The following is a 125,784-nucleotide window of genomic DNA, read 5'->3' as shown; positions in this document are numbered from 1 at the left end:
AATAAGTCATAAAATCTTACAGTATAGCATTTTAGCATAGGTTGAACCAAAGGTTAAAATATTCTACATGACGAAGTACGTCCAATTATTCTCATCAATATTTATTGATGCTTACACTTTACTTTCAGAGAAAAAGCACTCCGGCGGTTCCATTTTTTTCTTCTTGCCTCGACGTTTTTTCTTACTTTTAGGAACGTCCAAGGCAGCATAGTTTTTCTTTCCACTGTCAGTCTGTGGAGCAGATGAAAATAAAATTTGTGCAATTAGCTGTTGAATATGAACAAAAGGAATCCAAAGCAAAAAAAAAAATATTGTTCATCAAGACATTTTACTTACAGGATCAGGTATTCTCTGTCGCAGTCTGTGCGATGTCTCTTGTGAAGTGGTGCTCTCCATCCCTGACACAAAAAATCAGAAGGTTATACACTCCATCCATTTATTTTGGATGATTAAATATGTTATATTTAATGGTGACACAAGTGGACTAATAGTTGTGAGCAAATATGTAGAAATAAGAAGTGAACATACTTTAAGGTAAGTAAGAAGCGTCTAAAGCTTAAGCCCATTTTATTTGAAATATTTAAAGGCTGGACTGGGCTGTAAATGACATGAACAATTTGAAGCATTTTAAAAGACGGGTTTGGTAAGAAACAAATTTCTTAAGTTTAGAACTGTGAACAATAAGGTTACTTATGTTCAGTTACAAATTTGACTGCCAAGTTTCACATTTATTATAAACAAACAAAGGCAATGTAAAAACATATTTAACAAATTCATAATTTCAAAATTGGCATAAAAAAATATTGCAATTTTTTCAAAATCCTTCCTGCTAAGACATAAAACAAACTTTACACCAAATGGGCAAATCAGTAAATTTGCCCATTTGGAAAAAGAGTAATCTATTTAAAACCATGCATTTACATAGTCCCACATAAACAAACTAAAGTAACAAAAATCAAATTTTCTTTGTAATACTTGCCATGAGATCTTGTTTGCCTTGCCTTTGAAGTTCCGTAACAGATGAGAACAACATTTAATATCAAAGAAAAAGCCAGGCAGGATTTGATAGCCATCTTGGCAATCAACTCAAAATTTGTGTTGTCCACTAAAAACGACAAAATATGTTATTTGTAAATGATTTTTTTTTTAAATGTATTATTTAATTTAAAGAATCAGAGATAAAATCCTACCAATTTCCAGTCTGGTTCCATTTCCAAATAATATTTTTCCACACGAGGTCACAGCACAGTAAAATATCCCAGAATCAGAGGAGTTGACAACTTTTGAGAATTTAAACATACAACTCTTCTCAGAGTCAGATCTCTTCTCACATTCATAATGGTTGTTTCCATCTGCGTAGATCATATTTGGATAGATATTATTTGATTTAGCTTGGAACCAGAACATGCTGAAATCTTCAGAGCAATCCATCTTTTCAGGATCAAACCAAACTGAACACTGAAGTGTAGCCGTGTCTCCAGAGCGGACTGGAATGGATACTGCAAGTTGCTGAATGACAGTGTTGTCCAATATCTTTACAGTATTCTCTGCACAACAGAAGAAAAGTTTAAAAGTAAATTAAACTATGTCAAATACACTTGTAATGCCTCTCTTAAAGAATGGACAGATTCAGTGAGACGCTTAATACATGTCAATGTTTTGAATATCATACTTACAAAAATGTAGTAAGTAAATTTTAAAATTCAGTGGTTTGCTTATATGTTACTATTGAGTGTATATATTGTTCAGTTTCCTACAATACCTTTTTTTCCTATAGGGTGAAGCTTTAGAAGCAGAAATTTAAAAAAATATTTTTTTTACCTGTCACCATCAAATATGTCCAACTCCAATCAGATCTCCTTGTCCACGAAGTGAGTTCACAGTGGTAGATACCTTCGTCACTGTAGGTTGTATTCAACAATGTCAGATGGATAAATTTTTGATCATTATTCACCTTCCATCTTGAGTCATTAAACTCCGGCTCAAAATTATGGGTTGTCTGTTTCTGTTGTCTCAACGACACTTTCAAAATCAGCCTCTTAGCATCATCTGGTCTTTGCTGGTACCAGTTGATGTCTCTTTCCTTAAACTCACTAGGCAGAGCACATTTGAAGGTCACAGATTCTCCGACCTGAACCGGCATCAATGGTACAACAGTGTCTGAAAAAAAAAAAGAATAAATATAACATGTATTTATTTAGGCATGAATTGAATGGTATTAAAAAAGAACTTACAGCCCCGATGAAGAAGAAGCAATGTCACCAATAACACAATCATCTTGACTCTGTCTCTTTGTTGTAGAGTTGCTGGTCTTTTAATAATATTGGGTGGTGCTTCTAGCAGTACTAATGTCCTGGAGGTCACAAATTAACATATTGTTCTCATTGGTTGTCACAAAAAATAGATCATGTGATTGTGAATATAGATTGTAAGTAGTAAATGTTGTATGCACTTCCTGCCACACTGTTTTTCTCCACTTAGAAATGCATATCACTTCAATCTTCTATTTTCACACAATTCTTTAAAAAAGTTTTACACTTACACACTTAGACACGTTACCACTGAAGTGTCTACTATTTCCTTCATTTCTGTCATTTTGCCAAATGCAGAAACACCCTGACACTGAAACATATTTCGTATTTCTTATTGCAATGTGGATCTCTATATTTTGGTAGACTATATGAACACATGCTCACATGTAGGAACAATTTGGAGAGACCAATTGACCTAACAATCATGTTTCTGGACTGTGGGAGGGATCCAGAGTACCCAGAGAGAACCCTCACATGCACAGGAAGAAGAAGAAAGAACAGAAAGAGCCCAGACCAAGATTCAAACTCATGACTTTCTTGCTCTAAGGATGATGTCCTCAGATCTAGAAAAGACTTAGTAATGACAAGATAAAGGTGGCATTTGGTGCCAGTGCACTTCAGAAACAGAACATGGGCATTTGTTCTTGCTAAATGCAGTATGTTTTAAAATGGAGCAAACAGATCATCTACACATTCCACTAATTACTGAATATCTCATTCCTATCTGATCCAGAATTTCTGCTCTCTTTTTCAGTTTGTTGTAAGTTTACACAGACTCTGAGTTTATGTACCTCCTCACACCATTGTACACATGTTAAGACTGCAAACACTTTTGCAGAGCTTTCCTTGATAAATAGTTAACATTGCATCCCCTCATTTCAGCATCTTTGTCAAGAACAATTTTTGACAATTTTTCAAGAATTTGTTTTCCATTTTGTTTTCCAAGGCTGCTGTACTTCTGTATTAGGCAATAATGCAACAATTTATTAATATAATAAAAACTGCCTTCAAAATAAAACCGCTTTAAAAAAGAATTTTGTAATAATCAGAACAAAAAGTATTAAAGTCATCACATAATGCAGCAGTAACTACAAAATGTGTTTAAGGATTGTATTACATTTTGCATCAAAAAGTGGTTTTATTACATTTTGAAGAAAGATTTTATTTCATTTTTGCATATGGTGCTACTGCATAATATGGCGTTACAAGATTTGCGTGTATAACACATGCTATCATCTTTGCACCTTTTTTTAACAAAGGTAAACCTTTTAAAGGTCAAACCCCAAAGGCTTTTGTCAAATTTGAGGAACAGTAATTTCCATGGCTGGCTAGTCAATAATAAAAGGATTGCAGCAAAAGTAACTGTTTGTGTATTTATTACTGGAGATTCTCTCCATCAAAGATAGAGGAAAGGAAGGAGACAGTCAGAAACTAAACTGTGTAACTCAAGAGTAAACAGGCTTAAAACTGTGAACATCTGGCATCCCTGCGGCCTGTGACTTCCACAGAATGCTAGGATGTTTAAGAAGTAGGCCTAATTGATATTCATTTTCTGAAGGTAAAACTTTACAGTAATCATTTAAACCTTTATTTATGAAACCTTATTTCTATTTATGACAAAGAGTTTCTGCATAGCAAGTGAAAACAAGAAAAATCATGATTAAAATATTTTATCAGACTAATAATAAAATAAACAATACAGATAAGGACTAAAAGCTTAAGTCAATAAATAGTGGTGAGCATTTCCACTGTTATTCTACAAATGTTTTATTTACAATTTTTAAAAATAATTAATTTCTGATCTAAACTTAAAAGAAAATCAAAGTCAGTAATATGAGCTGTGACGATTAATGTGAAATAGGAGTAATTTCTTTAACATTTATTTATAATATTCAACGACTTCTGGACCATAATGCAACTAAGTGGGTCATGTACAGAGGACAAAATCCAAGGCAGCAAAAAGCAAAACAAGAAAAAGCATTTTAATCATCTTCTTACCTAATTCTCAAAATATTTCTCCAGCAGAAAGGTGATTACAGAGACACATTGTTAAATCCTCATACATTTGTGGGAAATAATTCTGTAAGGTATCCAGTTATACAAAGCAATTTTCATTTCAAATTATTTTGTTTTTACAGATGATTACAAAATCATTACAATGATTACAAACTTAACACTAAACAACAATTCAAAAAGACAAGCGCTATATGTTAAGAAGACATATAGCATAAGACATGAGTGTCTGAATTTTCACATTAATATTTATTAATGCTTAGACTTTAATGTCAGAGTAAAGACACTCCTGCGGTTCCATTTTTTTCTTCTTGCCTCCACTTTTTTCCTTACGCTTAGAAAAGTCCAAGGCAGCATAGTTTTTGTTTCCACCGTCAGCCTGTGGAGCAGAAGAAAATAAAATTAATACATTTTCCTGTTGAATATGAACAAAACGAAACCAAAGCAAAAAAATATTGTTCAGCAAGACATTTTACTTACAGGATCAGGTATTCTCTGTCGCAGTCTGTGCGATGTCTCCTGTGAAGTGGCGCTCTCCATCCCTGACACAAAAGAATGTGAAGGTTGTACACTCCATCCATTTACTTTGGATGTTTAAATATATTATATACAATGGTGACACAAGTCCACTAATAGTTGTGAGCAAATATGCAGAAAAAAAGAGGTGAACATACTTTAAGATAAGTAACGCAGTAAGAGTAGTTAGTGTAGTAAGTGTCAAAAGCTTTAGCCCATTTAATTTGGCATATTTAAAAGCTGGACTGGGCTGTAAATTACATGAACAATTTAAAGTATTTTAATAGACAGTCTTAGAAAGAAACAAATTAGTTAAGTTTAGTGATGGGAACAAAATAGTTACTTATGTTTAGTTACAAATTTGACTACTAAGTGTCACAGATAATTAATGCAAATAAAAATAATGCAAAAACATTTTTCACAAATTCATAACTTAAAAGTTGGCATCAAAAATTATTATTGCAATTATGCCAAGATGCTTCCATGAACAAATAAAACAAACTTTACAGCAAATTGGCAAATCTAGAGAATACAGATAAAAAGTTATATCTATTTAAAAGTATGAATTTTGTACATAGTCCCAGATATAAAAACAACATCAAACTAAATTATCAAAAATCTAATTTTCTTTGTAATACTTGCCATGAGATCTTTTTTGCCTTGCCTTTGAAGCTCCGTAACAGATGAGAACAACATTTAATATCAAAGAAAAGACCAGGCAGGATACTGTAGTCACCAGGGCAATAGATTCAAAACTTGTGTTGTCCACTAAAAACAAAAAAAAAATATTATTTGTAATTGATAATTTTTTTAAATGTATTATTTAATTTAAAGAATCAGAGATAAAATCCTACCGATTTCCAGTCTGGTTCCATTTCCAAATAATATTTTTCCACATGAGGCCACAGCACAGTAAAATATCCCAGAATCAGAGGACTTGACAATTTTTGAGAATTTAAACATACAACTCTTCTCAGAGTCAGATCTCTTCTCACATTCATGATGTTTGTTTCCATCTGTGTAGATCATATTTGGATAGGTACTATTTGATTTTGCTTGGAACCAGAACATGCTGAAATCTTCAGAGCAATCCATCTTTTCAGAGTCAAACCAAACTGAACACTGAAGGGTAGCCGTGTCTCCTGAGCGGACTGGATTGGATACTGCAAGTTGCTGAATGACAGTGTTGTCTGACATCCTCACAGTATTTCCTAAACAACAAAAGAAAAGCTTAAAAGTCAATTAGAGTATGTCAAATACACCTGTAATATTTATGTTAAATAAATAATAGACTGGTTCATTGAAACACTAAATACTTGTCAATGTTTTGAAATTTATACCTACTAAAATGCAGTTTGAATTCAATTCAATTTGGTTTAGCTATTCTGTTTGAATACACATATTGTTCTGCTTCCCGCAGCTCTATTATGTCCAAAATTTGAAGTTTTAGAAACAAATAATGAGGAAAAAATAAAACAAATCATGTTTACCTGTCACCTTCAAATATGTCCCGCTCCATTCGGATCTCCCTGTCCATGAAGCAAGTTGACAGTGATAGAATCCTTCGTCGCTGTAGCCTGAATTCAACAATGTCAGATGGCTAAATTTTTGATCATTATTCTCCTTCCATCTTGAGTCTGAAAACTCCGGCTGAAATGTATTGGTTGTAGGTTTTTGTTTTCTCAACAACACTTTACAAATCAGTCTCAGCGTATCTCCTGGTGTTTGCTTGTACCAGTAGAGATATATTTCATTGAACTCACTCGGCAGAGCACATGTGAAGGTCACAGATTCTCCAGTCCGAGCAATGTTCATTGGTACAAGAGTGTCTGAAAAGAACAAAAGCCTTTAATAAAAAATGGCTGATTTAAAGACATAACTAGTGTAATAAAAATAAAAACTCACATCCCTGCTGAAGAAAAACGAATGTCACCAACAATACGATCATCTTGACCCTGTCTCTTGCTAGGAATTGTGCTGGGCTTTTAATTACTGTGGGTGGTTCTTCATTAATAGTAATATTCTGTATGTGACAGTGTAAGATTATTCTTATTGGTTGTCACAAAAACCATATTTGGCGATTGCAAATTGCAAATGTCAGACATACTTCCTGTCACAGAGGTTTTTTCCATTTCTTAGAAAAGCATATCACTTCAATCTTCTATTTTTACACATGACTTTAAAAAAATCAAAAGGTTTTACACTTACAGATGTTAACACTGAAGTATCACCTGTGGTTTTGTTTTGGTAGCTACTAATACTTGTTCAGAGCCACAGCAACAGGGCTCCTACAGCAGCTCTGTAGGTCTAAATAATAATTGGATGTAAAGACATTAGGAAAAGTCTACACTGGTTTCAGATTTTGCAGTTTGTTGAAATAAGTGTAAAGATTTACTTTCAGGTGATATTCTCAGAATAATTTGATTAAAACACAAAATGAAAAATTTATGAGAAACTACAACAGATTTGTGCTCATCTTTAATCTGACACATACTGAAGTATCTTTTGATTTTATTGCGGCAGTCTGTTTTTTAAGGTGGACCTCTATCACTATGACACATGATAACTTGACAATATGTCTAGCAAGATTTTCATTTTCACCAGCTACCCTTGAAATCAGATTGGTCATCTTTCCTTGCCACATCCATCAAAGCTGACAATCATTTTGTTCATAGCGTAAATAGATTAGCATTTCAAATGGGAATCGTCTTACTTGTAAAATAATCCACACAGGATACAAAATAGATTCTCCCCACTAATACGCTGTTCATTGCAATATAAGACTGTAGGAAATTTTGACAAATTTACAATTTTAGCAGGCCACTTGCATACATTGTCTCTTGAGGACTGACTTTGCCCACCACTAGTGAAGACTATATGTGTGTTTGTGCTTGTTTGTGGTTCCATACTGTCTCTTGACTGCAGGCACAACTGAGCTCAATGGCGGCATAAAAGAGTAGCTGAGCAAAAGTAAGGTCTCCAGATTGCTTTTCACTTTAAAGAGAAAGCAGGCATCTTGATACTGGATTCTTCCAGCAACAAGATGGAGTATTTCATCAATTTCCTCCTTCATCAACTTACAGATAATTCAAACTTGTCTTTGGAAAACAGTTCAGCTCTCACAATTCATAAGCACACAACTGCCTACATGTCTTTAGCCTGTCACTGAGAAGCTGAAAGGGCAAGCACACCATCCACCACCCCATTTACCTGATGATAAGAGACTGTACTTATTCCCAATGAACTCTTTTTCACAAGGGCCAGATAAGATACAACACTCTGTTCATGCTGCATAATCTTTGATATTTCTTCTACGAAACCTTTCAAGCCTGTCATTCTCCCTTTCTGTTCTTTGTGGTGTTCTACCTGCAATCCAAAAGAGAAAAATAGTTTGAGTCTGGAGCTGTATCAGTGTCAGTTTCACTTCACCAACCCCACAGTGTTCATTGCCCTCTTCTGCTCATCCCACCAAATTCAGTTTGATTCAGGTCTGGTTTTGCTCCAGGGACCCAAAACGAAATCTTCAGAACACATAGAACAATTGCCTACCACCATCATTTCACTGTTCGCCAGAAAACCACAGATCTGCTGTATTTAATGGTGTTTGGACTGCTTTATAATTCCCTCCACTCAGTCCCAGCTCCAGAGGAGTTTAGCAGGAGGTTGGGGGGATTGACTTATTTTGAGGGGAAGGGGGACAAAGTAAACAAACTTTTAATTTATTATAAATATATGAACAAACCTTCATGTAACCTTTCAAATAACCATGTTTACTATTGCAAAATAAACAATAAGGATGTAAAGAGTGACATGTGTCAAATGTTGAATAATTATGCTCAAATTTGCATAAACCTTTGCGCACATATTACAGCAATCTAAAAATCTACTGTTTCCAATCTCTGACGTCTATTTCTTTAAATGCAAAATCAATCTATGTAATTTTTCTCAGCTAAAAGAAAAAAGGAAAGTACAGTAAAACTACTCAAAGTACATTTTCTCCACAGTTACTCAAGTAAATGTAACCAGTATTATTCACTTTTGAACATTGATAACAATATTAATATCTAATACTTGTTAACAAGCTTAAAGTGATATGTTGCTATTAGCTAGTAATCATTTAGCTAACATTATCTGCAGCCAACAGCAATACTCAACTCACTCGGTTAGCTTGATGGAATAACTGTGCAAATGTCTTAGCCTTTTGCTGGTTTGCTGTCTTAATTCTAACGCACACCCATCTCTACACAGCAGCAGCATGTCTGTCAGTGCAGCACAGGTGTTAAACCAGTTTGAGGGTCTGCCTTCACTTCACTAAATCTGCACTTTCAGCGAAAGAACAGCCCCAAAGTACGAAGCTGCCAAGCATCGCTATGCTTTACTCATCGCTACGGATGCAAACTCGACTAAAAACCCACCTGTTTAGGATTGTATTTGAAACGTAATCAATTACAAATTTATTGACGGAACTTGACTTAATGTTGTGTTTTGATTGTTGATTCTATGTTGCATTGTGTTTCTGTGTTTGATATGATGTAAAACACTTTGAAATGCCTTAATGCTGAAATGTGCTATACCAGGGGTTTTCAAAGTATGAAAGGGTGAGCCCCCCTCCAAGGAGCACAATGCCTGCTGCGCCCCCCCCAAGACTCTAAGAAGGATTTTAAAGTCCCCCGTCCCCCCAGATTCTGCGTTACGGCCCTGCGTTTGGTGTCAGCGCAGCGCATAGAGCTCCTCCTGCAGCTCCACAGCTCAGATGGCTGTGACACTTACCGTAATATTAATAATTATAACGGTGCTAACTTGCCATTATAACTATTGCCAACTACGGACACGTTCATTCGTGGCTGTTTTCACGTTTATTGCGCTGTTCAAATTGGTCTCGATGTTTGCAGTTTTCTGGAGCGCAACGTGAAGCTCGACGTCATTCAGAGGTAATATATTAACTTGACATTAACAAAGACACAGCGGGACGGATCATCCTGGAAATTATGGACAAGGAGAGACTGAGTAAAACTACCTTAATGACGGACAAATTCTGGGATTTATTATGAGTCTCTGATTATTCCCAAGCCCAAATGAGCAACTTCACGTTCAAAAACGAGCCCAAAAAGGCGCAACCAGCAACTCGTTAAATTTTCAAGCGACTTAAACAAAATGAAGCCCAAAGCCGTTTATAATAATCGGACTTGGCGACAGAAACTCAAAATAGTTCCAGTTTTTCCACCAACAAAATGCGCATCTTCCTCCATTGTTTACATTTCTGTTGCATAGAGACGTCGGTCACTCGACAAGACGAGTAGAGGAAATACGATTAAATAACATAAGAAGATAGTAACGCAGTAACGCAAAATGATTTTGATAAGTAACTGTAGTCTGACTACTGGATTTGAAATAGCAACGCGTTAGATTACTGGTTACTGAAAAAAGTGGTCCGACGTCAGTAACGTTACTGACATCACTGGCCAAAACATCCTCTAAGGAGGGAAACATTTCCACTGATCCCCGCTCCACACGGGCACCCCACAGTACCAACTTTTTCCTAAATACACAGAGTTGATCGTGTGCGTAAAAGACGTTTCTCTCACATCAGTAGACAGCAAGCAGATAGCTTTTCCGGTTTACTTTTTCCCTCGCACCGCGCCTCCCCTAAAGTGCTCTGGCGCCCCCCAGGGGAGGCGCGCCTCACACTTTGAAAACCGCCGTGCTATACAAATAAAATTTGATTAATTGATTGATTGATCTACTGTGGTGATGATCCTTTGATATCCATTATTTTTGTATTTATTTTAACACATAGTTTTGTAGGCTTAAAATCCAACAAAAAGACGTCTCTGAAGCCTCAGATTATTTTTTAAACTGTGTTGAATCACCACCTATATTGTCAGAGATGTACCATAATTTTGTTACTGCAGGCATCCAATTTTCAAAACGCTTACTGAACATCAGTTTTCTTGAGCTCATAAAATATTTTTTTTGCTTTTATTCAGAAGATTTTGGGTTAGACTTCAATCCATAAACAACCAGAATTAACTTTGATCCTGAACCACTACAGCTACTTAAATATGTGACAGATTAATAATAAATCTATTTTTTGAGCAGGGTGTATGAAAGAGACATTTTGACATACTCACCTAATAAACAGCATTCATAGAAGGATGATAAAAATGCCAGTAAAAGTGAGCTTGTTCTACAAAAGGAGCCCTGCATTGGTTTATAAAAGTCGTATTTAAACTGCATAAACAAACAAGGATGCGAGGATTATAATACACAGGTGCAAAGCCTGTACCTAGTTATTAACTTAATAACTAATGTGACAGACAATTGAAGTTCACAACCTTAAAATACATAAAAGAACAACAACATACTGAACAATAAAGGAAACAAATTATTGCGTAACAAATATGAATAGCATAATTTGATCCCAAATGATTAGCAATAAAAATAAATGTTATTAACATGGAAGTATAATGCTCGAGTACTTCTGGGTTCTTCTTTGATTACTTATGTTGAAGTACCTATAAAGCAAATAATTTAGGCAAAAACAGAAAACAACATGCTTTTCAAAGAGACAGTTTGTGCTACTACTGTATATGCAGCTTAAAAAAGTAACATGCCTTCAAAATAGATACTTTTAAGTAGATTAGAGTAAAATTCATTTTAAAACATTGTCCATAAAAAGCAGATACATTTATTTTTCACATCAGTATTTATTGATGCTTAGACTTTAATTTCAGAGTAAAAACACTCCAGGGGTTCCATGTTTTTATTGTTGCCTCCACATTTTCAGATTCTTCTTGAAAAGTACAAGGCAGCATAGTTTGTGTTTCCACCGTCAGTCTGTGGAGCAGATGAAAATAAAATTAGTGTTTAGCTGTTGAATATAAACAAAAGGAAATCAAAGCCAAAAATTATTGTACATTGATCTATTTTACTTACAGGATCAGGTATTCTCTGTCGCAGTCTGTGCGATGTCTCTTGTGAAGTGGTGCTCTCCATCCCTGACACAAAAAAATGTGAAGGTTGTACACTCCATCCATTTACTTTGGATGTTTAAATATATTATATACAATGGTGACACAAGTCAACTAATAGTTGTGAGCAAATATGCAACAATAAGAGGTGAACATATTTTAAGATAAGTAACAAGTGTCAAAAGCTTTAACCCATTTAATATGATATAATTAAAGGCTGGACTGGGCTGTAAATTACACGAACAATTTCAAGCATTTTAAAAGAGTCTTGGTAAAAAACAAGTTGCTTAAGTTTAGAGATGGGAACAAAATAATTACTTATGTTTAGTTACAAATTTGACTACCAAGTGTCACAGAGAATAAATGCAAACAAAGACAACGCAAAAACATTTTTAACAAATTCATTATTTCAAAGTTGGGATCAAAAATTATTGTTGCATTTATGCCAAGGTCCTTCCATGAACAAATAAGACAAACTTTACACCAAATCAGAAAATCTACAGAGGATGCAGATGAAAAAGAGCTCTATATATGTATCAGAGCAATGCCTTCTGTACATAGTCCCAGATAAATAAACCAAAATAACAAAAATCAATTTCATTTTTTGGAACACTTGCCTTGAGGTCTTTTTTGCCTTGCCTTTGAAGCTTGGTAACAGATGAGAACAACATTTAATATCAAAGAAAAGACCAGGCAGGATACTGTAGTCAGCAGGGCAACAGACTCAAAACTTGTGTTGTCCACTAAAAACAACAAAAGATATTATTTGTAATTTATATATATTTTAAAATGTACTATTTAATTTAAAGAATTGGAGAAAAAATCCTACCGATTTCCAGTCTGGTTCCATTTCCAAACAATATTTTTCCACATGAGGCCACAGCACAATAAAATATCCCAGAATCAGAGGAGTTGACAACTTTTGAGAATTTAAACATACAACTCTTCTCAGAGTCAGATCTCTTCTCACATTCATGATGGTTGTTTCCATCTGTGTAGATCATATTTGGATAGGTATTATTTGATTGTGCTTGGAACCAGAACATGCTGAAATCTTCAGAGCAATCCATCTTCTCAGAGTCAAACCAAACTGAACACTGAAGGGTAGCCGTGTCTCCTGAGCGGACCGGATTGGATACTGCAAGTTGCTGAATGACAGTGTTGTCTGACATCCTCACAGTATTCCCTACACAACAAAAGAAAAGTTTAAAAGTCAATTAGAGTATGTCAAATACACCTGTAATGTTTTTGTTAAATAAATAATAGACTCTTTCAGTGAGATATACTTAGAAAAATGTAACTTTGCTTAAAGTAAATTTTAAAATGCTGTCTAGTTTGTTATATGTGTTATGCTATGTTTCTATTAAGTCTGCATATTATTCTGTTTTCTACGGTTCTATTATGTCCTAAAAGGGAAGTTTTAGAAGCAAATATTTAGAAAAAAAAGTTATTTACCTATAGCCATCCAATATGTCCCTCTCCATTCGATATTGCCTTTCCAAGCAGCGAGTGCACAGTGATATAGTCCATCATCACTGTAGATTGCCTTCAACAATGTGAGACGGCTAAATTTTTGATTAATTTCTACCTCCCATCTTGTTTTAGGAAACTCTGGCTCAAATTCAGGGATTTTAGGTTGTTGTTTTCTTATAGTCACTTTCAAAATCAGTCTCAGGGTATCTCCTGGTCTTTGCTTAAACCAGTGGATGACTCTTTCATTAATCTCACTGGGCAGATCACATTGAAAGCTTGCAGATTCTCCAAGTTGAACCATCTTCATTGGTACAATCGTGTCTGAAGAAAAGAAAATCATTAAAACAACAAAACCAATTTTTAAGACATAGCTAGTATAATAAAAGTAAAAACTCACATCCTCGCTGAAGAAAAAGGAATGTCAACAACAATACGATCATCTTGATCCTGTCTCTTGCAAGAAATTTTGGTGGGTTTTTAAATACTGTAGGTGGTGCTTCATTAGTATTAATATCCTGTATGTCACAGCGTAAGATTATTGTCATTGGCTGTCACAAAAACCATATTTGGCGATTGCTAATTGCAAATGTCGTACATACTTCCTGCTACACAGTTTTTGTTGTCCATTTCTTAGAAACGCATATCACTTCAATCTTCTATTTTTACACACGACTTAAAAAAAAAAATCAAAAGGTTTTACACTTACAGATGTTAACATTGAAGCAACACCTGCGGTTTTGTTTTGGTAGCTACTAATACTTGTTCAGAGCCACAGCAACAGCGCTCCTGCAGCAGCTCTGTAGATGTTAACACTTTTGTCTGCATTAACTGGCTTAAATTCCAGGGCCAGCTTGTAACATAATCAGTGTAAATCTAACCTTAAAGAACTAAGCTGGGTACACATGTCTACCCAGATCAAAGGCTGGGTAAACAGAAGCTGAGGAAGTTGTGAGCGATTTCAGTGAAGATTTAAACAATTAATCTGAAGTTTCGGAGGAAGAAGCAATGGTGTGATGAACATATCTGGTTCTACTGATGGACTGCAACCTTGCTTTTTGAGCCATATTGTTCAGGAAGCAACTATGACTCAAACATTTTTGAGGAAGAAGAATCCAACAGTATAGTATGAGGGGGCCGTTTAGGACAAAAAATGTTTTGTCTCACGCACACACTACTAAAGACTCCTACACACACACAAAATACCAAAATGGCACATATACACTACTAAAATATCACACACATACAATCTTTCTCTCACACGCATACACTAAAGACTATGATTGTGTATATAAACTATTAAAATATCACACACGCATACAATTTTTATCCAATATCTAACTTGAAAGCAACTTCTGCGGCCTTTTAAAATGACGGCGAGTGACTGCGAGAGACGTAATCGTCATTCGCAGTGATGTTGGTTCCAAACCTCTGTATCCAACATGAAACTAACTTCACTGAGTATCAACACATCGTGATCTGATCTCCAAATTATGCCCCGCCTCTTCCATGACAACTCTCACACAGACAAATACGAATCTCTCACCCACCATCCCCATTCTTTCATTCATTCATTCATTCATTCATTCAGCCTATTGTTAGTTCACACACATGCATACATTTTCAACCTATTATTGAGAATAGTATGTCTGGATGCTTTGTGTGTAGGGGCATAAGAGTGCGTGTGTGTGAGATTGCATGTATATGTGCAATCTTAGTCTTTTGTGCGTGTGAGATAGAAAAAGCGTATGTGTGTGTCATATTTTAATAGTGTACATGCACAATTTTAGTCTTTGTGTGTGCATGTGAGAGAAAATTGTAAGCGTGTGACATTTTAATAGTGTCTATGTACAATTTTAGTATTTTGTTTGTGTGTATGAGTCTTTAGTAGTGTGTGTGAGACAAAACACAGTTTTTGTCCTAAATGGCCCCTAATATGTCTCCCATCAAATTCACATATGAAAATCACTTGTGAAAACATGAAAAATGAGCATACAGCTGCAGTCATCAAGGCAGATGGTCAACTGCCTCAGAATTTAAAAGTGCAAGATGAACAGGATGTGGTGTGGTGTAAAAAGACGCTGCACTAATAATAAAACATCTTATATCTGCATCAGACACCGCAAAGTCGCATGTAGTAGTTGCACTGGTTTTCTGATGATCTGTGGTACCTTGTCAGATTTTTCTACCGTAACACTTCTAGCACAGATCGTCAGAACACCAGGTGAACACAGGTGATCCATGCTGACTTCAAGTTGTAAATATTTTATTAGCCTAATAATAAATAGTTGATGTAGTAAGAATAATAGTCTGTATTTCTTCAGGCATTGGGAAGACGCAACATGACGTTGACTGACAATCTCTCTATTCTGAACATAACAGAAACACTCCACAGTTATCAGAAGTAAAAAAAAAAATTCAAATACAAGATTTGAAAATAGGACGAATAGGAAGGCTGGTTAATGGACAAACCCAAAACCTGAACCACTTACATTAAAGTAAGAGGATTATTTGAATTAAACCATGATTAAACATGAAGAATTATTATATGTATAGACCTGTTTATTCCCATTCAGATGATTTTGAGGTTACAAATGTCCAGCTTCTACCTTTCACTGTCAAACCCTTCCCTTTCAAAGAAACACAGAAGTCATCGTTGCTTCCTGAACAATATGGCTCAAAGAAAAAGGCTGCAGTCTTTCAGTCGAACCAGCTCCCTCGTCTTCGTCACTCCATAGCTTCGTCCTCCAAAACTGCAGACAAATTGCTCAAATCGTTGCTGAAATTGCTCACAAATTAATATTTATTATTAAATATTTATTAATATTTTTTAGTAAAAGCTTTTGTGTGCACAGAATGACAACACTATAGTTGAAATTTTCAAATCACATAAGTATTTTTTATGTGTCAGTAACACTTTAAGAATACAGATAATATCGTATAGTTAAGCGTGAAATGCATGCTAAAACATTTGGCATAAAAAGCAGTTTTGCATGGTTTTTCAGGTCAATGTTTATGGATGTTTAGAATGCAGTCTCTGAGTAAATGCACTCAGAGTAATAGCACTCCATGTTTTCCATTTTCTTCTTCGTGGTTCCACATTTTTCCTTATTTTTAGAAAAATCCATGGCAGCATAGTTTTTGTTTCCTCCATCAGACTGTGAAGCAAATGAAAATAAAATCAGTGCATTTAGCCATTGAATATGAACAAAAGAAAAAAAATGGTTTTCATGAATCCATATTACTTACAGGATCAAGTATTCTTTGTCTCAAGCTATGCAATGCTTCTTGTGAGGTGATGATTTCCGTCCCTGATGCAAAAAATTCAGAAGGTTATACACTCCATTTAATTTGGATATTTCAATCTGTTAGATGGTGACACAAGTCAAATAATAGTACTGAGCAAATATGCAAAAGTAAGAGGAACATATTTTAAAAGAAGTAACAAGTGTCAAAAGCTGTAGCCCCTGTTTAAGCTGACAAAAATAAAGGCTGGGCTATGCCATAAAACATATGTAGGTGTAATTTCAAGCATTTTATAAGACTTAGGGTTAGAGACAGAAGCAAATCAGTTACTTCTGTTATGAATTTGTCAGGTTTCAGAGATTATGTGGAGACAAAGGCAACCTAAAAACATATTTAGCTAATGTATAATTTCAAACTTATGAAAAATTATCATTGCAGTTGTGCTTCATTGTTGCCAAGTAAGAAATAAAAAGCACTATACATCGGCAAATGTATCGTGCTTTTAGATCCACAGGGACTACAGATGGAAAAAAATTACTTTAGCTATATCAGTGTTTTCTAAATATAGTTCCATATAAACTAACAAACAGAAAATAATAACAATAATCTAAAATCTTTGTAATACTTGCCATGAGACCTTTTGTGACCTGCCCTCAGAGCGCGGTAAAAAATAAGAACAATATGTAAAATCAAAGAAGAGACGAGGCAGGATACTGTAGTCAGCAGGGCAATAGATTCAAAACTTGTGTTGTCCACTAAAAATAACAAAAGATATTATTTGTAATTGATAATTTTTTAACATGTATTATTTAATTTAAAGAATCAGAGATAAAATCCTACCGATTTCCAGTCTGGTTCCATTTCCAAACAATATTTTTCCACATGAGGCCACAGCACAGTAAAATATCCCAGAATCAGAGGAGTTGACAACTTTTGAGAATTTAAACATACAACTCTTCTCAGAGTCAGATCTATTCTCACATTCATGATGGTTGTTTCCATCTGTGTAGATCATATTTGGATAGGTATTATTTGATTTTGCTTGGAACCAGAACATGCTGAAATCTTCAGAGCAATCCATCTTCTCAGAGTCAAACCAAACTGAACACTGAAGGGTAGCCGTGTCTCCTGAGCGGACTGGATTGGATACTGCAAGTTGCTGAATGACAGTGTTGTCTGATATCCTCACAGTATCCCCTAAACAACAAAAGAAAAGCTTAAAAGTCAATTAGAGTATGTCAAATACACCTTTAAAATTTCTGTTAAATAAATAATAGACTGGTTCATAGAAACACTTAATACATGTCAATGTTTTGAAAGTTATACCTATTAAAATGAAGTTTTAATCCAATTAAATTTTAAAATGTAAAGTAACTGGTTTAGCTATTCTGTATGAATACACATATTGTTCTGCTTCCCGCAGCTCTATTATGTCCATAATTTGAAGTTTTAGAAACAAATAATGAGGAAAAAATAAAATAAATCATGTTTACCTGTCACCTTCAAATATGTCCCGCTCCATTCGGATCTCCCTGTCCACGAAGCAAGTTGACAGTGATAGAATCCTTCGTCACTGTAGCTTGAATTCAACAATGTCAGATGGCTAAATTTTTGATCATTATTCACCTTCCATCTTGAGTCTGAAAACTCCGGCTGAAATGTATTGGTTGTAGGTTTTTGTTGTCTCAACAACACTTTACAAATCGGTCTCAGCGTATCTCCTGGTGTTTGCTTGTACCAGTAGAGATCTATTTCATTGAACTCACTAGGCAGAGCACATGTGAAGGTCACAGATTCTCCAGTTCGAACAATGTTCATTGGTACAAGAGTGTCTGAAAAGAACAAAAGCATTTAATGAAAAAAAAACGGCTTTAAAGACATAGCTAGTGTAATAAAAATAAAAACTCACAACACTGCTGAAGACAAAGGAATGCCACCAGTAACACAATCATCTTGACTCTGTCTCTTGGTAGCAGAGTTGCTGGTGTTTTAATAGTAGTGGGTGGTGCTACAAGCAGTATTAATGTCCTGATGGCCACAAAGTAACATATTGTTCTCATTGGTTGTCACAAAATATAGCTTTTGTGATTGTAAGTAGTAAAAGTCGCATGCACTTCCTGCCAAACTGTTTTTTTCCACTTTTTAGACATTCATATCACTTCAATCTTATATTTTGACACACTTGTTTGAAAATATTTTGCGCTTTCTCACTTAGATACGTTAACAGTGAATTTTCCCCTTTTTCCTTCGGTTGGGTCATTTTACTGAATTAAGAAACATGCAGACACTGAAACTGTTGCAGCTGATTTGAACCCGCATGTAGAAGATCTGTTACTCTCTGGCATCAGAAGCTGCCTTTGCAAAGCTGTGGCAGCTACAAATTGAGATCGCTCTTTCTCGATTCTTTGGTAGTGGTCAGTAAATGGCACCTTTCCAGCTGTCTCATAAATACGAGATAACGCTCATTATAAATCTTGTCATTGCAAGATATTTTTATGTAATTATGAGCTCTTTTCACATAATTATGAAAGCTTATCTCATTATTATTATTATTTCTTTGGTGAAAGCAGCAAGCTTCTGTGGTAAGGAAGAAACTTTTATTTCTTATGATTAAAAGAGTTTCTGCATAGCAAGTGAAAAAAAAATATGATTGAAATATTTTATCAGACAAATAAGAAAGAAAAAAACAATACAGATATGGACTAAACAACAGCTTAAGTCAATCAATAGTGGTGAGCATCAAATGAGATTTATTTATTGTGCATTCACAAAGACATACATCAATCTGTTTCCACTGTTATTCTGCAAATAGAAAATATTGTACTTGCATTTTTTTATATAATTAAATTCTGATCTAATCTTAAAGAAAATCAAAGTATGTAATATGAGCTGTGATGATTATTGTGAAATATATGTGATTTTTTTTTACATTCATTTGTAATATTTAACTACTTCTGGGCTATAATGCAAATAATTGGGTCATGTACAGAGGATAAAATCCAAGGCAGCAAAAAGCAAAACAAGAAAAAGCATTTTAATCATCTTCTTACCTAATTTTCAAAATATTTCTCCAGCAGAAAGGTAATCACAGTCACATTGTTAAATACTCTTATATTTGTGGGAAATAATTCTGTAAGTTATCCATTTATACAAAGCAATTTCTGTCATTTCAAATTCTTCTATTTTTACAGTTGATTACAAAATTGATATAATGATTACAAACTTAACACTAAACAGCAATTGAAAAAGACAAGCGCTATATGCTAAGAAGACATATAGTATATGTCTGAATATTCACATTAATATTTATTAATGCTTAGACTTTAATGTCAGAGTAAAGACACTCCTGTGGTTCCATTTTTTTCTTCTTGCCTCCACGTTTTTCCTTACGCTTAGAAAAATCCAAGGCAGCATAGTTTTTGTTTCCACCGTCAGCCTGTGGAGCAGAAGAAAATAAAATTAGCTCATTTGCCTGTTAAATATGAACAAAAGGAAACCAAAGCAAAAAAATATTGTTCATCAAGACATTTTACTTACAGGATCAGGTATTCTCTGTCGCAGTTTGTGCGATGTCTCCTGTGAAGTGGTGCTCTCCATCCCTGACACAAAAAAATGTGAAGGTTGTACACTCCATCCATTTACTTTGGATGTTTAAATATACTATATACAGCAAATACACAGAAAAAAAGAGGTGAACATACTTTAAGATAAGTAACGCAGTAAGAGTAGTTAGTGTAGTAAGTGTCAAAAGCTTTAGCCCATTTAATTTGGCATATTTAAAAGCTGGACTGGGCTGTAAATTACATGAACAATTTTAAGTATTTTAATAGACAGTCTTAGAAAGAAACAAATTAGTTAAGTTTAGTGATGGGAACAAAATAGTTACTTATGTTTAGTTACAAATTTGACTACTAAGTGTCACAGATAATTAATGCAAATAAAAATAATGCAAAAACATTTTTCACAAATTCATAACTTCAAAGTTGGCATCAAAAATTATTATTGCAATTATGCCAAGATGCTTCCATGAACAAATAAAACAAACTTTACAGCAAATTGGCAAATCTAGAGAATACAGATAAAAAGTTATATCTATTTAAAAGTATGAATTTTGTACATAGTCCCAGATATAAAAACAACATCAAACTAAATTATCAAAAATCTAATTTTCTTTGTAATACTTGCCATGAGATCTTTTTTGCCTTGCCTTTGAAGCTCCGTAACAGATGAGAACAACATTTAATATCAAAGAAAAGACCAGGCAGGATACTGTAGTCACCAGGGCAATAGATTCAAAACTTGTGTTGTCCACTAAAAACAAAACAAAAAAATATTATTTGTAATTGATAATGTTTTAAAAAGTATTATTTAATTTAAAGAATCAGAGATAAAATCCTACCAATTTCCAGTCTGGTTCCATTTCCAAATAATATTTTTCCACACGAGGTCACAGCACAGTAAAATATCCCAGAATCAGAGGAGTTGACAACTTTTGAGAATTTAAACATACAACTCTTCTCAGAGTCAGATCTCTTATCACATTCATGATGTTTGTTTCCATCTGTGTAGATCATATTTGGATAGATATTATTTGATTTAGCTTGGAACCAGAACATGCTGAAATCTTCAGAGCAATCCATCTTCTCAGAGTCAAACCAAACTGAACACTGAAGTGTAGCCGTGTCTCCAGAGCGGACTGGAATGGATACTGCAAGTTGCTGAATGACAGTGTTGTCCAATATCTTTACAGTATTCTCTGCACAACAGAAGAAAAGTTTAAAAGTAAATTAAACTATGTCAAATACACTTGTAATGCCTCTCTTAAAGAATGGACAGATTCAGTGAGACGCTTAATACATGTCAATGTTTTGAATATCATACTTACAAAAATGCAGTAAGTGAATTTTAAAATTCAATCTAAATGGTTTGCTTATATGTTTCTAGTGAGTCTACATATTCAGTTTCCTACAATACCTTTTTTTCCCACAGGGTGAAGCTTTAGAAGCAGAAATTTAAAAAAATAAATATTTTTTTACCTGTCACCATCAAATATGTCCAACTCCAATCAGATTTCCTTGTCCACGAAGTGAGTTCACAGTGGTAGATACCTTCGTCACTGTAGGTTGTATTCAACAATGTCAGATGGATAAATTTTTGATCATTATTCACCTTCCATCTTGAGTCATTAAACTCCGGCTCAAAATTATGGGTTGTCTGTTTCTGTTGTCTCAACGACACTTTCAAAATCAGCCTCTTAGCATCATCTGGTCTTTGCTGGTACCAGTTGATGTCTCTTTCCTTAAACTCACTAGGCAGAGCACATTTGAAGGTCACAGATTCTCCAACCTGAACCGGCATCAATGGTACAACAGTGTCTGAAAAAAAAAAGAATAAATATAACATGTATTTATTTAGGCATGAATTGAATGGTATTAAAAAAGAACTTACTTCCCCGATGAAGAAGAACCAATGTCACCAATAACACAATCATCTTGACTCTGTCTCTTTGTTGTAGAGTTGCTGGTCTTTTAATAATATTGGGTGGTGCTTCTAGCAGTACTAATGTCCTGGAGGTCACAAATTAACATATTGTTCTCATTGGTTGTCACAAAAAATAGATCCTGTGATTGTGAATATAGATTGTAAGTAGTAAATGTTGTATGCACTTCCTACCACACTGTTTTTCTCCACTTCTTAGAAATGCATATCACTTCAATCTTCTATTTTCACACAATTCTTTAAAAAAGTTTTACACTTACACACTTAGACACGTTACCACTGAAGTGTCTACTATTTCCTTCATTTCTGTCATTTTGCCAAATGCAGAAACACCCTGACACTTAAACATATTTCGTATTTATTATTGCAATGTGGATCTCTATTGTGGATCTCTATATTTTGGTAGACTACATGAACACATGCTCACATGTAGGAACAATTTGGAGAGACCAATTGACCTAACAATCATGTTTCTGGACTGTGGGAGGGATCCAGAGTACCCAGAGAGAACCCTCACATGCACAGGAAGAAGAAGAAAGAACAGAAAGAGCCCAGACCAAGATTCAAACTCATGACTTTCTTGCTCTAAGGATGATGTCCTCAGATCTAGAAAAGACTTAGTAATGACAAGATAAAGGTGGCATTTGGTGCCAGTGCACTTCAGAAACAGAACATGGGCATTTGTTCTTGCTAGATGCAGTATGTTTTAAAATGCAGCAACAGATCATCTACACATTCCACTAATTACTGAATATCTCATTCCTATCTGATCCAGAATTTCTGCTCTCTGTTTCAATTTGTTGTAAGTTTACACAGACTCTGAGTTTATGTACCTCCTCACACCATTGTGCACATGTTAAGACTGCCAACATTTTTGCAGAGCTTTCCTTGATAAATAGTTAACATTGCATCCCCTCATTTCAGCATCTTTGTCAAGAACAATTTTTGACAATTTTTCAAGAATTTGTTTTCTATTTTGTTTTCCAAGGCTGCTGTACTTCTGCATTAGGCAATAATGCAACAATTTATTAATATAATTAAAACGGCCTTCAAAATAAAACCGCTTTAAAAATGAATTTTCTAATAATCAGAACAAAAAGTATTAAAGTCATCACATAATGCAGCAGTAACTACAAAATGTGTTTAAGGATTGTATTACATTTTGCATCAAAAAGTGGTTTTATTACATTTTGAAGAAAGATTTTATTTCATTTTTGCATATCACGGTGCTGCTGCATAATATGGCGTTACAAGATTTGCATGTATAAGACATGCTATCATGTTTGCACTTTTTTTTAACAAAGGTAAACCTTTTAAAGGTCAAACCCCAAAGGCTTTTGTCAAATTTGAGGAACAGTAATTTCCATGGCTGGTTAGTCAATAATAAAAGGATTGCAGCAAAAGTAACTGTTTGTGTATTTATTACTGGAGATTCTCTCCATCAAAGATAGAGGAAAGGAAGGAGACAGTCAGAAACTTTAGGTTAAGTAATTAACCCCGGTTCTCTGAAACATGAGTGAGGTATTTCACTATGGGACACGACCCCAGCGCCTGTCCCCCAGAAGCTCTATTACATTACGCCAGTCTTGACTGGCGGTAGAAATGACGTCCAGCTCCAGGAGGAGGCGCCTCCCAGGATAAATACCTGACGACACGCAAGCAATCTTCAGTCTTTTAAGCACACCTCTTCCTCGCTCCAGGCAAGGAGGGTGATCTGGTGAGATACCTCACTCATGTTTCAGAGAACCGGGGTTAATTACTTAACCTAAAGTTCTCTTTCAACATTCGTTTCGGTATCTCACTATGGGATGTGGCGACTCCCGTATTGCCAGATAAGCTTACTCGAAGACCAAAAGATGCATCCTGCAGTTATCTAAGTGTGGATCCCACGGCCAAAACTGTGTGAGCCAGAGTTGGTGCCGTGACATCCAATCTATAGAACCTAGTGAAGGTGTGAGGAGTTGCCCAGCTGGCAGCATCACATATGTCCTCCAAAGGTATACCCTGAAACAGTGCCCAGGATGAGGCCATGCCATGAGTGGAATGAGCTCGTAGACCTGCAGGGGGTGTAAGGCCTTTACTCTGATAGGCCATAGCAATAGCTCCGACTACCCAATGGGAAAGGCGTTGCTTTGTTAGAGGTTTCCCTTTATGTGGTGAAGCCCATGACACAAACAGCTGCTCAGATTTGCGAAAACCAGCTGTTTTCTTCACATAGATCTGAAGCGCTCGCACGGGGCAGAGCGTATGCAGTCTTTCATTCTCCTGAGAGGAGAACGGTGGAGGGCAAAAAGCCATCAACTCCAAAGGGCGGCATGGCAAGGCCGGGTTAAAAACCTTTGGTATATAAGCCGGATTGGGTTTCAGTAAAACCTTATGATTCTGCTCAGTAAACCGCATGCAGGAGGGGTTTACTGAAAAAGATTGAATGTCGCTCACATGTTTGGCAGAAACCAATGCGACTAACAAGGCTGTCTTAAACGAGAGCACTTTAAGCTCAGCCTGCTCCAAAGGTTCAAAAGGTACATGTGACAAGGCATCAAGTACCATCGGTAAATCCCATGAAGGAGTGAGGCTTTTGGACACCGGCCGGAGCCGTCGTGCACCCTTCATGAACTGGCACACCAGAGGATGTTGCCCCACTGTCTTGTCTCCAAAGCCTACATGACAAGCTGAAATAGCTGCCAAGTATACTTTGACAGTTGAAAAAGCCAAACCTTTATCCAGCAGCTCTTGTAGAAATGTCAGAATAACTGACACAGGGCTCTGTATAGCGCTAAACATGGTTTTTGCGCACCAACCCTCAAATGCACGCCATTTTCCCTCATATGCGCTACGAGTCGAGACCGCTCTAGCGCTCTGAATCGTGTCAATGATGTTCTGGGGAAACCCACTGGCTGCCAGATTCACCCTTTCACAAGCCAGGCCCATAGAGCTAGGCGTTCCGGATGAGGATGAAATAGTTCTCCACGTGCCTGTGTTAGGAGATCCCTGCGAAGAGGGAGCCGCCACGGCTCGCCCTGCAGTGACTGGAAAATCTCTGCTAACCAGTGCTTCCCCGGCCAACGGGGAGCTACCAGGATGAGTGAATGTTTCCTCTCTCGCACCCTGGCGAGGGTAGGAATAATCAGTTCCAGTGGTGGAAAAGCGTACAGGAGAACCGGAGGCCACTCGTGTGCTAGAGCATCCAGGCCCAACGGAGCACCCTCCTCGGTCAGGGAGAAAAACCTCGGACATTGAGTGTTTTCCTCTGATGCAAAGAGGTCTACCTCCGCCTGACCGTACTGCTGCCATATTTGGGTTACAACCTCGCTGTGGAGTCTCCACTCCTTGTAGCGGGGATTGCCTCTCGACAGCAGATCTGCACCCCTGTTCATCACCCCTGGCACATGAGTGGCTCTCAGTGACAGAAGGCGTGAGCTGGTCCAGACTATCAGTCTGTGTGCTAGCATGTGTACACGATGTGAGCGCAGGCCTCCCTGCCTGTTGATGTATGCAACCACCGTTGTATTGTCTGTTCTGACCAAAACATGGTGCCCTCTGATAGAGGGCAGAAAATGTCTCAGAGCCAGTATAACAGCTAGGAGCTCCAGACAGTTTATGTGAGCTGTCCTTGTTTGTGAGCTCCAGACACCGTTTACCATCATGCCCTCGTGTGGCTCCCCAACCAATTAACGAGGCATCCGTGGTAACAACCTTCCGTGTTAGGATGGTTCCCATGGCAACGCCGGTGTTCAGGAAAGCGTGTGTTTCCACAGACTCAGAGCGCGTGCGCATGTCCCGAAATGATCACCTTCCGGTGGGCATGGCGACAACGCCAAATCGGCGATGCTACTCACCGCTGAAACGGTCGATGTGCAAACGGCGAACGTGATGACCGACAGTGCTGACGCCATCAGACCAAGCAGCCTGTGACACAGTCTGAATTTCACGAGTGCGCCTCTGAAAAACTGCCAGACAAGCCTGGAAGGCTTTCAATCGTGCTGAGAGGCTGCTGAGGCGTGCTCTGAACTCCTCTGAATTCAGGGACATCCCGATGAAAGTTATTGTTTGTACTGGGGTTAGGATACTCTTCTCCCAGTTTATTGTGAAACCCAGAGCCGCCAGATGTGATATCAGCATCGTATGCAGCCATAAGTTCTAAATGGTTTGCTTATATGTTTCTAGTGAGTCTACATATTCAGTTTCCTACAATACCTTTTTTTTCCCACAAAAATAAATATTTTTTTACCTGTCACCATCAAATATGTCCAACTCCAATCAGATTTCCTTGTCCACGAAGTGAGTTCACAGTGGTAGATACCTTCGTCACTGTAGGTTGTATTCAACAATGTCAGATGGATAAATTTTTGATCATTATTCACCTTCCATCTTGAGTCATTAAACTCCGGCTCAAAATTATGGGTTGTCTGTTTCTGTTGTCTCAACGACACTTTCAAAATCAGCCTCTTAGCATCATCTGGTCTTTGCTGGTACCAGTTGATGTCTCTTTCCTTAAACTCACTAGGCAGAGCACATTTGAAGGTCACAGATTCTCCGACCTGAACCGGTATCAATGGTACAACAGTGTCTGAAAAAAAAAAAGAATAAATATAACATGTATTTATTTAGGCATGAATTGAATGGTATTAAAAAAGAACTTACAGCCCCGATGAAGAAGAAGCAATGTCACCAATAACACAATCATCTTGACTCTGTCTCTTTGTTGTAGAGTTGCTGGTCTTTTAATAATATTGGGTGGTGCTTCTAGCAGTACTAATGTCCTGGAGGTCACAAATTAACATATTGTTCTCATTGGTTGTCACAAAAAATAGATCCTGTGATTGTGAATATAGATTGTAAGTAGTAAATGTTGTATGCACTTCCAGCCACACTGTTTTTCTCCACTTCTTAGAAATGCATCTCACTTCAATCTTCTATTTTCACACAATTCTTTAAAAAAAGTTTTACACTTACACACTTAGACACGTTACCACTGAAGTGTCTACTATTTCCTTCATTTCTGTCATTTTGCCAAATGCAGAAACACCCTGACACTTAAACATATTTCGTATTTCTTATTGCAATGTGGATCTCTATTGTGGATCTCTATATTTTGGTAGACTACATGAACACATGCTCACATGTAGGAACAATTTGGAGAGACCAATTGACCTAACAATCATGTTTCTGGACTGTGGGAGGAATCTAGAGTACCCAGAGAGAACCCTCACATGCACAGGAAGAAGAAGAAAGAACAGAAAAAGCCCAGACCAAGATTCAAACTCATGACTTTCTTGCTCTAAGGATGATGTCCTCAGATCTAGAAAAGACTTAGTAATGACGAGATAAAGGTGGCATTTGGTGCCAGTGCACTTCAGAAACAGAACATGGGCATTTGTTCTTGCTAAATGCAGTATGTTTTAAAATGCAGCAACAGATCATCTACACATTCCACTAATTACTGAATATCTCATTCCTATCTGATCCAGAATTTCTGCTCTCTGTTTCAATTTGTTGTAAGTTTACACAGACTCTTGAGTTTATGTACCTCCTCACACCATTGTGCACATGTTAAGACTGCAAACATTTTTGCAGAGCTTTCCTTGATAAATAGTTAACATTGCATCCCCTCATTTCAGCATCTTTGTCAAGAACAATTTTTGACAATTTTTCAAGAATTTGTTTTCTATTTTGTTTTCCAAGGCTGCTGTACTTCTGCATTAGGCAATAATGCAACAATTTATTAATATAATTAAAACGGCCTTCAAAATAAAACCGCTTTAAAAATGAATTTTCTAATAATCAGAACAAAAAGTATTAAAGTCATCACATAATGCAGCAGTAACTACAAAATGTGTTTAAGGATTGTATTACATTTTGCATCAAAAAGTGGTTTTATTACATTTTGAAGAAAGATTTTATTTCATTTTTGCATATCATGGTGCTGCTGCATAATATGGCGTTACAAGATTTGCATGTATAAGACATGCTATCATGTTTGCACTTTTTTTTAACAAAGGTAAACCTTTTAAAGGTCAAACCCCAAAGGCTTTTGTCAAATTTGAGGAACAGTAATTTCCATGGCTGGCTAGTCAATAATAAAAGGATTGCAGCAAAAGTAACTGTTTGTGTATTTATTACTGGAGATTCTCTCCATCAAAGATAGAGGAAAGGAAGGAGACAGTCAGAAACTTTAGGTTAAGTAATTAACCCCGGTTCTCTGAAACATGAGTGAGGTATCTCACTATGGGACACGACCCCAGCGCCTGTCCCCCAGAAGCTCTATTACATTACGCCAGTCTTGACTGGCCGGTAGAAGTGACGTCAGCTCCAGGAGGAGGCGCTTCCTCCCAGGATAAATACCTGACGACACGCAAGCAATCTTCAGTCTTTTAAGCACACCTCTTCCTCGCTCCAGGCAAGGAGGGTGATCTGGTGAGATACCTCACTCATGTTTCAGAGAACCGGGGTTAATTACTTAACCTAAAGTTCTCTTTCAACATTCGTTTCGGTATCTCACTATGGGATGTGGCGACTCCCGTATTGCCAGATAAGCTTACTCGAAGACCAAAAGATGCATCCTGCAGTTATCTAAGTGTGGATCCCACGGCCAAAACTGTGTGAGCCAGAGTTGGTGCCGTGACATCCAATCTATAGAACCTAGTGAAGGTGTGAGGAGTTGCCCAGCTGGCAGCATCACATATGTCCTCCAAAGGTATACCCTGAAACAGTGCCCAGGATGAGGCCATGCCACGAGTGGAATGAGCTCGTAGACCTGCAGGGGGTGTAAGGCCTTTACTCTGATAGGCCATAGCAATAGCTCCGACTACCCAATGGGAAAGGCGTTGCTTTGTTAGAGGTTTCCCTTTATGTGGTGAAGCCCATGACACAAACAGCTGCTCAGATTTGAAAACCAGCTGTTTTCTTCACATAGATCTGAAGCGCCGACGGGCAGAGCGTATGCAGTCTTTCATGCTCCTGAGAGGAGAACGGTGGAGGGCAAAAAGCCATCAACTCCAAAGGGCGGCATGGCAAGGCAAAAAAACCTTTGGTATATAAGCCGGATTGGGTTTCAGTAAAACCTTATGATTCTGCTCAGTAAACCGCATGCAGGAGGGGTTTACTGAAAAAGATTGAATGTCGCTCACATGTTTGGCAGAAACCAATGCGACTAACAAGGCTGTCTTAAACGAGAGCACTTTAAGCTCAGCCTGCTCCAAAGGTTCAAAAGGTACATGTGACAAGGCATCAAGTACCATCGGTAAATCCCATGAAGGAGTGAGGCTTTTGGACACCGGCCGGAGCCGTCGTGCACCCTTCATGAACTGGCACACCAGAGGATGTTGCCCCACTGTCTTGTCTCCAAAGCCTACATGACAAGCTGAAATAGCTGCCAAGTATACTTTGACAGTTGAAAAAGCCAAACCTTTATCCAGCAGCTCTTGTAGAAATGTCAGAATAACTGACACAGGGCTCTGTATAGCGCTAAACATGGTTTTTGCGCCAACCCTCAAATGCACGCCATTTTCCCTCATATGCGCTTACGAGTCGAGACCGCTCTAGCGCTCTGAATCGTGTCAATGACGTTCTGGGAAGCCCACTGGCTGCCAGATTCACCCTTTCACAAGCCAGGCCCATAGAGCTAGGCGTTCCGGATGAGGATGAAATAGTTCTCCACGTGCCTGTGTTAGGAGATCCCTGCGAAGAGGGAGCCGCCACGGCTCGCCCTGCAGTGACTGGAAAATCTCTGCTAACCAGTGCTTCCCCGGCCAACGGGGAGCTACCAGGATGAGTGAATGTTTCCTCTCTCGCACCCTGGCGAGGGTAGGAATAATCAGTTCCAGTGGTGGAAAAGCGTACAGGAGAACCGGAGGCCACTCGTGTGCTAGAGCATCCAGGCCCAACGGAGCACCCTCCTCGGTCAGGGAGAAAAACCTCGGACATTGAGTGTTTTCCTCTGATGCAAAGAGGTCTACCTCCGCCTGACCGTACTGCTGCCATATTTGGGTTACAACCTCGCTGTGGAGTCTCCACTCCTTGTAGCGGGGATTGCCTCTCGACAGCAGATCTGCACCCCTGTTCATCACCCCTGGCACATGAGTGGCTCTCAGTGACAGAAGGCGTGAGCTGGTCCAGACTATCAGTCTGTGTGCTAGCATGTGTAAACGATGTGAGCGCAGGCCTCCCTGCCTGTTGATGTATGCAACCACCGTTGTATTGTCTGTTCTGACCAAAACATGGTGCCCTCTGATAGAGGGCAGAAAATGTCTCAGAGCCAGTATAACAGCTAGGAGCTCCAGACAGTTTATGTGAGCTGTCCTTGTTTGTGAGCTCCAGACACCGTTTACCATCATGCCCTCGTGTGGCTCCCCAACCAATTAACGAGGCATCCGTGGTAACAACCTTCCGTGTTAGGATGGTTCCCATGGCAACGCCGGTGTTCAGGAAAGCGGTGTGTTTCCACGGACTCAGAGCGCGTGCGCATGTCCCGGAAATGATCACCTTCCGGTGGGCATGGCGTATTACGCTCAAATCGAGCGATGCTACCCACCGCTGAAACGGTCGCATGTGCAAACGGCCGAACGTGATGACCGACAGTGCTGACGCCATCAGACCAAGCAGCCTGTGACACAGTCTGAATTTCACGAGTGCGCCTCTGCGAAAAACTGCCAGACAAGCCTGGAAGGCTTTCAATCGTTCTGCTGAGAGGCGTGCTCTGAACTCCTCTGAATTCAGGGACATCCCGATGAAAGTTATTGTTTGTACTGGGGTTAGGATACTCTTCTCCCAGTTTATTGTGAAACCCAGAGCCGCCAGATGTGATATCAGCATCGTGGCGTGTGCCATAAGTTCCCCCGGAGACTGAGCTGCTATCAGCCAGTCGTCTATATACGTAGCCAGACGTATTCCCTTTTCCCTCAGAGGTGCGACTGCAGCCTCGGTGCATTTCACAAACACGCGTGGGCTCAGTGAGAGGCCAAAGGGAAGTACGAGATATTCGTACGTCTTCCCCTGAAAGGCAAATCTGAGGTACTTTCTGTGAGGGATGTGAAAATATGCGTCTTTCAAGTCTACGGAGATGAACCAGTCTCCTCGACGCACAAACCGTATCAGAGCTGCGTGTGTCAGCATCCTGAACATATACCGTCTCAGATATGCGTTCAGAGCTCGCAGATCTAATATCGGCCGCAGACCCCCGCCTTTTTTCGGTATGAGAAAATATCTGGAGTAAAAGCCGTCCCTGCTGTGCTCCTGCGGGACCAGCCGAATGGCGTTTTTGTTCAGCAGAGATATTATTTCCCCCTGCAAAATGCGTGCGTGTTCCCCCCGGGCATATGACTGTCCTATACCTTTGAAACGGGGAGGAGCTGTTCCAAACTGGAGCCTGTATCCTCTGGATAAAACCGCTGTCTTCCACGCCGGTCCAGTCCAGCGCCGACCCTCCCAGAACGGGGTTTTTGGCGGTGAGTGGATTACTCCAGGACCGGGTTGCTTCCTCGAGGCACTCCGGGAAAACCGGCAGCAGCTGTCTGGTGGAAGATTTGGCTTTTGGAAGCTGTTTCCCCTCATACCGAGATGTGGTGGTCTCGGCCGGGGTTTCCGGCCATTCAATGCCCAGCTTTGCAGCTGCTCTTCTGCAGACATCGTGGAGGTCCGATGCAGTCGGGTTTGGAGGGCCGCTGCAGCGGGTTTCACCAGTTCCCGTGGGCTTTGCAGCCAACGGGATAGAGAACGTCTCGCCGTCCTGCTCGTAGTCATCAGACCCGAGACTGACGGATTCCACCTCGGAGTCAGATTCTGCGCCCGCAAAATCACTGAAAACCGGGAGGTCGGTTCCATCTTCCTCCAGGTCAAGAAGCGGTGCGACAGCATCAAGCTGGTCACCCCAACTAGCTTGAGCTAGAGGGAGCTCTCCCTCATCGGTCGAGGCAAGAACCGGTGGAGGGGGATTGGATACCCCCAGCACAGGGTCTGCCTCTGACAAACTAGCTTGGCGTGCTAGCCTGCGTCGACGAGTTTTAATAGAGAGCCGTGCAAATGTTCACAGCTCGCTGGTGACGCTAACCCGTCCTGGGCATATTGCGGCCCCAGACACGAAGCGCAGACAGAATGGGTATCTGCCCCAGCAATGAGGTTGCCACACGTGCATGTTTTAGTCGGTAGTTTGGTCCTGTCCATTGTGAGTACGGGTCCAAGCTTCGCGACTATCAGCTTCGTTTAAAATCAAAGCCAAAGGGCGCAGCTAGTTTGGAGACTAGCTGCAGCTGCTGCTGTTTGGTGACAGACCAGCGGTAGAAGAACTCAGAACAACCAAGCACAGCTACTGAGAAGCGTTCGGCGACCGAGTTGTTAGCTCGCTCTGCGAACAGTTAAGCTAGCCCAATAGTTACCGCGTTAGTCGTCTGAGAGTTGCTTCTGGGAGCGAGAAGAGGTGTTAGACTGAAGATTGCTTGCGTGTCGTCAGGTATTTATCCTGGGAGGAAGCGCCTCCTCCTGGAGCTGACGTCACTTCTACCGGCCAGTCAAGACTGGCGTAATGTAATAGAGCTTCTGGGGGACAGGCGCTGGGGTCGTGTCCCATAGTGAGATACCAAAACGAATGTTGAAAGAGAACTAAACTGTGTAACTCAAGAGTAAACAGACTTACAATTGTGAACATCTGGCATCTCTGCGGCCTGTGACTTCCACAGAATGCTAGGATGTTTAAGAAGTAGGCCTAATTGATATTCATTTTCTGAGAGTAAAACTTTACAGTAATCATTTAAACCTTTATTTATGAAACCTTATTTCTATTTATGACAAAGAGTTTCTGCATAGCAAGTAAAAACAAGAAAAATCATGATTAAAATATTTTATCAGACTAATAATAAAATAAACAATATAGATAAGGACTAAAAGCTTAAGTCAATCAATAGTGGTGAGCATTTCCACTGTTATTCTGCAAATGTTTTATTTACAATTTTTAAAAATAATTAATTTCTGATCAAAGTATATAGTAATATGAGCTGTGACGATTATTGTGAAATAGGAGTAATTTCTTTAACATTTATTTATAATATTCAATGACTTCTGGACCATAATGCAACTAAGTGGGTCATGTACAGAGGACAAAATCCAAGGCAGCAAAAAGCAAAACAAGAAAAAGCATTTTAATCATCTTCTTACCTAATTTTCAAAATGTTTTTCCAGCAGAATGGTGATCACAGAGACACATTGTTAAATCCTCATACATTTGTGGGAAATAATTCTGTAAGGTATTCAGTTATACGAAGCAATTTTCATTTTGAATTATTTTGTTTTTACAGATGATTACAAAATCATTACAATGATTACAAACTTAACACTAAACAACAATTCAAAAAGACAAGCGCTATATGTTAAGAAGACATATAGCATATGTCTGAATATTCACATTAATATTTATTAATGCTTAGACTTTAATGTCAGAGTAAAGACACTCCTGTGGTTCCATTTTTTTCTTCTTGCCTCCACGTTTTTCCTTACGCTTAGAAAAGTCCAAGGCAGCATAGTTTTTGTTTCCACCGTCAGCCTGTGGAGCAGAAGAAAATAAAATTAACACATTTTCCTGTTGAATATGAACAAAACGAAACCAAAGCAAAAAAATATTGTTCATCAAGACATTTTACTTACAGGCTCAGGTATTCTCTGTCGCAGTCTGTGCGATGTTTCTTGTGAAGTGGCGCTCTCCATCCCTGACACAAAAAAATGTGAAGGTTGTACACTCCATCCATTTACTTTGGATGTTTAAATATACTATATACAGCAAATATACAGAATAAAAGAGGTGAACATACTTTAAGATAAGTAACGCAGTAAGAGTAGTTAGTGTAGTAAGTGTCAAAAGCTTTAGCCCATTTAATTTGGTATATTTAAAGGCTGAACTGGGCTGTAAATTACATGAACAATTTTAAGTATTTTAATAGACAGTCTTAGAAAGAAACAAATTAGTTAAGTTTAGTGATGGAAACAAAATAGTTACTTATGTTTAGTTACAAATTTGACTACCAAGTGTCACAGATAATTAATGCAAATAAAAACAATGCAAAAACATATTTAATGCAAAAATTATTGTTGCAATTATGCCAAGATGCTTCCATGAACAAATAAAACAAACTTTAGAGCAAATTGGCAAATCTAGAGAATACATATAAAAAGTTATATCTATTTAAAAGTATGAATTTTGTACATAGTCCCAGATATAAAAACATCAAACTAAATTATCAAAAATCTAATTTTCTTTGTAATACTTGCCATGAGATCTTTTTTGCCTTGCCTTTGAAGCTCCGTAACAGATGAGAACAACATTTAATGTCAAAGAAAAGACCAGGCAGGATACTGTAGTCACCAGGGCAATAGATTCAAAACTTGTGTTGTCCACTAAAAACAACAAAAAAAAATATTTGTAATTGATAATTTTTTTAAATGTATTATTTAATTTAAAGAATCAGAGATAAAATCCCACCGATTTCCAGTCTGGTTCCATTTCCAAATAATATTTTTCCACACGAGGTCACAGCACAGTAAAATATCCCAGAATCAGAGGAGTTGACAACTCTGGAGAATTTAAACATACAACTCTTCTCAGAGTCAGATCTCTTCTCACATTCATGATGGTTGTTTCCATCTGTGTAGATAATATTTGGATAGGTATTATTTGATTTAGCTTGGAACCAGAACATGCTGAAATCTTTAGAGCAATCCATCTTCTCAGAGTCAAACCAAACTGAACATTGAAGTGTAGCCGTGTCTCCAGAGCAGACTGGAATGGATACTGCAAGTTGCTGAATGACAGTGTTGTCTGACATCCTCACAGTATTCCCTAAACAACAAAAGAAAAGCTTAAAAGTCAATTAGAGTATGTCAAATACACCTGTAATATTTATGTTAAATAAATAATAGACTGGTTCATTGAAACACTTAATACTTGTCAATGTTTTGAAATTTATGCCTACTAAAATTCAGTTTGAATTCAATTCAATTTGGTTTAGCTATTCTGTATGAATACACATATTGTTCTGCTTCCCGCAGCTCTATTATGTCCGAAATTTGAAGTTTTAGAAACAAATAATGAGGAAAAAAATAAAATAAATCATGTTTACCTGTCACCATCAAATATGTCCCGCTCCATTCGGATCTCCCTGTCCATGAAGCAAGTTGACAGTGATAGAATCCTTCGTCGCTGTAGCTTGAATTCAACAATGTCAGATGGCTAAATTTTTGATCATTATTCACCTTCCATCTTGAGTCATTAAACTCCGGCTGAAATTTATTGGCTGTAGGTGTTTGTTGTCCCAACAACACTTTACAAATCAGTCTCAGCGTATCTCCTGGTGTTTGCTTGTACCAGTAGAGATATATTTCATTGAACTCACTAGACAGAGCACATGTGAAGGTCACAGATTCTCCAGTCCGAACAATGTTCATTGGTACAAGAGTGTCTGAAAAGAACAAAAGCCTTTAATGAAAAATGGCTGATTTAATTGACAAATCCCTCTCACATATATATATATATATATATATATATATATATATATATATATATATATATATATATATAGACATAACTAGTGTAATAAAAATAAAAACTCACATCCCCGCTGAAGAAAAACGAATGTCACCAACAATACGATCATCTTGACCCTGTCTCTTGCTAGGAATTGTGCTGGGCTTTTAATTACTGTGGGTGGTTCTTCATTAATAGTAATATCCTGTATGTGACAGTGTAAGATTATTCTTATTGGTTGTCACAAAAACCATATTTGGCGATTGCAAATTGCAAATGTCAGACATACTTCCTGTCAGAGTTTTTTTTCCATTTCTTAGAAAAGCATATCACTTCAATCTTCTATTTTTACACATGACTTTAAAAAAATCAAAAGGTTTTACACTTACAGATCACCTTTAACACTGAAGTATCACCTGCGGGTTTGTTTGGGTAGCTACTAATACTTGTTCAGAGCCACAGCAACAGGGGTCCTACAGCAGCTCTGTAGGTCTAAATAATAATTGGATGTAAAGACATTAGAAAAAGTCTACACTGGTTTCAGATTTTGCAATTTGTTGAAATGATAAGTGTGAAGATTTATTTTCAGGTGCTATTCTCAGAATAATTTGATTAAAACACAAAATGAAAAATTTATGAGAAACTACAACAATGTGCTCATCTTTAAACTGACACATACTGAAGTATCTTTTGATTTTATTGTGGCAGTCTGTTTTTTAAGGTGGACCTCTATCACTATGACACATGATAACTTGACAATATGTCTAGCAACATTTTCATTTTCACCAGCTACCCTTGAAATCAGATTGGTCATCTTTCCTGGCCACATCCATCAAAGCTGACAATCATTTTGTTCATAGCGTAAATAGATTAGCATTTCAAATGGGAATCGTCTTACGTGTAAAATAATCCACACAGGATACAAAATAGATTCTCCCCACTAATATGCTGTTCATTGCAATCTAAGCCTGTAGGAAATTTTGACAAATTTACAATTTTAGCAGGCCACTTGCATACATTGTCTCTTGAGGACTGACTTTGCCCACCACTAGTGAAGACTATATGTGTGTTTGTGCTTGTTTGTGGTTCCATACTGTCTCTTGACTGCAGGCACAACTGAGCTCATTGGTGGCATAAAAGAGTAGCTGAGCAAAAGTAAGGTCTCCAGATTGCTTTTCACTTTAAAGAGAAAGCAGGCATCTTGATACTGGATTCTTCCAGCAACAAGATGGAGTATTTCATCAATTTCCTCCTTCATCCACTTACCTCCTCCATCAACTTACAGATAATTCAAACTTGTCTTTGGAAAACAGTTCAGCTCTCACAGTTCAACTCATAAGCACACAACTGCCTACATGTCTTTAGCCTGTCACTGAGAAGCTGAAAGGGCAAGCACACCATCCACCACCCCTTTAACCTGATGATAAGAGACTGTACTTATTCCCAATGAACTCTTTTTCACAAGGGCCAGATAAGATACAACACTCTGTTCATGCTGCATAATCTTTGATATTTCTTCTACGAAACCTTTCAAGCCTGTCATTCTCCCTTTCTGTTCTTTGTGGTGTTCTACTTGCAATCCAAAAGAGAAAAATAGTTTGAGTCTGGAGCTGTATCAGTGTCAGTTTCACTTCACCAACCATTCATTGCCCTCTTCTGCTCATCCCACCAAAATTCAGTTTGATTCAGGTCTGGTTTTGCTCCAGGGACCCAAAACGAAATCTTCAGAACACATAGAACAATTGCCTACCACAATCATTTCACTGTTCGCCAGAAAACCACAGATCTGCTGTATTTAATGGTGTTTGGACTGCTTTATAATTCCCTCCACTCAGTCCCAGCTCCAGAGGAGTTTACCATTGGATGCCCTTGTGTTATTTATTCTTTATCACAAATTTCTGGACTTCTTACTGTTGTGTATAAGTCAGAAGCTCCTTACACTAGATTCTAATTAAGCTTTTGAAGTTGTGTCTGGTGCTGACTGAAGATGCATTAGACATTGAAAGAAACCACGATGGAAAGCTGTCACCGGTTGCGGTGGGTGGAGGTGAGGCAGACCCAGCAGACCCAAGGTTGCGGTGATAAAATGAGTTTAATGATAAGAATAGTCCAAAATAATCCAAAACAAATCAAACAAAGTCCAAACCGCTAGGCAGCACGGCTGAGCAGAAACCAGGGCGCACATCGACAGCAATTAGGGACATGAATGGACAAAAACTAGACGCAACAGAACGTCGACAAACGGCAAGGACACTGGTTAGACAAGGACCCGACGAGGAACACAGAACACAGGTGGGGGGGCATGAAGAGCCAGAGCCATTGCACTGCACCTTTCTCTGTTGGCTGCGAGAGACAAACAGAGAGATTAAATGTATGAGGTTTTGGTAGGGACAAAGCTTTTTCATTTAAAGATGGTTAATTTTACAAAACAAACAAAAATGAGCTTCATTACTCTGGGATGACTGTGACTTTTCCACAGGCTAAACATCCAGCCCACTGATCCATCCACCCACCAGGAAATTCCTGGTAGTCCTGTATTCCAGTCTGCCCCTGCTTCCAGGAATAAGATCACCAAAGACAGTTATTATTATGACTTCAAAATTATGGATAAAATAATTTTCCTGGTGCCCTTTTCTTGTAGTTTAGCAAAAAAAAAAAAAAAAAAAAATATATATATATATATATATATATATATATATATAAATATATAATGACGATGTTAAAGAACTGGTTCATGTACTGAAGTTGTGAAGTCTGCAGGTTGGGTAAATGATGAAGCAAGGAAAATTTGTAACTATTTTTTTTTTTTTACAAAAGAGCACGTTGCTCTCAAGTAAAGGATCTTTCAATTGTCAGATTCCTCCCATGTTCAGCTAGTTCAATTGGAGTAGCACCCACAACCTCACCTTTTCTCCTTTATTCCTAATGTTAATCTATGTAAAAAATGTCAATTATTTTGTTTATTATACAGTTTGATATTTATCCTAAAAAACAAAAAGACATACATGTTTTCAAATGGTAACTTGAGTTTGTAAGTTTCATACTCCACATTGGAGTTTTATATTTAATCAAAATCACATCTTGTATTGTTGAAAGTAGGTTTATTTGTATAAAGTTATACAAACATTAAATGGTAAATCGGAGGAATACATTTTGAATGTTTTCATCGTACATAAACTTTAAAAAGACAACTTTTGCCAGTTAGCATACTGGATTTTAGAATTATTGTGATGTAAAAACGAAGGGCACATAAGCATGCCATATTTTCACATGGCTGAATTTTCCTTGAATTTAACTTGAGAGTACACAATTTCATCAATTTGAACCTTTTTCTTTCTTCCTGGTTTCGCTTTTGCTCCAGAGAAATCTAATGCAGCATGACTACTGTTTCCATCTTGATCCTGGATAGTAAAAAAGCAAAATTATGAAGTTGAAATTATTCATTTATATCAAGGTACTGGAAATAACTTCATGAATACAGCAACGAGATATTTAATTGCTCACAGTTTCAGGTAATTGTTTGCCAACGTCATTCCTTTCCTGTGAAATGGTAGTTTCCATTCCAGCTGAAAGTAAATGCAAGAAAATTTAAATGTAGACTTTTTTTTTTATTTTTCAAGATTTTACCACATTAACTGAACATTTTGGTTTAATCCTGTTAGTAATGCTTGTAACTGCAAGACATGGTGTATTGCAGTTAGAATACTGCATGTATTCTAACTGCAATGCATAGGTGTAGTTATGCTATAAAAGCACAAAGTTTACTGTTTGTTTGAACTTTTCCTAATCTCTAAAAGAAATTGAGCGTCAAACATGATCAATAGTGATAAAATAAACAAGCTATATGTATATATTCAATTTAAGACACCATGATGACACTGAGTGTAAATGGTGCAAGTAATGTGAAACCATAAGCATATAAAACAAATATGAGTTCATAATTTTCCCCAAAGGTAGGTTAATTTAAAGCAGACCATTGCTCTAACATTATTTTCACTGTAGAGTAAAACCCTTGGTGTAGTCAACGCAAGCTTACCTTTCAAGCACTTACATCCAGTTCTTAGAGGTTGGTAACAGATGAAAACAATATTCACAATCACAGAAATAACCAAGCATATTGCTAATATCACAAGGATTATAAGCTGAAGACCTCCAGATTGCTCTAGGAAAAAAAGACAAACATTTATTTGACAACCACGTTTGATACATGGTAGGTATTTGATTCTTCATGTTGAGGAGAAATCTAACCCATCTTACTTTTGGTGGCATTTCCAAATAAAATCTTTCCACATGTAGCAATGGCACAGTAGTAAAATGCAGAGTCAGGGGAGGTAACAGTCTTAGAAAAGTGATAAAAACAACTATTTTCACTGTCAAATTTCTTCTTGCATTCACCACGTTTATTATTTTCAATGTAAATTATGTCAGGATGAGATTCTTCTGTTTCAGCTCTAAGCCAGAACACACTGAGATCCTCTGAACACATTTTGTTATCTAGATCAGTGAAGACTGAACACTGTAGAGTCCCATGATCTGCGGAGAGGCTCGGATCTAAAATTGTTGGCTGGTGAAAAATGGTGTAGTGTGATGTCTTCAAAGTATTTCCTGGAAAGTACATAAACAGTTCAACAAACATGAAGCTACCTGCATTTTGCTTTAAATAAAATTGATGTGTAATGACTAAATTTAACAACAAAATATCCATTTATTATAGTTTAAGAAATCTTCACACAACTAAGGAGGTTTCTGTCTTTAGATAATTTCTTAACATATTGTACACACTTTAAAGGCAGGTGTATTTGTAAGGTTTTAGATCATATAGTTTACCTTTCACGATCAAATATGTCCCATTTCATTTATTGGTTCCGCTCCAGTCCATAACCACACAGTGATAGATCCCCTCATCCTCTTGAGTTGCTCTTAAACTCTTCAGACTGCTAAATGTTTCATTAGTACCAACCACCCATCTTGAGTCAGAAAATTCTGGTGAAAGCACAGAGGTTGCAGGCTTTTGGTGTCTCAAAGTGAATGTTACAATCAGTCTAAGATTTTCTCCTGAACTCTGCTTGTACCAGTTGACTTGTCTTTGGCTGATCTCCATATTTGGCAAATCACAGTTGAACATCACAGATTCACCAAGCAGAACTGGCTTCACTGGAATAAAACTATCTAAAGGAAAATAAAAATAGAATATATTATATTGAACAAAATGCACGTCATGACAAAATCTAGAAATACTCACATGCGCAACGAACAAGAAGCAGTGTGCCCAATAGAGCAATCATCTTCGTACTGTTCCTTTAGCAACCTTGCAGGTACTTTAATACCAGCGATGTGTGGGAGGAGCTTCAAAATGGCCAAACTATGTGTGTCAAAGTATCAGATCCGTTTATTGGTTGTTTCAAAATAAAGATTTGGTAACGAGTAGGACGTGTCTCTCACCTGCATTCCGGTCTTTTTCAGAACTTAAGAAACTTACAACTCCATTTTTGACTTTATTCTCATTACTTTAAAGACAGTTGTAAAAGCTGAAATTTTAATATTTGTCCATGAAGAAGAGATTGAGTTTTATTTTATTCATACAACAAAGTGATACTTCCCATCATTGTATATACCTTTTATTATGAAAACAAATCTACTGTGGTCTGTAGATCCTCTGTAATTGGATGTATAATTTATTCACACATATTTATTGTTATAAATTTTTTTAAGGTTGAAGCATGAAGACCACTTCTCAAATATTTTATAAATAAGTTCCGGAAGTGGCAGGACAATAAGTCTTCAATAAAGGAACCTTCCTCTGCATCAGCTTGCTGCACCAAAAGTGGACAAAAATAGAAGAAAATACAACAGCTTGGCAAATTCTACTTTGCCCATTGTCCTGAGTTTCATTATTTCTCCTGTCTAGTCAAAACCTCTTTCATGTGGCTATCTGTCATAAAAAAAACAGGCCTCATGTTAGGTGTGGCCATTCATATATCTCCAATCAATCTAGCGAGATCCTGGACTGATATAAGCTTTCATAAATATGGAATAATATTTCTTTGTTGATTGAACAAGTCTGAAACATGCATTGCACCACTGTTGTTTAAAAACATATATACACAAACTAATGCAGAATCAAATGTACGCAGGCACGTGCAGAGGGGTGGGGGCGAAGGGGCTTGAGCTCCTGCCCCTTTTATCAAGAATATTTTTTCATACACTGGTTCGTGAATAAAAACGTAGGTCTGATGTTGACGTTAGAAAAACAGTTTCAATTTATATTTTCATAATTTTCCTTGCAATAGCGGGACAAAACCCGCCTCACCCCTAAACACAGAAATGCTTCGGCTGCAGAGAAAACTTCTGACTTTAACTTCATCATTCTACCAAATGCCGTGTTTGCTACAGGCAGTCTGAGTCGGTCCCACTGACAGATATAAAGAATGTCTGTCTTTATGTCAGACATCCTGATATAACACACGGTACCGACTGTCTCCGCGAGTCGCAACGCAGCTCAAAGCCCCGGTACCACCCAATACCACCTGCTGACTGTCTCTTCTGCTTCTCCTTAACGTTTCTACCAGGCGGGTTAAAGCTGCTGCTGACGGGATCTGGGCTGGAGGTGAGCGACCGTAAATAGAAGTTATTGCAGAACCGCAAATGTTAAAGGCCCAGAACATTTAGAGTTCAGAAAATAAACGTCAGAGAAAATATTGTAGCAATAATTAGAACTGCACTAAAAAGCCAAACATGCCACAATGAAATGAGAGGAGGGCGAGAGGAGGGGTTCACCCTGGACAGGTCGCCAGTCCGTCGCAGGACAACACAGAGACACACAAGACAAACAACCATTCACACACTCACACCTAGGGAGAATTTAGAGAAACCAATTAACCTGACAGTCATGTTTTTGGACTGTGGGAGGAAGCCAGAGAACCCGGAGAGAACCCACGCATGCACAGGGAGAACATGCAAACTCCATGCAGAAAGACCCCGGGCCGGGAATCGAACCCAGGACCTTCTTGCTGCAAGGCAGCAGCTCTACCAACTGCACCACTGTGCAGCTCCTCCCCCAACTCATCCTACTAATAACCTCAGCATCATTAACATGTTTAAATATCAATAAGGTGAATCTGTGAGAGGGAGACCAGGTTTACTAGCTAAGTTTAAAATCAATCCCAGATTATTGGTTATTTACTGTGATGTATTTGTTAACAAACCCAACTCAAACACAAAGATTACGCCATATTGTAGCCATGGTAACACAACAATCAAACTATCAAGATTAATCTTTAAATTTTTACTAAGTAAACTTCCTAATTAAATCCTAAATGTACTATTTAATTTTCTCAGCTGAATGCATTAAATCAAATGCAACAACATTGTCATTCTCTATAAATGATGCTGCAGGTTTAGATCCATGGTCTGTGTTACAATTAAACCATTTCTAGGGGCCTCTGAATGTCTGGAGGTCCCTGAGTGTCGGGAGGCCCCTGAGTGGCCCCTACCAGCAGCTACTGAATTTTCTTTGCCTTGATATTCCAGTCTCATAATTCTAGCTCTCTGAGGTGCTAACATAAAACATTATATAGAGTTAAACCCTTTGAGCTTTTTGGATCTATAAATCACTTTTTAGCCAGGTTGTTCTGGAGGTTAAATAGATATTATTAGGGCTTAATTAGTAAAATGACAGCAAATTAGCTTATTTCATAACTTCATAACCAGAGACCTTCTCTCCTCTGGTCTGTTTAACAGCTACAGTCTCAGATCAGCTCAGCAGCAGAAACAGCAACTTTATACCTGTTGGGAAAAATATAGACTACATTTGGTTTGCATTGTCCCCGCATGATGGCAATGTTATGGTAGGATCCAATAAAATTTTTGATTAATATGGGTTGTTGCTATGTTGTTGTACGGTGTTGTTGTTCAATGCGCCCCTTTTTTTAAATATGAGCCCCTGTCCTTCCAAAGGTCTCTGCACGTCCCTCAATGTACGCATTCTTTAATGAGTAAATGGTGGCACTCCACTCTGGTTAATGTTTCATGATTGATTGATATACAGAGGCATTGTCTAATATAAACTACTGAAACATGTATCTTCCACCTGACGTTAAGTCTCTACTCATGATTCAGGCTGTGGTTGGTTTAGAGGAGATAGTATTAATGTATCTCCCCATACAGATATGGTAAGAATATTGATAAGGTTTCTAAATCTAAGTACAATCCTATAGCAAATTTTTCTTTGAGTTTGGATTTTTTTGGCAGTGGAAATTCTTTTTTTCTACATTCTATTTACAGTATTGCAAAATACTCATTATCACTGGCGTGAAAAGGAAAAGACAAGAAGAATAACCATAAAATTCTGTTTGATATGTCTTATTCTACACCTCTACAGCTGTCTCTGTGTTACAGCTGCTTCCTGAATAAACCCACAAAGCTTCAAAGTCTGCTCAGAGGCTCAGAATAAAACATTTTTCTAGAAGAACACAACTTGAGTTTTCAGACTTGTGTTTAAACCTGTAATACTCTTGTGCATAGTTAAAAATAAGGATGTTTTTTTTCTATCTTGTAGTGCAAATTTGTGGAAAACAATTATGGTAGATAAATACTTACCACTTAAATGATCTTTTAAGCTTAATAGATGATTTTTTGTTTGTTTGTTTGTTTGTGTTACTGTGCTTTGACCAGGGCGGATTTCAGTCTTTTAAGTCACCATGTCTAAAGCCTGACTAAAATTCAATCATCTAGCAGGACATATTAAGCAAACATATACTCAAAATGTTTTAGAAGAGCATAGTTAAGACTTAAAGTTTAATGGAGCTGTAACACTTTATAAAAGTGCTTCAAAACTACACTTTCTTAGCCATAAATAAACTATGTAACTGACTGAAAAAACAAACAAATGATAATTACTTTTATTTATATACTTTTTTTATTATTTATTAAGAGCTTGTAAAAATACTTGATTCTACTTGGGAAGCAAGTAAGTAATTTTATTTTAAGCAAATGAGTGCAGAATAGCATACATAAGAAATAATACATTTTCACCAAAAAGAAAATCAAAAACAAACAAACAAAAAAAAAACAATAAAGTGCATCTTACATTTGGTCTTTAGATAAAAATCAGAAACATATAAATTAGCTTTTCAGACCCCAAGAACATTAACTTCTGTGTAGATGACATCTTGCTCTTCAGCTGCTGTGGCCCCTGTTCTTTTTTTGCTGGCTTTTCTTCTTGTGGAAACTGATGAATAAACCAAGTCCTCCTGTGACTGAGGACACAGAATAAAACCAAACATAAAACACATAAATTTTCTTATTATTATCAAGGTCTATATTTTTTTACTACCTTCTGACTTTCTGGATTTCCTTCGATTGGTTCATGTACTTGCAGTGCAACTGTGTTTAAAATTAAAAAATAAAAGAAAAACATGAATTTAAAAAGTTGTTAAGTTTTCCAGCTCATTTTTTTATATTTTAGAATCTGAGTGACAACTTACCATTGCGAGAATCTTTTAACTGTTTATTAATTTCTATAACTAAATATATGAGGAAGGCCATAATAGCCAAACAGATAGCCAAAGCAGCACTCAGTAGACAGGCAACTGTATAGTAATTTCTTGAATCTCCTGTGTTTTCTGCTGACATGAAATAACAAAAGAAGTTCTGTATTCAAAGACTCATTGAAGTCATTTAATGTTTCACTTTAAAAAATAGATTACCTTCAGTGGTGGGCTTTGATTTTTCTCTAGATATGTTCTGGTCATCCTTTGCCACACCACAGTGATACATCTGAGTATCAGACAAACTGGAATTCTTGAAATAGCTGTAGAGACATCCTTCAGAGTTAAATTTGAATCCACTTTCCTCTGCATTGTCAATTAAGTTGAAACCTGGAAACGTCTCAATTGACTCGGCTCTAAAACAGAGCAAATTCTCATCTTCAGGACATGATTTATTTTGAGAGGCACGGAAAGCTGAGCAATGGAGAGTCACTGAGTCATGGAGATGAGGTGGAACAGATGTGGGCACCGTGGTGACAGCAGATTCTAGTTTCACAAAAATAAAATATTATTTTCCTTAGAAACACTAGAAAAGCGTAGAAGCATTTATACAGAAAAACCTCAATTCATACAAAAACAATGTCATCGACATTTTATTATATTTTTTGATTAACTTACCTTTAACTGTCAGATATGTCAGTTTCATAAATGTCTTGTTTCCCTGATGCTTTCTAAGACAGAAATAAATTCCAGAATCATTTAAACTTGCGTTCTTTATCTTTAACACCCATATTCCAACACCTATATCAAATTCAATATGAGGATACATATTCCCAGTATTCGCAAGATTTTCAGCAGAATTTCCAGAATCTATCCTCATCCAAATTATTTCTCCAGCAGACCTGCGTGAGCATGTCATCTTCACAAGTCCTCCAACATTTACAGTTTGTGTTTCAATAATGGGATGATCTTTACAACCTAAATAGCCATAAAAAAAACAGTTAAAAACCGCAGATAAAGAAACATAAAGTGAAACATGGATTAAATCTGAGGAAATAACTTACGACCATCTTTGAGCATCAAGAGTAAATAAATTAAAAGCATTCTTTTCTGGTGATCCGATAGAGGTTTGCTGTGATTCTGTTGCCTTATTAGATATGATTCAACTAAATGTGACCAAATAAACTGGGAGGAGCCAGTTTTAAGGAACTATGATTGGCTGAAATTTAAAACAATCTTGCTGCCCTTTTAGTTTCCTACCACAGTGGATATAAGGTGAGGCCCTCTCAGACACAAAAGCACTAAACAAAAAACATCAGTAAGCTGCTGTTATTTCATGGTAGATTCTCATTGTGGTTTTTTGTCAGACATGGTTATAAAAAGCTCAGAACCTCAGTTTATCCTCATTTGGCATTTAGAGTTTTTTCATCTCATGGTTTCTTCACCTTCAGTGTAAACCAAAATGCACTAAAGCAAGAAAGAAAAAAATAACAGTTTTTATAAAAGATAATTTCTCAAATATATATTAACTTACTATGGAGCTGCTTGTAAGCAAACTAGTCATAAGGCCCCAAAACACTTTGCAACCTTGTTTTGCTCTTTCGGTAAATGTTTGAGGACTCCTGCCACTGTCATGCCTGCGGCCTCACAAAATTAGCTGAGTTTGTCCAAATATGTGAGAAACAGAGGGGTGAGGGGGGCAACATTCTCCTTCGACTGACTGTTCTGCTGTCGCTTTGAGGTTCCATGATGCCGACTTTGGTGTTACACCTCGAAGCAAGACGGGGGTGACTAAGTTGAAATGTTATGTGAAGTTGAGTCATCTTTATGGAGGCTCAGACGTTGGTGGCACATTGTGATTAAATCAGTGAAAAGACCTACTCTTTAACTTCACTTTTCCACTGACTAAAATAACATTCTTATGAAAGACGTTTTACTTTGTACAGGACTGCCTGGATGCAGACTGAATTTCTACAATTTCCCTTTAAAAAAACATTGCCACAGATTATTGTTCTTCACATGTGGTCTTTCTTTCGAAAATACTGCATGTGTAATAAGCTGAAGTAGTTCTTTGTAACTGACACATGGGATTTGCCTCATTGTGTCATGACTAAGAACTTTGAGCTCTGCACAACTGTCTTGAAAATATGCATGAGAAAACATCTTTCATCATTAAATGTAAAGAAATAATATTTTTTTCCAATCCCTTCAAATCTTATTACACAATATGCACAAGAAAATAAAACATTAGCATAACCGAGGCATTAATCCTATACAGTATGATGAGACTAGGGGAAGCATTATATTTTCAAATATAATTGATGGGGCGTGCTCCGGTGGCGTAGAGGTTAGCACGCCCCACGCTTGGAGGCCCTCAGTCCTCGACGCGGCCGTCGCGGGTTCGATTCCCGGACCCGACGACATTTGCCGCATGTCTTCCCCCCTTTCCTGTCAGCCTACTATGAAAAAAGGGACACTAGAGCCCACAAAAAGGACCCCCTGGTGGGGAAAAAATAAATAAAAAATTTGATTGATGAAATTAATAAAACACACCACAGTTTCTATCGGACAACCTCCTGTTTGAGAAGTTGTGGTTGGTATGATTCAGCTATGATGTGATTTCTTAACATTTATCATCCCAAGGAGCCTTTTTGCTCTGGGCCCATCACCCAATGTGCACAAAGCTTCATCCCTTCCATCCAGTTTGTCAATAGAACATATATCACTTACATGGTGTTTTTAGGCTTAAGTGCTCCAAAAATGTCTAGACACATCTTATAACACTGAAGTGTCCAAAAGATGAAGCATCTTATAAAGTTGTTATAGGATGTTGTTCAGAGTTTAGCTGGATGAGACAACATTTTTCAGTGTTAACATACAAAGAGTCTATGTGTTTTCTTTCCCAGATTTCAGACACCAGTACAATTTGAAGAACTGTGCTTTTTTTATATTCGGAGGCTTTGCTGTATTTTGGTTTGTATTTTTCAGTAGGCTATTGTATTTTGCTTTTTTTAAAATTGGAAAATCGATGTTCCCTTTATTCATAGGAATATTATTTTGCTTTGTTCAGGTCTCCGTAGTTTATTTCTTCTGAGTTGAAAACTGAATTTTCTCATATTCACTTAATTTTTGACTGCAAACTAAGTTTGAGAACTTGAGACATGTAAATATCACAACATTTCTAAGTGGAAAATATTGTTAGTAGATGGTATAAACGTCTATAAAAAAGTTTGAAAAAGAAGTAAAAATTAAAATAAATGGAAGAAAAGGTTCACATAATAACAGTCACTGGCCACTTGGCTAACAATAAGCTTATTGTTACTATTTCAGCCTTATTATGGATTTTGATATTTAGTTTTAATTGTAGCACAATATAACTAACTCAATAGTTAAAGTCAAATTTACAGCATTGGTGTAATTGTCGTCCATCGTAAGTAGACAAACCAGATGGAGATAAAATAATGTATAATGTCATTAGCAGGACATTTTTGTCGCTGAAAACAATCAAAAAAATTTCACAACAGGGATTTGTAATGCAAAGCCGTATTGCAATTAATACCAATTCCACTCTCACAATGTTTCTGTATTGGCTGCTAATATTTTGTCAAAGAGATTCAACACAACACCCATAATATCCTGCTCCAGCAGGACTTGAATGTAAAATTCAGTGACTTGATTAGGAAATTACTACTACTAACGTTTTGGCAACAAACTGAAACATTGTTATGCTTCTAAAGGTCTGACCTATGTGATTTAAAACACACTGCTAGTCTTTAGCCTCATGTTGTTTTTTAGACAAAACATACAGGAAACATCCGTACTTCATAAAATTAAGATTTTAAGAATGCCTTGACTGGTTTTTAAGCTGATTTCTGCACAGCTCTCTCTCTCTTTAGTGCATCTCAATTCCAGTTCTCAGGGCCCCCTGCTCTGCATGTTTTAGACATGCCTCTATTCCAGAACAGCTGACCGAAATGATAGCATGACCTCTTCTGCAGCCATCAAGTATTGCAGAAGACTTTTAGTCACCCACAGATTCAATTCAGGTGTGTGGCAGAAGGGAAACACCTAAAACACGCAGGGCACAGGGGGCCTGAGGACTGGAATTGGAGGTCAGTGCAGAGCGGATTATATAATACAGCCACACTGAGAAGCACAGTAGTTAATACAGTCTCTTTCAGTATGAACACTTAAGAAAGCCCTTAGTTCCTAAAACCTGAAATTTGTTATGTCAATAAAAGATGATGGCCGGCCTAAAATAAAGGTTTTCAAGTGGTACAAATAAAAAAAAAAATGCCTGTACAACACATCAGATTGGATTTAACATTGCTGATGACGTCACATACGAATGACCCAAAATAGGCGGAGTTAACTGCGATTACAAATGCCAGACCAGTACTGGATCATCCCTTGTACGATCTAATACTCCATAAATAATGTCTTAAAAAAATAGTCTGGTCACTGCTACAGTTGCAACAAGTGTGTATAAATCGTAGATGGAAACTAATGGCTGATTAACATTGCTGTTTCTGACTGGAACAGTTTGGTTTGCGGCTATCAACTGGGTCAATATGTTGTTGACCACAAGACAAAACTGTTTTGGTCTGACAGCAGAATAACTGAGCAGCACAAAACCACAACTTCTATTGTGTGACAACAGCTAAGGTTTTGCAAGATGCGGAGCTCACTGGGCTGCATTGGCTTTAGACCTAGTGCCATGTACAAAAACATGCATTATACTGCAAAGCTAACATATTATGAATAAATCTAATGCCAAATTATATCATACTCCAAGCTGTCATGCTACAAAAAAATCTGGATATTTGTTCATAGAAGAGACAGAGTAAGAGGTCTCCTGAAAAAAAAAAATACTACAAAACATAGCCAAAGTTTATTAAGAATGGTTCTTTGTTCTAAGTACTGTGGCTTAGCATGCACATTTGTTGACACATTGCTAAAAGAGAGAGGCAAACAAATTCACACTAACTGCTGAGAAACAAACGATGTATGGAAACTTTTGCACTGCTGTGGTTTGGCTCTCAAAGAGGGGTGAGAAAACAAAGGGGCTTTTCTTCCTGTCTCACTTCTTGCTTTCATCTTAAAAAGCAGACCTTATGCTGCTCTTTCTTAAGATAAAAGAGAAATAAAGGTACACTTCAATTACTCTAACTTTTTCTTACATCCAAAAAAGCTGCTGCAAAGCAATTGTCCCCACACAGGATGGACATGAAGTTCACTTTCTTCTCCAGTTGATGCAATATGTGCAGCAGCTGACGGACTTCAATCATGTCTGAATGTAAAGCAATAAATTACCACAGAACACAAATTAGGGTTAGTTAAAATGAGTAATGCATCACTTAATTTTTCAAACTTTGATGGATAAAGATTGTTGTACTATTTTGTTCTATATATTTCGATTGAATTATAATATAGTAATCACATAACTATCATAGCAGTTTGCAAGACCTCATTCAGCCTGCTGAAGTCTCTTGCGGCCCACAGGGTTTATATCCGGCTGATGCACATAGAAAGGTCTGTTCTGAGTAAACACCTTCAGCAGCTGGTCAAAGAGCAGCGAAAAGCCAACACAACTTCTGATTCTCAGTGTGGCTGTCCATTATTTTGTTTAATTTCACTTTTAAAATTAAAAAAAATACAATAAAATCTTGCTTTATAAACTGTGGAAAGTTGTGATGGACAAATGCAACGTGGTTAACTCTTAAAATTACAACTCTGTTGGTGTTTGTGTAAGAAAGTACTACACCTTTGAGTAAATAACTTAGAAAAAGCCCCATGCATAAAAATACTAAAAAACAGGGCAAGTTTTGACTGGTAAAAGTGAATGTAGCCACTTAAGTGTCAAAAGGTCAAGTGATCCTATTGCAGTTTTAGGTTAACTACCTTCTTTAATCATTTGAAAAATAATTAAATTATTGTAATTCTGTATTAGAGGAACATTAAAACAATTAATTTCAGACTGTGCGACATGAGACAGCATGGACTTGTGTACAAAAAAACAAAAAACAAGAAGTATAACCTAATCAGCTTCTGATTGATGTCTTTTCTTTCTTACCAGAGATGCCCCCTGCAGGCCAAAAAAAGGTTTTCAGCTCTGAGGATCATCTACTTTAACTCGAACATAAACTGCTTCAGAGGCTCTGGTATCTTACTTCAAAAATGTATATTGTTGAATTGATATGCCTTTTGCTATTACTGTGGGGTGTCAAAATGCTAAGCAGAAGAGTTTCTGGTGGTAATCAATTTTGAAGGCAATTTTGAAGACTGAAACAAATTCACCGATTGTATAGTTTTATTAGCTGATTTTATTATTGCTGAATATAAATCCTGACCCCAAACCCAAAACCAAGTTTCCAAGGGGATACAGAAAAAAAAGAAACAAATATATTATAAAGATTAATTTGAATTTTAACTCAGGAAAATCATTTCCTGAAAATGTTTTGCTCCCATCAGGCCTACAGCATCTCATGAGGTAACTAGAGGCAGTGGTCATGTATTTAAGTGTAACATGGTCATACATGCACATTTGTTTAATTTAATTTTTCTTTTTTCTTTTAGTTTATATGGTCTGAACTGTTTTGCACTCTGACGATCATAATGTAGGAAATAATTTACCTACTTTTTCAGATTTCTCAAATTTTTTTGAACTCTTATGTGAACTTTGGCCAACAGTGTATCTATTTTGCTAGATCCCAATTAAAGAATTAATATTCAGTTTAGGCATATTTAGATTTTGTATTAAGAAAGTTTAAAATAAACTTTGAAAAAAAAAAACGTCACACATGAACACGTAATAAAATTTGATTAAAAAAAGCAGATCCTCTTTTTTAACAGAGATTTGCTATCAATCTCATTAATCAGAAACTCTTTCACCTGTATTTACCATTTAGCAATAGAAAAAAAAAATCACTTTTTATTTAAACCACACAGTTTTAGAAACTGTGTTATACTACACATTATAAAATATTAGGATTATTGTTTCAATTGATTCACACTTCAGTATGCATCAGAGAAATACACACAAGTACGCCAGTGCTAAATGAAAACAAAATAAAAAAATAAAAACAGGTGTTTTAACAAGACTTAAGGTTTTCACCACTGTAAATGGAGTATTTAACCAGCCAAAATATAACCTGGTTAAATACTTTTTCAAAGAATTGAAGAAAAAAATAAAATAAAAATCCAGTAGCAACCAGATTTATGAAGATATTAATCAAATACTAATCCATTGACACCACTGTAGACAACCTCTGATGTTTCTTTGTTTCTTCTCTCTATTCGGGCAGCTTTCCTTTTGGTGAATGTGGGACCAGTGTAAACCAGCGAGTCCTCGTCTCTCTGAGGAAAGATTAGATTTATGGAAAAATATAGTACAGGGTCAGAATAAAAAAAAAAAAAAAAAACATATGCAGGTAATAATAGTGGAACAAGTTAGAATTTACCTGCTGAATTTGCTGATCATCATGACCCCCTTTATCATCTGTTTGATGTGCAATAGAGATTTTAGAAAAAAATCAAGAAAAACATTTTTACGCAATGTTAGATATACTGATAGATTTTGATTTACCATTTGAACAGTGACAAGTTTTCTTCATAAGGATGTAACTGAGAACGAATATAATAATCACACTTGCAGTCAAAATGGCACATAACACAATAAAAACTACATTTTTCTTCTGCAGATCTGACATGCTGGGACCTGAAAACATAAAAACCCCGATAACAAAATATTATTATAACAAAATGCAAGATAGAAACATTTTCTGGTAAATTCTTTTAAATTCAGTCCTATTTAATGAAATTCAATATATTCTAATAGTTAATTTATTTTAGTGACTCAATTCACTAAATGAAACAGATAATTACAAAGAGATTCATGTTTTTAAACCTTTACTTAATTGTGAATTACTGCTTATGAAAGTAAAACATTGAAGTAGGAATATTACATCAAAAAACATTAAATAAAGAAATATGGGCTTGATTAAAAGTATGTTTAGTATTTGCTTAATGGTTATTGTTTTCAAAGGATACTTTTAATCTGGCAAATGAACCTTTTTAAAATACATTCTAATTTATTGAAAATGACTGTGCACCTCCATAAATATTTAAAGGATTGGATTAACTGTACCTTCTATGTCCAGTTTGGTTCCATTTCCAAACAAAATCATTCCACAAGAGGCCACAGCACAGTAGTAAGTCCCAACATCAGAAGCAGAGATGTTCTTCGAGAAGCTATAGATACATTTTCGCCCAGATTGATCCTCAGGACTGTTCTCACATTCATTACCGGGGTTTTCAGGAGCGTAAATTAAACTGGGATTAGATCTATTTGATGCAGCTATGAACCAGAACACCCTATGATCTGTTGAACAAGTTTTATCTTGAGCGTTAAAGAGGACTGAACAATGTAGAGAGACTGGGCTTCCTGGATGAACTCGATCAGGTAGACGGTGTTGGACAATGGCAGTGTTGCTTGATTCTTTTCCTGGAAAGAAAAAAAAGCAGTATTTAAAAATAGTGGCTTATTCTTTTATTGTTCCCACTAACCATATTGTAAAATAGTCTTTTGCATATATTTACTTCTCCTTACCACTGATTCTCAGAAATTCCCCCTTTAAAAAAGTCAAGTTAAGCTGATTAACTTTTAAGCAATAGTAAAGGCCAACATCCCTGTGCTGGACTCTACTAATGTGCAAGATAAAGGATTTTGCCTCTTGCTTTGCTGTAATATGAGCAGTTTCTAGAACATCACTAAAATTGAAGGAATATGTTCCTCCCAAGAATTCAGGCCAGTGTCCAGGAATAAACCTGATCCAGTACAGCCTTGCTCTATGCTCAGAGGTCAAGCGCGGGCAGGTTAGGGTCACATCTTCTCCAACAGCAACAGTTCTTGTTTCAACACTCAGATTATCTTTGCATCCTATAAAAACACAACAAAGCAAACAAAAAACAGAACAGAGAAAGTTAGAAATGTGTCTTTTTTTTTTAGTACAATCATGTGCAGAAAATGTGGAAAGGAAATTACATTTTACACTTACGTCCAACTACGACAGAGAGCATGAAGTAAAAAATGATCAGCATTTTTTCATTAATCCACTTGAGGCTTTGTTAATGTGAGGACACATTGTCATCGGGAATTTAAATGATTCACTTTATTGTAAGCATATAAAGAGGGCGGGGAAAAACTTAAGACAATTTGATTGGCCATTGGTGATGTTGCTATTTACACCTCAGTGGAAATAATATCTGCAAACTTTCCGCCCAAAACACATAACACATACATCTAACCTTTGTGTTGTTTTTCATGCTTGGTTCAAATCAGAAAAAGATACAATATAAGTTGCTGTAACTGTGATACACCTTAGCCATAATTTTGCCTTTTATTAATGGATATTGGACACTACAGGATGGCAAAGCTTTGATTGATTGGCCTTTACTTCAGAAAGGGAACAGAAGTAACCACATTCTGTACTCTGTAGTTTTATAGTTGCCTTAATTTTTTTTTCATTAAACAAAACAAACAAAAAATTCCTTGAGAAAATTAGCTTTCTCAAAGAAAAAAAAAACTATCTGTGTGTGTGTGTGTGTGAGCATGTGCATGTTCACAGGATTTTAAAGAATTAACGCCACAGCATGTTATGGATTTTTATACCAGCTTAGTATTGCATCCAATAGGTTTCTGGACAATGATTCATTTTGATTTGATAAAAACAAAACAATTGATTGTCTTCTTACAATCAATGGTATCCTGATTGTATACCAGGCAATCCAAAGACTCAGGATTGCCTGTTTCCTGAGTCTTTGGGCATATTTTCCATACTATAATGTGAGAAAGGTTTATTATGTACAATACTCACCTTAATGTTAAAAACAGCAACGATATGAACTACACTTAAAATAAGTTATTTTCTCTAGACCCCTATTACAGTCCCTTAAACAGCAAATATGTTGCTTGTAAAATACACAAAAAAAGTATGAACCACTAAAATGCTAATGTAAGTAGAAGACAAGAATTTATTTGACCATTATGCTAAGTATTTACAGAATAAGCAAGGACAAGAGGAACAAAAAATGAACTTAAATAGAAACTTTAAGCTACAGAGTCTCCAAGGCCAAGACAACAAAGCACCACTTCTATTGTTATGGATTACAAGATACAATGTCTGAGCTCTAAGTTTAACTACAAGAATAGAGGAGAAAAAGGGCCTTTTCAGTTCTCTTGCCTTTTCAGAAGTACGCATTCATTCACACAAAAGACACACAGAAGTGTACAACAACTATATCTCTGCAGAGCAAAGCCTCGGAAAAGTAGCACACCATCTTGATTCTTTATTCTTTGTGCAGTGGCTGACAAGTTGAAACAAATCTCAGAAGAGGCAGTAAGGCAAATATGAAACATAAAGGAGAAAGAGATCTCTCATGAAGAGCGCCCCTACAGGTCAGTAACTGTAACATACACTTTTTTGGAATAATATAGGGAAGAAATAAAATATAACAGTGCAATAGGCAAAAAAAACCCTTAAACAACAAATACCATATATGGTAATATGCTTCAAATAATTCCTTATTGTTAATTCTTTAAAATGTAAATGTTATAAGTTAAATAAATATCCATAGTAAGTCATTTGTTTGGTTCATGAACATAATATGTATTCAATCTTTTGATGCAACATCTGGCAAAGAAATAAAAGAAAAATAAGGTGAACTGAATGTAAATGAGCCAAAATGAAAGCTGCTCTCTTGATGGCCCTTCAACCCAGTCAGGAAATGTGCTGCCAAGTGTTGAGAGTATGTTTTATACTCACTGCTCTCCTTCGACACTACTTTTTTAAGATTGGTTTGGCAATATGAAAACCAACCTTTCTGTGAAGAAGAAAGAAGCTGATTGTGAATAATGAGATATATCTATCGCTATTAAATAGACTAGTTCAGTAGCAACACTTGAAGTAGAATGGAGAACTGAGCAGCAAGTGCACCAACTTATGAAGTGATCAATCTGCAAAGGTCAAAACTGTAGTAAAATACAGACTGGAACATTCTGGCTTGGGGTTTTCTTTTGACTCAGCATGCAGCTGACCAAAGGGCAAAATATGGTCAGACTATATCTTTTTACAATATAAAGCACCTGAGGGGTATATAACCACATCTCCTCTGGTTTGACTGTAGGCGTCATCCTGTGTTGAATCTCACACTTTCTTGCCTCATCTCTTGTTTGGTGCCTGCTTCTAACCTGCTGGCTGGTCAATAATGGTGAGAAAAAAAAAGAAAGATTTCTGAATAATAAAATCAGATCAAAATTTATGAAACAATGAAACCTCTTGATCAAAACAGTAACTGTTGGACAAAACAGTGTGAATTATTGCTCATGCTTTGATTCTCTCTCTTTCTTTCTCTCTTTTTGTCTCACTAAATATGTTGCTATTTTTCTTCATAGGTTTCATAGTGAATCTAAATTACTTTCCTCTTTGTAGAGCCATTCACTGTCCTCTAATCAATCACTGAGACGATTATTTGGTTAAGATGATATGGTAGGCAGATACGTCTTGCAGCTTTGTCTCACTTCATATGTGGTGAATTTTATAGTCAGGTCTGTTCTGAGAAAACAGCTTCAGAGGTTGGTCAAAAGGCGGGGAATGGCCTATTGCATCTCTTGACAGTCAGTGTAGCTGCTTTACTGCTCATCTTTCTGTGGTTTTTGGTTTCATAGAGCGGTAAGTCCATTACAAGAAAAAAAAAAAATATATATATATATATATCTCAGTACATTTACCATTTAAAAGTGTAAGATGTATGTTTACAACATCAAAGACTTGTTTTGTGGCTTGTATTACCCTTGCTTCTGCTTGATCTTGTTGCATCATAAAAGGTATTATGCTGGACTAAAAAGAGCACACAGTGTAATCAAACTAATAAAAATGCTCTTCCAGTACAATAAGGTAGTATAATCCTTACTACCAGGTAAGGATTATACACAGATACTGTCAAAGAGGCAAATTAAAAGTTCACAAAGACATATTTTTAAGTCAAATGGAAAGTGAGAAAAACAAAAAATATAAACCACAAGACAACAGTTTTGCAGTAAGCAATAGGGTCTGACAAATCCTGTCTGACAGATAGAGAATGACAGAAACCTGAACTGGCAACAACTTTTTTCAGCTGCAGTCACTCAGGGTCAGCACTCAGTCATAAACATCCTACCCTAACTGCAAAACGTACTCCAGTATCAATACTCAGTTTATGTATAATAAACATAAATACCATGTGTTTAAAGTCAGGTAAATAAGCCAGTTTAGGAGCTCAATAAAGATTGCATTTTTTTAATGGGGCCATATTTGCAAGAAGTGCATTTATAGGTTGAGCAGCAAAGTTGAGTATGTGGTACATCCAAGGAAAACTCCCCCAATTCTTAGCAATTTGTTATGTAGGTGTCAAAGTTAATTAAAAGAGAACTTGTACTTCTAAAGCAATCTGTTCGCTTCCGCTTTATTTAGATTACAAAAAATATAAAAATAAAAAATAAAATCAAGTGACAGCTTCAAAACACCAGATATTTTTTAAATTTGCTAATCAATTATTACAATATGTGTTTGCACCATATGAATATTCAAAACAAGATATCTTGCTATAAATTAGAATTTTTATTTATTTATTTCTTTTTTAATTAGTAATGTTGGTTTTTTTTGTACACCTGTGTTGATCTGTCCAATCAGAAAGTCTTATGTTTAGGCTAATAACAATTTTCCCACATGCACCCCAGTCTTTGAGCATTCAGAGATTAACATTGAATTTAAATTGGAGCCAACAGTGAATGCAGACTTATCTTGTTTTTCTGTCTGTGTTTAATATTTACACAATATATTTCTATTTTGGCTGTTGATCAGACTTGTTCAATTAACATAAAACACAAAAAGTTGATACATTTAATGAAAAAGATGAAGAACATTTTAATGGTTGCATACAGTTTTCATACTAAAATTGCAAAATCCTTTATTCCATAACAGCAGCATAGATCTTTTTTGTCTCCGTGTTTGCCTTCTTCTTTCCATTATCGTCATTCATTACTCTGAAGATGACAGCAGAGTAAATATTTGCCTGCCATTTTTTGCATAGCACTTGTTTTGCTTGCTGGGCTGCTGAAACTGAAGTTAGAAAAAAAGAAAGAAAGAAAATTATGGAAATTACATAGAACATATCAATTAGATTTTTCAGTGTAAAAAAAAATAAATAATGACTTAAGTTACCGTTGCTATTGCTTTCCTTTATGGTATAAATAAGGACAGCTAAAACAATTAGGCTGATGGCCAAGGCAAATCCAAAGACAATGTTGAGCAGCGATGAACAAGTGGGGGCTTCTGTAAAGAAATCTACAAGAAAAAACTTGAATATTAGTGCAAGATTATTTTTATATACTCAAATATTAAAGAATAGCATTAACTGTCATTTATAGTAAATTGGAAATAGTTTGTCTGATAAAGGATATTTTGTTTAGTTAATGACTTTATAAAGAAAAATAAACAATACTGTACAAATAGCTATGCTTAAAAAGTAAGTTTAGTCTGGTATATTTAATAAGCTTTAATGATAAGTCATGTGGTCCTTTGACCTTCAAATAATGTCAATAAAACCTCAAATGTAAAGATTAACATTAGTTATTACGCAGTCATTTTATAACTCTCAAAATGAGGAACTCAGAATATTAAACCATTTATTATGATGTACAACGGGCTTGCGTAAATAGTTTAGCATACCGCAAAACATTCAGTTATTGGCAAATGAAAAGAAGATTTAGATTTTACCTCATCCCGTTTATGGTTTCTGGATAAAGTATTACATGCATTCATTTATTGTGTTGCATCTATTTTACTTTAAAGGCAATTGCTAGCCATGCAGCCGCATATCTAATAAAGTACGCTACTATAAATTTGTCACCATAGTTGAAACAAATTCTCTGATAAAGAGAAAATCTAAGACTTTTACCTTTATAATGCAGCTTTGTTTCATTTCCAAATAATATCTGTCCACATGCAGCCACAGCACAGTGATGAGTCCCAGCATCAAACGTCTCAGAGAAGTTGTAAAAACATTTCTGTGCAGAGGGAGCTTCGGGACTACTTTCGCAATCTTCTCCACTGTTTTCTTGTACATAGAGCAAACTGGGATGAGAATGATCCAATCCAGCCTTGAACCAGTACACCCTGTTTTCTGCTGGACACGATTTCTTCTCAGAGTCAGAGAGAACTGAACACTGTAGAGTCTCACCAGTTTCTGGATAAACTAGGCTAGATTGACGCATCTGAATGATATCAGTGATATCTGATTCTAATCCTGGAAAAAAAACAAACAAACAAACAAACAAAAAAACAACATGTTTCAGTCTCACAATCAAAAGAAAATTACTCATAATATGATTTGTAAGTAATTTATTAATGATATTACCTTCAACCTTTAGAAAGTTACCCTTAATAAATATGAAATCAAGTTGTCTGATTTTAATACAGTAGTAAAGTCCATTGTCATTTCGCTTAGCTTTATTAATATACAGAAGAAATTTTCCCTCTTCTTGTTTTGTCTGAATGTAAGAAATCTTGGAAACATCATCGTCCATGAAATTAAATGTTGCTCCAAGAAATTCAGGCCAGTTTCCAGAAACAAGTCGGATCCAATACAAAGTTTCTCTGTAGAGAGCGGAGGTCTGGTGTGGACAACTTAGGGTCACATTTTGTCCAACAGTTACCGTCTTTACTTCAAACTTAAATTCTTCAGTACAACCTGCAATACAAAAAAATTGATTCATCATAGAATATCTATTGACAGGAGAAGACAATATATCTTCACTGTGCTAAAGTTATGAATGCTGGCATAATCTTTGTTTCACAAAAACATTTAGTATAGATTTCCTTCATACTCACAGCCAGCTCTGATCATAAGCAGAAAATATACGATCAAGGGCATTTTGTCACTACACCTCTTCAGACTGTGTACAATACAGAAGATCATAGGTTGGGTCAAACTAATATAATTACGTTCAGGGGGAGGGAACTATTTAGTGTGATCTGATTGGCCATTGTGTCATGATTTGTGGTGGAGAGGTGGTGAGGCAGCAAACGGAAACCCAGGGCGTAGTGAAAAATGATGTTTATTGGTGAAAATGTCCAAAAGCAATCCAAAAACCAGGCAGCACGGCAAAGCAAAATCCAGGGCTCAGCACCGGTAGCACTGGATACACGAAGGACAAGAGACGTAACAAGACGTGACTCGACGTACACAGACGTAGGACCCGACAAAGACACAGAGACACAGGTGACACTAAATACACATGAGGTAATCAGGGAACGAGACACACCTGGGAACTAATCAAGGGGAGACAGGACAACACAGAGACTCAGACACACAGGAAACTGAAATAAATACACAGAAAAACATGGAACATGACAGTACCCCCCCCTTAAAGGGCGGCTCCAAGACGCCCAAAACAGAAAACACAACAAGGGTGGGCGGAGGGGAACTGGACGGGGGGCCAGAGTCCAACACAACAAAAAACAAACCCAACCGGGTGGGTGGTGTCTCAGGGGCGGAGCAGGTCCGGGGGCCGACCTCGGCGCAGGAAGCGGGAGCCACGGAGGAGGTCCGGGGGCCGTCCGCGGCGCAGGAGGCGGGAGCCACGGAGGCGGTCCAGCGGCCGTCTGCGGCGCAGGAGGCGGGAACCACGGAGGCGGTCCGGCGGCCGTCCGCGGCACAGGAGGCGGGTATCACGGAGGCGGTCCGGCGGCCGTCCGCGGCGCCGAGAAGCAGTCTCTGGTGCCGCCCGGAGGCGGCAACGGGGAGCACTGGGAGGCTCGGGACTGACACTGGGAGGCTCGGGACTGACACTGGGAGGCTCGGGACTGACACTGGGAGGCTCGGGACTGACACTGGGAGGCTCGGGACTGACACTGGGAGGCTCGGGACTGACACTGGGAGGCTCGGGACTGACACTGGGAGGCTCGGGACTGACACTGGGAAACTCGGAACTGGCACTGGGAAACTCGGAACTGGCACTAGGAAACTCGGAACTGGCACTAGGAAACCCGGAACTGGCACTAGGAAACTCCTCACTTACTGAGGGCGGCAGCGGAGGAGTGCCGGCGAAGCGCCTCGGGGCCGGCAGCGGAGGAGTGCCGGCGAAGCGCCTCGGGGCCGGCAGCGGAGGAGTGCCAGCGAAGCGCCTCGGGGCCGGCAGCGGAGGAGTGCCGGCGCGGCGCCTCGGGGCCGGCAGAGGGGGTGATGGCTCCGTGAGGCGACCAGGGGCCGGGTCCACCGGCGGCTCAGCTCGTTTTCTCGGGGCTGGCAGTGGAGGGCGTGTTCCCGGAAGGCGACGAGGGGCCGGATCCACCGGCGGCTCACGTCGCTCTTTCCGGGCAGGCAGAGGATGTGGTGTTCCCGGAAGGCGACGAGGGACCGGGTCCACGGGCGGCTCACGCCGCTTCTTCTGGGCAGACTGCGGAGGTGGTGTTTTCGGGAAGCGACCAGGGGCCGGGTCCACCGGCAGCTCAGGTCGCCTGCTTCCCTGGCGGAGGTAACGGAGGGGACCGAATCCGAGGGGTGCCAAGACCAGTCTAGTCCCCCGAAAACCCTCCCGGTCCAACTGGGCCAAAAAGGTAGCTACCTCACCTCGTTTGTGGTCGGGTCCTTCTGTCATGATTTGTGGTGGAGAGGTGGTGAGGCAGCAAACGGAAACCCAGGGCGTAGTGAAAAATGATGTTTATTGGTGAAAATGTCCAAAAGCAATCCAAAAACCAGGCAGCACGGCAGAGCAAAATCCAGGGCTCAGCACCGGTAGCACTGGATACACGAAGGACAAGAGACATAACAAGACGTGACTCGATGTACACAGACGTAGGACCCGACAAAGACACAGAGACACAGGTGGTAATCAGGGAACGAGACACACCTGGGAACTAATCAAGGGGAGACAGGACAACACAGAGACTCAGACACACAGGAAACTGAAATAAATACACAGAAAAACATGGAACATGACACATTGATGGTGTTTGTTATCTATATAAATCACCTGAATATTCTAACCTACTCTTATAAAGCAAACTTTATCATAAGTTTCTTCACGTGATTACCTAAAATCAGCTCTGTTTGAGAACATATTATTATTAAAAGTTTATTAAAGGTGAATCTCAGGAGATAAAACGCAATGAAACTCATTTTGTCTCTATGGTCTTAAAGTTTATTTTGCTATTTGATAGTTATTCTCTATGTATCTTCAGAAATACCTGACCTGTTATGATGTTACTACTTCCATCTGACAATAACAATCTATTAACAAACTGTTAATATAGTATTAATATAGTAACTAGATTTATAACAGAGTAGCAAAATAGTTACTATGTTCTGGCGGAACATAATCATAACAATAAACAGGAACAGGATTATGAACAAATTAACAAAATGCTTTTCCAGAGCCAAATCCAATTACCTCAGAACTGTAGCCTTTTGACCGAAACAAAAAAACATTTGTCTAAAATTATAATTTTCAGTAAGTAAAATTGGGACTAAACATGTAAGCATTTTCCTCTGTAAATATGCTTCTATGTCTAATGGCATGGAATTGACAGCAGAGGTCAGTAATAACTCGATTAACCAGAATATATAAAGAAAACAACGCAATTTAATCCACAGATTAAATTATGTGCCATAAAGTGGAACAAAAATTAAATCAGTGAAGAAAAAAATGTGCAAATATGCATAAGAGCAAAGAACAAAAGGAATAAATTGTAAATATTAACTGAATGTTTATAAAAAGGTTTCTCTCTATAAAAGAATTGCACAACGTGGTATGACTGGGAGAAGCGGAAACTTTCATAAAAATAGTCTTACTGTTGAAAACATACATCTGTATTTCTGAATCGAACATTCCAGTCAAATATAAATCCCTATAGTTCTCAAAAAGTTAACTTTCAGAAAGATAAGGACATTGCAGGCATAGTTTTTCCTACCAACACAAGTAATAAATTCAACAGTAATGGCCTCTTTGAACACTTCTGGCCCAGGACTGCTGTTGAAGCTTTAATAAAGTTTGCTGCACAAAATTTGGATAAGTCAAGAAAATACGACAATAATATGTCCAGTCAGATGACGTTAAACTAATATTTTTAGTTCTTCTGACTATTCCAATATTTTACCGAAATCTTTCTTTGTGGAGTAATTTCCTTTGATTATTTTCTATGTGGGGATAACTTGGGTTGTTAATGATGGCTCATGTACATTTCATGTTATTAGGTAAAGTTTAATGTGTAGTACATTTACCTACTGGGAATATCCTGAAAATTTAGCTATTCTCTTTCAATAGTATAGTTAACTATTTTCAGACATAAAAAATATAAAAATGCTTGGAATTAACTAAAATAAAAATTAATTTATATTATAAGGCCGATAGTCTTTGTCCTGGATGAACCCAAACGTTTGAATCTTGAGTCACTTTATCCGTCTAACCAATGGATGGTGAAAGCATTTGAGTACTCAGATATCTAAAGATGTGTTTCGTCTAATAAATATAAAAGGTGATGTAAACAAAATATTAAATTCAGATTAAAAAGGATTTACAGTAAACACAAAAGAACAACTTTGCTTGTAATGTTCTGTAATTTGAGGAGATTTATGCTGTCCCTCTTTAAAATAAATATCTTTCCTATTATCTTAAAAACTGACCAATACATAACCCTACACAGTGATGTCTGGACCACTTAGTGAAGTCACAATGTAAAACATCAGCACTTCATTAGAAACAAAAGGAAAAAGATCATTTGATGCAATAACACACAACGACATTTTCAAACTGAAAAGCTCCACCTTGTGAAGGAAGCTCCTCCTATTCACTGTGCAAGTGACGTCACTGGGTGGAGTATAGATGAAAGAGTTAGGGAGGTGTTTGTGGGCACATTTTCCATTCTCTGCAAATCAGAGCAGCTTGGTCAGTGAAGTGCATTAATATGTCCATGTTGAAAAACAGATGACAGCACTAAAGTCATAAAAGACTGGTATACCAAGTCAGAAAAGAGACAATATTAACAGGTTTGTTTATAAATCAGGATGACTACAATTATAAAAAAAGATATTTGTTGTCTCACTCAATTCAACCTAACTCCAGATGTTCTGAATTAAAATAATCATAGCAATTATCTTTGAAAAGTAAAACCTAAATAGTGTGAAGATCAATCCTTCTCTTGCAGCTGAAAAATTTAGTTGGCAACACTCCAGACTGGATCAGTTTGATTTGTGGTTTATCTAATGGTCAACTTCAAAAGTCAAGTCATATATTTATACTACAGGAAGTGTCCAAAAAACAAGAAACACGTTCAGATATTTATTACTTCCATTATGTGAACAAAATGCCATGCCCATATTTAAATGAGTAGTAAAATAAATATAAATATGTATATAATGATTTTTATTCTTATTATTATTTTGTGTTTTATTAGTTGTTTTACCTTAATTTTGTGCATAGAACTACTTTTAGTCATTTAGTTATTTAGTTAGTTAGTCATTTTAAGAAATCATAAAATGCTGCATGAGAATTTGAGCAATGCTGTGGTTGTGGTTTGTTCATGCGAGGGTGTGAAAACAAAGGGGCTTTCCTTCCTGTCCAAGCTGCAGCTTCACTCTGAAGAAAAAACACTTAAACCGTTTTTTAATTTGCATAAAATGATACCAACAAAGTAACACAATAATACTGTTTAAAACTAATATTATCCAAGATAATAAGCACAAATTCATTAATGCAAAATTAAGTTGGCTTGAATTATTTTCTCTCAAGTGCTTTTTCTTTCACTGCTTCTTTGTACAGAAAGGAGAATTGCTAGATTTATTTTATTTGTTGTACCTATGTTGCTTTTGTGAAAGTTATTTTTAAAAATTGTATGTTTTAAAGCCTGTTATGCTTTTTGTAAGCCATTTCTTTATTTTCTGTAACAGGTATAAAAACAAAGTTTCATAAGATTCAGTAAAATATTGCCGTTTCATTAACATGTTTTAATTTTGACTTTAAAGTAAGTAAAATGGGAAATATCAGCCTTACAATTAAATTAATGTGATGGAGCTTTATTTCTGACTTTGTTTCCTGTTGAAGCAAAGCGTGTGATGCATCTGTTCACAGTAAATAAGTTTTGTGTTCGGTCGAAGGGGTCTGAACCTCTCACCACAACTCCACTTGTCAGAATAGCTGTGGAAACCAGCTTTGTTTGTGACAGTAAGAAATGTGTTAAAGAGAGTTTATGAGGGGATAAAATCTTAAATATGTTACTTTACAACATGGATGGATTTAAGAGAAAGTGATGATGTGAAGCATTATTTTGGAAATAATTTGTATTTATTGCATACAGATATTAATGGAAACAAACATGATTGTGTGCAGAGTTTTTTTGCAAACTCTCAAGCATTGCACTGGAAATAGGAGAAGTTTACCGCCTTTGCAGATTTATTTTATTTTGACAATGTGATCGGGTTGGACTGGCATGGGTTGTGTAAAAAAGATTAAATAGTGTCATAAACCATTGAAACACATTTCAGTTTCTACTGTAAATGCTGAAGATGTTAAGCTTTCACCATCAATGATAAATATTATTTCATCTCAACAAATATACAATAAAGCTACTAGTCTTTTAACACTATAAGTAAAATATTTTACAAAAGGTACCAACACTTTGTTTCTCTTCAAATGTAATTAATTTTATCTAACAATAAGGCATTTTCACCTACATCTGTCTAAAATGGCACTCGTTTGAGTTGTACACTTTAACTTTATGTTTCACACAAACAATAAAAATGAGCTTAGTATAATGTATATTTAAAAGCTCCACCCCAGATTGGCCAACCTACTTTTTCCTGTCCATCTCTTTAGTGGGAGGGGCGAGAGGCGGAGTGATAGGGAGGTGTTTGTGGTCACACCACTGATCTAAAAGTATCTCTGTTACTTTCAGAAATGCAGTCACGTGGAGGGGATGGAAAGTTTCATCTCAAAAGTTGATGCTAAAAGTTGCAACCAAAATAATATATGTCCAAGTGAAGATAATTTTATGTCACTGAGAACTTAAAGATCACTGGGATTCAGTCAGGTCACAGAAAAAGTTGCTATTTTTTATTTATTTATTTACCAAGGTTTACTATTACTATTAAACACATAAACTAAGGGGAAATCAGATTTGTAGAACCATAAATGCATCACATTATTGTTGTAGGACGGAGTAGCTCCACCCTGAAGGAGGATCAAGACTTAACCCAAAAGGAGAGGAGATCTGGTCATTGTTCAGACTAAGACACTTTGAGACAAAGAGTCATAAAACTACTAATTTTGAGGGCTAACATTAAGGCTAGACAAAGAAAATGTGGTCTTAGTAGATATGATCTGGGTGCAAAATGAAGAAAAGAAAAGAGCAGGAACAAGAGGGAGAAAGAGAGTAGAGATTGGCTGAAAGAGAATCAATGCACCAGCAGCACTGAACTAGATTGTTGTGGACTGAGACAATCTCTAAAATGTGGCAGACTTCAAGCAGCAAAGCAACAATATAATATAAAAATACCAGCATATAATCAGCAAAACATTAAGCAAGCATGCAATAGAAAGGCAATTTACAATAGCCCTTAATCTAACACACCTAATTCAACCCAGACAATTGAACAGTCTCACTGTCAGTCGGGTTAAAGCAATGTCAAGGAATTCAAAAATGGATGGAACAAGATTAAAACTTGTTCTCTTTCGGCATGGCACCCCAGCAGGGAGGTTCTCAATAGAACATTCTGTACTTTAGACTGGAAACTTAACTCTGAGGAAAGCACCTTTCTTGTTGAAGAATGGAGAGATCGCTACAACAGGCCTCTGGAGACAGACATGTCAAGAGACGTCCCATGTCTCTCAAAATTCTCCAGTGAACACTGTGAAGATTTTGAAATGGAAAAAAAAAAAAAAATCAGCGCTCTTATGTCTCAGTTGGAGGCTGACACCAAAGATGAGGCTTTGGGATTCAGGCCTTACTTTTATAGTGGGGATCAATTCTTATCTGATCAGCGCCGAGTTTTATTGCAGCTGGGTTGCCAAGGATGTCTTCAGCAGAAAGAATGTGATATTTCAAGCAGTGGTATCGTTGATTGAGGTTGAGGAACTTCACCCTGACAGACATTTTGAAGCATTAAGAAACTGTAAATCCTTTAAGAGTGATTTAAGAGTACTAAAAATATTCATTAGTTTGAGCCAAAGGGCCCAAAAGGGTACACCTTTAAAATAAATGTGAGGATTTTTTTTGTCAATTTCAGATTTTGTGCAGCGACTAAGAAGCATATGAAATGTCTGAGGCCAAAACAACATCTATATACCCAAAAGAAACATTTGTGTCAGAACCATTGAAAAACAATTGACAGCGGTGGGAACATTTGTAAGTTTGTATCTGGGTTTATTCCCAACAGCAGGTATTATGCTTTTCTTGTGATGAAAGGTGGGATACTTTCTACATTGCTAAATCAGACTCATTGGTGTTGAAAATCAGTTAATAAAACTAACATTATAGACTAACATGTGTTTTTGATGCTACCTACATGAACAAATCCCCTCTGAATAGTTGGAAAGATGTTTATGGCCATATCATCCATGCGGTTCACTTCAGGACAGCAGTGAGAGCATCACAAAGCTGCTTTTAACTGGAACTGTTGAAAAAAAACAAACCCTTGACTATCACTCTTACAGTTATGAGAGAGCAGCTATTCATTCAAACATGAGAAAGGAAAATGACATCATAAATGAAAAAAAACTGTAATGATTTTAGAAATTGACACAAACTTCAAATCTAATTCAAATGGGAGATGTGAATTAACTTCATATATCTGAGGGAAGGACTGTTTATGAGATTAAAAACATTTGCATTAGAGTAATTATTCAGGCATAAAGTATGATTTTTTGAATTTGCAGTATAACTAAAATGTGAGGATAAAAAAAGTACTGTGCAGAGCTACTGAACACAAAGTTCAATCTTCCAACAAACAAAATAATGGTTGACAAATAAGCAGAAATGATACGTGGAAACTTAAGCACCACTGGTTGTGGTTTGGTAAACACAAATGTGAAAACACAGACGCTTTGTTTCCTGCCCAACCATTTAGCTTACTTTGAAGTGAGCCTCTACTTTCTCTTTAAAATATATACAATTATAAAAATGTTTTGACAAAAACGAACAAAAACAAAAAAAACATCAGGAAGAAAAATGAATGTGATTTCAATAACATAATTTGAGCATAATAATAATACATTTTGTTCTTTTCACACTTCCTGTCTGGTTGAGGCTTGCAGAACATCTATTCTGAGTAAACAGCCTCAGCAGTTGGTCAAAGGTAAAATAAAACAGCCTGCAACTATTTCTGCTTACTGCTGTCACTTTTGCCAGTAGTTATTCATAATGACAGGCGAACGCTTGAATAGGTTTTCTTCTTTTTTTTCTTTTTATGAAGTTTAAAATAGTTAGACGGACTTCAAAGAAACTGATGGTGAGAATAAAGGTAACATGGGTATCAAAGTGTCAGTAGGAATGTCATAAAATGAGAGAAAGGTCAGAAAGCAGTCAGGGTTAGTGGTGAAGTCTTGTAACTTCTGCATGAAAGAGTAATAACTAAACAAAAGCTTGAATCTATCCTTTAGAAATAAAAACACAGCATAAAAATACAAACACTTTATCTTATTATTATACAGGTGAAAAAAACAATACAAAAATGGTAGACATCAGTGATAATATGACATTCAACTGCAATGCTTCTGAGAAGGAACTTAAATTTATTTACTGGTATAAACAAACTCTTGGACACATGCTTGAAGCAGTGGCTTCTGTGTTACAGTTACAATAGAAAGGTGTAAAATGTAGGGTGTGCTCAGGGCCGTGCAGAAACCTTTGGAGGAGCAGGGGCTCAGCGGTAAAAAAGGGCACATTGAACAAGATCTTAAAACACCGTACAACAACATAGCAACAACCCATATTAATCAAAAATTTTGTTGGATCCTACTATAACATTGCCATCATGCGGGGACAATGCAAAGCAAATGTAGTCTATATTTTTCCCAACAGGTATAAAGTTGCTGTTTCTGCTGCTGATCTGATCTGAGACTGTAGCTGTTAAACAGACCAGAGGAGAGAAGGTCTCTGGTTATGAAGTTATGAAATAAGCAAATTTGCTGTCATTTTACTAATTAAGCCCTAATAATATCTATTTAACCTCTAGAACAACTTGGCTAAAGACTGATTTATAGATCCAAAAAGCTCAAAGGGTTTAACTCTATATAATGATTTTATGTTAGCACCTCTGAGATCTAGAATTATGAGACTAGAATATCAAGGCAAAGAAAATTCAGTAGATGCTGGTAGGGGCCACTCAGGGGCCTCCCGACACTCAGGGACCTCCAGAAATGCAGGGGCCCCTAGAAATGGTTTAATTGTAACACAGACCATGGATCTAAACCCATAGCGTCATTTATAGAGAATGACAATGTTGTTGCATTTTATTTAATCCATTCAGTTGAGAAAACAAAAAATTGCAGATTTAGGATTTAATTAGGAAGTTTACTTAGTAAAAGTTTAAAGAATCATCTTGATAGTTTGATTGTTGTGTTACCATGGCTACAATATGGTGTAATCTTTGTGTTTGAGCTGGGTTTGTTAACAAATACATGACTACTGTTTGACAAGTGAAGGATTTGACCATGGCAGGTTTCAGCAGACAAGTGACAAAAGCAGATATTTTTAATATAGCAATAAAAGAAATGGAAATGACTTTGGCAGTTTTCATTAACAGCATCCAAAACAATGTTATCAAAGTTGTTATCAAAAGTTAAAAAAAATAAAGAATAATAAAAAATTTTCTCAAGATGTTTCTCAAAATCCGCCACAAATGTAACAATTTGTAAGATATTACAATAATTATCACTTTTGATTTTAGAAAACCAAATACATTACACAAAACATTTGTTTTGGCATTATTCTTGCCATAAGTAAGAAGTTTAAATAAGGCTTTTCATTTAAATCCCTTGTTCACTGAAAAGGCCTCACAAGTTTAGCAAATGTGGGCTGAGCACCTTCGAACATTTCAGCCAATCACTGTTGCTTGTTTTGGAAACACTTCTACACCATCTAAACTAAGCGTTCCATTTGGTAAGAGGACATCAAATATGCGAGAAGAGAAATAACTGTACCACAATGATTGCAAGACTGGCTGCAATGATTGTTCTCAGCGTGGCACGTAAGAATACTTGTTTTCTAGAAAAAATTGCATCTCCAGCAGTAGATGGTTGGAATATATTGGACTTGAATGCTTAAAGCTAATTTTTTACTAAAGCCTTAACTGTTATTTTCCACAGTTCTTTTTCATACTGTTGAGGCTTCCCACCGGATCAGCTTAACTCTGGTAAACATCGGTGATGATATAACATTTGACTGCAACGTTTCTGAGAAGGAGCTTAAATTTGTTAACTGGTATAAGCAATCTCTTGGACACATGGTTGAAATAGTGGCTTCTGTGATCCTTCATCAAACAACAATAGGGGAAAAATTTAAAGGCTCTCACTTTGCAATAACACCAAAAGGGACTAGTTATGATCTCACTATCTTCAATATCAGCAAAGAGGATGAAGCAGCATATTTCTGTCACATTGGAACAACATATGCACAGAAGTTCATCAGCGGCACTTTCCTAGCTGTGAATGGTAAGATGCTGTTTTCTGCCTGTAAAATTCACTGACATGTAATGTCTTTTTCATTAACTGTGTTACTTGTGATATTTACCATGCAGATGATAAACAGAGGAAATCTCTCTACTTGAAACAACATCCAAAGACTGAATTGGTTCAGCAGGGAGAGACAGTAACTCTCCAGTGTTCACTTCTCTCCAACAATAAAGAAAAGTCCCAGTGCCCAACTAAACCCAGTATGTACTGGTTCAGAACTGAATCAGAACGATTCCATCCAGGCATCATTTATACTCAGAGGAACATCAGCGACAAAGACTTGGCAAGAAGCTGTTCTTACAGTTTATCTGTACGAGACTCCTCTGATGCTGGAATTTACTACAGCGCTGTGGTAGCATGTGGATCAATCGTGATTGGTGAAGGAACCAATGTGGGGATAAGTATGTGTTTTGTGTTTTCTGGCCACTTTAAACACATCAGAGAAATATAAATATTTTATCAGAACATTAGGACAGAAGTAATTTTATTTAATTAGTCCCTTTAATTTTTTTCATGTGCGTGGGAACTCTTTAACCTATTTCTGGAAGTTATAGTTTATTTTGCTGGCTTAGTGTAACCTTGGTGATAATGTCCAAATGCAATAATTCACTCTCAGTACACTTGTGTTAAAAAATATTTGAAATGTGTCAAACCCTTTTTTTTCTTATGCAGAGCAAGACGTTGACAGTCTTGTCATTATACTTGGAGGACTGTTGGTCTGCTGTGCTATTCTTATAGTCCTCCTAATTTTCTACATTAAACTGAAACAAAAGTGTGGACAAGGCAAAGGTGAGTTTTACATATTCAATACAAAGTCCCTTTTATATTAACCATGAACTGCTTTTAAAAGTTGCTTACAGTGAAAATGCTAACCTCAAACTCATCTTTTTTGGCATGCATGTACCATCAGAACAGGAAGGATACTTTCTTGTGTACTCCAGATTCTGACCCTGCTCTCTGAAAGTTGAAATTGAGATGATTTGCATGACATAAAAATCTAATAAAATATAATTACATTTGCAAAGCCTTCTCTCTTTTGAGCATTATTTAGTTACCTACAAGACAAATAGAAGAAACATAATAATTTTTCACAACACCAAAAGCAAACAACATGAAAAGGAGACAATTTATGAAAACACATATGTTTGTTCTTCAAAGGTCAAAATGGTGGTACCCGTCTGGTAGAGGATGACAAATCAGAAGTTGTTCACACAAGAAACTTGGTAAGTATATTCCTGACACGTGTTTCACCACATGTTCTGTCAACATGAAAATAGACTAAATTGTCTCTTATTTTGCAGGATGGTGAAACCATAGAAGCAAACTATGCATCAGTGCAAACCCGGGTTAGAAGGTCCAATGAGAAGAAAAATCTTCTTGAACAATGTGTTTACTCCTCTGTCAAATCAGATGGTCACCAAAATCAGCTCTCCTCACTCCTGTCATTACATCACTCTTAATATTTGATGCTCTTCTTTTTGAGCATATTTCAGTAACATAATTTGTAATGCAAAATCCTGTTTTTTTTTCTTTTTCTTATTTGTTCATCTTGTAGTATCAGTGTGTTGACACGAAAAAAAAACAGCCATTCTATATTCCATGGATCACACCAAGTAATTTGTTTTTGCCGAAATCAACTAAATTGCACAGAATTGTAAATTATGTTGACAAATATGTAACAGAATAAAAGCTGAATAAATTATTGCAATAGATTTGTGGTGTTAAGATTTAATTTCAAACAAACTTCCTTCATGTAGATGGAATAAACTTACAACAAAAATTAAGTTTCGATTTTTCTTCTAAATACTGATCCCGGCTGAATGTTGTTCCCAAAGAGCACCACTGCTGTGCCTAATGTTAGTAATCTTTCTACTACTACTATTATGTACTATAGTGTCATGGTAGTGCAAGAATATTGATTGTGATGAAAGAAAGAAAGTGAATTGAGGCCAAACATTGGGTGGTGTATTCACAAATTATTCAAACATATAATTTGAAGAACTCCAAATTATGTTCTATTTGCAAAACAAATTGCAAATGGCAAACAATAATACCAGAAGTCTGACACATGAAATCTCCTTTATGCTTTCTTAACATGAGCAGCCAGGCTGGTGAAACTGTTTGCCTGGAGAACCAAATGTTCTATGACCTCCTCTGATTGTTAGCATGTATTTTATTTCTCATGTACCTATTTTACTTGTCAGAATCAGTTGAGGTATTGCCTCACCAGAAAAAGAAAAACAAAATTGAGTAGATCACTGTAACACCAAATTTATGAACTGAGCTCTTCCCATCCATCCATTTTCTGCACACCCTTGCCCCTAGTGGGGTTAGGAGAGGTGCTAATCACCAGCAAACGTTTCGGGCGATAGGCAGGGTTCACCCTGGACAGGTTGCCAGTCTGTCGCAACTGACCTCTACCATGAATTTATAAACTGTTTAACCTGCATTACTTTCAGAGATAGAAACCAGTTTCAGGCCATCAGTACAACAGGAAACAGTTTGGAGGAGGTAGTTTCTAAATTGAAATGCAACATGTACCTTTATTACCAGCAGGAAAAATGATGTGACCAGGGGAGAAGTTTATCTTTCATCAGGACAAGGACCCGAATGATAAAGCTACAATGGGAGTGTTTGGATCAAAACATGTCATTACTAGTGTTAGAATGGCACAGGCCTAAAGCAACACATCATTTTTGGCAAGAGTTGACAACTATTGTTTTTTCTTTAAGTTACAGTTCATTGTGACTGAGCCTACACTACAGAACAGGAAAAATGTAAAGTTGCTAGAGACATGGCCTAAACACTGGTGCAGCACAGGATAGTTGTTTTAAGAACCATTGCATCATTTTTATTTTGACATCACAATTCTTTGACATTTGTGCTTCAACTTTTAACTCACTGATGACAATGGAAAAAAAGATCAAGCTGTGTTATTAAATTTTATTACAGTGAAAAAAGAAAAAAATATATAATATTTATACATTTTATGAAAAGTGGGTTGTTATAGTAATATTTTTTTCATTTTTGAAAAAATGCAAAAAATTTCACTCACTTACAACTTTTACTCTCTTGAAAACATTCCATGCACACACAATTCATAATACAGTGTATTACGTTGCATTACTAAAGACATAAAAAGTGCAGAAAAACATAAAGCCACATCAGTCACTTTAACTTTTAACACAACCCAAAAATGATACACATTTTTTAAATGAAACACCAAAACTTGAATACACATGAAAATATCTTTAACCTGGTGAAAGTATTTATTAAGCTAACATACTGTGTTAAATGCAGGAGACTGCAAAGTTATTTTGGCATGCCAAGCAAAAAACTAGAAAAAATGTCTAAAATGATTCTTGAATCCAAGGGTATAGGATTTTATTCTTTATCAAAGATCCTAACATCACTGTAGATGGTACCTTCTTTTCTTCTTGCCTTAACCCTGCCCACTCGATCATCGTTTCTCTGGGTAAAAACTGCTGTAGAATAAACTACAGAGTCTTCACTTCTCTGAGGAAATAAAATGGATGGGTAGATCTTAATGTTCAGACATTTGTAGATATAAGATGCACATTATTTAGCTAATATATTTTTAACAACATAAAATTTCTCACTTGTTGATTTTGCCATTGTCCACAAACTTCTACAGCATTTTTGCCTGGAAACTCAGTACCTGTTAATTATAACAGTTTTAATAGAGTTTAATTTTAAGTTTAAAAGAATCCACTTTTAAAGATAAATCATCCAGTTACTACTCTTACCGTTGAAAAAGTGACAACATTTTTTCCTAATCAAATAGGCAAGTAGAGAAGTAGCAATCAGCATCAAAACCAAGATTCCACATAGCAGAAAGAGGAGAGTGTTGTTTCTCTGTGAATTATTTATGCTGACATCTGAAACATGAAAAAATGTATAAGTCATCATAGAAGAATCAAAATATGACATAATATTGTGACTGTAATGCAGAAACATGTTGGAATTACCTTTAAACTCCAGTTTCGTGCCATTTCCAAAAACTACCATCCCACATGCAGCCAGAGCGCAGTAATAGGTTCCAGTGTCGGAGGAGCTGATGTTGTCTTTCACAAAGTTAAAGACGCAAGTCTGTCCAGACTGAGACTCGGGATTTTCTTCACATTTACCATCACCCTCATTTTGAGCATAAATTAAACTGGGATGTGATTGTGGTGAAGAGACTCGGAACCAGAACACTTTGCGTTCCTCGGGACATGTTTTCTTTTCTAAGTAAGAGAGAACTGAACAATGCAGACTCACGGAATCCCCTTCATAAACTGCATCAGATAAAGAGTCTTGAGTGACTGCAGTAACATCAGGTTCTGATTCTAGAGAAAAAAAGAGATAAATTAAAATATTTATAGAAATGATCTACACTGGATTTAGGTAATAAAAAAATTACTAATATAAACATTTGACACATCAAGAAATATTTGCAATAAAAATATTGAATTAATGTTTTTTTCCTGATATGTTAACCTGTTGACATTGATAAAGCCCTCTTGTATTTAAAACTTTTGTAATTTGGTTAAAAGTTTTACAAAACCATTTACCTTTTACTCTGAGAAATGTTCCATTCAGGAAAGTAAGGTGGTGTTGTTGCGTCCTTAAGCAAAAATAAAATGCTGTGTCACTTAGCCTTGCGTTTGTTAAATGAAGAACAAAACTCCCAGGTTCTTGTTTTGTTGAAATGCGAGAATATGTGTTTGAAGCAGGATAATCAAAATTAAATGTTGAGCCTAATATATCAGGCATTTTTCCAGGGATGACTCTTATCCAAAAGAGGGATCCAACACCACCAGATGAATGTCGTTTGCAAGAGAAAGTCACATTTTCTCCAACAGCAACAGTTGTTATCACAAAGTTCTCAGCATCTGCACATTAAGAAAACATATTTACACAAAACAATGATTAATAACCCCAATGCGTTATTATAGATCTTTTACTAGATAAAGAAAATACTACATTTTCTGACCTGTCTCATACTTACATTCAACTTGGAGCATCAGCAGGATGAAAAAGACAGCGTACATATTGAGGGCATTTATCAACTCAATGCTACAGTTAATTTAGTTTACTGTATAGTACGAATTCTTAATTTGGTAATATAAAATGGGAGGGAACAATTTCTAAGACATCTGATTGGCCTATTCAAATGTTGTGGAAAGAGGGTAACCAAAACTTTCCAGCTTAAACGTGAGACAACACCAGAAGAGAGCTTTGTCATTTTTTGTTAGTACGTTTTGGTACCTGGGTAAAGTTAAAAGGTGTTTGAAGCCTACAGAAGTAATAATTATAATTTTACACATAAAACTGTAATAATGAGAAAATAAAAGCAAAACAAAAGCAAAAAACTCAAATCAAAAATAGAATAATACTGGACATGGCTTCAGAATTGCCAAAAACTATCAGCACGTTTATTAAATATCTAAAAACCTGATGGTGTTTTAATAAGGTCAAAGTACTTTATGGAGAAGAAAAAGTTTTACTAGAAAACAAAATGTATTGCGTGTTCTGTTCTTATGAGTCTAGTGGCTTCTGAAAACCCCAAACCTTTTGGTTTTGTAAAGGTGAAATTGCTTTTACAAATTTTACATGGCACAAGGTTTGATACATTAAACACACCTTTAAAATAGCACTGGTTAAATCTGAATTAAATTAACAAACCAAAAGCCTGTATTCTTAAAATCACTATGTAAAATTTTACAAAGCTTTTCACATTAACTAAATATAGAACAAACCTGAGAGCATGTTTGTGCATGCACTCATATGTGTCTAATTATCCGGTTGGATGGAAGAAAAACCCAAAATCAGTGCTAGTCATAGTCTATGCCGCTGCACTGATTTAGTTTGCCGACATTAAAATTATTATCAGTACATTAAATTACTATACATGTCCCGATATGAAGAGTAGAACAAAGAATTGTTAAAGTGCCAAGGAGTAGTCTTACAGAATTGCTTTTATGAGTGGAACATTGTTCAGTAGTTACTCATATTGAAGCACTACTTAGTGCTTAGATTAATAAACAGAGTTTAAATATATATTCACTGTATGCGTGTAGGCTGCACAGTGGCGCAGTTGGCAGCACTGTTGCCTTGCAGCAAGAAGGTCCTGGGTTTGATTCTTTCTGCACAGAGTTTGCATGTTCTCCCTGAACACACATGTGCAGATCATGTTTTTGTATATGAATGTTCAGTAGCGAGTGTGAGGACCCGCAGACTCAACCATTGGAACCTCAGGCAGACATGGAGAAGATCTGATACTCAGGCATCCAGAGGCCTTAAGAGCCCCAGGACGACCACCACAGGAACAACCACATCCCCGTCCCAGAGAAAAGCAGAGGAGAGACCAGGGGGAACGACCCAGCATCCACAGTGTAGAAAACTAGAGATTTTGATGAAACAAAGATACACAGAGGGTAAAATCACAGCACAGCGATGTGACAAAAAGTAGAACTGATCAAACATACTGTCTAAACTATCTTGTTACTGATTTTTTTTAATGACCTCACTGCTTAAGTTACTAAACAATGGAAGGATCCTACAATTAAGACATTTTCAACACATTTGCATCACTTAAGGGCTTCACACACCTTAGGATCTCTTTAAACAAGCTACAGTACATACGCAGCCTGATTCACGCATCCAGAAAAAAATTTCTATTTTTTTGACCTGATCTTTCCTCCCCACAACCTTAAGGACACTCTAATTTCATGATGACTCTAAAGATAATCTTCATTAGTATAGCTCCAAGTCAGGGATATCCAACATGTTGGATTGTCTTGTCCCAATATGACATTGCATGTTTAACAGAGGAAAAATTGACAAGCAGCCTGTTGAATGTGATGTGAAGCAAATCAGAAAGTGAAGTGAGGGAAACAGTATTTAAACCCCTCTGCTCCTCACACTCCTTGCTGGTTCCTCCTGTTAAACCATTATTTCCTGTGACTTCCTTGTTTTCTCTGCTGGTTGTTTTGGTTCCTGGTTAATGTGTTTTTTTTTTGTTCTTCTGTGGTTCCCTGTATTCTTGTAAGTTTTTCCTTTTCGTTTTTTCAGAATATCTGCAACTTCAACACAACATCTCAGCCATGAGCATTTGGGTCCTTGTCACCAACACTCACCATGACAACTGCAAAGCCTTTTCATTCTTATTGCTTCCTACTCCACAAACTGTCAGCATATCTTCTTCCTTGTCAGCCATGTTTATTTACTCTGAATTCATGTTTGATCTCATGGGGCTTTGATATTTCTATTTTGGCACGCCTGTTTGTGTGTGGTGTGTTGTATTGTTGCTCTTTGTTTGCACACCACACACTGTAGGAATATTATATCTCTCATTTTTAATTGTCATGTGTGGAGTCACTCGAATTGTGAAAATAAACCTACAATTTCAAAATCTTGCTGGTGAACCAGGCATTAGTCAACTCAGACAAGAAAATGTGGGCTGTAAGCAGATGTCTACAGGAACCTCTAGCAGACTCTTGTGGACTTTACAGATAGAGAAAGTTGCATCAGACAGGCTTCTCAGTAGACCAGACAGCAAGGCAGGCCAGGCGGCGTGAACCACTCATTACTGTTTAAGAAGTGCCAGATTCTGACCATGGTTGTTCCAGAAACATTAAGAATGTTATCTTTAAAATTTTGACAAGTAACAGGCTGTGACATAAATTTTATCATGAAGAAATATTTGTTTTGGTTTTTTTTTTCAGACAATCCTTGAGAACTGATCTCTGAGTCACAAAAAACACCAAGACGAGTGAAGTAAGTTGAGAAAAGCAGGGAAGAATCCAACAGTTGGTTGTAGAAGGTAATTATTCAAGAAAAAAATAGATATGAGTCATGTGCTATGCTAATTGCTAACAATGAGTCATCCTTATACAATCCACCAATGGGGTTGCTTTTTATCTTATGTGGTGGGCTCACTCACTGCTATGCCCAATAACCCTGTCATAAATAAAATGTCTGTTAACTTCATAAAGTTTTTCACGCACAAGTAGATGTTGGTCTCTGCATCTTTCTGTATTATGGAGCATTGTGTTACAATGCAGACACTGTTAATAACAAGGATTTTAATACTACAAACCACAGAAAGACAAACCCTCACCCTCAAAACTTAGTATCCAGCACCCTAGAGTTAGTTTATCTGCTTAACTGCTAGGGGTTTGTGGCCTAGAAGTCAGAGAGACCTAATTTAGAAAGAAAAGATTTTGAACCACAATTAGTGAAGTGGTTGGCCCACTAAAATACCTCATGAAACAGATGACAAAAATAAGTCAAGATGTAAAAACATGTTAGACCATCTCCCCTTCTGTTTTCTAGTTCACAGACATACTGACACCCTTAAATGCCTATTGGTTAATTTTGGACTTCATCCTTTTTTTCTTTCAGAGAGTGAGCATCTTCTCTGAAAAATATCACATGTAGGCTAACACATTTTTTGTTGTTGATTTTAAGAACTAAAGCGTGTTTTAGGTTATAGTTCCCATGGTGAAACACCTTCATATGAGGTTTATTGTAATAAACTGTATATTATTTACACCAGACATTAGTGTTAAAACATTTAAGTAGAAACGTTCTGTCCACATTATCAGAACAAAGTAGTTTTCTGGAGTTATTTCTCTTATCTGCATTGCCAGCAACCATATGAGCTTCATTGTCTATCAAAATCTTTGTTGATAAGAGCAATAACTGGAAACTTGTAGTGAAATGTACGCCACGTCATCACTGAGTTCACACATCCTCCCACTCTAAGCAAGACTGTCAATGTGAAACTCTGAATGGCCGGTATAAACTGTCTTTGCGTCTCGATCTGTAAACAGCCATTGTGCCACCTGTCATCAACTTCACCACTGTTTTAGAATAAAAATTCTCTAAACAAGATGGAATTACATAGAGTCACATGATATACACTGTTTGAAAAATAATTTATTAGTTATTAAACCGTTTTAGTCAAACTTAATGTCAAACTTAAAAGAAATTGAAGGTTTTTATGCCTCCCCCACTTCTTGTCACTTTGCACATCCTGTTGAAGCTGCGAGGCGCGTCTGATCTGAGTAAACAACCTTTGTGGTCGGTCAAAGGCCTGAGAAGTGCCTCACCACAGTCTGTTTGTCACGGGAGATGCAGCATGTGGCTTTGACATGCAAAATGCAGCCACAAAGGCCTGCCATCATACAGCTATTGATCTTTTTTAAGAATTAAACATCACACCCAAGTTTGAAAGTACACAATGTTCTTGATACGATGCTTAACTTTTAAAAAGGAAGCTACAAATGAGGTCCTTTCTGATTTTCAAATAAATAAGTAGGAAGTTACTATGCAGAAGAATAGATGGCAGTAAAGTTTCTTTTTTTTATTATTTTTACTTTGAGTCTCTATCTTTCTTCCCTAAAATTAATCCTTTCAAATCCTTGCAAGGAAGCATCGTCATATTTTAACAAATTGGATTTTCAAGATCTCCAACAGCCTGAATTTTAAACAGCACTTCTCGGCCTCTTCTTCATCGTCATCACAATTGTTTGCTTATGTATGTACTACCAAATGTGGAGAATTCAAAGCAGGTTGGAGGCGGAGTCAGGGCATTGATTCAAAGACGAAAGAGAAAATGTTGTGGGTCCCACATTGACATCTCTGCCTTCAGTGTCCTTCTACATTGCAGTTTTATAATCTCCTTCTGGGTGGTTGCAGGAGCTCTTAACAGCAAAAGTGAAGGATGAAATTGTTTTTGTGCTTTGAATATAGAAAAGTGCCCTGCAAGCTTATTGCAAAGAATACTCAGTTAAACAGCAAAATGTTTAAATGAGCATTTGGAATCACAGACTTGGTTTGTTAGTCCTTAGCAACTTAAAAAGTTTCCTTGCTGCTTCACTCAAACAACTTGTGTGTGCCCATCTTGAATTGGAAGCAGCTGTTACAGTGCATAATGAGATACTGTATGTTGCCAGATTACAAGACAAACTTGTAAAAATTAATGGCAACTTGTGGGCCATTAATAATATACATGTGACATTGTCTCACAGGCTTGATACATGGATATTGTACTTGACATATCTGTCTTTAGTGAGCCCAGAATTAAACAAAACCCTCAAAAATTTTAAAAATATTTGTTAGTCTGAGAGGTACAAATAGAGCATATATTGGTGCAATATAACTTGATTTTGAGATTTTATGTGAGATCCCTATGCATTAAGGTGATCCAGTCATCCATCCATCCATTTTCTTACATGCTTATCCCGCGAGGGTTGCTGGTGCCTGTCTCCTGCGGTCAACAGGCAAGAGGCAGGGTACAACCTGGACAGGTCACCAGTCCATCGCAGGGCCATTATAGTGCTTTTGTATCAAAATAAATATAAATTAAATTAAAATTTATTGGTTGTTGTCACTAGGTAAGAGTTCTTCCTCTTAGTGTTGCTTCCTGATCTGAATAAGTTCTGGCTGAATAATATTGTGCAGATTTTGAGATTCTGATATTTTGATTTGTAGTCAGTGGGTGTTTCTTAGCAAGATATATCTAGAAGAATATGGCTGAGTGAATCTCAAAGAGACTCCTATGATCCAGCAACGCTACTACAGATAAATTATTAAATGCATACATTCTTCTTCAGCTTTGACAAACACATGCATCTACAATATTTGAGTTCAGTAAAAAAAAAAAAAAAAAAATGCAATGTGTACCCCATGCCTGCAAGTGGTAATAACTGTCACATTACTAACAGTGACAGAAAACAAAGACTGTGCTGCACCCAGAATACATCCTCTACTCTCTGAGACATGACAGTGGCAGCATCATGACCTTTTACATAGAAGGGACTGTGTGGTACATACAGTGAAATCCTGGAGCTGCTAAAAGCAGCAAAAAGACTTGAGAACTAGGATTGAAGTTCACCTTCCAGTGATAAAGTTACAGCTAAAAGTACAGTGAAATCCTGGAGCTGCTAAAAGCAGCAAAAAGACTTGAGAACTAGGATTGAAGTTCACCTTCCAGTGATAAAGTTACAGCTAAAAGTACAGTGAAGGATTTAGGTTAACATAGGTTCATGTGTTAAAATAGATGTGCAAAAATCAGTCAATATAAAATACATATCCTAAAAGACTTAAAGCTATAACTGCAACACAAGTGGGTCTAAAGAGTTTCAACTCAGGGAGACTTAGTATAAACAAACAATCAATTCTATTTTGTAAAATATATTAACATTGTTCCTTTTGCTGTACAATAAGACTCTTAGTGGAAATTCATCACATAACTCTCTAAAAAATACATTGAGGTTTGTGGCTGTAATCTAGAAGAAATTGTGAAACGGTTCATAGTGTTTGAATAGTTTTGCAAGGAACAGTAGGCGGAATTTCATCTACCTGTCAACCAATCAACTTGACTTCTACTTTGCAAAGCCTGATCATCTTAGACCAAAAGTTCCATTGGGTAGAAAGACTTCAGTGCTGTAAACAAGACTTCTCCTCAAGATGCAAGAACTGGTTGCTTTGATTCTTCTTAGTACTGTTTGTAAGTGCTCTTTACTTTTATTGGGTCAATCACTTGCTGAAAAAATACAAATTTGATTACTGTTCTTTGTTTTTTGATCATATTTACTCTCTCCATCAGGTACTGTAGAGTCTACAGAGGTTCCTCATTTGATCTCCACAACTGAGAGTATACCTGGTGACAATGTTACCTTTTCCTGTAAATTGCCTAAGGATAACAGATTCATTATGTGGTATAAACAGTCTCCTGGAAAGATGCTCCAAACAATTGCTACAGGAATTTATAATATAATTACAAAAACTGAGACATTCAATAATAATCGTTTCCAATTTGGTAGAGAAAACAATGAGATGTTTCTTACCATACAATCTGTTAAAAAGGAAGATGAAGCTGTATACTTCTGCCAAAGTGGAACTGAATTTTTACTAACTATTCATAATGGATTCCTCTTGGTTGTAAAGGGTAAAACCTGTTGTTATTTTCTCCGAAAACAATAACCCATCTTTGAATTTTCAAGTTCAGTACGTCTGTGCATTAGTTTAACTTTATTTTTTTTTTATTCATCTTGCACAGACTGTAATCAACAGGCATCTGTCTATGTGGAACAGACTCCAGACGCTGCAGCGGTCCAGCCAGGAGACACCATGAGTCTCCAGTGTTCCCTGTTTTCAACGAACAGTGAAACAAGACCTCAGTGTCCAGGAGAAAACTTTGTTCACTGGTTCAAATCTGGATCTGGAAGTTCTTATCCAAGTATCATTTACACTGCAAGGAATAGCACAGACGATGCAGCGAAGAGAAGCTGTGCCTACCACCTTTCAAAAACATTAGAGAACTCCTCTGATTTTGGAACGTACTACTGTGCTGTGGCTATTTGTGGAGAAATACTCCTAGGCAATGGAAGTAAACTGGAAACCAGTATGTATTTGCATTCTATTCTCAATTTGTTTATACATTCTCTTCTTGATTATTATTGCTTTACAAAGTAAACATTCACCTTCTATTGCTACACAATACTGTCAATATAACCTGAAAAATTAAAGCCATCTTGCTAATTTTGACATAATTAATATTTGTTTATTTTTTGTCTAAGATGCCAAGCTTGTCTAAGCAATATTTTTCTTTAAGAACAGAACAAGACTCAAGTGTTCTTGTACTTGGAGGACTGTTGGGATGCTGCGTGATTGTGATTATCAGCCTTATCTTCTACATAATTGGATGGAGAGTTTCGAACAGTTCTAAAGGTGGGCATTTATCTTTTTATATCAACATTACTAAATGAAAATTGGTGGTTATCTAAGAGTTCATTACATGCTATTTCAGATAACATCCAATCTTACCAGGTGTTTTTACATAAATACTTAGACTGTCAGTAACAACGAATTGAATTCATTTTTCAGATTATCAGGAGAAATCTGTATACAACAGAGCCTTTAAAAATAGACTTCTGTAAAGAAGAAAATGTTGTTTGGAAAAAGTTTTGCATTTTAATCTTAGAGTTTTCTAATGTCTACACAGATGTACTCAGCATATCACTATGTTTTCACATCTTTTTCTCATGCTTTTTAAAGAAAACAAATGCATTATTTTTTCCCTTTTATCAACAGCAATAAAAGGATCACATCATGCAGAACATCAAACTTCAACTACAAAGTACTTGGTAAACTTAAATGTATTATTTACAGTAGAGTTAATCTAGATCTTTAGGCTGTGCTCAAATGATAAATTTTTCCTTCAGTGAACCTGGCATTTAACATGTTTGTCTCCAAAAGTTTTATGTAGTTTTTCTTACATGAAAGGCTCAATTGTCAAGTTAAAGTAGAAAATGGACAATGATGACCAGCAAACATGCACTAACTGTAAAATGCCAATGGTGGTCAGTTCTTTTTTAACATAATTTTGACTACAATTTTGTGTGTTTACATTAGATAGAAAACATTATAGAGAATCACGCCAGTAAAACCATTACCGAATTTTAGCAGTTTAAGTGTATTTCAGCAATCTAATGTAAAACTTTATTTCAATTTTATTGATATTGCAAAATGAAACTGTGAAACCTTCCAACATTTTTTTTAAAGTTGACTCATCTGATCTTATTGGTGTATAAATTTTGTCACTAATGAACAATATATTATATATTTACAGGATAAAGAAGAGAATATGACCTATGCAGAGGGACTGAATTTCTCTGCAACAAATGTGAGACACTGCAAGAAAGTGAACACAGAATGTGTGTATTCTTCTGCTAGAGTAAATTCACAAAAACAGCAGCAGCTCTGATTAGAGCAGCAGTATTTGCACCAGTCCCCCGAAAGCAGATTAAAAGATTAGTCAAGCATTTTGGGTGCAATCTTTAAAGAATTCAAGGATGTTTGTCTATTTCTTCCTGCGAGATATTTCATGCCTGTTCAAGTCAACTTCCTACTTTCTAAATGTGTCCATTCTTATATTTAAGACCTTCAGCTCATTGAAAACATTATTTTTTTTATATTAACAGATTATTTTAGTTATCACTTGGTGTTAATAAAATACAACTTGTCTTTGAAAGATGAAAATAAAAAGGTTTGTCAGTAAATGTCCTGGAAACTTGTGATCTTTTAAAAATAAACATTTAGAAAGTTCTGATTCAACAATTACAAAGCAATAAATTATCTGCAGAGATGTTTTTGTGAAGTAAAACCGATTGAATACTTGAATGAGAAAGTTTGTTTGTTTTCCAATCAATATAAACTCTGTTAAGTTTTTATTTTTAGGGCTGATTTAAAGAGAAGACATGTCAGTACTTTGTAATTGTATTGCAACTTTAACACTTTTGATTTAAATTGAGGGTAAAAAATACTGCAGCAAAAATTATCATGATGGACTTTATCTTTTCTCACTGATAGTTTAAATTTCACCACAATGCTCTTATATTACAACATTAGTAATAAGTAAAGAACAAATGACAATTTCATAATAAAATGCTCGAGAAATTTTGATGAATTCACTTCTTCAAAATACGCATGTCTAATTCCACTGTGCTTTAGTGTGAAGCCCATCTTAAATGTGACCCTGAAAATATCCATCTTAATTATTGCTAATTTCTTATATCAAGTTTCTAAATCAAATTTTGTTCTTATCTACCAAATGTCAGACAATCTGGCAACAACTTCACTGAATGAATACCAGAGGTTTTTCAACAAATAAATCTCAGCTCTGGATTTAACAAATATGCAGTTAAATATAAAGAAGATCATCTCTACTCACTGGTCGTGTGTTTGTTAGAAAATTTCTCAATAAAGATATTATTTGTTTCTGAGCATTAAAGTGTTTCTTGTGTATTGTTCTAGTTTCTTTGTCATAGCGTATTCAAATATTTTAATATTAAAGTAACCTGTACATATATTTTCTTTACCTTGTGTGAATTTCTGAGTTTGTAATATTTCTTTTAGGCAAAAGTATTTGGAAAACAGTTTGAGTGTATCACTCAATCTGCATAATTTTAGGAGCTATGATTAACAACAAGTTGTTCAGTGTGGACACACAGATGGACGGTCTCAGAAGGAATGTGACTAATGATGCAAATGGTCTTATTTCTCATAAGACCATACCAACAAATCTCCAAAGAGACTTGACATTGTTGTGATCGTCATCAGATATTCCAAAGCACTTGGTTCCACAGGAGAACAGACAGAGTAATTCTTTCTGAACTGATTGACATTTCTAGAAAAGCCAAGATCCTCACAATCACTAAAATAATATTAATTATTTCAGCATCTTGGTGACTTCTGTCATGGTGGCTTGTATGGTGAACTTATGTCACACCCTTGCTCTTGCTTTTGAAAATAAAAACTCATATTACATAACCTTTCCTTTTCTCAGGTGAACATTGTCTGGTATTAATTGTTTCTAACAAAAGCATTAGTTAAGCTGACCTCCAGTTTGCAGCGAATACTACAATATATAGCATGAAACTATCGAGACTGTGTGGCTGCAGTCTGCATTTCATGTCTGCTTGGTCACGATGTGCAGGGCAGAGAGAAATTCCAAGTCCATGCCACTTAACCCATAAAAAACAGATCAAATCAAAACCTAGTGCTTGTTATTCATTGGAAATCAGATAACGGTTTGGTATCCAATTTCTTATTTTGGTTTAATAAACAAAACACAAAAAAGCTGTTGTGTTTTTGTTTTTCTTTTTGCTTCAAACATAAAAACAAACTGCTCTTCTGAAGTTGGAGGAGCTTAATTTTTTTCACATCTTCTCTTGTCATACTGTTATGATATGACAGTTTTAACAAATAGGTTTTTTTTTTAAATGTTACATATATTTGACATAATGTCCATGGTAAATGGACACAGGGCAACAACAATAGCTTTAGCACTACAAAACCTCTTCTGTTAAAATCGCACATTTCAGCAACAAGGCAGTTTAAAGTGCTTTACATCATAACCACACACACGCCTGCACACGCATCCATGCACACACATGCACACATTCACACACAGAAATACAAAGTTGTAGTGCACACAGTTAACGATTGTCAAGTCCCATCGTTACACACAATTTGTCAAGTGTCATTATTTGATGCAGACATTAAATACCAGATTAATACCAGATTAACTGGTATTTAATGGTACTTTTTTGTTTTTTGTTTGCAGTCAAAACCAAAAAAATAGACTACAGGTGCAGTGTCTGCATTTTGTCTATCAGTGCTTGTTTTGGTTTCAAAACTAGAACATCTTGCATGCACCATTTTGGAAGGAGGACAACTGCCCTACTGAAATATGCCCCATTGTCAATCAAAATGCTTCGTGGACTGGTTGCTTTGTTTCTTCTAAGTGCAGTGTGTAAGTTCATATTTTTTATATTACTGCTTTGTAAAAATGTTTGTGTGAAAGCAAAAATATTTTTTTCTAAGCGAGAAAGTTTTAAAATTATTTAATTGGATTTTACTCCGAGGACTTCTGGTCTTAGTTTCTTGTGTAACTTCTGCTTCTGTCTTGCAGTGATTCCAACTCTTGAGGTTTTTCTGTATGTCCCTCTAATTGAAGCTGCACTCGGTGAAAATGCGACTTTGTCATGTAATGTCACTGAGTATGACAGCGGATTGTTTTACTGGTATAAGATAAACCGTGAACATATGATCCAAACAGTTGCTCAAGGGTATTTCAAAAAAGTAAAACTTGAAGCACAATTTAAAATCTTAAGATTTGACATCCAAACAGTGGGCAATGTGTATTTACTCATCATAAAAAACATCCAAAAGGAAGATGAAGGTACATACTTATGTCAGGCAGGCGAAGCCTACAGGATGGCCTTCATTAATGGCACAAAGCTGGCAGTGAAGCAGAATGATGTGCAAACTTCTCAAGAGACGACTCTGCTTGGCAACAGAACCACAGCTGCAACAAGTATGTATAACATTAGTATAATGTTAGTAGTTCTATGAATATGGTGTTTTAAATGAAAAATAAAATGAATCATTACAAAGCTGCAATTGTTAAGCATCTTCATGAAAACTTAAAAAAAGAGTTATGTGGACATACAAATTGACAGATTTGTTCAATCTTTTAAAAATGTCTAATGTCAAAATTACTTAAATTGTAATTTATGTTAATATAAGTAGAACTTATGTTAGTGATGACGTAATTTGAAATTACTTGTTGCATAAATCAAAAGGCTGTTAGTTGACCTATCATTTTGTTTTTCCAGGAACAACCTGGGCTCCAACTGTGATCGGGTTGTGTGTGGTGTGTGTTTTATGTGTGATTGTAATCGCTATCCTTGTATTTTTGAGAGACTGAATTTAATCTGACTGGAATTATAGTGATGCTTATTCTTTTGTATTTTTGTTTCTGTATGTGCAGTGTTGTATTTTAGGGAGATTACCTATTAACGAGTTGATGGTTTTTGCATTTAGGTGGTTTTGTTGTATATGTTGTAGAATGTAACTAAAAATTATTAAGCAGAAAATACTTCAGATACTGGGAATTTTTCAAATATTCAGCTTTTATCTACATGTTCTGAAAAAAATTGCAATTTTTAATAATTTGTGGAAAATGCTCATTGATATAACAGCAATCAACCTTTTGTTATTATTATTGACTTGCAAGTATTTTGACAATTTAGTGACAAGTACTGATCTTTAAAGGGAGAATGCCTCTGAATTATGAGTGTGGGTGCGTTGTTGCTGTTGGAAATGTTTGACCTGACAAAGATCCAAATAGGGCTGAAAAGGTTTTAATAAAAACTATGAAAATTAAGTGTGTTGGATTTTTTTTATCCATCTACTGTAAGCCTTTTCATTCCTGTGTTTTCTTCTGCTTATTGACTTGTATCTACCTTCACTACAATACTATAATAAATACTATAATAAATTAGATTTAGATAAACCTCATTATGTAGATAAAATTAATATTTGTATTTCCAGGTGGCACACATTCTTGCACCCATACAAATAATCCCAAAGATTAAAGGTCATGCAAACGTGGGTTTTTATTCTGATAATGAAACCTCTCTACTTTGATGTCATATGCAACAATTATCCACTAGTAGATCAAAGCTGCCTTCACACATGTAGGCTAAATGTTTTAAATTTTCAGACCTAATGATGAAAGAATCCCTCCACCACTGAAAAAAGAATCCACTTGGGACCGAAAGGTCTTATATACATTTTTTTATATATCTCTGTGTCTGCATCAACTGCTGCTTTAGACTGTCAAAAACAAGAAGTCTAGAAAGACAGAAAAACAACATGCAACAGCTTGTGCCACGTCTGCATTTCCGCCAGTCAAGAGAACTAGAACATCTTGTATATCTTGATTTTGATCAGAAGGTTGCTGTTCAAATAAATGGTGCTCCATTTTCTATCAAAATGCTAAGAGGACAGGCTGCCCACATTCTTCGGCTCATGGTTTGTAAGTTCAATTGTTTTTCTTTCCCATTTTGTTCATACCATGTGTAGGCACATTTAAGTGCAGAATTAATCAATACAGGGAATAACATTTACAATTCCATCCCTCTATTTTGGTTTCATAGTTCTATCTGCTTTGTAATAATTATAATTTTTTTCTCTCTTGCTTCTTTAGTTGTGTTTCAAACCATCAGGGTTTCTCATCAGATCACTCAAATAGGAGCTTCGCTTGGTGACACTGTGACTTTGATATGCAATGTTACAGGCCATAGAAATGTGTCTATTTACTGGTCCAAGGTGAATTATGGAGATATAATTCAGACAGTTGCAAGTAGAGGGCTTTACAGAGTAACACTGGAAGCAGAGTTTTCCAGCCCAAGATACAGTATTATGAAAGCAGGACATGTGTATTGTCTCACTATACGAAATGTTCGCAAAGAGGATGAAGCTACATATGTGTGTCAGGCTATTGCAGCAAACAAACTGGCATTCATAAATGGCACACATTTGGCTGTGAATGGTAAGAAATATTCATTTTGTTCTGAATACTGCATTTGGATGAAAAAATGTATAAACTGTGTTAATTATTTGTTCTTTATTCACTCAGATCACAAAAACAGAATGTTTGTCAACGTGAAACAAATTTCAGAAACAATGTCTGTCCTGGTTGGCACAGAAATAACTTTGGAGTGTTCCTTTACGTTACTAGAGAAAAATAAAGAAAGAGATCGATGTGCAGCTGAGCACAGTGTGTTCTGGTTTAAAGCTGGTTCACAAGCCGATCCAGGAATGATGTATGCTGCTAGGAACATCTGTGACACAGAAGCAGGAAGGAGCTGCAGCTACAGACTGTCCAAAACTATACAGAATCCCTCAGATACCGGGATTTACCACTGCGCTGTTGTGACATGTGGAGAGATCCTGTTTGGAGAAGGAACTAAAGTGGAATTAGGTAGTAAGTAAACTTTGTAAACTTAAGTAAAAATGATCAGTTAAAATGAAGAAAATACTTTTGCATTTTCATAGCTTGATAACTTAATTGTCACCCAAATACACTTGGGAAAAGTTTCCTAGCTAATTATATATATTGATTTATTATTTATGCCTATTTTCTCTTGTCAGAAAAACAATGGGATCCTCTTGTCATTGGACTCGCTCTGTTGTTGGGTCTCTGTGTGATCGTCATTGCTTGCCTAATTTTCTCAAGAAACTGAACGTAAGGTAATTCCTGCTTGCAATTTAAGTAATGTACAGTTTTTTTTCTGTTTTTATTTGTTTTATTTATTTCTAAATTGAAAGCAAAGCAGTTGTTCAAACAAAAAGAGTGCAAGAGATCGGTTCTTTTAAATCTTTACTGTTTTTTTTGTGCAAATTATTTCTCTTTGTACTCATTTTGACATTTTTAATCAACTTAGAATGTCTTGCTCCAGATAATTATGTAGCTAAATGCGAAATAACAGCAAATATAAATTTGTCTCTTTCTCTCCATATATATTTCTGTTTCTATTTTAAATGTCAGTAAATTTTACCCATGAGAACACACGTCACCTTTTAAAGCAATTTACTTCCAAAGTAGATAACTAAAACTGGTTTCAAAAAGCTATGCATTTGCTTCCATGCAAACACTGTTATAACTTAATGCAATATATATGAACTATAAACAATACGCAGGAAAAAAGATACATGCTGTGCTGTAAACCTTTGCTTTTCTAATTATTTTTTTTGTCTTATTTTCAATTTCAGTTCAAACAAGTCTTTCCTACAAACATTTCCAAAGACGAAGATTAAGACGAAAGCTTCAGAAGCACAAGATCGACAAAAAAACACTGTTGTTTCCACTTCATCAGTAGGGAAGCTTGTTTCTGTGGTTTCTTGTGTTTACCTGGAGCTTCTCTCCAGCAGAGTTAGTGGAGAGACAGTCCTCGACTTTTATTAGCAATGAGAGGCTGCAGTTCAAGACAACGAAGAAGTGAAAAACAGAATACAAAGTTCGACAGCAACCAGTATTTTGCTTGCACTTAGAAGAGAGAAGTCTGAAAGCATGTTTTTTGGGTTTTTTTTTATAAATTGGTCTGTTTGTTTTAGACATATTGAACTGGAGAAGGAATATGTGAAACCCGCTATTTTCAAAGATTGTTTACTTATGTGCTTACAGATTTTCCTATCAATTTCATTTTTTTATTTTTTATTTATTTTTATTATGTTTTTGAAGAGTTTGCTTTGCATTAATGTATTTACTTTGATTAAGCAACACAGATCCACAGTTTATATATAATATTTGTTGTAAATAAATGGTGACATCTTTTATGCATCACAGAAAGGCTCCTTTTAGCATTTATATATGTTCAGTCATTAAAAAATGATAGCTTGTTTCATGTAAGGCTCTCTTTTGACATTTATAAATGGTTATTATTCATAAATAAATGGTTATACTGTACACTTTACAATAATTCTCCTTCTTGGCATTATGAGTGTTAATTAGCCATTGGGAAATTAAAGCATGTTTTAAACTTAACAACAACGCTCCCTTTGGCATTTATTAATGTTTGATAGTCATAATAAACAGTGCAATGTTTTAACTTTAAATAAGGCTCCTTTTGATAGTTGTAGATACTTATAATGCAGTGCTAGAGTACAATAATATATGCTAAAGAATTAGATCTAGAAAGCAACTTTGTTTGAAATGTTTAATATAACAACTCTAGAAGAAATACATAAGTGAACCGATTTGGCTCACTTTTTTGTAAGAAACAAGCCAGTTTTTTGTTTTTTTTCTCACCCTTAATGAATATCCTGTTATTAATGATTGATAAAGTTTTATAGAAGAATTAATAACATGTCTATAAACTATTTATTAGCCATGTACAAGGGAGCTTTGTGGTAAACTGGTACCAGTTTGATGGTCAGATGAAACACTTGGTCATTACACTATATTTTAATACTTTTGACATTGGGCAGGTCCCATGTCCTGCTGGAAAATGAAGTCAGGATTTTCATAATTGTTTGCATAGCGAGGAAAAAATCCCCCTGTTTTAGAAACCAGGATTTACAGCCCTGAGTAGAAGGAAACTTCTTTAATAAATCTACCAGGCTCTGTGATGCTCAGGATCTTGGGTTTTTCCTGAGGTGCTCATTTGAGTTTCAGTGAACCTGATGTCCTGGGAATTCAAGATCTACATTTTCCTCTTGTTTCAGACCAGACCTCAATTAAAACTTTATATAACACTTAAAACCTTAACCTTTCCGCTTTCAGTTTTCATTCTGAACAAAAACATTAATATATTTTGTGGAAAAGGTCACAAAATACTTTTTATTTTATTTTTTTTTATTTCTAACCTTAACGAATAAAGGGTGAGATATCCTCAAAGGTGGATCGATACAAATCTCATTCTTTCAGTTGTGTCCATGGCTGAAACATTAACAATCCTAATGTGAATATTCCTCTTTTTTATCAATATCAAATTCTCCAAATAATACAAGGTATCACAACAGAGTGAGTCAATTTAGTTTTATTGGACAGAAGACAATGTTATGTTGAGAATTTGTCACAATTGAACTACACTTGCACAAAAAGTGAAGTGTAGAGGCAGGTAATATTTTTAACATCACATTAGATTGTCGTTATTATTGTTGTGTATTTCAAAAGGGATAAAATGGATAATCACATAATATGCCAGTTAGCCAAGAAGTCTAGTTTTCATTAGCAGTCCTTCCAAAAATGTATATTTAAATAAAGAGCATTAAAACACTCAGCATTAAGGCATGTTTGACCAACCCATGCAGGCTGTAACAACATGTACACATTGTATTAGAGGGAGTGCACTCTCCACTTTTCAGCCAATCAGAACGGTTTTCACTTTATAGACTTTGAATATATTGTGAGTAAACCTTCTTTTGGGTAGCAAGCTGTCAGTTCTCCAAAATGCCTTTTGTCACTATGATTATAAAACTGACTGCTTTGATTCTTCTGACTGCAGCAAGTAAGTATACAGCCTTATAAAAGCGTTTAAAAATTAAAGAGTTTCTCTGTACAGAGCAGCATCTCATTGCAGTTAATGCATGGCTGATATTTAACCTTTACCTCATTTTTTAGCTCTTATTCAGACTAATGAAATTCCTCATCAGACCCCTTTGGAACTGGTTGAAGTTGGTGGGAATGTTACTCTGCATTGTCCAGTTCCAAAGACGGGGCGCACCTTCTTCTACTGGTACAAGCAGCCACTTGGACATATGCTCCAGACAGTTGCTTCAGGAAGCTTGACTGAACAAAAACTGAGTGAACAATTTAACAACAGTCGGTTTAGTTTAACAGCGGAGGATTCTCAGTGCTCTCTTACTATCAAGAATATCAGTAAAGAGGATGAAGCAACTTATTTCTGTCAAAGTGGGACTGCATATGTAAAGCGTTTTGCTGCAGGGATCTACTTGGTTGTAAACGGTAAGCTCTGTTGTTATTCAAAGAGATCAAAGATTTTCATATAATAGTCTTTATTAACAATCTGTTTATTTTTACTGCATCCTAGATCATGACAGTCGAACACTGACTCATGTCAGACAAACTCCAGAGACAACATCAGTCCAGGAGGGGGACACAGTTAATCTCCACTGTTCTCTTCTCTCCAAGACTTCTGTAAACTCTGGTCAATGTCCAGCTAAAAACAATGTGTACTGGTTCAGAGTCGGATTCGGAGCCTCCCATTCAAGCTTTATTTACACTAACAAAAACAGCTGCGATGCTCAGCAGAGGAGCTGTGTCTACCGACTGTCAAAAACTATACAGAACTCCTCAGATACTGGAATATATTACTGTGCTGTGGTCACATGTGGGAAGGTCTTGTTTGGAGAAGGAACTAAAGTAGAAACAAGTATGTATAACAAATTATATGTACTTTGAAGCACTAACTGAATTTTTTACAGTTTTGCTCTGTTCAATGCTTCAGGTCAAACTGAAAACTGACCCAGCTTTCCCTGAGCTAACCAAGAGAGCAAATCTAATACTGAAATTTGTATATGTTATCTTTTGAAATTTTGTCTTTTTTAATCAAAATTTTACATCTTAAATTCTGACACCTGTGTGTCATGTCATTACTGAACGATCAACTATAGATTAGTAAATTTTTTTCTTTCTCCGCGCTTGTAAATCGCAGTTTTACTTATATACTGCACTTGGGGAAAAAAAATAGAATTAGAAATAAATGTGTTAGATTATTTTAGTAATTAACATAGCCTTAATCAATACAATTTTAGCATAAGTATGAAGCCCCCTCAAAACTCTGCCAGGATAGGTATGTAAAAAAAGCATGGATGATAAATGGATGGATACATGGACTATTTATTTATTTACTTATTTATTTTTCTCTCTTTTGTAAGGTAAACCTTTGGAACCTGTTCTCATTGTCCTGAGTGTGCTGTTGTGTCTTTGTGTGACTGTGATCGCAATTCTTATATTTTCCAGAGATTAAAGGTAAGATTATTATTTTGTTTATAAACTGTTACAGTTTATATACAAAACATTTAATTTTGCTGGTAGAACATTACAAAATATCTGTTTTGTCCATTTTTGGCTATTGGTAATTATTTTTTGGAAATTTTATAACTGAATATTCATCAACATAGAATATTTCTACTTTCACATCTTGCAACTCATTTTACTAAATAAAACATCTTATAGTAACACAAGCATGTTCAAATGTATATGAATTTGCCGTATGATTTGGTATATATTCGGTGTCCAGTTCTGATATTTCTTTGAGAAATTGTTTTAAGGACGCAAATATGAATTTTCTGAGAGTGTGACTGATTTTCTCCACACAGAAAGAAGAAAGAAAAGAAACATCGTCTATCAACAACGACTGACTGGAATAATGGGGAAGAGAATATCAGTTATTGTGCATTTATAAAATACCGAAAATATTTTCTTTGTAAGCTTTGTTTGTGTTCAATGCTAATGTTGCTTTGTAAAAAAGACAATAAGCTGTCTGCTTAAATTTTGCAAGATATTTCTTTTTGGCTTCATGCCTTAGTGATCATGTATAGTACTAATTTAGATAGGCTGAATTTCCACTTTTTTATTTCTCTTTATGTTTGTAATCTTATTCAATTAAGTGTAATTTTGTATAAAATTCTCAGCTTTATTAATTTATTTATTAAAAATCCAAAAAAATCCCATTTTTGCAGGCCAATGTGGTTGAAAAGAAGTACGTAAAGTCTGTTGAATATTTAATAAAATTTAAACATGCGTTTTATATTGTGTAGTTAAACATTTGCTGAGTTAATTTTTTTGTTTCAATGATGGAATATTTATTTTTCTTTAGGCATAAAGGCAGAGCATAAACAGAGACTAGTTTAAATGAGTACAAATTACATTTCTAGTAGTAGCATTTGAGTAGCCACTTTCTAAATTCACAGCATGAACAGTGGTTCAAACCTGATAAGCAGTACATATAATTAAGCAACAAAACTATAAAGTATGGGATGTCTGTCATATAAAAACAGGTTCTGCTTCCCAATTGACATGGAATTGACAAATATCTCTGCAACCAGTTCAAGCCAAATATTTGTTGTTGACACATGGTCAAACAAATCAGAAGAACTGGTTCTCTACTTTTTTTTTTTCTTTCATAGTTCTCTGCAGACATCAGTAAGGAGGAAAGGGCAAAGCAAACCATAAATAAGATTTATTTATGGTTCCGTAAAGGAAGCAGCATATTTAATAAAAGTAAGAATGTCTGCTTTTGTAACAGAAGAAATACATACAATCAGGCAAGTAAAGTCTTCTAAAAAAATGCTAAGTGCAAAAAGATTTAGCACACTAAATATTCATATTTACCAAGTTAAGCTAAAATGTGAGGCTACAGATGATATTAAATTAAGAACTGTTTTTCAGCCATGACTCAAGCGGCAGCTCTCCGAAAACACCCAAACTTCTCAACACTACTAGTAACCCAATAAAAGTAAAAAAAATACAAAATACAAAATGAACAACCACATTTTACAGACTATAGAGCAGATCTTACTATAAGCCGCACCCACAAAGTAAAAAAAAAAAAAAAATGGAAACAAACCGCTGCTCTTGGTTTTCCACAAGGATGCAGCCTTAATAAATCTGCTATTAATGATGCAGCCCTGCATCTCCAACGCCGAACCATGTATTTGTTCACTCCGAGTTTACATGCAGCATCATATGATGCTTAAAAACAGCATCATATGAACTTCTTCGTCTTGTTTCCATGATGAGTGGGGATGAGTTTGAAAACTTTTCTCTGTCGTGCCTGCTGCTAACATGTGCTTGTTCTAAATGAAAATCAGCACTTTCTTCTTTGATTTCCAATTTTGACTCCCAGCGATTCCCTTCTTGCTAAAGAGCCCCCTGGCCTTTGAAGAAAAATCCACACCGGGCTACAAGCCGCATATTTCAAAACGTGGGGAAAAAAGTAGCAGCTTATAGTTAGAAAAATAAAATAGTTTTAGTAATATTGCCACCCATATGAAGCATTTATATTGCTTATATTGCCCACTACAAGCATCATGTGTGTATTAAGCACAACTAAGTGCTACGTTGTAGTACATGAAAATGTATACCACTGGGGCAAACATCTTGTCTTCTCTCTCTCTCTCTCTCTCTCTCTCTCTCTCTCTCTCTATGTGTGGACTGTGGTCAAGCAGTGGCACAGAAATGTTAACAGCAGACTATTGCGTAAGATGATGTGGTACTATGTTCTGAAGTTGTAGGATCAAATAAATGCTAAATAAAGCACCCCTTTAGGTACCCCACATGCAGTGATGTCAGTAACGCGTTAATTTGTAACGCGTTACTGACGTCGGACCACTTTTTTCAGTAACGAGTAATCTAACGCGTTGCTATTTCAAATCGAGTAGTCAGACTACAGTTACTTATCAAAATCACTGTGCGTTACTATCTTCTTTTGTTATTTAATCGTATTTCCTCTACTCGTCTTGTCGAGTGACCGACGTCTCTATGCGACAGAAATGTAAACAATGGAGGAAGATTTTGTTGGTGGAAAAACTGGAACTATTTTCAGTTTCTGTCGCCAAGTCCGATTATTACAAGCGGCTTTGGGCTTCATTTTTTTAAGTCGCTTGCAAATTTAATGAGCGGCGGGTTGCGCCTTTTTGGGCTCGTTTTTGAACGTGAAGTTTCTCATTTGGGCTTGGAAATAAGCAGAGACTCTTAATAAATCCCAGAATTTGTCCGTCATTAAGGTAGTTTTAGTCAGTCTCTCCCTGTCCATCATTTCCCGGCTGATCCGTCCCGCTGTGTCTTTGTTAATGTCAAGTTAAGGAATGACGTCGAGCTTCGCGTTGTGCTCCAAAACGGCAAACAACAGACCAATATGAACAGCGCAATAAACGTGAAAACAGCCACGAATAAACGTGTCCGTAGTTGCCAATAATTATAATGGAAACTTAACGCAATTAAAATTATTAATATTACGATAAGTGTCACAAATCTGTGCAGCCATCTGAGTTGTGGAGCTGCAGGAGGAGATCTGGGCGCTGAGCTTTGAGACCAAACGCAGGGCCGTAACGCAGAACCTGGAGGCTGGGGGGATTTATGGGGGGCTTTAAAATCCTTCTTAGAGTTTTCCAGACAACAGTGGACCACACAAATTATTCACGTTTTTTTATTTTTTTGTACAATCTCCTCTTCAGTTCAACCTTATCAGTGGAGACACATTGTTGATGTTACCATTATAAAATAGCTTACAATTAAGTATTGACAAAGCTCAATGTGATTTTCACAGGAGGCAGAACGTTGTTGTTAGCAGCTGCTGAAAGTAACTAAAAAGTTACTTTTAATGTAACTTAGTTACTTTCCAAATCAAGTAGTCAGTAATCTAACTAAGTTACTTTTTCAAGGAGTAATCAGTAGTCCGATTAAAGTTACTTTTTCAAAGTAACTATGCCAACACTACCCACATGTAATATTGTGCCTTGCTTTGTGTTCTGGTTTGTCTAATATAATCTGAACCAGTTTTAACACAGCACAATCATTGTAAGACCACTACAATCATCTTCTCTCACATTTGCCAACATCTCAATTACTGCACATTCAAGCAGCATTTGCAAATCATTAACCTCCAAGCTAATTAGAGGGGCTAATTCTCATCCTAGTTTGTCGGCAGAGTTAATCATCTTGTTAATCACCTCTCTTCATTTAGAGAGGTTGTCTTTTTTGTGAAATGGCCACCAGTTTTGTTGATGTGACCAGCTGTGAACAACTTCCAGATTCTATGAAGCCAACTACTTTAATAGAACGACTGATTAGATGTACTGAGATTGAACTGCCTCAAAAAAATCAGGGACTGGTTGCAAAAATGTATGTTTTGATCGTGTTAGACATGACTTTCATTCTCTTTTTAAGCTCAGCTTTTCAAATCAACGACAAAAGAGCCATTGCCATATGAAAATGAAGTTTAATTAGAGGTCTAGAAGTTGTGTTCATATAGAAAAATAAATATTATTAATTTGTGCTTCGTTATGAAAATATCTGAGGTGCATTATGGCAAAAATAATTAAGAACATATTTGTAATGGGTTTATTTTCAGTGTAAACATCAGGCTTCTTTGAAATCTATTGACAAAAATTGTTTCTAAATGATTTCTCAGAGAATTTTGGGCAGTGTCTTGCATTTATTAGACTTTAAGTATTTTATCAAAATTAACAACATTGTTTAGGACGTTTAAGTTTTCTAAAAATTGTTTCCGCTCAGTTTTACTAAATTCAGTCACAGATTGGCTTATTTTCCGAGGGTGTGCACTTCCAACCTTTCAGCCAATCAGAACAATTTGCCTTTTGAACACACTGAAGACCTGAGACTAAAACTTCATTTAGAGAGGAAGGAATCGTCAGGGTTAGACTAGTGTCTTTTGTTTATTTTTTGGGGACACAATGAGCAAAAGACTGTGTGCTCTGGTTGTTCTCACTATAGCTTGTAAGTATTACATTTATTCAGCATTTTCCTACTTGATAGATAACATATAGAGGAATGTACTTATTCATTGAGTTAAGCATTGTAAAGTTCTGTGATTGGTTTCTTTTATAGGTTTTAATTATTATTTTTTTCTCTTTTTTTTTAGCTCTGACTCAAACTAATGAGGTTCCTCATCAGATCACTTTGAAAGTGGTTGAAGTTGGTGGGAATGTTACTCTGCATTGTCCAAGATCAAACAAGGAAGGAAACTTCATCCACTGGTACAAGCAGCCACTTGGACATATGCTCCAGACAGTTGCTACATCAGTTTTAAACAAACCGAAGCTGAATGAAAAATTTTCCAACAATCGCTTTAATTTTACAGCTCAATACTCTCTTACTATCAAGGATATCATTAAAGAGGATGAAGCTACATATTTCTGTCAAAGTGGAACTGCTTATTTTCAGAGTTTTTCTACAGGGATATACTTGGCCGTACACGGTAAGCTTTGTTATGTTATAACAAACATCTAATTTTAGGTCAGACAAGATTTCCATGTAATAGTCTAACAGTTTTTTGTTTTTTTGTTTTTATTACATTTTAGATTGTAAAAGTCGAACACTGACTCAAGTCAGACAAACTCCAGAAACAATATCAGTCCAGGAGGGGGACAAAGTTAATCTCCACTGTTCTCTTCACTCCAGCAGTAGAGACAACACCAGACATAATCCATCTGATTACAATGTTCACTGGTTCAGAGCTGGATTTGGAGAATCCCATCTGAGTTTTATTTACACCCAGAAGAACAGGAGCAGTAATAGTAGCTGTGTCTCCCAGCTGTCCAAAACTATACAGAACTCCTCAGATACTGGGATATATTACTGTGCTGTGGTCACATGTGGAAAGATCTTGTTTGGAGAAGGAACTAAAGTAGAGATGAGTACGTATAATCAATCATATGCATTTTCAGATAACATCCAAAAAAGTATCTTCACTGCTAAATCCTGAAATTATTAATGGTTTCAATTAATAAACAGTTCAAAATTGAGTGTGATTTAGAAATACCTAATTTCTTTGAAATATTACACAGTAGGTAACATTTTACCATACAGATAGTTCATCTGAAAAGGAAAAGTTGATTATTTAGATTATCTCATGAAGACAACTTACAATGTCATACAATGTCTGACAAAAATTGTTTCCTAGAACATGCTTTTTCTTACATGCCTACCTATTGTAATATTAAAATTTCTTTTCTTGGTTGGAAGTAAAAACAAAATGCTCAGGACAAACAATTCCCCTTTTTACTCTTATGTACTAAAGACTTCACACCTCTCTGATTTGATATATTTATGTCCAACTTAATTTGCTCGACTTAGTTAACTGAACATTAATTATGGACCACTTGATCTCAGAGTGTTTGAAATAATGCAGTATAATTATTACTAATACATACAATATTAAGTCTATTCTTTGTCTTTTTTGCTCCTTCAGGTTCACAATTCAATCCAGCTGTTCTTGTACTTAGTGTGCTGTTGGCGTGCTGTGTGACGCTAATTATTTCTCTTATTGTATACATAAAACTAAAAGTTTATGGACATTTTGAAGGTAGGTTTGTCATATACAGAACTCTTCCAAAAACAAAGGTAGATGAGATTTGGAGTTATTTCTATCAGGGTATTCAAGGTTCATTTAAATTTAAGAATATTCAAATGTATACTATTAGAACTATTTCAAGTGTCTAGTCAGTATAACCTATGTATTAATTTATTATCTCCTATTTTATTAATTTGTGCAATCATTTTGATACAATATAAATTTATATTTGACAGTTACAGCTGAAAGGTTTTTTTTTCACAGTTGTAGCTGATGTGATTTAGCCTGACCTGATTCTTTCCTTGATAAAACCATGATCGGAAATCAACAGCTGCATCAGTGTTAAGTAATTTCAGAATACTGAAATTATTCTGAAGCTTTAGAGAAGGAAAATATTTAAATTTAGAAATCTGATGGTCTTTGTAGCTAAATTTGCAACCTATTTTCCTTGTGGTAGAATTTCAAAGGTTAATACTGTAGTCTACTGTTGAGGGCAGCAAAATCTGACAGCATATGAGCATTTTTAACATTTTGCTAGACAGATTCAGGTTTTAATTATGAACCTTCCTGTTTCATATATATACATGTGTGAGTGTGAGTGCCTGTATGGGTGGATGTATGTCTTTTTTAAAATAAACAAAATAATATAAATTGGAAAACTGAAAGAATGATTTGCTACAGATAAAATTGTACAAAGCCAAAAAGAAAAAAAAGAAAAAAACATTCACTTGTACATTCACAGAACACTACTTTTGCGATAAATTCTGCTGAAAGGCTGATTTTGTACACTTTAGGGAATGTTAGTTTTAATCTTGGCTCATTCTGACAGATATACTTCTGTTGACAGGGGCAAATACAGGCCCGTCTGGACGGCAGAAGACATTGGGAAACAAACAAAGTAACACAGTAAGTCTGGTTGCCACAATGCGTCAAATTTAAAGACAAATACACTTATTTTAAATTTTTAGGAAAATTCAGGCGTTCTACCTAATGGTACTAGGTTGTAATACCATTAGGAAGAATGTTATTACTACAGTGAAGGTTTTGCTGATTAATTTTAATTATAAACTTCATCATGAGCAACTGTGATGGTATTATAAAACAAGACTTTGGATTACTGGAACTACAGGGTGTTGGTTATTGTGCACCTTTGCCATTTTGTACCTTTATTGTTTTATTTGTTTCTTACTTGATGTTTTTATGTATAAAACATTGTTCTCTATCATGTGAATTGTATTGATCAAGAATCAGTAATTTATATAATATACCCATAGTCTACTACTACAACATTTGCATTATTAGTTCAATATGTAACATCTAGGTCATTCACTGATGCTTTAATGTGATATAGACATTACAGACTTTTTCTCATAAAATCAGATGATGGTATTTCAAGTCATCTGGCTCAAACATGAATCAGAACCAAAGTAAATCAGAATGAGTTGCATATTTCAGTTATGGTAAAATTAAATTAAAGTATATGTCTGATTGATACACTGTCGCCATAATTCAACAACATACCTAACCATACAGAAAAAATCCCGTCACCCTATGATGTGACTATGCATTTTGAAATCCTTTAAGTGAAGTAACAAAGTGGAAGCAGGATGGGACAAAATGGCAATACTCTAAATGGGGATATGAATTGGAGAAACTCAAACATGACATTAATAATGTGCTTTATTCCAGTAAGTAATACAAAATAATTATTTGCAGGGCGCTCATGGAGATGAAGCCAATTATGTAGCTCTTAATTTCTCCACAAGGAAGACAAGAGGTGTAAAGAAGAGAACAGAACCACCACCAGAGTGTGTGTACTCAGCTGTAAGAGGAGGTCGTCCCACACTGCATGAAATGTCTTAGAGCAGGACATGTGTGTGTAGAGCTTGGACACAACATGCTTGCATGACTGACAACAAATTAACATTGTGCGTTTGTTGGTTTTTCATCTCTGCAGATTTTATTACTAAAATGTTTTCAACCTAGCTTTTTGCAAACTTTTTCTCATAGAATTGGATGATGGTATAAAAAGTAACTATGTATAAAAATTGTTGACAATCAAGATTTCACATTGTTCAATAATGCACTGTGAAAACATTGCATGTTTCTATCAAAAATAAAGTATTTCCCTGGCAACCTGCCAGATCCTTATTACATTATCCATCCGTCCGTCCATCCATCCATCCATCCATCCATCCATCCATCCATCCATCCATCCATCCATCCAACCTACCAACCCACCCATCAACCAACCCCAAGAGGGCCTCCATGTGAAATTAGATGTCTTTATGATATTTGAGAATGACCTCAGAATTATTCTCTCATTATACTACATGATGTTACCCAGTGACTGACCCTCAGGATTTCTCTGCGTTTAATTGTATGTTTTAACATAAATGGTCCATTTCCTTTGCTCTTCTCGCCCAACTCTGTCATTAAGCGCTTCATTGAGCTGTATATCTGGAAGAACCCTCTAAACACAAAACAAATATACAAACTGAGAAGCTCCTAGCCTCGAAAACCTTTTTTTTTCACTTGCTGCTCAACCCAATTCATCTGCCAACATTCCAAATGCAATAGAAGTTTTCAGGTTCTCTCAAGTCTGAACACAACAATCCCATGATGAATCTTTACCTGAACCTCTTAACCAAAGATTAAACTTTAAATATATATAAAACTTAAAAATTTACCATGTTCCCTTTCAGTGTTCAATGCAGGAATAAATCAATCTTCTTTTCAGTATTAAATTATCTAAATACTACATGCTATCACATTACAATTGAATCAATTCCTTTTTCAGGTTCTTTTAGACAGAAAACCACATTGTGTTGAAAAATTGTCACAATTAAAAACTAAACCTTTACATAAAAACATTATCAGCCACGATATTCAACTGATATTTGAATAAAGAGCATTATAACGCTGATCACTAAGGGATGTTTGAGCAACCCATGTAGGCTGTAACAAAATGTAGACACTGTATTAGAGGGACATAAGAGGGAGTGCACTCTACACTTTTCAGCCAATCACAACAATTTTAACTCTATAGACTTTGGAGATATTGTTAGTAAACCTTCATTTGGGCAGCAAGTTGTCAGTTCTACAAAATGCATTTTGCCACAATGATTAGAAAACTGACTGCTTTGATTCTTCTGACTGCAGCATGTAAGTATACAGCCTTACATAAAATGTTTTAATAAATTAAAGAGTTTCTTTGCACAGTATAGTGTCTCATGGATGGCTAATATTTAACATTCATCTCCCCTTTTAGCTCTGACTCAAACTAATGAGGTTCCTCATCAGATCACTTTGAAAGTGGTTGAAGTTGGTGGGAATGTTACTCTGCATTGTCCAAGATCAAGCAAGGAAGGAAACTTCTTCCAATGGTACAAGCAGCCGCTTGGACATATGCTCCAGACAGTTGCTACATCAGTTCATGGCCAACAGAAACTGACTGAACAATTTCCCAACAATCGCTTTAAATTTACAGCAGGAGATTCTCAATACTCTCTTACTATCAAGGATATCATTAAAGAGGATGAAGCTACATATTTCTGTCAAAGTGGAAAAGCTTATTCCCTGAGTTTTTCTTCAGAGATATACTTGGCCGTACACGGTAAGCTTTGTTATTTTATATCAGACTGATGATTTTGTGTTAGACAAGATTTTCACAGAATAGTCTGACAACCTGTTTATTTTAATTGCACTTTAGATTGTGAAAGTCGAACACTGACTCATGTCAGACAAACTCCAGAAACAACATCAGTCCAGGAGGGGGACAAAGTTAATCTCCACTGTTCTCTTCACTTCAGCAGTAGAGACAACACCAGTCATAATCCATCGGATTACAATTTGTACTGGTTCAGAGCTGGATTTGGAGAATCCCAACTGAGTTTTATTTACACCAAGAAGAACAGGAGCAGTAATAGTAGCTGTGTCTCCCAGCTGTCCAAAACTATACAGAACTCCTCAGATACTGGGATATATTACTGTGCTGTGGTCACATGTGGAAAGATCTTGTTTGGAGAAGGAACTAAAGTAAAGATGAGTACGTATAATCAATCATATGCATTTTGAGGTAGCATCCAAAAAAGTATCTTCACTGCTAAATCCTGAAATTATTAATGGTTTCAATAAATAAACAGTTCAAAATTGAATGTGGTTTAGAAATACAATATTTATTTGAAATAGTACACAGTAGGTAACATTTTACCATACAGATAGTTCATTTGAAAAGGAAAACTTGATTATTTAGATTATCTCATGAAGACAACTGACAACATCATACAATGTCTGACAAAAATTGTTTCCTAGAACATGCTTTTTCTTACATGCCAACCTATTGTAATATTAAAAATTTATTTTCTTGGTTGGAAGTAAAAACAAAATGCTCAGGACAAACAATTCCCCTTTTTACTCTTATGTACTAAAGACTTCACACCTCTCTGATTTGATATATTTATGTCCAACTTAATTTGCTCGACTTAGTTAACTGAACATTAATTATGGACCACTTGATCTCAGAGTGTTTGAAATAACAGTGTAATTATTACTAATACATACAATATTAAGTCTATTCTTTGTCTTTTCTGCTCCTTCAGGTTCACAATTCAATCCAGCTGTTCTTGTACTTAGTGTGCTGTTGGCGTGCTGTGTGACGCTAATTATTTCTCTTATTGTATACATAAAACTAAAAGTTTGTGGACATTTTGAAGGTAGGTTTGTCATGTACAGAACTCTTCCAAAAACAAAGGTAGATGAGATTTTGAGTTATTTCTATCAGGGTATTCAAGGTTTATTTAAATTTAAGCATATTCAAATGTATACTATCAGAACTATTTCAAGTGTCTAGTCAGTATAACATATGCATTAATTTATTATCTCCTATTTCATTAACTTGTCCAATCATTTTGCTACGATATAAATTTTATATTTGACAGTTACAGCTGAAAGTTTTTTTTTTTTCACAGTTGTAGCAGATGTGATTTAGCCTGACCTGATTCTTTCCTTGATAAAACCATGATCGGAAATCAACAGCTGCATTAGTCTTAAGTAATTTCAGAATACTAAAATTATTCTGAAGCTTTAGAGAAGGAAAATATTTAAATTTAGAAATCTGGTGGTCTTTGTAGCTAAATTTGAAACCTATTTTCCTTGTGGTAGAATTTCAAAGTTTAGTACTGTAGTCTACTGTTGAGGACAGCAATGTTTGACAGCATATGAGCATATTTAACATTTTGCTAGATAGATCCAGGTTTTAATTATGAACTGTCCAGTTTCATATATATACGTGTGTGTGGGAGGGTCTGTATGGGTGGACGTATGTCTTTTTTAAAATAAACAAAATAATATAAATTGGAAAACTGAAAGAATGATTTGCTACAGATAAAATTGTACAAAGCCAAAAAGAAAAAAAAGAAAAAAACATTCACTTGTACATTCACAGAACACTACTTTTGCGATAAATTCTGCTGAAAGGCTGATTTTGTACACTTTAGGGAATGTTAGTTTTAATCTTGGCTCATTCTGATAGATTTATTTCTGTTGACATGGCAAATACAGGCCCTTCTGGACGGCAGAAGACATTGGGAAACAAACAAAGTGACACAGTAAGTCTGGTTGCCACAATGCGTCAAATTTAAAGACAAATACACTTATTTTAAATTTTTAGGAAAATTCAGGCGTTCTACCTAATGGTACTAGGTTGTAATATCATTAGGAAGAATGTTATTACTACAGTGAAGGTTTTGCTGATTAATTTTAATTATAAACTTCATCATGAGCAACTGTGATGGTATTATAAAAAAAGACTTTGGATTACTGGAACTACAGGATGTTGGTTATTGTGCACCTTTGCCATTTTGTACCTTTATTGTTTTATTTGTTTCTTACCTGATGTTTTTAGGTATAAAAGATTGTTCTCTATCATGTGAATTGAATTGATCAAGAATCAGTAATTTATATAGTATACCCATGGTCTACTACTACAACATTTGCATTATTTGTTCTATATGCAACATCTAGGTCATTCACTGATGCTTTAATGTGATATAGACATTACAGACTTTTTGTAATGTCTGTAATGTCATTATAAAAAGTAATGACATTACTTTTTGTAATGTCATTACAAAATGACATTACATTTTGTCTGTGATATAGACATTACAGACTTTTTCTAATAAAATCAGATGATGGTATTTCAATTCATCTGGCCCAAACATGGATCAGAACCAAAATAAATCAGAATGAGTTGCATATTTCAGTTATGGTAAAATTAAATTAAAATATATGTCTGATTGATACACTATCACCACAATTCAACATACCTAACCATACAGAAAAAAAAAGTCATTCTATGGTGTGACTATGCATTATGAAATGCTTTATGTGAAGTAACAAAGTGGAAGCAGGATGGGACAAAATGGCAATACTCTAAATGGGGATATGAATTGGAGAAACTCAAACATGACATTAATAATGTGCTTTATTACAGTAAGTAATGCAAAAATAATTATTTGCAGGGTGCTCATGGAGATGAAGCCAATTATGTAGCTCTTAATTTCTCCACAAGGAAGACAAGAGGTGTAAAGAAGAGAACAGAACCACCACCAGAGTGTGTGTACTCAGCTGTAAGAGGAGGTCGTCCCACACTGCATGAAATGTCTTAGAGCAGGACATGTGTGTGTAGAGCTTGGACACAACATGCTTGCATGACTGACAACAAATTAACATTGTGCGTTTGTTGGTTTTTCATCTCTGCAGATTTTATTACTAAAATGTTTTCAACCTAGCTTTTTGCAAACTTTTTCTCATAGAATTGGATGATGGTATAAAAAGTAACTATGTATAGAAATTGTTGACAATCAAGATTTCACATTGTTCAATAATGCACTGTGAAAACATTACATGTTTCTATCAAAAATAAAGTATTTCCCTGGCAACCTGCAAAAACCTTATTACATTATCCGTCCATCCATCCATCCGTCCGTCCATCCGTCCATCCATCCATCCATCCATCCATCCATCCATCCATCCATCCATCCATCCATCCATCCATCCATCCATTCATTCATCCAACCTACCAACCCACCAATCAACCAACCACAGGAGGGCCTCCATGTGAAATTAAATCTCTTTATGATATTTGAGAATGACCTCAGAATTATTCTCTCATTATACTACATGATATTACCCAGTGACTGACCCTCAGGATTTCTCTGCGTTTACTCGTATGTTTTGAGATAAACCCAATGGTCCATTTCCTTTGCTCTTCCTGCCCAACTCTGTCATTAAGCGCTTCATTGAGCTGTATATCTGGAAGAACCCTCTAAACACAAAACAAATACACAAACTGAGAAGCTCCAAGCCTAGAAAACCTTTTTCTTTTTCACTTACTGCTCAACCCGATTTATCTGCCAACATTTCAAATATAATAGAAGTTTTCAAGTTCTCTCAAGTCTGAACCCAACAATCCCATGATGAATCTTTACCTGAACCTCTTTAATCTTTTGTTAAACTTTATATATATATATATATATATATATATATATGTATATATAAAACTTAAAAAATTACCAGGTTCCCCTTCAGTGTTCAATGTAGGGATAAATTAATCTTTTTTCAGTAGTACATTATCTAAATACTAAATGCTATCACGTTACAATTGAATCAATTCATTTTTTAGTTTTTTTTAGACAGAAAACTACATCGTGTTGAGAAATTGTCACAATTAAAAACTAAACCTTCACATGAAAACATTATCAGCTACAATATTCAACTGATATTGGAACAAAAAGCATTATAACGCTGATCAGTAAGGGATGTTTGAGCAACCCATGTAGGCTGTAACAAAATATAGACACTGTATTAGAGGGACATAAGAGGGAGTGCACTCTACACTTTTCAGCCAATCACAACAATTTTCACTCTATAGACTTTGAAGATATTGTGAGTAAACCTTCATTTGGGTAGCAAGTTGTCAGTTCTGCAAAATGCATTTTACCACAATGATTAGAAAACTGACTGCTTTGATTCTTCTGACTGCAGCATGTAAGTATACAGCCTTACATAAAATGTTTTAATAAATTAAAGAGTTTCTTTGTACAGTATAGTCTCTCATGTATAGCTAATATTTAACATTCATCTCCCCTTTTAGCTCTGACTCAAACTAATGAGGTTCCTCATCAGATCACTTTGAAAGTGGTTGAAGTTGGTGGGAATGTTACTCTGCTTTGTCCAGGTTCAAACAAGGAAAGCAACTTCATCCACTGGTACAAGCAGCCGCTTGGACATATGCTCCAGACAGTTGCTACGTCAGTTTATAGCAAACCAAAACTGAGTGAACAATTTCCCAACAATCGCTTTATATTTACAGCAGGAGATTTTCAATACACTCTTACTATCAAGAATGTCATTAAAGAGGATGAAGCTACATATTTCTGTCAAAGTGGAACTGGTTATTTTCAGAGTTTTTCTACAGGGATATACTTGGCCGTACACGGTAAGCTTTGTTACTTTATATCAAACAGATGATTTTGTGTTAGACAAGATTTTCACAGAATAGTCTGACAACCTGTTTATTTTTATTGCACTTTAGATTGTGAAAGTCGAACACTGACTCAAGTCAGACAAACTCCAGGAACATCAGTCCAGGAGGGGGACAAAGTTAATCTCCACTGTTCTCTTAACCCCAGCAGTAGAGACAACACCAGTCATAATCCATCTGATTACAATGTGTACTGGTTCAGAGCTGGATTTGGAGAATCCCATCTAAGTTTTATTTACACCCAGAAGAACAGGAGCAGTAATAGTAGCTGTGTCTCCCAGCTGTCCAAAACTATACAGAACTCCTCAGATACTGGGATATATTACTGTGCTGTGGTCACATGTGGAAAGATCTTGTTTGGAGAAGGAACTAAAGTAGAGATGAGTACGTATAATCAATCATATGCATTTTGAGGTAGCATCCAAAAAAGTATCTTCACTGCTAAATCCTGAAATTATTAATGGTTTCAATTAATAAACAGTTCAAAATTGAATGTGATTTAGAAATACCTAATATTTTTGAAATATTACACAGTAGGTAACATTTTACCATACAGATAGTTCATCTGAAAAGAAAAAGTTGATTATTTAGATTATCTCATGAAGACAACTGACAACGTCATACAATGTCTGACAAAAATTGTTTCCTAGAACATGCTTTTTCTTGCATGCCTACTTATTGTAATATTAAAATTTCTTTTCTTGGTTGGAAGTAAAAACAAAATGCTCAGGACAAACAATTCCCCTTTTTACTCTTATGTACTAAAGACTTCACACCTGTCTGATATGATATATTTATGTCCAACTTAATTTGCTCGACTTAGTTAACTGAACATTAATTATGGACCACTTGATCTCAGAGTGTTTGAAATAACAGTGTAATTATTACTAATACATACAATATTAAGTCTTTTCTTTGTCTTTTCTGCTCCTTCAGGTTCACAATTCAATCCAGCTGTTCTTGTACTTAGTGTGCTGTTGGCGTGCTGTGTGACGCTAATTATTTCTCTTATTGTATACATAAAACTAAAAGTTTGTGGACATTTTGAAGGTAGGTTTGTCATATACAGAACTGTTACAAAAACAAAGGTAGATGAGATTTTGAGTTATTCTATCAGGGTATTCAAGGTTCATTTAAATTTAAGCATATTCAAATGTATACTATTAGAACTATTTCAAGTGCCTAGTCAGTATAACATATGTATTAATTTATTATCTCTTAATTTATTAATTTGTCCAATCATTTTGCTACAATATAAATTTTATATTTGACAGTTACAGCTGAAAGGTTTTTTTTCCCAGTTGTAGCTGATGTGATTTAGCCTGACCTGATTCTCTCCATGATAAAACCATGAAAGGAAATCAACAGCTGCATTAGTCTTAAGTAATTTCAGAATACTGAAATTATTCTGAAGCTTTAGAGAAGGAAAATATTTAAATTTAGAAATCTGATGGTCTTTGCAACTAAATTTGAAACCTATTTTCGTTGTGGTAGAAAATCAAAGGTTAATACTGTAGTCTACTGTTGAGGGCAGCAAAATCTGACAGCATATGAGCATATTTAACATTTTGCTAGATAGATCCAGGTTTTAATTATGAACCTTCCTGTTTCATATATATGCATGTGTGTGTGTGAGTGTGTGTATGGGTGGATGTATGTCTTTTTTAAAATAAACAGAATAATATAAATTGGAAAACTGAAAGAATGATTTGCTACAGATAAAATTGTACAAAGCCAAAAAGAAAAAAAACATTCACTTGTACATTCACAGAACACTACTTTTGCGATAAATTCTGCTGAAAGGCTGATTTTGTACACTTTAGGAAATCTTAGTTTTAATCTTGGCTCATTCTGACAGATTTATTTCTGTTGACATGGGAAATACAGGCCCGTCTGGACGGCAGAAGACACTAGGAAACCAACCAAATGACACAGTAAGTCTGGTTGCCACAATGCGTCAAATTTAAAGACAAATACACTTATTGTAAATTTTTAGGACAATTCAGGCGTTCTACCTAATGGTACCTACTAGGTTGTAATACCATTAGGAAGAATGTTATTACTACGGTGAAGGTTTTGCTGATTAATTTTAATTGTAAACTTCATCATGAGCAACTGTGATGGTATTATAAAACAAGACTTTGAGTTACTGGAACTACAGGGTGTTGGTTATTGTGCACCTTTGCCATTTTGTACCTTTATTGTTTTATTTGTTTCTTACCTGATGTTTTTAGGTATAAAACATTGTTCTCTATCATGTAAATTGAATTGATCAAGAATCAGTAATTTATATAGTATACCCATGGTCTACTACTACAACATTTGCATTATTAGTTCAATATGCAACATCTAGGTCATTCACTGATGCTTTAATGTGATATAGACATTACAGACTTTTTGTAATGTCTGTAATGTCATTACAAAAAGTAATGACATTACTTTTTGTAATGTCATTACAAAATGACATTACATTTTGTAATTACAGACTTTTTCTAATAAAATCAGATGATGGTATTTCAAGTCATCTGGCCCAAACATGGATCATAACCAAAATAAATCAGAATGAATTGCATATTTCAGTTATGGTAAAATTAAATTAAAGTATATGTCTGATTGATACACTATCATCACAATTCAACAACATACCTAACCATACAGAAAAAAAAGGCCACCCTATGGTGTGACTATGCATTTTGAAATGCTTTATGTGAAATAACAAAGTGGAAGCAGGATGGGACAAAATGGCAATACTCTAAATGGGGATATGAATTGGCGAAACTCAAACATGACATTAATAATTTGCTTTATTCCAGTAAGTAATGCAAAATAATTATTTGCAGGGTGCTCATGGAGATGAAGCCAATTATGTAGCTCTTAATTTCTCCACAAGGAAGACAAGAGGTGTAAAGAAGAGAACAGAACCACCACCAGAGTGTGTGTACTCAGCTGTAAGAGGAGGTCGTCCCACACTGCATGAAATGTCTTAGAGCCGGACATGTGTGTGTAGAGCTTGGACACAACATGCTTGCATGACTGACAACAAATTAACATTGTGCGTTTGTTGGTTTTGCCACTCTGCAGATTTTACTACTAAAATGTTTTCAACCTTGCTTTTTGCAAACTTTTTCTCATAGAATTGGATGATGGTATAAAAATTAACTATGTATAAAAATTGTTGACAATCAAGATTTCACATTGTTCAATAATGCACTGTGAAAACATTACATATTTCTATCAAAAATAAAGTATTTCCCTGGCAACCTGCAACATCCTTATTACATTATCCATCCGTCCGTCCATTTGTCCGTCCATCTGTCCATCCATCCATCCATCCAACCGACCAACCTACCAACCCACCCATCAACCAACCCCAGGAGGGCCTCCATGTGAAATTAGATCTCTTTATGATATTTGAGAATGACCTCAGAATTATTCTCTCAATATTTTACATGATGTTACCCAGTGACTGACCCTCAGGATTTCTCTGCGTTTACTCATATGTTTTAAGATAAATCCAATGGCCCTTCTTGCCCAACTCTATCCTTAAGCTCTTCATTGAGCTGTATATCTGGAAGAACCCTCTAAACACAAAACAAATATACAAACTAAGAACCTAATAGCCTAGAAAACCTTTTTTATTTTCACTTGCTGCTCAACCCAATTCATCTGCCAACATTCCAAATGCAATAGAAGTTTTCAAGTTCTCTCAAGTCTGAACACAACAATCCCATAATGAATCTTTACCTGAACCTCTTAACCAAAGATTAAACTTTACATATATATAAAACTTAAAAATGTACCAGGTTCCCTTTCAGTGTTCAATGCAGGAATAAATCAATCTTCTTTTCAGTATTAAATTATCTAAATACTACATGCTATCACATTACAATTGAATCAATTCCTTTTTCAGGTTCTTTTAGACAGGAAACCACATCGTGTTGAAAAATTGTCACAATTAAAAACTAAACCTTCACATAAAAACATTATCAGCTACGATATTCGACTGATATTGGAACAAAAAGCATTATAACGCTGATCAGTAAGGGATGTTTGAGCAACCCATGTAGGCTGTAACAAAATGTAGACACTGTATTAGAGGGAAATAAGAGGGAGTGCACTCTACACTTTTCACCCAATCACAACAATTTTAACTCTATAGACTTTGGAGATATTGTTAGTAAACCTTCATTTGGGTAGCAAGTTGTCAGTTCTGCAAAATGCATTTTACCACAATGATTAGAAAACTGACTGCTTTGATTCTTCTGACTGCAGCATGTAAGTATACAGCCTTACATAAAATGTTTTAATAAATTAAAGAGTTTCTTTGCATAGTATAGTGTCTCATGTATGGCGAATATTTAACATTCATCTCCCCTTTTAGCTCTGACTCAAACTAATGAGGTTCCTCATCAGATCACTTTGAAAGTGGTTGAAGTTGGTGGGAATGTTACTCTGCATTGTCCAAGATCAAGCAAGGAAGGCAACTTCTTCCAATGGTACAAGCAGCCGCTTGGACATATGCTCCAGACAGTTGCTACATCAGTTCATGGCCAACAGAAACTGACTGAACAATTTCCCAACAATCGCTTTAAATTTACAGCAGGAGATTCTCAATACTCTCTTACTATCAAGGATATCATTAAAGAGGATGAAGCTACATATTTCTGTCAAAGTGGAAGAGCTTATTCCCTGAGTTTTTCTTCAGAGATATACTTGGCCGTACATGGTAAGCTTTGTTTTGTTTTAACAAACATTTAATTTTAGGTCAGACAAAATTTCCATGTAATAGTCTAACAGTTTTTTTGTTTTTTGTTTCTATTACATTTTAGATTGTGAAAGTCGAACACTGACTCATGTCAGACAATCTCCAGGAACATCAGTCCAGGAGGGGGACAAAGTTAATCTCCACTGTTCTCTTCACTTCAGCAGTAGAGACAACACCAGTCATAATCCATCTGATTACATTGTGTACTGGTTCAGAGCTGGATTTGGAGAATCCTATCTGAGTTTTATTTACACCCAGAAGAACAGGAGTAGTAATAGTAGCTGTGTCTCCCAGCTGTCCAAAACTATACAGAACTCCTCAGATACTGGGATATATTACTGTGCTGTGGTCACATGTGGGAAGATCTTGTTTGGAGAAGGAACTAAAGTAGAGACAGGTATGTATGATAAATTAGAGGTACTTTGAAACACTAGCTGGGTTTTTTATCCTACAGTTTCATTCTGTACTAGATATCAGGTTGGGCTGAAGACTGAGACAACTGTCAATGTTCGAACCAAGATAAACTAATATTAAATTTGTTTGTTGTTTGTTTTGTTTTTTGGTGTTTTTTTAGCTTTTGAAATGATATGCTTTTTTATACAAAATTTCATCATCACTTTAAATTCTATGATGTGCAGTACCAACATCTGTTTGACATTATAACTTCAAGATCGTTCTGTACATTTCCTTACTTAGAGTTGATAAATTTGCCCTTTTCCTTATGTACTTTCTTGGGGAAAAAAGTAGAATCATACATCATTTCTTTTTAGATTTTTATAGATCAATAGTTAGCATAATCTTAGTAATAAAATCAGTTTATTTGACCAAATATGTATTAATTAACAATTCCTTATGCAAGTAGATTTGCTTGTCAGAAACACATTTAATAATTGAATTGAAGCTTAACAAATAACATCTGATATGTATTTATTTATTTAGTAATGTATTTATTTATCTCTTTTGCAAGGTAAACCTTTGGAACCTCTTCTAATTGTCTTGGGTTTGCTGTTGGGTCTTTGTGTGATTGTGATTTCAATTCTTATATTCTCCAGAGATTAAAGGTAAGATTATACTTTTGTTTCTAAACTCTTATAGTTTATTACAAAACCGTTTGCTGGTAGAATATCACAAAACACCTGCTCAATTCTTTGAAAATTAGCAAAAAAAAATAAAAATAATTAAAAATTAAGGAACAGTTGAGTATGCATCAATTTAGAATATTTCTACTTTTCTGCCTTTTACTAATTTGATCAACTGACACGGCATGTAGTTACAAGCATGTTGATGCTCAAGTGTATGAATTTGCTTACACAATACTTGCAGTTCTTATTTTCTATATTTTGAAAACTCACATTAAGCCATATGAAATACATCCCATATTATTTTGTCTCCAGTTCTGATATTTCTTGAAACAATTTTTTTTAGGATCCAAACAGGAATCTGCTTACTAAGTTTTTCTGCACTGCAAGAAGGAAGAAATGGGGGATTATCGTCTATCAACTGACTTTACCTTTTGAGAAGAGAATATCTGTTCTTCTAAGTGTATAAAATACCCAAAACATTTCTTGTAAGCTTTCTTTGCGTTCAGCTTTGTGAAGAAGACAACAGAAACTTTCTGCCCTAAATTTTGCAAGATGTTGTTTTTAGACATGAGACTGACTCTCCACTGTATAATTTTTATTTCTATAATCTTACCTAGTAATGTAAATTTCTTTTCATAGAATTATCTTTGTCTATTTTCTTCTGAATTATTACATTATTTTTAACAAGCAAAAGGGGGTGAAAAAGCATTTATGTGAAGTTTTTTTAAATTTTTATATAATATTATACATGCTGTTTATACACTGTGATTAAATATTTGTTCATGCTACTTTCATGTTGCATTGGTGGAATTGATGTAATACTTATTAAAATGGGGTACATATTAGGTACATCTCTAGTAGCAGCAGTTCCAGCTTGTCAATTTCTTAATCCACAATACGAACAGTGGTTCAAAGATGGTATACACATTATGAAGCATTTTTAAACTACAAAATATGTAAAGCCTTTCACACCAAAAAAGGTTGTGATTCCTAATTGACATGAAATTAACAAATATCTCTGCAACCAGTTCCACGTAAATATTTGTTACTCCATAAAAGCAACAAAAAATGTCTCATTAGCTAGTTTTACACATTCCTTCACATATTATTAGGACCTTGTTATATACACTGTGCACATTAAAAGTAAGGTAATAGACTTTAGTGCTATGGTGTGTAAATGAAAATGTATCCTGGAACAACCATCTTGTGGTTAGTATAAAGCACAGCCTTCTGCTGTGCTTTATGTCTACTGGATCATCTTGTCCTTTAAACCCAATATGTTAAAGATAGACTGAGTGCACCCTGTTGGTCAAACAATTTATGAACATCTGTTTTTCCTTTCCTTGTAAAGCGTCTTTGAGTGTTGTAAAATGGCTATATAAGTTAGATTTATTATTATTATTATTATTATTATTATTATTATTATTATTATTATTATTATTATTATTATTATTATTATTATTATTATTATTATTATTATTAAATTAGTCAAAGAATGTACATTGCTCCCCAAAAGCTTTTCTGTAATGTTTGATTTATGTAATTTGCTTACGGTTGATTGGTTTATTGTTGTGTTGTTTCTATCTTGTCACAATGTCCTTGAGTGTTCTGAAATATGCTTTAAATAAAATGTATCATTATGGTTATTGTTATTATTATTATTACTTGCCTTTGACATCCAACATTAAAGAAGAGAGTCTGTGACGAATGCAGTTTTTATTTTCTGTAGGAGCCATTTATCCTTTGTTGTGTTTATCGCCACCAGGGGGCGTATTTCATTTTGAGTTCTGTGTGTCTAATGGGGGATGGGTTATTTAAGGTCTACCATGATTGTGTTCAGGTGTTGTTGATAGGAAGGGGCAACAGTTTTCTACTGTGCTTGGTTGATGGTTGATGTTTCAATTTATGTGAACTGCAATGGAAATAGCAAACCAACGGACATTGTTCAAATAATAAATGACTTTATTATAAGTCAAACAAAAGCTCGGCATCCTGATTATTAATTGAGCACACGTAAGACCAACGCCTTCAAGAGTCAACAACCAGTAGCCTAAAATATAGGATTTTAGCCACTACATTTTTCATTTTTGACATTCAGGTTTGCATTTGTTTCTCCTCAACAATTTCTAGCACCATCAAATACCTTGAAAATTACACACGCAAAAAACACATTAGAAGAAAAAAAAAATCACAATGCTCAATAAAAACTCTTACCTATTATGATACCATACAGCTCCTCCACTGTACTGTTCCACTGTAGCTTGGTTTATCTGGAGATTAAATTATGTCACCCTGTTTTTTCTCAAAGCTGCACCATCACTCCTCCGTACTGCAGAAGTAAAACTGACTGAATTAGCACCTTCATTTATTTACATTTGACCAACATCTGCTCCTTTCCAGAGGGTGAAACTTATAAAGGATGCAGATGTTTTAAAGCTCTCGCTTCTGTGAATATGGTAAGGTTTTTTTTTTTGTTTTTTTTTAAAGAAAACAGTATTTTTCATATGATTAAAATTAAATCGGATGTAATAACATGACCCCGGCACTGACTGAATAATTTCACCAAAGTGAATAGATACTTTAGGACAAGTGTGTGGTTGAGCAGTGAAGGTGTGCTCAGTATGGGGGAAAACAATGTTGCTAGCTAATCTACTTTGTTGCTATAGTTAGCAACTTTTCAGTCCCCATTAACAACTTTTTAATGTTTTTTTTCACTATTTTATTTTCAGAAAAAAGAAATTAGTGACTTTACTCTGTTAATTAAGACTTGTGAAAGCACCAATTGCTCTGTATCAACTGACTTGAGTGAGCAGAAAGTGCTGGTTTGAGCCCCTGCAGCACCCACCACTTTCTAAGCACTGTAGTCAGTCTCACAGTTGTTCTGCAGTATACACCGCCTGCAGTCAGAGAACTATTCCACTCTGTATCCACATTACAAATGAATCATGCATATGCTATGATTGAAAAACACTACTGATCATCAAAATACACGTTGTGTTAGATGATGTGATACTCAATGTTCTAAAGTAGTGGGATCACAAAAATACTGAATAAGAGTACCCCAAAATGGAGCCTTGAGGAACCTCATGTCATATTTGCCTTGATTTGTGTTCTGGTTTATCTAATATGATCTGAACTAGTTTTAACACAGTGCCAACCAATATCAGAATGTTATCATCAAATACTGTATATAATGTAAATGCAGGAATTGGAAAAAGATAAGCTCTACTTAAGAGAAGCTGATTGTCATCATTGTCCGATCGCGTGTGAAGTTTATTTTTCACAAAATGGCCACCAGTTTTGTTAATTTGATCAACTGTGAGCAACATTCCTCCAGACTCCCTCCAGATGCTGTGAAGGCAACAAGTGGAACAAAAGATTAGCTGTATTGGAAGTTTACTTCTTTAGAAAAGAATCAACTTTGTTGCCCCGTTTTACATGTGAGTCACATTCTCCTTTTAAAAATCAATGCCAAAACAACCTCCACCATTATTTATATATATATATATATATATATATATATATATATATATATATATATATATATATATATATATATATATATATATATATATATATATATATATATATATATATATATATATATATATATATATATATATATGTGTGTGTGTGTGTGTGTGTGTGTATGAGAAATGTATTTTCAGTGTGCCTTTATTTGTCTTTCTGTTTTATATCAAAATTAAGACTTTCATATTTTCTGAAAAATTTTTCACCTCTGTTTACTTAATTCAATCATAGATTGGCTTATTTTTAAAGGGAGTGCACTTCTACTTTTTTAGCCAATCAGAACTATTTGCTCTTTGAACACATTGAAGATCATAAGGCTAAACCTTCATTCAGTGAGGAAGGAATCAGTTGTGTTAGACTGGTGTTTTTTTTGTATGTATGTTTTTGTTTTTTTTTTCATTTTTCAAAATGGCCAAAATAGTATCTGCTCTGGTTTTTCTCGCTATGGCTTGTAAGTACCACCTTTATTCAATATGTTCACATTTATTAGATCACAAATATAGAGGAGTTTCTTTTCAGTTCAGCTAAGCTTTGCAAAGTAATGCAATGGACTTTATTTAACATTTTTAATCATTTAAAATTTTTTTTTTCAGCCCTGAGTCAGACTAATGAAATTCCTCATCAGACCCTTTTGGAACTGGTTGAAGTTGGTGGGAATGTTACTCTGCATTGTCCAGTTCCAAAGACGGGGCGCACCCACTTCTATTGGTACAAGCAGCCACTTGGACATATGCTCCAGACAGTTGCTTCAGGAAGCTTGACTAAACAAAAACTGAGTGAACAGTTTAACAACAGTCGCTTTAATTTAACAGCGGAGGATTCTCAGTACTCTCTTACTATCAAGAATATCAGTAAAGAGGATGAAGCAACATATTTCTGTCAAAGTGGGACTGCATATGTAAAGCATTTTGCTGCAGGGATCTACTTGGTTGTAAACGGTAAGCTCTGTTGTTATTCAAAGAGATCAAAGATTTTCATATAATAGTCTTTATTAACAATCTGTTTATTTTTACTGCATCCTAGATCATGAATGTCGAACACTGACTCATGTCAGACAAACTCCAGAGACAACATCAGTCCAGGAGGGGGACACAGTTAATCTCCACTGTTCTCTTCTCTCCAAGACGTCTGTAAACTCTGGTCAATGTCCAGCTAAAAACAATGTGTACTGGTTCAGAGTCGGATTCGGAGCCTCCCATTCAAGCTTTATTTACACTAACAAAAACAGCAGTGATGCTCAGCAGAGGAGCTGTGTCTACCGACTGTCAAAAACTATACAGAACTCCTCAGATAGTGGAAAATATTACTGTGCTGTGGTCACATGTGGGAAGATCTTGTTTGGAGAAGGAACTAAAGTGGAAACATGTAAGTCAAATAAATTCTATTTATTTTTTTAAATTACTGTTTTTATAGTAAGAATACATAACTTGTATGTTATGTACAAATTATTGATAAACAGCTAAAAGTTATGTTATGAAAATGATAAATTTATTTGAATTAAATACAACATTTTGGTGTTTACAATTAATTTAGTTCACCTGAATAATAACCTGACCTTTTTTTATTGAATTGTTTTTTTCTCAATCATGTTTCTGCTGGGTCAAAATAGAATAGCGTTGTTTGTTTTAAATCAAAAACCAAATACCTGGGATAAAAACACACTTTTATTTATTTTTTTTACTCAATTCATAATTTCTCACTTAACCGATATGGTGTACTTGTAAGCTTGACTTGTGCAACGTGATCATTAGATATGAACCTTTTTATCTCAGTGTTTGCAGTAACTCGCTGTAATTATTACTAATACATACACGACTAAAACTAACTTTTCTGTTCCTTCAGGTTCTCGTCTCAGTTCATCTGTTCTTGTACTTAGTGTGCTGTTGGCGTGCTGCGTGACTCTAATTGTTGCTCTTATTGTCTACATAAAACGATCAGTTGTTGGACATTGTGAAGGTAGGTTTGACATAAACTGTAGAACTGTTCCAAAGTTAAAGGTACATGAGATCATGAATTGTTTTTTGTTTAAATTCAAACATATAAAAGTGCATGTTACTACATCTATTTCAAGTTTTTACTCAGCACTCTATGATAAATTATGCATGAATTTCTTCTCTCCTATTAATATTTTTGATACAATGCAAACACTCAGTTATATGAGAACAATGTCTTTTTCCTTTAAGAAACGCAACTGTAGGGCGTGCTGTGGTGGCGTAGGGGATAGCGTGATCCATATTTGGAGGCCTTTAGTCCTCGATGCAGCCGTCGCGGGTTTGATTCCTGGACCTGGCCAACATTTGCCGCATGTCTTCCCCTCCCTTTCCTATCAGCCTACTGTCATATAAGGGACACTAGAGCCCACAAAAGACCCCTGGTGGGGGAAAAAAAAAAAAAAAAAGAAACGCAATTGTAGTGGATCAGGTTTAGCATGAGTTTCTAATTCTCTCTCTAAAAAAAAGTAGGAAATCAGTGGCTACTTAGTATGAAGTGTGCAGAATATTTGTAAAGGTTTAGAGAAGGGAAATATTTGAATTTACAAGTATGATAAACTTAGGACCTGAATTTGCAACTGAAAATGAACTACTATTTATTTGTAGTTTGGGGTTCTCAGATTGGGGTTCAGTACTGCAATCTATTAACAGCACATGCACATCTATTGCACATCATTTGGCTAAAGTTACCAATAAATTCTCCTGGGTTTTATAAATTATGATCCTTCCTGTTTCCTGGCAAAAGATGGATTTTACACCATATTTGTTGCATCTAAAAACCAGTTGTACATTTTGATTTAGAAAATTAATTCTTCCTTTGGTGCACATTTATATATTGCTTATATGCCAAGGTTCATATGTTCCTCTGCACTTGTAAATATAGATCTAGCAACCCCTTCACAATGTGGTTTTCAGAAGTCATTCATAGCGCATGTTGAGATCTAGTTTTGGCATTCAGCAATCTAAGCTAGCGACTACTAGAGCAGTCCAAAATAGCTTCAGCTGAATTTTGTACTTACATATAGGCTACATATATAAGAAAGGACAATAATAGTTTTATCTATATCTATATATCTGTCTCTTTGTTTGTCCAGAAAGACAAGGATAGATGGTTAAAGAAGAATGGTAACTACATGTAGATCTTAGGAAGTATTCCTCTATTTTGCTTGTTATGGTGTAGTTCATGTGTTGTTTTTAAATAGAGAAATATGTAAAAAAAACTATTGTTGCAGCTAAAATCATGCAAATATACATATAATATACATATAGAAAACCACCATTCATTTAGTTTATTTCAAAAGTAGAATATATATATAGATATATATAGATATATAGATATATATATAGATATATATATATATATATAGATATATATATATATATATATATATGGCAGGATAGCTCAATAGATAAGTCAGCGGTTTTTCACCCGGTCGACCCGGGTACGAATCCAGGTCGAAACCGGAAAAAGGGCGCTATCCTGTCTGGGTCCTTAGGCAAGATCCTTCAAGCTACAGCCTACCTCATAACATGAGAGACACAAAGAAGCAAGGAAACATGCCGGCTCAGAGGTCGCCCGGCCAAACAAGGTCTGCGTCAGGTGCTGGGGAACCAGAGCACCTTGACGATAAATGGGCTACTGGAACAACGAGGCGGACAACGAAGCGGAAATGGGCAAGAGGTGAAAACTTGGATCTGTTGGAATGCTACTACTCATGCTGCGTGACTCTAATTGTTGCTCTTATTGTCTACATAAAACGATCAGTTGTTGGACATTGTGAAGGTAGGTTTGACATAAACTGTAGAACTGTTCCAAAGTTAAAAGTACATGAGATCATGAATTGTTTTTTGTTTAAATTCAAAGACTGCAAAGACTGAGGGAGGAATGGTTACTTCGACATCCCCAGTCCACACTAAGTGCTAAACAGCTAGTAGCTCAGTGTTCCAACATCCGCAAACGGCAGCTGCTATCACAGCTTGAGATTGACGAAGCACAACACAAACGCTACGGCGAAGAGGAGGAACCTGGATGTCAGAGAGGGCGGGGCTTAACTACAAGCCCCCGCCCAGAGAGGGAGTATGCAGCCACAATGACGGAAACAGAGCTGAACGAGGCTGCAACGGACCTGAGAAATAGAATCATAACAGGAATGACAGACAGACCTCCTCGGCGCCAATTACAACGGCTGAGTGAAATTGAGAATGTGAAGCAGATGAAAGAGTCTCAGGTATGAAAAACTGGACAGACAAGATCCATGCCTACTGGCGCACAATCCTGATCCAGAAGGATCCAACAAAGATAAGCAAACACATGGATCAATACATGAGCACAGAAGGGCATCGGAGTAAATAGCAGAGGAGCCAAACACCAACTCCTTGTAGACCACACAGTTGCCAGAGACTGCAAAACCCGACACACCAACCTGAACTCACACACTTGATCATCGAATGCTTAGAGATGTACAACATCAACAGGACCAAACTCAATGGAATTGAGTCAGAAACTTCGGATGGTTACAAAGAGAGGGAAGGTCATCCGCACAGAAGGGATCTCACTCCCAGAAGGAACAATAGCAGATATAGAGGAAGGTTACAAATACAAGCAAATGGCAACCTTGATGAGATCACAAGAAAAAGAAAAGGCCACAATCCAGCACCCTGAGACTCTACACGAACCGCAAAGACATCCAAGACGAGACATCCAAGATCCATAGATACATCAGGGACAAAGCCTCAACAGACAATGTGCTCAGTGAATGTCTCAAAAAACAATGGGGAAGAAGCTGAGGTGCCGGAGGAACCATCATGGGAGGACAAGCCCCTGCATGGGATGTACCACCGGCAAATAACCGAAGTGGCTGACATCAGAAAGTCCTACCAATGGCTGGAAAAAGCACAGAGGCCCTCATCATGGCCGCCCAGGAACAGGGCCTAAACACCAGAGCAATTGAGGCCCACATCTACCACACCAGACAAGACCCAAGGTGTAGGTTGTGCAAGGAGGCCCCTGAGACAGTCCAACACATAACAGCAGGGTGCAAGGTACTGGCAGGGAAAGGGCCTGGAAGGTGAAGACCACAGTGGTGCCTGTGGTCATCGGGACCCTCGGGGCAGTCACCCCCAAACTGGAACAGTGGCTACAACAGATCCCAGGAGCAACATCAGACATCTCAGTCCAGAAATGTGCAGTCCTGCGCAGAACCCTCAAGCTCCCAGGCCTAACCCAGGCCTCTGGTAGAGGACCTGAGCTAAGAGGAAGAAGAATCACCACCCGCGTGAGAAGGGAATTTTTTATATATAGTATAGTATTAAAAGCAGTACTCTTCTCTTATAAAAATAGAATTCTGATTTTGCAATAAATACTAAAATAGCAGTTTAGTAATAAAAGGGTGATTTTACACATGTTTAAGTTTTAATTTCAGCTCTTTCTGACAGCTTTACTTTTTGTTGACAGGGGCAGATACAGGCCCATCTGGACAATGCAAGTCATCGAGGAACCAGGCAACAGACACAGTAAGTCTCTTATTGCCACATTGCATCAAATTTAAAAAAGAATACACTTATTGTCATTTTTCCAGATTCATCTGAATTCTGACATCCCTGTCTGGTACAGCTGACTTGTCAAATTTACAGCTTTGATAAAATTTTTAACATTTTCTTCATATGAATGAAGGTATATGTTACTGATTAATTTTAATTGTCAACTATATGGTGAGCTAGTCAGATGGGATTATATTAAAAAAATTAATTATTAAAAGTACAAAAAAATTGGTTTGCACACATTTGCCATTGTGTCCCTTCATTGTTTTGGTTGTTTTATTGAAAGGTTTTGGGTATGAAACAGTGTTGTCCACAATGGGTCGATTTGTATCGACCAGGGAAGTGTTTGTTCCTGTTAAAGATCAGTAGTTTATAGAATTTACCCATGGTGTGCTACTACAATATGTGCATTTATTAGTTCAATAAATAACATCCAAGTCATTTACTGTTGCTTTAATGTGGTCTAGATATTATGATAGATCTAGATTATATTTCAGGTCATCAAGCCCAAACAGGGATCAAAACAAAAAAATGCAAAATGAATTCAATTATATGTTAGATTGGTTGAAAAGCATTTGTAGCAAAACTAACCCAAAAGATGTAGGAATAGACAAAATGGCAATACCCAAATTAAGGGTATGAACATAATTTGTTCATACCCTTAACAAAGTTTGAAGACTTACCTGTAGCAAAATGTGCATATTGATAATAAACAATTTGAAATTATTATTTGCAGGGCGCTCGTGGAGATGAAGCCAATTATGTAGCTCTTAATTTCTCCACAAGGAAGACAAAAGGTGTGAAGAAGAGAACAGAACCACCACCAGAGTGTGTGTACTCAGCTGTAAAAGCAGGTCGTCCCACACTGCATGAAATGTCTTAGAGCAGGACATGTGTGTGTAGAGCTTGGACACAACGTGCTTGCATGACTGACAACAAATTAACATTGTGCATTTGTTGGTTTTCAAGTTTTGTAGATTTGACTATTCAAGTTTTTAACCATGCTTTTTGCAAACATTTCTTAAATGATTTAATATAAAATGTCTTTGTACAGAAATTGTTCACAATAAAGGCTTCACAATAAAATGGAGCCATTTGTGCTTTTTACTGTAAAATATAAAATATGTAAACTTACTTTGGTATACATTTGAAAAAGAGCCTTTGTTTTGCACTATGAAGTGACAGCTGATGTGTTTGTGTGAATGATCGTAATTTACCCATTTCCCATATTATCCCAAGCCCCTAAATTGGTAACTGTTTTATGTTTTAAAAATCCTTTGGGTATTTTTGGAATATTTGAAAATAGATCAGTTGCATCTTAGATGTGTTTTAAAAATGAATCTGTTATTAAAGCTCCTCATACCAATAACATGCTAAATATAAAAGCATAATTTATGCATTTACATCTTTATATTGTTGTTTTATATTGTCATATGAAATTAAAAGCAAATCTATTCTATTTCTCTATAGAGAATCTAAGTTATCATGCTGGCCGTTGCAGCTCCTATGACTTCATGCACTGAACTTATTGATAAAACATACATTTTATATACATTGGATAAAATGTCTGAAAAAGCTGGACATAAATTACAAATATCTTTTGAAGTTACAGACTTTTG

General features: G+C 36.0%; 12 protein-coding genes, 2 long non-coding RNA genes and 2 pseudogenes across 16 annotated transcripts; 8 read left to right on the top strand and 8 right to left on the bottom strand.

The window, feature by feature from the left end:
• Positions 1 to 11,318: 11,318 nt before the first annotated feature.
• Positions 11,319 to 13,600, bottom strand: LOC122836856. The gene is made up of 4 exons (XR_006371634.1): positions 13,268 to 13,600; positions 12,642 to 12,998; positions 11,778 to 12,555; positions 11,319 to 11,678 (listed from the first exon to the last, which is right to left on the bottom strand). It is a non-coding gene; the product is annotated as an uncharacterized LOC122836856 (long non-coding RNA).
• Positions 13,601 to 24,933: 11,333 nt separating this feature from the next.
• On the bottom strand, positions 24,934 to 26,149 carry LOC122837457 (annotated as a pseudogene).
• A 3,473-nt stretch (positions 26,150 to 29,622) lies between these two features.
• LOC122837456 lies at positions 29,623 to 32,188 on the bottom strand (annotated as a pseudogene).
• Positions 32,189 to 44,568: 12,380 nt separating this feature from the next.
• Positions 44,569 to 46,155, bottom strand: LOC122836863. 2 transcript variants are annotated; one of them, XM_044126820.1, is made up of 6 exons: positions 46,087 to 46,155; positions 45,701 to 46,000; positions 45,242 to 45,568; positions 45,020 to 45,160; positions 44,869 to 44,918; positions 44,569 to 44,791 (listed from the first exon to the last, which is right to left on the bottom strand). In XM_044126820.1, exons 1-6 carry the CDS (start codon positions 46,124 to 46,126, stop codon positions 44,666 to 44,668), a joined length of 984 nt encoding a protein of 327 aa, XP_043982755.1. In that variant the 5' UTR covers positions 46,127 to 46,155; the 3' UTR covers positions 44,569 to 44,665. The 2 variants fall into 2 exon arrangements, with proteins under 2 accessions (XP_043982755.1, XP_043982756.1); XM_044126821.1 differs by having other exon boundaries at positions 45,020 to 45,157.
• Positions 46,156 to 52,080: 5,925 nt separating this feature from the next.
• On the bottom strand, positions 52,081 to 52,745 carry LOC122837121. Its single transcript, XR_006371692.1, has 3 exons — positions 52,608 to 52,745; positions 52,483 to 52,520; positions 52,081 to 52,378 (listed from the first exon to the last, which is right to left on the bottom strand). It is a non-coding gene; the product is annotated as an uncharacterized LOC122837121 (long non-coding RNA).
• Positions 52,746 to 53,145: 400 nt separating this feature from the next.
• On the bottom strand, positions 53,146 to 54,158 carry LOC122836896. The gene is made up of 3 exons (XM_044126873.1): positions 54,079 to 54,158; positions 53,631 to 53,960; positions 53,146 to 53,525 (listed from the first exon to the last, which is right to left on the bottom strand). The coding sequence occupies exons 1-3, from the start codon at positions 54,119 to 54,121 to the stop codon at positions 53,146 to 53,148; spliced, it is 753 nt and encodes a 250-aa protein (XP_043982808.1). The 5' UTR covers positions 54,122 to 54,158.
• A 3,869-nt stretch (positions 54,159 to 58,027) lies between these two features.
• Positions 58,028 to 60,006, bottom strand: LOC122837455. Its single transcript, XM_044127810.1, has 5 exons — positions 59,950 to 60,006; positions 59,477 to 59,809; positions 59,018 to 59,365; positions 58,282 to 58,404; positions 58,028 to 58,179 (listed from the first exon to the last, which is right to left on the bottom strand). Exons 1-5 carry the CDS (start codon positions 59,990 to 59,992, stop codon positions 58,028 to 58,030), a joined length of 999 nt encoding a protein of 332 aa, XP_043983745.1. The 5' UTR covers positions 59,993 to 60,006.
• A 10,205-nt stretch (positions 60,007 to 70,211) lies between these two features.
• On the top strand, positions 70,212 to 72,496 carry LOC122836748. Its single transcript, XM_044126586.1, has 6 exons — positions 70,212 to 70,300; positions 70,419 to 70,763; positions 70,850 to 71,185; positions 71,457 to 71,573; positions 71,943 to 72,007; positions 72,086 to 72,496. Exons 1-6 carry the CDS (start codon positions 70,258 to 70,260, stop codon positions 72,242 to 72,244), a joined length of 1,065 nt encoding a protein of 354 aa, XP_043982521.1. The 5' UTR covers positions 70,212 to 70,257; the 3' UTR covers positions 72,245 to 72,496.
• A 1,796-nt stretch (positions 72,497 to 74,292) lies between these two features.
• LOC122837454 lies at positions 74,293 to 75,872 on the bottom strand. The gene is made up of 4 exons (XM_044127809.1): positions 75,796 to 75,872; positions 75,359 to 75,679; positions 74,774 to 75,133; positions 74,293 to 74,300 (listed from the first exon to the last, which is right to left on the bottom strand). Exons 1-4 carry the CDS (start codon positions 75,836 to 75,838, stop codon positions 74,293 to 74,295), a joined length of 732 nt encoding a protein of 243 aa, XP_043983744.1. The 5' UTR covers positions 75,839 to 75,872.
• Positions 75,873 to 82,216: 6,344 nt separating this feature from the next.
• Positions 82,217 to 85,530, top strand: LOC122836874. Of its 2 annotated transcripts, none has more exons than XM_044126838.1 (6): positions 82,217 to 82,305; positions 82,405 to 82,746; positions 82,858 to 83,202; positions 83,418 to 83,528; positions 83,892 to 83,944; positions 84,430 to 85,530. In XM_044126838.1, the coding sequence occupies exons 1-6, from the start codon at positions 82,266 to 82,268 to the stop codon at positions 84,562 to 84,564; spliced, it is 1,026 nt and encodes a 341-aa protein (XP_043982773.1). In that variant the 5' UTR covers positions 82,217 to 82,265; the 3' UTR covers positions 84,565 to 85,530. The 2 variants fall into 2 exon arrangements, with proteins under 2 accessions (XP_043982773.1, XP_043982774.1); XM_044126839.1 differs by having other exon boundaries at positions 82,234 to 82,305; positions 82,405 to 82,461.
• Positions 85,531 to 93,117: 7,587 nt separating this feature from the next.
• Positions 93,118 to 94,137, top strand: LOC122837453. Its single transcript, XM_044127808.1, has 4 exons — positions 93,118 to 93,160; positions 93,274 to 93,618; positions 93,704 to 94,045; positions 94,121 to 94,137. Exons 1-4 carry the CDS (start codon positions 93,118 to 93,120, stop codon positions 94,135 to 94,137), a joined length of 747 nt encoding a protein of 248 aa, XP_043983743.1.
• A 4,955-nt stretch (positions 94,138 to 99,092) lies between these two features.
• On the top strand, positions 99,093 to 101,650 carry LOC122837452. The gene is made up of 5 exons (XM_044127806.1): positions 99,093 to 99,135; positions 99,281 to 99,616; positions 99,720 to 100,055; positions 100,610 to 100,723; positions 101,559 to 101,650. Exons 1-5 carry the CDS (start codon positions 99,093 to 99,095, stop codon positions 101,648 to 101,650), a joined length of 921 nt encoding a protein of 306 aa, XP_043983741.1.
• A 1,636-nt stretch (positions 101,651 to 103,286) lies between these two features.
• Positions 103,287 to 105,687, top strand: LOC122837451. The gene is made up of 5 exons (XM_044127805.1): positions 103,287 to 103,876; positions 103,983 to 104,327; positions 104,424 to 104,759; positions 105,313 to 105,464; positions 105,682 to 105,687. The coding sequence occupies exons 1-5, from the start codon at positions 103,819 to 103,821 to the stop codon at positions 105,685 to 105,687; spliced, it is 897 nt and encodes a 298-aa protein (XP_043983740.1). The 5' UTR covers positions 103,287 to 103,818.
• A 3,030-nt stretch (positions 105,688 to 108,717) lies between these two features.
• LOC122837450 lies at positions 108,718 to 112,522 on the top strand. Its single transcript, XM_044127804.1, has 6 exons — positions 108,718 to 108,760; positions 108,867 to 108,923; positions 109,308 to 109,640; positions 110,193 to 110,306; positions 111,144 to 111,190; positions 112,097 to 112,522. The coding sequence occupies exons 1-6, from the start codon at positions 108,718 to 108,720 to the stop codon at positions 112,241 to 112,243; spliced, it is 741 nt and encodes a 246-aa protein (XP_043983739.1). The 3' UTR covers positions 112,244 to 112,522.
• Positions 112,523 to 113,488: 966 nt separating this feature from the next.
• Positions 113,489 to 116,439, top strand: LOC122837448. The gene is made up of 5 exons (XM_044127803.1): positions 113,489 to 113,531; positions 113,638 to 113,982; positions 114,086 to 114,418; positions 114,989 to 115,082; positions 115,447 to 116,439. The coding sequence occupies exons 1-4, from the start codon at positions 113,489 to 113,491 to the stop codon at positions 115,078 to 115,080; spliced, it is 813 nt and encodes a 270-aa protein (XP_043983738.1). The 3' UTR covers positions 115,081 to 115,082; positions 115,447 to 116,439.
• Positions 116,440 to 119,078: 2,639 nt separating this feature from the next.
• LOC122837447 lies at positions 119,079 to 122,859 on the top strand. The gene is made up of 6 exons (XM_044127802.1): positions 119,079 to 119,085; positions 119,228 to 119,572; positions 119,658 to 120,024; positions 120,496 to 120,590; positions 120,818 to 120,827; positions 122,490 to 122,859. Exons 1-6 carry the CDS (start codon positions 119,079 to 119,081, stop codon positions 122,857 to 122,859), a joined length of 1,194 nt encoding a protein of 397 aa, XP_043983737.1.
• The last annotated feature ends 2,925 nt before the right edge of the window (positions 122,860 to 125,784 follow it).

The sequence above is a fragment of the Gambusia affinis genome, linkage group LG09, assembly GCF_019740435.1.
Source record: "Gambusia affinis linkage group LG09, SWU_Gaff_1.0, whole genome shotgun sequence".
NCBI lineage: Eukaryota > Metazoa > Chordata > Actinopteri > Cyprinodontiformes > Poeciliidae > Gambusia > Gambusia affinis.
This window is presented reverse-complemented; position numbering and strand designations above follow the sequence as displayed.

What these genes read in the sequence shown, in the direction of transcription:
- LOC122836863 (XM_044126820.1), bottom strand. Translation starts at nt 46,126, where the DNA reads ATGCTTTTAATTTATTTACTCTTGATGCTCAAAGATGGTC. An exon ending in GTTAAAAGATTCTCGCAATG is followed by an intron (nt 44,919 to 45,019) that starts GTAAGTTGTCAC and finishes TTTTAAACACAG; the next exon opens with TTGCACTGCAAGTACATGAA. An exon ending in GAAATCCAGAAAGTCAGAAG is followed by an intron (nt 44,792 to 44,868) that starts GTAGTAAAAAAA and finishes CTGTGTCCTCAG; the next exon opens with TCACAGGAGGACTTGGTTTA.
- LOC122836896 (XM_044126873.1), bottom strand. Translation starts at nt 54,121, where the DNA reads ATGCTGATCATTTTTTACTTCATGCTCTCTGTCGTAGTTGGAC. An exon ending in GCTCTCTGTCGTAGTTGGAC is followed by an intron (nt 53,961 to 54,078) that starts GTAAGTGTAAAA and finishes GTGTTTTTATAG; the next exon opens with GATGCAAAGATAATCTGAGT. An exon ending in GGAATTTCTGAGAATCAGTG is followed by an intron (nt 53,526 to 53,630) that starts GTAAGGAGAAGT and finishes TTTTCTTTCCAG; the next exon opens with GAAAAGAATCAAGCAACACT.
- LOC122837455 (XM_044127810.1), bottom strand. Translation starts at nt 59,992, where the DNA reads ATGCCCTTGATCGTATATTTTCTGCTTATGATCAGAGCTGGCT. An exon ending in TAACTTTCTAAAGGTTGAAG is followed by an intron (nt 59,366 to 59,476) that starts GTAATATCATTA and finishes TTTTTTTTCCAG; the next exon opens with GATTAGAATCAGATATCACT. An exon ending in AAAGGAAAGCAATAGCAACG is followed by an intron (nt 58,180 to 58,281) that starts GTAACTTAAGTC and finishes TTCTAACTTCAG; the next exon opens with TTTCAGCAGCCCAGCAAGCA.
- LOC122836748 (XM_044126586.1), top strand. Translation starts at nt 70,258, where the DNA reads ATGATTGCAAGACTGGCTGCAATGATTGTTCTCAGCGTGGCAC. An exon ending in AAAGTGTGGACAAGGCAAAG is followed by an intron (nt 71,574 to 71,942) that starts GTGAGTTTTACA and finishes TGTTCTTCAAAG; the next exon opens with GTCAAAATGGTGGTACCCGT. An exon ending in TTGTTCACACAAGAAACTTG is followed by an intron (nt 72,008 to 72,085) that starts GTAAGTATATTC and finishes CTTATTTTGCAG; the next exon opens with GATGGTGAAACCATAGAAGC.
- LOC122837454 (XM_044127809.1), bottom strand. Translation starts at nt 75,838, where the DNA reads ATGTACGCTGTCTTTTTCATCCTGCTGATGCTCCAAGTTGAAT. An exon ending in GCTGATGCTCCAAGTTGAAT is followed by an intron (nt 75,680 to 75,795) that starts GTAAGTATGAGA and finishes CTTAATGTGCAG; the next exon opens with ATGCTGAGAACTTTGTGATA. An exon ending in AACATTTCTCAGAGTAAAAG is followed by an intron (nt 75,134 to 75,358) that starts GTAAATGGTTTT and finishes TTTTTTCTCTAG; the next exon opens with AATCAGAACCTGATGTTACT.
- LOC122836874 (XM_044126838.1), top strand. Translation starts at nt 82,266, where the DNA reads ATGCAAGAACTGGTTGCTTTGATTCTTCTTAGTACTGTTT. An exon ending in GATTCTTCTTAGTACTGTTT is followed by an intron (nt 82,306 to 82,404) that starts GTAAGTGCTCTT and finishes TCTCTCCATCAG; the next exon opens with GTACTGTAGAGTCTACAGAG. An exon ending in TGGAAGTAAACTGGAAACCA is followed by an intron (nt 83,203 to 83,417) that starts GTATGTATTTGC and finishes CTTTAAGAACAG; the next exon opens with AACAAGACTCAAGTGTTCTT.
- LOC122837453 (XM_044127808.1), top strand. Translation starts at nt 93,118, where the DNA reads ATGATTATAAAACTGACTGCTTTGATTCTTCTGACTGCAGCAA. An exon ending in GATTCTTCTGACTGCAGCAA is followed by an intron (nt 93,161 to 93,273) that starts GTAAGTATACAG and finishes CTCATTTTTTAG; the next exon opens with CTCTTATTCAGACTAATGAA. An exon ending in GATCTACTTGGTTGTAAACG is followed by an intron (nt 93,619 to 93,703) that starts GTAAGCTCTGTT and finishes ACTGCATCCTAG; the next exon opens with ATCATGACAGTCGAACACTG.
- LOC122837452 (XM_044127806.1), top strand. Translation starts at nt 99,093, where the DNA reads ATGAGCAAAAGACTGTGTGCTCTGGTTGTTCTCACTATAGCTT. An exon ending in GATATACTTGGCCGTACACG is followed by an intron (nt 99,617 to 99,719) that starts GTAAGCTTTGTT and finishes ATTACATTTTAG; the next exon opens with ATTGTAAAAGTCGAACACTG. An exon ending in AGGAACTAAAGTAGAGATGA is followed by an intron (nt 100,056 to 100,609) that starts GTACGTATAATC and finishes TTGCTCCTTCAG; the next exon opens with GTTCACAATTCAATCCAGCT.
- LOC122837451 (XM_044127805.1), top strand. Translation starts at nt 103,819, where the DNA reads ATGCATTTTGCCACAATGATTAGAAAACTGACTGCTTTGATTCTTCTG. An exon ending in GATTCTTCTGACTGCAGCAT is followed by an intron (nt 103,877 to 103,982) that starts GTAAGTATACAG and finishes CTCCCCTTTTAG; the next exon opens with CTCTGACTCAAACTAATGAG. An exon ending in GATATACTTGGCCGTACACG is followed by an intron (nt 104,328 to 104,423) that starts GTAAGCTTTGTT and finishes ATTGCACTTTAG; the next exon opens with ATTGTGAAAGTCGAACACTG.
- LOC122837450 (XM_044127804.1), top strand. Translation starts at nt 108,718, where the DNA reads ATGATTAGAAAACTGACTGCTTTGATTCTTCTGACTGCAGCAT. An exon ending in AGGAACTAAAGTAGAGATGA is followed by an intron (nt 109,641 to 110,192) that starts GTACGTATAATC and finishes CTGCTCCTTCAG; the next exon opens with GTTCACAATTCAATCCAGCT. An exon ending in AGTTTGTGGACATTTTGAAG is followed by an intron (nt 110,307 to 111,143) that starts GTAGGTTTGTCA and finishes TGGGAAATACAG; the next exon opens with GCCCGTCTGGACGGCAGAAG.
- LOC122837448 (XM_044127803.1), top strand. Translation starts at nt 113,489, where the DNA reads ATGATTAGAAAACTGACTGCTTTGATTCTTCTGACTGCAGCAT. An exon ending in GATTCTTCTGACTGCAGCAT is followed by an intron (nt 113,532 to 113,637) that starts GTAAGTATACAG and finishes CTCCCCTTTTAG; the next exon opens with CTCTGACTCAAACTAATGAG. An exon ending in GATATACTTGGCCGTACATG is followed by an intron (nt 113,983 to 114,085) that starts GTAAGCTTTGTT and finishes ATTACATTTTAG; the next exon opens with ATTGTGAAAGTCGAACACTG.
- LOC122837447 (XM_044127802.1), top strand. An exon ending in GATCTACTTGGTTGTAAACG is followed by an intron (nt 119,573 to 119,657) that starts GTAAGCTCTGTT and finishes ACTGCATCCTAG; the next exon opens with ATCATGAATGTCGAACACTG. An exon ending in TCAAATAAATTCTATTTATT is followed by an intron (nt 120,025 to 120,495) that starts TTTTTAAATTAC and finishes TCTCAGTTCATC; the next exon opens with TGTTCTTGTACTTAGTGTGC.